The sequence below is a fragment of the Carassius auratus genome, unplaced genomic scaffold, assembly GCF_003368295.1.
Source record: "Carassius auratus strain Wakin unplaced genomic scaffold, ASM336829v1 scaf_tig00214327, whole genome shotgun sequence".
NCBI classification, from domain to species: Eukaryota; Metazoa; Chordata; class Actinopteri; order Cypriniformes; family Cyprinidae; genus Carassius; species Carassius auratus.
In genome coordinates this window covers 180,570-318,014 of record NW_020527617.1, presented here as the reverse complement: position 1 = coordinate 318,014, position 137,445 = coordinate 180,570, and the positions used below count along the sequence as shown (strand labels likewise).

At 37.7% G+C, this 137,445-nt stretch overlaps 5 protein-coding genes and 1 non-coding gene across 14 annotated transcripts; 2 read left to right on the top strand and 4 right to left on the bottom strand.

Annotated features, from left to right (window-relative positions):
* Positions 1–17,358: 17,358 nt before the first annotated feature.
* lrrc69 (leucine rich repeat containing 69) lies at positions 17,359–20,327 on the bottom strand. 3 transcript variants are annotated; one of them, XM_026257539.1, is made up of 8 exons: positions 20,081–20,327; positions 19,696–19,822; positions 19,543–19,615; positions 19,258–19,453; positions 19,109–19,180; positions 18,549–18,650; positions 18,188–18,367; positions 17,359–17,796 (listed from the first exon to the last, which is right to left on the bottom strand). In XM_026257539.1, exons 1-8 carry the CDS (start codon positions 20,255–20,257, stop codon positions 17,689–17,691), a joined length of 1,035 nt encoding a protein of 344 aa, XP_026113324.1. In that variant the 5' UTR covers positions 20,258–20,327; the 3' UTR covers positions 17,359–17,688. The 3 variants fall into 3 exon arrangements, with proteins under 3 accessions (XP_026113324.1, XP_026113326.1, XP_026113323.1); XM_026257541.1 differs by having other exon boundaries at positions 17,359–17,793; XM_026257538.1 differs by having other exon boundaries at positions 17,674–18,367.
* A 462-nt stretch (positions 20,328–20,789) lies between these two features.
* On the top strand, positions 20,790–31,728 carry LOC113091866 (peroxisome biogenesis factor 1-like). Its single transcript, XM_026257530.1, has 24 exons — positions 20,790–21,266; positions 21,390–21,530; positions 21,604–21,687; positions 22,054–22,168; positions 22,268–22,953; positions 23,442–23,561; positions 23,647–23,770; positions 23,852–23,952; positions 24,024–24,115; positions 24,234–24,366; positions 24,615–24,711; positions 24,822–24,992; positions 25,083–25,237; positions 25,873–26,059; positions 26,134–26,294; positions 26,994–27,128; positions 27,209–27,273; positions 27,362–27,504; positions 28,272–28,375; positions 28,460–28,636; positions 29,004–29,234; positions 29,403–29,597; positions 29,982–30,112; positions 30,224–31,728. The coding sequence occupies exons 1-24, from the start codon at positions 21,159–21,161 to the stop codon at positions 30,306–30,308; spliced, it is 3,741 nt and encodes a 1,246-aa protein (XP_026113315.1). The 5' UTR covers positions 20,790–21,158; the 3' UTR covers positions 30,309–31,728.
* Positions 31,729–32,350: 622 nt separating this feature from the next.
* trnai-aau (transfer RNA isoleucine (anticodon AAU)) lies at positions 32,351–32,424 on the top strand. The gene has a single exon. It is a non-coding gene; the product is annotated as a tRNA-Ile (tRNA).
* Positions 32,425–34,716: 2,292 nt separating this feature from the next.
* LOC113091841 (engulfment and cell motility protein 1-like) lies at positions 34,717–118,932 on the bottom strand. 7 transcript variants are annotated; one of them, XM_026257492.1, is made up of 24 exons: positions 118,830–118,922; positions 114,549–114,670; positions 89,853–89,984; positions 89,193–89,233; positions 88,609–88,681; positions 88,482–88,532; positions 86,875–87,044; positions 82,672–82,707; positions 80,428–80,527; positions 79,715–79,866; positions 79,276–79,354; positions 78,195–78,236; positions 77,985–78,035; positions 77,529–77,651; positions 77,124–77,252; positions 74,527–74,631; positions 72,235–72,343; positions 54,188–54,324; positions 43,274–43,437; positions 42,278–42,390; positions 37,520–37,627; positions 37,333–37,415; positions 35,988–36,065; positions 34,717–35,876 (listed from the first exon to the last, which is right to left on the bottom strand). In XM_026257492.1, the coding sequence occupies exons 3-24, from the start codon at positions 89,928–89,930 to the stop codon at positions 35,676–35,678; spliced, it is 2,223 nt and encodes a 740-aa protein (XP_026113277.1). In that variant the 5' UTR covers positions 89,931–89,984; positions 114,549–114,670; positions 118,830–118,922; the 3' UTR covers positions 34,717–35,675. The 7 variants fall into 7 exon arrangements, with proteins under 7 accessions (XP_026113277.1, XP_026113276.1, XP_026113275.1 ...); XM_026257491.1 differs by lacking the exon at positions 114,549–114,670 and having other exon boundaries at positions 118,830–118,932; XM_026257490.1 differs by lacking the exons at positions 114,549–114,670; positions 118,830–118,922 and adding an exon at positions 98,127–98,363.
* Positions 118,933–122,083: 3,151 nt separating this feature from the next.
* Positions 122,084–126,789, bottom strand: rp9 (RP9 pre-mRNA splicing factor). The gene is made up of 6 exons (XM_026257509.1): positions 126,492–126,789; positions 126,325–126,355; positions 126,042–126,171; positions 125,844–125,935; positions 125,088–125,149; positions 122,084–123,217 (listed from the first exon to the last, which is right to left on the bottom strand). The coding sequence occupies exons 1-6, from the start codon at positions 126,641–126,643 to the stop codon at positions 123,022–123,024; spliced, it is 663 nt and encodes a 220-aa protein (XP_026113294.1). The 5' UTR covers positions 126,644–126,789; the 3' UTR covers positions 122,084–123,021.
* Positions 126,790–127,650: 861 nt separating this feature from the next.
* On the bottom strand, positions 127,651–130,039 carry LOC113091859 (UPF0711 protein C18orf21 homolog). The gene is made up of 3 exons (XM_026257525.1): positions 129,925–130,039; positions 128,594–128,763; positions 127,651–128,494 (listed from the first exon to the last, which is right to left on the bottom strand). The coding sequence occupies exons 1-3, from the start codon at positions 129,940–129,942 to the stop codon at positions 128,347–128,349; spliced, it is 336 nt and encodes a 111-aa protein (XP_026113310.1). The 5' UTR covers positions 129,943–130,039; the 3' UTR covers positions 127,651–128,346.
* Between the last annotated feature and the right edge of the window lie 7,406 nt (positions 130,040–137,445).

Below are 137,445 nucleotides of genomic sequence, written 5' to 3'. Positions count from 1 at the left end.
TTTAGTTTGTTTGTTTGGTCACAATTTTAATGGTTTTTGTCATGATTTCAACTTTGTGTCATAATCTTTTTAGCCTATAAATGTGTGTTATCTCATAATTTTGACTTTGTTTCTCATAACTGTTACTTAATATCATAATTATGATTTTTGCCAGGCATAATTTATTGTATTTTATTTTTTTGAGTGCAGTCTATAGAAACCACAAATGACTGGAAATGTCATAGAATATGTCAAAATGTGTTAGAATTGTATACTTCAAAGCTTGATTAATAAATGGCTTTTTACAACACATATACCTAAACCAAAAAATATACTGCAAGTAAGAAGTGTACTGTTAAAGATTGAGTAAATTGTATATCGGTATGTATGCATATATGAGTCGAGAAAAGCTTGAAGCATTGAAAAGCCCTTTCAAATGCCTGCTAAACCCAAAATAAGTGGCCTTTGGAATTGAAGAGTAAATGCTTTCTGAAGGGAAGCTATTAGCACGGAAGGTCTGTATTTAAAGTGTCGCTTAATTCCCATGTCCCCCGTTTTACCTAATGTTGAAATGTTAATATGTCCAGTATTGAGCCCATTTTGTCCTGAAATGTGACAGCAACATTGACAAGGAAACACACTACAGTAAGTCAAGCAATTACCTCCGAAAGGCTTTATAAATGAACCCTGGGATTCGTCGATCTCTCAGCCATGACAAAACCTTCAGAATCACACGACTCTTCTGAGAAGTCAATGCTTTTCTTAAGCCCTCACACTTCTTATCTGCATTTATCACCATTTAAGAGATCATAAAGCTATGGGTGAGTTGAAACACTGTGATATTCCTGCCACTTACCACCTTCCACGTTTTTTATCAAGCTGATAATTGAGAGATAATTGACAGACCCTCAATTAAGCAAGGTCTGGAGAACTGTTCTCTGCTGATAACAATACAAATGGATTCTTCCAAACAGAGAAAAACAGATGTCTCTATTATTTGAATGCTTCACCTTTCCCAACTCCATTAATTGGATCTTGGATCACAGTCAGAGGTGCATAGTGCCTGATAAGAAAAAGGTTATTAGTAAAGTGGCCTGGAGGACCAAGCCGAGGCCTAGCCCGGGCTGTGCGAGATAAGATAAGCCCATAATACCCGTGTGTGCATGTGCTCGTGAGCGATAGGGCTGCCGACTGCCTCCAAAACACTCACGCGAGGAAAAGAGCAATACTCCGACGAGATGATAGCTAACGCGGGGTATAAATTCGGCTTCCAGGGATGGAACGCAGGATTAAACTCCATAAAGAGTTCGCCTCTAAATGGTTTACATTTTTTGCCACTAAATCAAACTGTGTCGCAGAATTTCACCGTGCTTTTTAGAACCCGATATGCGGCGAGGAATATTACTGTAGGCCTACAGTGACGGAAGAGAAAATAACACTCTGCCTTTGAGAGTCGAGTCAGAGTGTCTCTTTGATATGCAGCTGAGCTAAATTTGAGGTTTTAAATCTGATATCATCTAAGCCTGATGTCCTCGGATGAAGTGCTGAATGATTCGAAACACCTCGCTGAGGAAGCTCCACAAATCTCTGTTGTAAATTTATTTTTATTTTTTTGCTCTGTAACCACGGAGGAATACAACTTGGGGGTACACGATCATAGGCCTGTTATGGTGGGGGCAAAGTGTCTCTATGGAGAAAACATTTTTGATTAAATTACAGAACACAAGGTTATCTTTCTCAAGCACATGCCTGACTGCCATGGGCCTGGATAATCTGTTAATACCATTCAAGCAAAATGACATTATTAAGGAAGTGAAGTACTGTCTACATCTCCACCCAGACCTGAATGATGCATGTAGACCACCCTCCGTCATCCAAGACAGAGAATATGGGCCGAGATGGAGAGAGAAAAAGAGAGTGCAATGCTTAAATGTCAGCTAATGGTTCCACGGCACCCTGCTGATGAACGGCAAGAAAGGAAGAAAAAACAGCAGAAATATATCTACCGTTTATCTCCAGGGGCTGAAGAGCACAAGCCTATATTTATCCAGTGAAAAATAAAACAACACGGCTCTTTCTCACACTGTCATAAAATCTGCTACAGTGAGAAAATGTGTAATCCATTATAGTTATTGATGGACATAAAATCTCTGGTTTCAAACATGTGTAAATCTTGGATCTAAGTTGAGTAAATCAAATGTAAATCTAGATTTTAAATCTAGGCTACGGGAAGGTGCATGCACAAGTCAGTACAGCAAAATCAAACAATCTTACAACAATATGTGTATATATATATATATATATATGTGAATTTGGCCATATTACTCTTTTGCCACACTATTCTCATAATGGTATGGGAGTAGGCATATATGGACTGAGTGCATGAGTGATTTGTGGAAAGAACTGGCTCATAAGAGTCATTTGATAGGATTCACAACAAACGACTCTTAAAGCTCCAGTATGCGATTTTTTTTATAATTGACCACAAGAGGGCGCATTTCCTACAATAACAAAGGCGAAGCTTGATGACGCTATGAAGCAGGTGACGGTGGGAGATGTCTTCACCATAGCAATGTATCTATGGTGTTAGGTGTCTCCCCATTGAGGACACTAAAGCTGATGAATTGAACCTGGTGTTTTAATTAGCGAGACATCTAAAACATTTTGGGAGGTTTGTCCCGAGGACTGGAGTTGAGAAGTTACCTATATGGCATACATTGATGAGAACAGGTCAGGAGTAGAAATGCAGAGATGTAGACAGCACAGGAGAATCACTGGCCCACTGAAACTGAACTGGAGCTGGATTGCGAGAAAAGTGCCAGCGTGCACATCGCCAGAAGCCCAGAGCTGTGGGTCTTACCCAGCTGAGATGACTGATGGCTAATGAGAGCAGAGTGAGGACCAGGCCGACTGCTACCCACTGTGTTTAAAGCGTGATTGATGCTTTTCATGGCTCCCCGGCCCCCTCTTCACAGGAACAGCTTGCTCTAAATACACAGGGCAGCACTTGCTGACTTAAATACAAACTTTGTGTTTACGAGAGCCAGCCTAGTGCACAATAAAACTTTAGGAGGCATATGGAACCCACAACTTTCAGGCCTCACTGGATGTGCTCTGCATACTGTCATTTGGCTAGGACTGAACCTAATGCAGCTGTGAAACAGGCACGTGGCTCGTCTTATGACCTTGGTGCAGTGTAATATGGAGAAATACACAAAGCCTTGGTATTAATGTTTAAATAGTTTTGGGTCTGTTGAATCATCATAGTTTCTTGAATTTTCCATGAACCCCCCAGGGTTTTGGCACTAGAAACATCTGAATTCATGGAGTGGGACTGTGTGCTATCCATCATTCTGCAAATATAGTCTTCCACAGAGGATTTCTCATGTGAGATATCACACCAACACGATCCAGGCTGCCATCGTCGGAATATTGCAGCCAGCTGATACATTTTTTCTTAATCTGTTTTGTAAACTGTTTTGAGAAATACGGTTAAAGAGATCTCAGCCGGCAAGGTTCTGAGTAAACAGAGTTGCCATACAGTGTGTGTTTATTATGTTGATAAATGGTTGCAAATAATTGTGACTTTCAGTTTGCCAGCGAGAGGTGATGCAGTCAGGTGCTGACCAACATATGTGTCCTCTTCTTTAAAATACAAATTTATTTATTGTGATGTGAAATAAAGATTAATGAATTATTTATCTTATGAATAATAAGAGATTTATAATCTCTCTTATTATTAAACAGTTAGTTGTTCTGCATTCCAACAGTTCTGAAGGGACACTCAAGTATGTCTTTTTTTTTTTTTTTCATGGACTGAAAGCATTTTAAGCCTTTTATGACATTAGGTGGCAACAATGTGAATGTCTTTAAGAATGAGTCATTGAATAATTCACCCATTCACCAAGACTCCTTTAAAAAATGACGTAAACCACTGCTTTATGTTGATGTGAGAAATTCAGTGTGGCAAAGCTGGTGATGTGCCCTTCATTCCACCAAATAAACAACCAGATAGAGGTCATAAATCAGTGGGACTCCGTCGGGCCCCACCTCCATCCTCGGCATGAGGATAGAAAGCAGGAGGGAGGCGAACGAGAAATATAGAGCAAAAGAGAACTATCGTAGATGGTGGAAAAAGGATTGGAGGTGAATAAGTGCAGCTGACGGCCAGAGGAGTGACAGGACACACCTGAGCTCCTGCGTATGATTAATAGTGCTAGAGAGACACGCCGGTGTTAAGTACCCAGAGTTCCTGCGCAATTTATAGCTCCTGCCGTGCTCTCCCCCCATGCTCATCTCTGCCGTTCCCCCACCACGGTCTTCCCCAGCTGTTCCACACCTGGACAAGGGCCCGGGAGAGAGACGAGCCATCCATCTCTCACGGGCCACAGAGGGAGGGGTGAGGGAGCACGAGCACCCAGCAGGTGCTCTATAGAGTTAGGACGAAGAGAAAGAATGAAAAACACACAAAGCCATACAGCATTGCAGGTAAATGGATCTCAATGCAAAATGTAGCAATTAAACATCTGCCGCATTTAAAATTAGCAAGCTCTCAAAGTCGGCTTATCAGGCTCCCAAATCATATTTCATGCTGAAAAGTGTCATAGCTCAGATTCCTACAGAGTGGCTGGGAAGCGTATAAACCGCCTCCTTAGGTCACACTTTGATGAGATGTGATAAAAGTGGCTCTTGTTGGAATAGGAAACTTGGAATGGATAGACGATGCCTCAACATGTGGAATTGATTTTTCATTAAATTTAAATTGTTATAGCTTTGAGACTTAGGCAACTTATCTTCACATGGGAATCCGACCCAAATCCCTCAGATGATTCGAAATCTCAAAAAAAAGTGTGTGGGGGTGGGGGGGGGGGTTAATTCCAGCTGCAAGATCATGGAGAGCAGATGAGCCAGACTTGGCAAGATTGGCAGTGTCACCTTATTCACACTCGTTCTGATCAATCCAGTGGCAGAGACGACACCTCTAACCCCTCCTGAGACAGATCCTGAGATCCTGTCTCACATGCCACAGCTCTTTCATCACCTTCACACACATTGATGGATGATCTCATCCTCCAAACCCTCACAGGAGCAAAAACTACTGGATTTTTACATTTTCTAATGCAAATATGAGAAGTTCTGGTGCAGAACTAACTGGAACAATCCTAAAGTGGTTTTAGGGCATTGCTATGCAGTTGCTAATGTATTCTTGGTCATGTTTAGAACATTTCTTCCGGAGTTGCTAGGGTGTTGGTTAAGTTACTAAGGGTTTTAATGGTTACTAGGTGGTTGCTTATTAGCGATATTAACTAAAATGGAAACTAAATAAAAAAAATGAACTGAACTTAAATAATAATAAAACGTTTAAATGAAAATAATAAAAGCTAAAGAAATTGAAAACTGGAACTAAACTAAAATATGTTTTCATGACTCAAAATGTAACTAAAATAATATAAAAATGGCATTTAACTTAGTATTTAATACAGTATTTTGTAAAGTTTTCAAACTCATCTGTATTAAATATGAAATATGAAAAAAAATTAAGTGATGATTTAAGACGATGACTTTGGCAGCACAAAAATAGTTATACAAGATAAAAGAAAGAAAGAAAAGCCAAAATAAAATTAAAGAAAAAATAAACCATAGAAATAAACAGAAGAAATAAAAATAAATAGAATAAGAGCCCATCTGGGCCCTAAATATTGCTTTTGGGAGGGAGTTATGGGAACTAACACATTTTTCATCATCTTGGTTGAAATTGTGCCATAAAATGAAAATTCACCCTATATATTTCCTAAATGCATTTTATTGATTTTTCTATGAAAAATTCATCCATGTATGTTTCTTTCTCTTTTTTTATTACATAATTTTTAATCAAACTGTCATAACTGGATGTTTCTTTTTTCTTTTCGATAATCCATTAAAATTAGATGTGCGTCACAAAAAGGAATAAAATGGAGGCAGGCATTGTAAAAATGTTATAATTCCTCATCGGCGTGTGTCATCTGTAACAGATCAAAAGCTATATTCATGTAGAAAAGATGCAGTTTCACAAACAGATGCAGAACAACATACTGTGGCATACTTAGCACATAGTACTTGTAGGCAGTGCAGGTCTGCAGCTGTATTCAGCATTTGTCCTGCGGAAACAAGATAAATGTGTGACAGTAGCCCATGTAAATTAGTCTCTATGTGGCAACTAAACCATGTTCAGTTCTCTTCCCTCAGGCGGCTCGTAGCAGCACCCTCACATTCAATGTCATGCTTGCCTTAATCATGCAGAGATTTACTACCCTCTATAATCTCTTCAGTATTATACATCTTTGTTTTTCATAGCCTGCACTTCCCTCCAGCAGTGAGTGGCTGGGCTCAGCAGTGTGATTTCCTCACCCTCTGTCCCAGCCATCTATCTAAAATGACTGATGCCACGCAGATCTAAAACAAATGTTTGGCCAAGCTGTTCCACTGTATTATACAGCTGTGCGAAGGACCTGACACATTTGACATAACGCATTTGCCTATTTAATTATATAGACTCCAGATAAATATATACAGATGGTCTTTTGTCTGTCTCAGTGAGAGTGATTTATTCCGATGTGCTGAGGAGGATTCTGCCTCTTTGAATGGATTGAATGCATCAAGGATGGAACAAGCTGGAATTTCTTTGCACTGATTTTTCCTGTCCGCTGATCACTTGTGTGACACACATCAAGCTGGCACTTCCAGACAGCTGTATAGAGCTGCCATACCAAACCAGTCTGTTAAGAGAAACCTGTGAATACAGGAAGAAGGAAAATTACTTGAAGGTATTCCAGTGAACACATACTGTAAGTCATGTCTGCACACTGGAACTTGAATGTATTGTCTCTGTGGCATCTGATAAAAAGAGACACTTTTTGGACTTTTGGACAGGCTCACAAAAATTGGACAACAAAAGATTGCATAATTGTTGCCTGGTCTGATGAGTCTCGATTTCTGGTGCGACATTCTGATGGTAGGGTCAGGATTTGGCATAAAGAACATGAAAGCATGGATTTATCCTGCCTTGTCTCAGTGGATCATGCTGGTGGTGGTGGTCTAATGGTGTGGGGGATGTTTTCTTGGCACACTTTAGGCCCCTTAGTGCCAATTGTGCATCATTTAACCCTTTCGAGTCGATTAACGCATATATGCATTTTGAGTCAATTTCTCCTGATAACCCCGAAAAGAACTTAAATTACACTCTCAGTTTTAATATTACAGATAAGAGCAATACATCAATCGAATCTGTAAAGGGTCTAGTTTTTTTGGGGATACAGACATAATAACAAAAAACCTTTGTGCACTTATAAAATAAAGATAACAAACAAGGTGCGCTGTCTACAGTCTTTGTCTCCGCTGATGGTCATGTACAAACATTTCATTAAGGTGGGGGGGGGGGGGTGAAATGCTCGTTTTCACTCAATATTCGGTTGATCTTGAGTACCTATAGATTAGTACTGCATCCTTCATAACTCCAAAAAGTCTTTAGTTTTATTATATTCATAAGAGAAAGATAGTCTGTACCGATTTTTCCCGGAAAAACACGACCGGCTGGAGGCGTGACGTGTGGGCGGAGCTAAAGTATCACGAGCACCAGTATGCTTTTGCATTGAGAGCGTTTGGAAGCTGACATTACCTTGAGGAAAAAACCATCATCCAAATCAAACCATGGCTAACAGTCAGATTCAGCCGTTTATTTATGATCCAGAATCAAATCCCGAGGCTGAAACTGAACGAGAGCAGCAGCAGCAACGACTTGCTCCGAGCGGGGCTCGAACCCGTGGCTCCACTGGTCCCTTAATGCTGTTTTTTCTTTGGTAATATGTGCAGGGTTGTCTTGCCCTGGCAACCAAAAACACACTCCTTTTGTGACATTTCGCGACGCTCTCGCTCTGATCAGTGATTGTCTGTGCTCAGCCTCTCATTGCTCTGCTATACGGGAGCGCGCGCTCTTCCGGCAGAAGTGCCCTTATAAGGAAATTCCGCTCCATCTAACGTCACACAGAGCCATACTCAAAAAAAACTTTCTGAAACTTGTGACAAACCTGAAGGAGTATTTTTGGAACAGAAATACTCCTTAAAACGTACAACTTAATTTTTGAAACTTTGTCCATGTTTAGCATGGGAATCCAACTCCTTTAACAGTGTAAAAAACTCAGTATGCATGAAATAGCATTTCACCCCCCCTTTAAAATGAACTGTAACTCCGTGAATACTCAACGAAGAGACATGAGAGAGATATCTATAGAAAGCCTGGAATGTCTACTTTTAAACAAATATTCTGAGATAAAGTAATCCATATGAAAACAACGCAATGTCTGTTTTTCATATCTCCCTTCATTATATTTAATGTGACCACTCCCCCGTGCTGAACGCGCTATTCAGATTCAAACTGAAGCGCGCGGCTTGAATACACCCACACAGAAGAAAAGGCAGCGAGACTGTTCCTCAAGTTTTTATTTTATTTTACTGTTTGCTTCGCGATGAGAGGACTAAGACATAATTCACCCCAAAAAGATGTGATGTGGTTGAGGATTTGAGAAATGGATTTCCTCAGAAAAAAGAATGAAGCACTTTATTCAGCAGAGATCATAAACATGAGTAAGTCTCTTTTTATTTATTTGTACTAGTTTTCACATAAAGTGTAAACATTTTACTAGTTAGACTTTTTCCAAATACTTTTTCCAAACTATAATTCCTGACTAAATGTATAATCAAGTGAAACATTATGAAGTTTCAATAACAATATACAATACTATACCATTCAAAAGCTTGATGTAAATAATATAAATGTGACAAATAGAGATAACTCTAACAAATGTAAAAACAATGCAGTTCTTTCGATTTATTCCCCCTAAAAAAACCTGAAAAATATGATCAGCTCTTTTCAACATTAATAATAATAATAATGATGATAATAAATGGGGTTTATTTGATAGAAAATAAGATTGTTAAAAGGATTTCTGAAGGATTGTGTGACTGAAGGATGCCAAAAAATTTGATTTGCTTTGATTGTTCCTAATAAACTGTTTAACTGCTCCCCCAAGTGGATATTAAATTATGTTGTGGGATAATTAAATATATTCTTAATAAACTACAAACATAAAATTATATACTTTTATTTTGTTCTCACATTCTTTCTTGTAAGTCCTCCCTCAGAGTGGCACAGTTGAATGGGAGGCTCATTATGCAGCTCATTATGCAGGGCTTTGTCTTCTCAGGTGTAAATCACAATGATATTCATTGTAGTTGACGCCTACTCGCATATGACTTTTACCAACAAAAAGTGTTTTAGAAAATTTAAATCAATATATTGTTTTCTGTGAGTGAGTAAACAAGATGATTTTCACATCATTTAGAAAGAAAAATTCTAGGCTACAAGCTCCAGTTCTCAACTTTTCCGGCAACCAATTTTATGTATGTGTTTTATTGCCTTATTCAAGTGATTTAACATTTTTAGTTTTTCACTAACCATGCATAACATTTTTTTTCTCAAAAATACAATCATGTACATGCATGCATTTCACATATTATTATAGCCCAGTTTGTGCTGATTACAGTGATATTAGACTTTACCCATTTAGATATTTATAAGAAACTGAAAAAAGCACAAATGTCAGGGCATGACAAAACTTCTCAAGGCCCCAAAAATACCCTTAGACTCCAGACCACATCATACCTGAGTATTGTTTCTGACCATGTCCATCCTTTTAAAACTACAGTGTACCCATCTTCTGATGACTACTTCCAGCAGGATAATGCACCATGTCACAAAGCTCAGATAATTTCAGACTGGGTTCTTGAACGTGACAATGAGTTTACTTTACTCAGATGGCCTCCACAGTCACCAGATCTCAATCCAATAGAGCAACTTTGGGATGTGGTGGAACAGGAGATTCACATCATGGATGTGCTGCCAACAAATCTGCAGCAACTGCATGATGCTATGATGTCAATATGGACTAGAATCTCTGAGGAATGTTTCCAAAACCTTGTTGAATCTATGCAACGAAGAATTAAGGCAGTTCTGAAGGCAAAAGGGGGTTCAACCCTGTACTATCAAGGTGTACCTAATAAATTGGCCAGTGAGTGTATATGTACAAATCCATTTACTGCAGATGAGAGAGACTTTGAAAGAGATACTTTGAATTTGGTGTGCGGCTAGCCATATATATATATATATATATATATATATATATATATATATATATATATATATATATATATATATATATATATATATGTCATAGCCATGACAAGAAGTCATGAAGCTCATGTGAGTGATAAGTTTGACTCAGTTCGTTCTGTCATCAAAAATAAAATACAATGACAAAAAGACCAAAAAGTATTGGAAAAAAAATCCTCTCGTTAATCTATTCTGTTCTAATCTGGTATGGAGTAATTATGAGAAATGTGGACTCATCAGCTCATCAGCATAAAATGTTGAACCAGACAAGCTCATCTGACAGGAGTCTCTATTCTCTACTAGTTAACTAGACAGTCTTAATAACAGTCTCAATGGGTCACAGTCTTCATCGTCTCATTTTCGAAATGTTCCTTGCATTACCAGAGCAGTAGCATTAATGGGTGGGTTGAGGGTCTTGACTTAAGCCAGGTGCTCCAGTTAGGCTGGCTGTGTTCCAGCACATACAACTGCAGAGCCACCCGTTAACAGCGACCGGAGCGCTTTCCCTTCCACAAACACACCTGCTGGAGCACACTCAGCCTCCCATATGCTGCACTAGATTCATAAGCATGCATATTCCATATTCAGTTTATTGAAAACAAGAACATAACTGTTGTGGTTGAAGATCTGTGACCTAATGTAGAGAAATACTGGTGAATAATCTGTGAGAGATATTGGTATTGGACAAATAATATGTCCTTTAATAGATCTGTTATGACTCTGGGCTGCGTCAAAACCCTGTTAAGTCTAATCATGTGTGCACATATGAGCCAGACATATGGCACTGTGAAAGGGTAAATGTAACATATGATGGGACAATGACTGATGCTGTGGTGGAGCGTTACTGAAATAGAGAGCGGGAGAGAGAGATTAATGAATACAGCGGACTTATTCCTCAAAGCCGTTGCTCCTGTCCCTCCATATGAAACAGATGTTGAGCCAGTCGAGGTAGAATGCCACAGGCGCAGCATGTTCCCGAATCATTCAGAGTACAGATGCCTCCACCTGGGTCGTGCTGGTGTCAGCTGCCCTTCATATTGAGCATGAACCTCGGCCATGTGAGCCATCAGGGAATGAAGGGGAAAACAGACAGTACACAGAGACCTACACTGGGATGGGTCATACATCACTTGATTTGATCAGCAAATAAAGCATTTATTGCAAATATAGAGGTACTTTTTGCCCAAACCTGTTTAAGAAATTAAAAAAAAAAAAAAAATATATATATATATATATATATATATATATATATATATATATATATATATATATATATATATATATATATATATATATAAATCACTTATTAGCATTTAAAAAAACATTTAATTTATATTAGTACTGGTGTCAACAACATTTGCAATCCATTTTATTTTGTGTTTATTTTTTTTATGATAGAATAAGGCTTTTGAAGCTTCACCTGCATGAGACTTGAATGTCCACTGACAATGATTCTTTATATGAAGTACAATATTAAATAAACATGTTGACAAGCAAATTACTTTATTAAAAATACTTGCTATTATTATCATTTTCTTCATTGTGTCTGTGTGTGTGTGCACATATTCGCCATTCTGTTGTGTATTTTGAATACTTTTTTTCTTTTATACTATGTTTATTTGATATTATTTTTCAGTAAAACTTTTCTGTCAGTCACTCTTAAAGATTTCAGGACTCATGACTTTTTTAATTGAATCAGATTTGCAGTGTATACCCAATAATTATAAACATATTTCTGTGGAATGTTTTCTTGGCATTGACTTTAATGTGACATATTTTTGGGTGAAACACGATATTCAAGGAAAAAGAAAAATAGGACTTTGGGGGACATCCATCCAGACATCCACCTTTGAGGAGGTCAAGTTCACCCGCAATAACATTATGATGTTCCCCAGTGGTAAAACATATATTTTTGGGGTAACGCTCTTAAAAATAAAGAGTCTTTATTGGAATTGATTTTTACATGAGGAACCTTTAAAATCCATGGAACATTTCCATTCCACAAAAGTTTCTTTATAGTGAAAAAAATTCTTTAGATTTAAAAATGTTCTTGATACTGAGAAAAAGACTTGGTTCATTTACAAAATGTTCACTGAAAGGGCCTTCGGAAACCAAAAATGGTTCTACTTCAGTATATTTTTAAGAGCGATAGGTCATATAAGCAAAAAGAAAGGTAAATTTAAAAGTAAATCAAGTTGTTATTATTAATTAAAATAATGAATAATATGCACTGATAAATTTCGTTTTGATTTAATCTGCTTTAAATAGCATTATGAAGAGAATCACCGCTGTAGTAACTCAGTGCTCATACAGTATCATCCCCCAATTTGCTGACCTTTTTTCTTATTTCTTTTTCTTTCAGGCAAGACGCATCAAAGGATTGATTGGTTCAGTGCATCAGTAGTTTTTTTTTTTCGAATTACAAAACTTGAAAACTAACACGAAAAACAAAGCCTCTCAAAAGTATGAAAGAGGCCTAGGTTTATAATTCCCTGTGGATAGTCTACAATCATTAATGTGACTACTGAAACTCTCAAAGCACACAAAACAAGATTAAAGCTTATTTGCTCTTTGAAGTTTTTTTTTTTTTTTTGGTTCTTATATGTTTTATTGCTCTTAACAACACAAGGTGTTTTTACACTTGAAAAAAGGGGCGAATGACCCAAAACTAAAACCAGCTAATGAGGAGAGGGCCAATGATGCTATAGCTTCATCTTCACCTCAAAGCCTCCGTGCCTCACTCTGTCTAACATTTACTCTCATTTGTTCTGAGCTGAGAAAAACAAAGCCTTGCATATCTGGGATGATTCTGAATGTGCCATTTTTACTTCTTTGTATTTTTTATTTAATAGATATATCAGAACACCAAATGAATACCACATTTTACTGGCTTTGATTTTAGGCACAATTAAATATTCAATTAAATAAATGTAAATAAATCAGACAATCTACACAGCTTGACGCTCAGTCAAAACCTCAGTCAATTGAAGTCTTTTTAGCTGAAGCGGTGCCTAAAAAAAACCTTTTCAGTGTTTTTTGGTTACATTTTGGCACATCTCCAGTCCTCCTCAGCCATTTTGTTTAGTGTATGGTATTCTCGTCCTCTTAGGTGCTTTCACAGGTTCTGCTTCAATGCTTTTCAATCCTGCTTGCTGTCGGGACATTAACCAGAGAGACACAGTGCCCCCTAGTGGTGCCCAGAAGGACTGTGACAGATTGATTGTACAACCATCATGTTGACAACGCCTTGGTGCCATGCCAGCAGCTCAATAGGAGAGCCCTCATTCAGCATAAGATGCCAGACAATAGATTTTCCTGATTGGAGAGTGCTCTTCTTAGCTTGACAGTGGTTCACTGCGTGGTATTGAGTAGCTGTTTTTTCCCTTCTCAGAAGCAGGCCAATACACCAATCAATGATGCTAATTTTAATACTTGAACTCAGAAGATAACAGGTCGTAGGGCTAAAAATCGACCCACGCCAGTCATATTCAGAGCCTGTTCTCCCTAGAGATTTAATATAACTGAGAAATTAAAGACAAGTATTGATGTATAAAAGTAATGATGTGATCTCACTTTTCGAGGCAAGATGTAATTTACTTACACAAATTAGACATAAAGTGTTTTAAAAAGATGAACAAATAGTGTTTTCACTCTTTCAGTCCATATTCTTACAATCAAGAGTCAGATTTTCTCACCAGCATTCAAGGATATTCAGGGGTATAAAGATGAACCCGGGAGACTGGGCACAGCAAGGAGAGATGAGCACGGATGCCTCAGGCAAAGCACAATCAATGCAATCTCATTCCGGTTACATGCGTGTTAGAGATTATGACAGCAATATGGTGTGATGAAACCTAGTTTGGCTGATCTGTCAAAGTCCAACGTGACAATAAAGCACTGTCAGTATCTTATAAACAATTAATGTTGTGTATATGATAGATAAAGTGAAGTAGCAGACTGCAGGTAAATAAGGTGAGTACATTATGCAACCTATTACTGCTAATATTTAAGTGGGAGAAATTCTGTTTGCCATTATAAGTGATGCCGTGATGCATTACGGTGGAATCTCTGAAACGGATCAACTGAAACTCAATTAAAGAGAGCTAATCTGTAACGTAGCCACTGAAGCATCCTTAATGTGCGCATGTTTGTGTATGTGTGCTTGATAAGAGCTTAAAGAGTCTGACAAAGAAGAAACGCACTAAAGCAAGCTTTCCAATAGATCATCCTGAGTGAATTTGCAAACATTACTCTTCCCGTTTCAAGGCTAGTAAATTTACACTTATGCACACCTACTTTATCTTCCTTTACGTTCCCCATGAGGTGGTGAGGAGCTATTCTTACCATAGGCAATATTCCCTTTCAGTAATTATATCAGTGTAGACTTCCTTATTAACATATGGCATACATGTTCAGAGTGTATTGGCAAAATGCTCTCGGTTCTCCACTGCGCCTCCCACTGTGCAATATTTTCTCCTCTGATAGATAATCTGCATTGCTATTAATGTCAATCAAACACATTCACTCTATTCAGGCAACACAGATGGTGACATTCCTGCATCGTTGATGTATGAAAACAACAGTGGAGTGTGTTTGAAACGAGGATAGCAAACAAGAGGAAAGGCTGGGCTCTGTTTTAACAAAGTGGTCTGACAGAGGAGAGCTGCTCACACACATCTATACATCCACAAACACACACACACACTGACACCAGACAGGGCCCGAGGCGGTCCTGCTGCTCCAGGACCCCAACATCTGCTCTCTGGAATAATGCTTGTTTTATTTCAGATGCTCTCTCTCTCTACACGATGCTGCAGTGATCTGCCTGTAATGCAAATGACACAGATCATGCGTTAAACTCTGCTCCGGTAGCTTCAAAGATGTCCCAGGGTGCTCAAAATACAGCTAAAGAGATGGAGGAGACTGGTGCACCATTTGTTTCCAGTGCACTGAGTAATGGCTGCCACTGGGCTCTCCCACAAAATTGTCAATTTATTTATGATTTTGTACTGCCTTACACAGCATAATACACAAAACAATATAATAATAATAATATTACCAAGGCAAAATACAATAAAAAATATTAATGTGCTAAAAAAGAAACACTTATCGATACATTATAAACAAAACTTATTTAATTGTACATGTAAAACATATAGTTCAAGTCAGTAGAAAAAAAATTAATTACTACAACTTATGGATATGCTAATTGTCTTCCCCTAACAACCAAAAACTGGCTTGAGGTTTGAGAGTTATATTTACCAGAATGACTGAGAAAGTGTGTCTCTACCCATATGGCTATATATCCATTTTTGTGGCCAAAATATATTTGAAATATATGTGAAATATGTTGCAAACAGTGAAGCCCAATTAAATATATTTTTGAAATAGGAAATATATTTACTTTTTTAACCTTTATATACCAAAATATATTTTCGGTGCAAGAAAATAAATTTTCTTGGACTGATTCATATAGAGGTCAAAATATATTTTTCAAATGCTTTAAAAAATATATTTATACATTTAAGATGTATTTTCAAAAATATACAAAAAAGGCCAAAAATAGATTTTTGTATAATATTTTTTAAAACATATATATATTTTAACTAATATCTTTGGCCATTTTTTATTTTTTTTTGCAAAAGCTCAGTTGTTGTTTATTGTGTCACTAGCGATTTATGAAATACCGTTTAAAAACGAAACCGCTTTCTGTGGACCAACTTTAACCCGCTGCGAAATCAGTTTGAATTTTTTCTCTCTCAGATGTGGATTTCTGTTTAAAGGATGGATTGTGTCCGTAAATGTGATGTCACCGCACCTTCAGTCACCATTATCTTGCTCGTTGAACTGTTGTTTAAAATCGATACCACACTCAGTTCCTGTTCTGAATGCCAGCACAGCTGTGATTATCGTGCCATGCATTTGGAAAGCATCGCTCTTGTTGTGCCAGTAAACAGCATGAAAAAAAAAGCTACAGCTAAACAGTACTCTTTCAATGGTTACAGCTTAATTTATTCATGTATCACCGAATGTTGCATGGGAGCCTGAAATCAGAAACAACCTTCAATATGAAATGTTGGCTCAGACTTCAGACAACTCTGCTGAGCTTGTTTGGGTCAACATTTTGGGGAAGAATTGCTGGTCTTGCAAATGTAGATTTTTGCGCATTTTGACTCAACAAAGCTGCATGTTGGACCAGCTGCTTTTTCACCAAATTGTGAACAAAAGATCCTTATGTACTCTTGATGAGTTACAAACGTGGGGATCATAATAGATGGCATGGTTCAGGAAGTGCTCTGTTGAGAGCCTTGTCATTTGGTTGATTGATTTTACAACAATGTCTTATCGCGGCTGAGCAGGTTGCTCTCCTGACAGCTTTCTGCTTGTTGGTGCATTTGCCTCAAAGAAAGTAATTTAATAACATCAGACTGAAACAGACTTGTTTACACTATCTCCTCTCCTCCTTTCATAGGGAGTCCATATACAATCTGTGAGTCGCATTAACGCTCACCAAATGCACAATCGCTTGGAAATCGAGGCTACTGCTCTAGAATAATGGCTGAGCTTGACTGAGGGCTGTATAATAAATGACTGGGTCTCGTGGCACTTTTCAGTGGACATCCACACAGTCACCATTAGTTTCCTAAGTGCACTTTTCCCCGCATTTCTAAATTGATTGAAACAAAATGTCACAATTATGCCCTGTAGCTCAAGCTTTAATTATTCATCAATTAGCATCCCCCTCCCCACCTCCTTTCTTTTTTTTCTGAACTGATTTTTCATTCATTTTGCAGAGATGTATGGCTCCCCTGCTGTTAACCAGTCCAAAGTCATTAGTTTCTGGCTTTGCAATTAAACCTGCTGCATTATTCATAAGGCCCAACTCCTAGACGCTACTCAGAGCTCAGGAGACCTGCATGAGAAATTAATTTGGAGAGATGAAGTTTCCTCTCAGGTCAGAACAGATGCCATTGGCCCAAACAGAGGGAAGGTGTGGATTTCTTTCACTGTGGGGAATTATAATGGCAAGTGTAAAGGAGCAAAGTGTGAATGGAAAACATATCAAAATTGGGCATAGCCTGCGGTGGAGTGCTTCAGATTACTTAAAAATGACTTTAAAATCAACTCAGGAGGAACTATATAATGACTACATATTCTACACTTAAAAATGACTAAAATATTTTTTATTTCACAGCAATATAAAAATCGCTTACATTTTTTTTAAAGGTAAAGCATAAAAGAGATTGATTGAGAATTGCATGACATTGAAATCTAACATAGAAGCATACTGATGTGTATTTTTGTTAGTCATAAAAAAAATACTGTATGACTGGAATGATTCACTTCCGCAGAGATCAAAGATCAAAGATCGTCAGTGATCAAATCTTGCCATCTGCTGGTGTATAGCAAAAACATCAACTATTCATTCTTAATAATAAACAGAGATTTAGAAGAAGAAAAAAATATCATAATCAGTCTTGGGGTAAGACGATGCATTTTTTTATTTATAATCGTACAAGCCCATAACACTGGTGCTCATCTCTGTTGAAGCAGTCGTAGGAACACAGCAGAACTCTGACTGGAACAGACTGAGAGCTTTTCATCCCCATCTGCTGTTCAAAGACAAAAGAACAGACTCTGGTTACTCTGAAAAGATAGTCTAATATTCTCTTCTACTTTTGTTTACATGCAATGTGGAACATACAGGAAAAAAAGTAGTAACACATTGGCACTGTTGTTTTGGCTAATATTTACTAATCAGGAGCATAAGTTAAATTGTGACTCTGTTAATCTTTGTTGATTCACTTAACAAATGCTGTCTGTGTGCCTGAGGCATATTAAACAGCTATTATGCAAGTGTCAGGTTGTCAAACTATTAAAATGTCATCAAACATCCTGAGTGAAGCATGTCCTGCCGATTTTCAGCAACGGCACTTCTTCTGTGCACTGACTGCCACAGACACTGAATGGTGAACACTGGTGTTCTGCAGAATGAGCTGATACCTTCCTGGTGTTGATGAACTGCACACACTCCAGCCAGGTTGTGAGGAAGGGCTGTGAGCACAGAGCACACTGGCCCCAGTGAGACAGCATGTCCTGCAGCTCTGGGTATGCTGGCAGAGCTCTGGACACCACTGACAACTTATTAGTGCTCTGCTGGAGGATCAGCCTGGCTGAGAGCTCCTGAACACATTCAACTACAATCAGCAGCACCATGGAAATGTTATAGTTAAAACGAACTATTTCAAGATTACTTCAAATTGTTTTCTCACTACTAACATCCTCTAGTCTAGTCTAGCAAGACAGCAATCAGATTTGTGCAAAAAATAATAAATAATAATATTTTTTTAATACAAATTGTTACTTTTAAGGTGAGGACTTCTTTCTCTTGAACAGACTCCATCAGTGTGAATGGATCTATACTGTTTCCTTCAAAGAATAGTTCCTCCAATGTGAGAAACTGAAACTAAACATTACAGAGAGAGAGAGAAAAAACATTTTTTAAATATCATAAAAATATTTTATATGGTATATGACTTCATGAACAAAAGTTAACATTAGTCCTATAAAGCCAACTGTATTGTATCTAATACACAAAGGCCTCTAAATGATCAAAATGACAAAAACTTTGCTGGAAAACTTTCTACAAAATCAACAACAGTACATGCCTGCTACCAAATGGTTGAGTTTATTCTTTTTTAAGAACATTTGGTTGGTAATATTTCAAAACGAAAAGATTACTGGAATGGAGAAACTTGAAAGAGAAAATTAAAAAAAAAAAAAAAAAATACAGTGCTTTGATCTGCCATAATTTGATCTGCCATACTGTTATAATCTCACAAAACCTTAGTGTATCAAATATGAAATAACTAAAACATTTATAATAGCAATTGAAATGGCTGGCAATTTGTCCAAATAACTTACACCAACTGGAAACACAGATAAACGATTTCCTGCAACATCCAAGATCTTCAGATTTTTCCATCCAAGGGCGCCCTAAGCAAAAAAGCGAACACATGATAAACTACTATGCATAAAAAATGGTTAAAATATGAAAAAGTCGTCTGTCTTGCCTCTGGTAGTTCTGTCAGGTTGTTTCGGGCCAAATCCAATTTCCTCAGCTGTGGTAAATTGTATAACTGCTGTGGTATTTGAGTCAGTTCATTATTAGTGAAGTTAATCTCAGTCAAACACTTCATCAAGCCCAGTTCAGCTGGAATCTGCTGCAAAAGATTGTCTGTGACACTAATGCTTTTTAGACTACACAGCCTGCAAATAAACAAGAAGCATTTCAAAAATCAGATATCATGCTAATCAAATTATAAAGACGTAGGATAAAAGTGTAAAAGATGTCTCACCGTTGTATTTCTGCAGGAATGACTTTGATTTTATTGTGGTTCAAATTGAGAAGCTGAAGGTTTGGTAGACCCTCTGCAAATACAACACAACACAATCAGCACTATTGACCCGCAACAATAAAATAACCTGCATATGAAAGAGTTTGATCTTACCCAACACCTCTGGTGACAAAAGCCTGATTCTGTTTCCATATAAATACAGTTTATTTAGGCAACTGAAGTGTTTTAACACGGGTGGGATCTCCTCAAGAACATTATTTCCCAGATTGAGCTCTGTCAACTATAAATATACAATGAAAATGAAAGTATTGACTACACAATGTATGCATAGTTCATCTAAGTTAATTATCTTCTATATGATACATGCAATAATATATAATTCATTTATTGTGCTGTTTCTTGCTTCCAATGTTTTGTTGTTTGTCAAACTTGTTTTTATTTTTTATTTTCAGTATGGTTCATGTTTTGCGTTGGGCTCTGAAAAAAAATATTAGTATTAAAAAGTATTAATGCTATGGGACAGATACAACGAACTCACCTTTTGCAGACACATCAGTTCAGCCGGCAGACTCGACAGGTAGTTATTATTCAACTTTAATACAACAATCCATGTTAGCCTCGCAAAAACTTCTGGAAGATGTGTAATTTTCCTACAACTCAAATTAAGTGACTTTGATTTCGTCTTTAACGCTTTGATAATTGAATCGTTTACCATTTTGACACTTGCATAGCCAACTTTCTCCACGTTTCTATGGAGATGCAACGCAGTTTCTCACCTAATGCTGAGGGACTAGGTGCCGCCTGGCGGACAAACATCACAACAACATGCTGTCAGTGTCCCAATATTCCAAGCGTGTCCCTGAAAGGTTATTAAAATGTATTTTCTATTTCAACAAATGCTTGTTAATTTTTTCTTTTTCAGGTTAAAAATACCTTAAATTAACAAAATAGAATGATATTTACTTGTCTTCACATAATGATTTGAAAGTGTACAAATAATGTAATTTTTTTTCTGCGTAATAATTTTAAGGAATTTTACAGTATTTTGTAATGGGTGAAATCCTGTAGTAACAGGATTTGTGGGAATACAGCAAAATTAATATCCATCTGTTTACTACAATAGATTGAATATCCATTGAATAGTTTGAGTTATTGCCCGACAAGGACTGGATTTTGGCTTCAGCTAATATTAATCATTGATTCTCAGCACATCCGGAAATACAACATTTCAAAATAAAAGCCTTAGATACTTCAGACTCTTTTCCTCTTGGTATTTTGATATAATGGTTTAAAATGACAGAATAAATAAACAATAAATAAAAGAAATGGAGTCGCACATTTTGGTGCGGTTGATCGCTTTGTTTTGAGGCTTGTTTAATCATGAAGTGTTGCTTGTTTTCCATGTGAAATCTGGCAACACTGTGAGACGGAGCTAATCGAAAATGTTCGTTCAAACAGCGCTTACGACTGATTTACACAGTCACACTCTATGTGATTATCTCTGACGTGCAATTCATGTCGACAGTTTTAGCATACTGGCTTTAATACCACAGAATCATTTCAATAAATAAAGGATCATTTGCAGTAGAAGCGAGGTTGTTGTAGCCTCGCAGGAAATGTTGGGAAGCCAGGGGATTCAACCTGTCACGCTAGACTTCAATAACTCCAAAAACTGCTTTCTTCAGCTGTCATCAAACTTTGCCACGCATCTCTGTCTTCAAGAGGTTTGTATCAAGCTAGCAGCTTTATAATAGATGCATGCCAGTTAGTAGTTTACCACTGTACTGTGTTTCTGTAAGTTCCATCATAGTTTTGAGTCATGTAACTCTAATGTGATGTGATGTCAGAACCAGATCCTGGAGCTGTCATGGGGTGTTTCTGCACCCGTGTTCCTCAGCTGGATCACCTCCAGGTCTCCAGGTCCAGAGGACAGAGTTGAGATCAGCAGACAGCTGGGAGAGAAACTTGGGCTCAAGGAGGGAGAACAGGTTTGTCACTGTTTAAAAGGATAGTACGTTAAACTGATGTCGATGCATGTAACAAGGTTGTGATGTGTTGTAGGGGTATCTGCGGACGTGTCATCAGGTGCAGTCAGTGCAGCAGGTGTTCGTAGAGCCTCTGTCTCCAGATGACTGGGAGATCTTGGTCAGTTCACAATGGCATCATTTCGTTTATCTCTTTTTTTTCATTCTCTAGGAGAGGTTTATCTGATGTTTAGCAACATATGTCCATTAAAATGCACATACAATAACTAGAAACCTAAACTTTCGTAATACACATTTATAGTCTTGTATGATTCATCCATGCATGACTCCATCATGATCCACTGCCACCTTGCATTAATGTCTTGTGTGAAGACATTTCATGATCTGATCAATTCTACGCTGTATCCTGTTGTACATTTTCTCTTGCTAAATGCCCTGTTTTACTTGGAAAAATATGTCAGATTACAGAATTAAAATGGGTTGTGAATGTCTTTTGGGTCTAGAATCTGATTGTACTTTGTTCCAGGAGCTGCACAGCATGGCTCTGGAGCAGCGACTCCTGGATCAGATCCGAGTGGTCTTCAGTGAGGGGGTTTTTCCTGTGTGGGTGGACCAGCACACTGTCATCTATATCAGGATAGGTCAGTCAGTCCTATTTTAAAGGCATGTCGTATTGTTAGTTTTTGTTAGGTATGAACTGATCTTTTTACACTAATGATTGTATGTTTTTTTTTTTTCAGCGTCCCTCTCTCCATCTGTTCCGTTTGGCCGACTGGAGCAGTTCACTGAGCTTGTTGTCTCCCCAAAACTACATCCAGAAGGTGAACAACTGCTCCAAACTCGGTCAGAAGAACCAAGCCAAGATCTACAATACCAGAACATTGATGTCACATCTTCCTCCAGCTCACTCGTCCATCAGGATCCCATCAGTGGTCATCTGGAGAGTCCGAACGAAGGCCATTGGGGAGGAATAGCTGATCTGAAAAGCCTGGTTAGATACCTTTTTGCAGGAGGATTTGAGCCTGCAAAAGAGCATGTCGCAGTTCCCACAGTTCCCACCATCCTGAAAGACTGTATCCTCCGGACCTGTGGAACCCCTCCTAGGTCTGTCAGCCATCTAGGCTCATGTCACGGAGATGTCCATATACTGCCATGGAACCTGCAAGAGCAAGAGAACTGGAATCCAGGGCAGTCTGCTCTAACATACGGCAGGCTTTCAAAGATACTTTCTCCTAAAGAACTCCGGGAGAAAGTCAAGCAGGCCATGGAGAAGAAGAAGATCAGAGATGGACCTCACAAAGGGAACGACACAGAGGAACATAAGGAGAACGCCGTTGTGGTCAGGATGCTTTGTCACAATATAAAAAGGCTGCAGGAGGACCAGAAATTCAAGAAATGTGAAGACATTTACTCTGGGAGAGTTTGGGTAAGTTATTCCATTCAAGTTCAGTTATAATGTTTCACAGAAATATCCTTTATCACCATCATTCCTAAGGATGGGACCGTTTATATCATAAGTATATAATTGTCTTAGATTATTATGCCAAGAATTGTAATATCTGTACACCCTTGCATCCTCACAATTACATATTAGACAAAATATACAGTATATACAATATCAACTGGTACAAATAAATGAAAATAAGAAAACATTACCATCTCCAGCCGCGAGAGGGCGCTCTGATGCCGCTCACTGCTCCTGTAGTCTACACTGAGCAGCATAGAGCGCCCTCTCGCGGCTGTAGACGGTAATGTTTGCTCTTGGTTCTTGGTTCTAAATAAATGTGAATTATAGTCCAGTGCGACTTATATGTTTTTTTCCTCATCATGACGTATTTTTGGACTGATGTGACTTATACTCAGGTGCGACTTATAGTCCGAAAAATACGGTAGTTAAATTTTTTGTTGTTGCAGATTCCAAAGGTGCTGCAGAGGCGTTTGAGGATAGACCCTCGATCAGCTGTGAGGATTCAGCCTTTGAAATCAAAGCCAAGAGTTGCAGAAGCAGTCATGGTGCAACCATTACAGCCGCTGGTAAGTTTCTCTTTCAGACTTGATGCTTTTTGTTGTCAGATGATGAAAATATTGTATTGTATACTAATATCCTTTCTGTTTGCAGGCAGTGAATGAAAAAGAAGACGACATTCAAACTGCGTTCCTCAACTGGTTGCATGCTCTGAGCCATCAGCCTTTGACCTGTCTGACAGGCCGCACTAACGTCATTCTCTTACCCTGTGCTGAAGGTGTGAGGAACAACCATCAGAATTGATGTTTTTAATCATATTACTATTATTACAGACCAACCTGGGTTTCCCTCTTCTCAGGAAAAGAAGAGTTTGTCTTGACTGTGCTGAAACCAGAGCAACAGCAAGAGGATGAAATGTTCTTTCTATCAGCCAGTTTACTAAAGAAAACACATCTGCAGGTAAAAAGTCAAATGCTGTTTTTAAAAATTCATTTTTCTGCTCCTGCCTTAACAAACCAATCTTTGTTTAGATTGTCAGAGAGCCTGATGATTCTGATCACAGCGGCTCTGATAATGATAGTGAAGATCCACATCTCGGCTTTCCCTCCCTCAGCTCTCTTGGGTAAAAAATTAGAAAAATCTGTGTATTTTTTTTATATGCTTAGCAGCAAACAAGATTGACTTTCTGATGAGTCGGTGTAGCTGTTCTTTGTTGTCTGTGATTGAATGTCTTTGCTCAGTGGGGTAGAGGACATCAGCAGGTCTGCTTTCGAGCACATCTCTCACGCTCTAATGGGAGGTCCTCTCTCGCGTGAACTGGTCTGCACAGGACGTGGACTGAGGGGCGGAGCTCTGCTCATCACAGGGGCAAAGGTAACCTTCAGACACATACAGTCTTTTTAAAGTCAGATATGGGATACTTCTGCTTGATATCCTTATGCATTAAGGCAATGCCTTTTTCAGGCATTTGACTATCATTATTCAAGATCATGCAGTATAGGTCTTTCTCTGTAAATATTTTCTAAGTATGTTTGACACCAAGTGCCGGTTTAAGTAGGACGTTTAAAATGTGAGTTGAATGGAATGGGAAAATGTGATACGTTTCCTGCTTTTCTCCACAGGGCAGTGGAAAATCTTCTCTCTCCAGAGCACTGTGTCGAAAGGCCAGTGAAGAGCTAGATGCCCATGTTCAAGTTGTGGACTGCAAGACACTGAAAGGTAGGCAAGAAATGAGATTGAGCAGTTTTGCGGTGCATTCCAACTTAACATGCAAGATTTTTTTCTTTTATTTACATCAAATTTATTGATGTTATGAATGAAATTTCTAGGTAAAAGAGCCGATAAAATCAGACTGAGACTGGAAGAGGTTTTTGAGCAGGCGATCTGGAGACAGCCCTCAGTGGTCCTACTGGATGACCTGGATCACGTGACTGGTGCCGCAGCTTCACCTGAGCACGAGCATGGGCCCGAGGCAGTACTGCGGCAGCACATCGCACAGGGTAAGACATCTTCAGAGACATACCTGGCTCTACGTGTATCTCTTTGAGGAACCGTCTGATGGACATCTTCGCTCTGCATGTTCTCCGCAGGTCTGAGGGATTTGGTAGATGAGATGGTGGTGCGCTCCAGTCTCATAGCTCTGATGATCACAGCACAGAGTGAACATGCTCTTCATCAGACTCTGACTGCGGTGCAGGGTTCACATTTCTTCCAAAGTTTCTGCAAGATCCAAACACCAGATCAGGTGAGTTTATGAAACCACAATCTATGGCTGCATGATTTGGGTAAAAAATTAAAATGTTTAATAAAAAAAAATAGTGAACTTAAATGTCTGTTAAATGTTTTTATTAATACATAAAATTATATACATTTTATATTATGCTGATAATAAAATCTAATAATAATAATAGCAATTAAAATCAATATTTATAACAATCAATATTATTATTATTATTATTCCTAAAAATATCTAAATATTGCTACTGTAGTATTTCAAGTAAACTAAAAAATAATAACAAAAGCAACAATAACAATAGCAATCATTTAAACTTTAAAATTACAATACTAATATTAATGACTGCCATAATTTCTTCTTTTCTTACTAAACAATGTCACGATTTCAGTTTTAATTCAATTAATCATGCAGCCCTACTGCAATCTATCAAAGACATTTTGACATTTGTTCCCAGGTACAATTCAAGTCACTTGTTTTGCTTATGGAATTGCTTCGTTTATAATGTTTGTGTTAATGAATCCTTGCCAGAATAAATTGCAGTGTGGACCAGACATTATGCTTATACTCAAAAGTTTTTTTTTCTTGCTTGGTGTTTTATTTCCCCGCAGAAAATAGTGACTGTAATATGATGTTTCTCTTTATAGATTCAAAGGGTTGAGATTCTAAGGTCTTTAATAACCAAAAAGAACTTCCAAGACTGTCCAACTACTCTTGACCTAGACATTGTTGCCAGAGAAACAGAAGGATTCATGCCACAAGATCTGAACCTTCTGCTCGAGAGGGCCATCCATGCCAACTCCCTACACAGCAGGAACAGTGGCAGCTCTGAAGGTGAGTGCTTAATCTAGTTAGAGCTTTCTATGATTCAGCTGTTTTGCTGAAATCTATGCTTTCTGCTTTCACAGATTTAAACTATGAAGACTTCAAACAGGCCCTACAGGGCTTCACCCCACCCTCCTTCTGGGGGGCTCAGCTGCAGGCTCCCACCGGGGCCGGCATGGAGCGTATCGGGGGACTTCATCAGGCACGTCAGCTCTTGATGGACATCATACTGCTGCCAGCTAAGGTACAGACGCTACTGTGCATTATATGTCCATTTATATATGCAAGAAGAGTGGGCTATACAGTCCCCGTCACAAATCGACTTGAATATTTTCAGTCTGTTTTGTCTTTTTTAATAGTGAATACATTTTTGCAACTTTTTTGTGAGTGTTTGTGCTGCTAGCAGGCCAGGATGATAATAGCAGTCTATCTGTTCTCAAATCTCAGTGTCAGGACCAGGGTTAACTAAAATTAAAACCATAAACAAACAAAATAAACATTAACTGAAATAACAGAAAATATAAAATAACTCAAATGTATTTCTTTATTTCCGTTTTGTTTAACTTGAAGTAACTAACTAATAAATAAAAGTTGATAAAAACTATATAAACTTATTTTTTTAAAAACTAATGAAATTGTCAAAAACAATAAAATTAAAACAGAATATAAAAATAAAATCTAATTCAAAACATTAACAAAAACTATAATATTATGTCAGTGGTCCTACAATAACACTTTTCAGGACGTATAGTGTTGTTCAAAACACAAATTAATATAATTTTTTTAAAAGTACTTATTCAGAAGATTAGTTCAGTTGTCTCTTTCTTAAAGGATTTCTGCTATAAATACCAGAATTTAATCAGTAAGTCATGGAAATTCATAGGTCAAAAATGGTGAACTCTGTGTATATCCCTGTTCATGTGTGGTGTCATGTTGTGTCCAGTACCCGCTGCTCTTCTCCAGTCTGCCCATGCGTCAGTGCTCCGGTGTGCTGCTCTATGGAGCTCCTGGAACAGGCAAGACTCTACTGGCTGGAGCTGTAGCCAAAGAGAGCGGCATGAACTTCATCAGCATCAAGGTAAGGAATTTGCATTTTATGAATGTATACAATTGCATTTATTCTATTTATATATTGCGATAACCTGTGTGTTTCTTCAGGGTCCCGAACTCCTGAGCAAGTATATTGGCGCAAGTGAGCAGGCGGTTAGAGATGTGTTTCAGAGGTCTGTCAAATGCACAGTCTCTTCTGTATGAAATATATAGTAGTAGTTCACAAGAGTCATTACTGAATGTGTGTCTGTGTTGCTGCAGGGCTCAACAAGCTAAACCTTGCATACTGTTCTTTGATGAGTTTGACTCTCTGGCCCCCCGAAGGGGTCATGACAACACAGGGGTCACTGACCGTGTAGTTAACCAGTTACTTACTCAGCTGGATGGAGTGGAAGGGCTGACAGGTAATGAAGATCAAATGCTCACCCAGGCTTTACAGCAACAGCCAGAGGTTTGGCTTTTTCAACCTGCTTCATGGTCTTTGTTGTTGATCTGTGTGCTAGTGGGTGGTTGACATCCATGGACTTTTTTTATCTTTTCAACAGCAGATTTGAAGCTGGATTGTTAAATATTATTACAATTAAAATAATGTTTATATTTGATTATTCCTGAATTTTTGTCAACAGCCATTACTCCACTCTTCAGTGTCACATGTTTTGCTGCTTTTTAATTTACTGACCGCAACACTTTGAACTGTAGTGTATGTAAAAGGTAGTGATAAAAAATAGTATTAAAAAAAAACTGTATAATTATATTAGTTAGGAAAAAATTAACATGTTCAGCACTGTTGAAACTGCTTGAAATTGTATGTCAGCTACCCAAGTAGTTCATATTAGCGTGTATTGTTTATTCTGCAACAATTTGGAGAAGTTTCATAGTTTGTTGCTTTTAATATAGCTGTGGTTATTGCTTATAGCAACATCACTATCTTTATCAGTTAGATAGATTCATTTAAAGTTATTAATTTATATTTCTATAATCGAATCCCAAATTTAAAAAACGAATTGTTTTGCCAAGAACTTGCTTAAAAACGTCAGACTGAGACTGTAGAGCAAAGCCAGTTGTGTCAGTTGTTGTACAATGTTGTGAAACATCTGGAGTGTATTTTTCTTTAAAAGAATGCTTGTATTTGTGTGATCTCTGTATTCAATACATAGTTTCTTGTTTTTAGGGGTGTATGTGTTGGCTGCCACCAGTCGTCCTGACCTGATTGATCCTGCTCTTCTGAGACCCGGGCGACTGGACAAGTCTCTCTACTGCCCTCCTCCTGATCGGGTCAGCATGGGCATACATCAGTATAACCTCTTTATTCCGTGTTTATCTACAATATCATTTTACTGATTCATATCTGTCCTTCAGGAAGCCCGGCTGGAGATCCTGAAGGCTTTGACTCATTCCGTGCCACTGGCTGCAGATGTGGACTTGGAGCAGATTGTTGAGGCGACAGAGCTGTTCACTGGAGCTGACCTAAAGGCCCTTCTTTATAACGCTCAGCTAGAGGCGATCCACAGCAGCCTGGGGCCCAACCTTCTGCATGTGTGTTCCACACAAACCCAAGCATGCACACTGACACAGATAAAACCCTAACCTCATGATTAGTAGTTAACCTATATGGATTTTTCAGTGGCTGATGCCCATATCTAAAGACCAGTGGCCAATGTTTAAAAGTTTGGGTTGGTTAAGATTCTTTAATGTTTTTGAAAGAAGTTTCTTATTCTTTCTAAGGATGGATTTATTTGATAAAGAATGCAATAAAGCAGTAATATTGTGAAATATCATTACAATTCAAAGTAATTTAAAAACATTGAAGTTTAAAATGTCATTTATTTCTGTGATGGCAGAACTGAATTTTCAGTTTAGTCAGTACATCAGTGATACATTTTCCTGTTTCTGTGTTTTATAGGATCTGGGCTCGGGGTCAGACAGTGATGTCAGCCTCTCCTCTCTGATCTTCCTGAACCATAGCGGTGGGTCAGATGACTCAGCTGGGGAGGGGGACGCAGGGCCGGAGCACTCTATGGTTCTGCTGGGCCCCAGTGAACTCCCACCTGAGGACCCACGCCACAACATCTGGCGCCTTTACTTTGGAAGCTCCTTTGAGTCTGAACTGGACAACCAGTCTCTATCTGAACTGGTGGGACACTAAATTTCCAAATGGGCTTATAATGCATATTTGTTTTACAATTTTGTATAAATCAATGCTATAATATTTCAGATGTCTTCTTAATGTAATTGACGAGATGTTTTAACACTTTTTAAAGCTGCTTATGAGACTGTCACGTTCTGTTTGCTCTGCTCCCAGAATTCTCAGTGCCTGTCTGGACCCAATTCTACCGCCCCTGACATGACCGGGGCATCAGTGAGGGATCCAAACTCCTGTCATGTGCCAGTTTTTATGTCCTGTCTGCAGGACGGCTTTCAGGAACTGACCCATGAGCAGTCAGAACGCCTCCGAGCAGATGTTAACACCGTTAAGAATAGTTACCGCAGAAACACGGTCAGTTACCTTTCTCATCCATCATCTATCCATTTATCCATCCATCCGTTTTTTATATATCAAGTTTCCTATCTATCCATTGTTACATCAGTCTAATCTTTCCATCAATCCATTGTTACAGTACTGTATATACAACTAGTATACATCTATTTTTTTCCATCCATCTGCTGCTATATCCAGTTTTGCCATTGCAATGTTCCATCCATCCATTGATGTATCCCTCTAGTTTTCTAATCAGTCCATCCATGTGTACACCCACACATCTATCCATCTATACATGCATACACCCATCCATCCACCTGAGGAATGTGTGAGAGTGTGTAGCAGTCTGTAGACACTGTTGCTGCTCAGTAGATGAGATCTGCTGTTCTTCTGTGTTTATAGGATGAATCATCTCTGGCCCAGACTGGCCCCAGTAAGCCTGGCTCTCTCATATGCCAAGCTCACCTGATCTCCGCTTTGGCTAACACTCGAGCATCTGTCAGCAGAGAAGACTGGAGGAGATACACTGAACTGTGAGTCACACATTTCACAAGCACGCTTCTTATATTTATGCAGATAAATCAGTCACACCACTGCATTACTGATTCACATATTTGTGTGGGTTTTTTCCTTCTGTTATGCAGATATGAGTCTTTCCGAGCCTCAAAGGAAGGCAAGTCTCAGAGCACTGCTTCGTTTAAAGCAGGTCAGCGGGTGACATTGGCTTAATGAGAGCCTCGCAGAAATTAATACAGCTCGGGGCATTACATTTTTTTTTTTTTTTTTTGCTGAGATTGTGTCTGATATGATCGACTCTGGTTTGTATCACACATTTTGGCCTTTTTTTTTTTTTGCTTTTCTTGGCCTTAAGAGCAGATGCATACTTACAATGTTTTGATATTAAGTAGAGAGAAGTATCAAGAACTTGATGGACTTGAATTCATAGCACTGAACAAATAATTTAAAGATAATTATGAAGTTTAAAAAGTGACATTTTTGCTAAATTTGCTTAGCTGCTGTAGGCAATATAATGTAAAGAAATCAAATATATGTATATGTATGTATATGTATATATACATTAAATATGTAATTAACTTTTAACTAAATGACAATTCTTTGAATTATGATGCCCGTTTTATTTCTCTAGAGCCTCTGATACACTGCACAAACTCATGACACAATATAACTGAAAATGGTGTATATCTTAAAATAAATAGAAATAGATCGTTTATACTGAATTAGCCCTTTATTTTAATTCTGTTTGTGTTTATCTACTGTTGTTGCTGTTTCTCTAGCATCCTCATGAAGTGATACTTACCATAACCTGTAGGTGGCAGTGTATTCCTAACATCCAAGAGCCAAAATGCCTATTGAAAGTCCTCCATGGATACTTCTCAATCTGTATTCAAAGACTTTTATGTTCTTCTCTTTGTAGAAGAGAAGAATCCTCTATTTTATCAGCCATAACGGCCTCCAGCTTACTCTGAATAACTGACATCTGCAGACCCCCAGGATCTGAATTTTTCTAAATTGATTTTTCTGTTTTTTCGTAGTCTTCACTTCCCCTGAGCACATGCCCTGGAACTACAGCTGTCTCTGCACCTTTGATTATCACAAAATTTTCCAGCACATTCTCAGATTTGTCCTCGTATGAGCTAGATTTCCGTCTCACACATTGTTGAGCTGAATTCCGAGTTGCGGCAACACACATCATATACACATATACAGCCTGATGCAGCAGTTTCTGTTGAGTTAAATATAGCCAGCCTTTGTTCTGACCCCTGCTGTTAGTATTGTTTGGGCTTGCGCCAAAACAGAAACAAAACAAGTGACATCATGGGACTAGAATAGACTAAGTCACAGTACTGTGGTGAGAACTGTGGACTAAAATGAGAGAAGTAAAACTGCCCTCAGCAGTTACCTGACCTCTGAATTTTAACAGTCATTGAGACAAAAGCTCAGTAACCCCTGAGGGGGGATACTGTGCAAAATATGATTGTGAAGATTCACTGAAAGAAATATACGTCGTAGGTTTATAAAATATTAATATGGCCCTCTGGGAAACATGCATTTAATCGACTGGCTCACAACTAAATAAAAATACTGTAATTCATTCACCCTCATATTGTTCCTGTTAGGAATGCAAAAGAAACTATTTGTAAAAAATGTTTTTAGATGACAGAGGATGATTATTGAAGACGTATATTAGCCTTCACAAGTAATGCATTAGCTTTATGTAAGCTGTTAACATTTACTGACAGTGAACTGAACTCAGAAACGGATTAGATCAATTAATTCCTCAGGTTATGGTTTTGGATCAACTGACTCGAATGAATCGTTCGTTCGCTGTTGAAAAGAAACTAACTTCGTTCACAATAGCGCTAACGTTACTTCTCTCAAGAAGGCGTGCATTATAATCATTATCATAAATAACTACTTAAATTTGTAAATTTGATCTGTTCCTCGCAGTTTACTATCATATGATTTCAGAAGACTTGTTAGTGTACGAATCATGTGGAAAACTTTTATTGCTTTTTATTGCTTTTGTTGGCTATTTTTCTTTCTGATGCTTCAGTCACCACTTGTTGAAATAATATCGTTATGTAAATTACACTTTGGAAAGAGATTATTATTAATCTTTATTAAACAGAAAGTCAGATGTACTTTGGACCAACGCCAATAAATATCGGCGAGTAACGTAAAATTTAAAAAGTCACAGTGCAGTGAATAATCCCTTGTTTAGAGAGACCGTATAGTTAATTTTTTCAATAGGCCGGTTAGCTCAGTTGGTTAGAGCGTGGTGCTAATAACGCCAAGGTCGCGGGTTCGATCCCCGTACTGGCCATACATGTTTTTTTTTTTGTTTTCTCTCCCGAAATTATACTTTAGTCATTACATTTATATTCCAAATAGCTTACCAATTTGAAAATATTTGAACTGTATTTCAAAATTAAAGAGGATTTTTGTTAGAAATTTTAAAGCCATTGAGACGTCACAGTCAATGTTTCATGTAATATATTCTCATGATACCATTTGAGATGTTCACTGCCCATTTCCAGTCCTGGCATTATTATGAAATAGTTTATCAAGTTAAATACACAAGCAGGCAATTTAATATGTGTAGGTTAAGTTTCCCCCTTCATACAAACCTTGGAAAGCCTGTAAGACATTTTCAGCCAGCATAACATCTAAAATGTAAAATAATCCATCCATAATATTCTGTTCTAATTTTTCCTTTCTTTGTCGATGTTTTTTTACATTTTTGTCTACAAGATGAAGATCCCAGAGACTTCTCTTAAGTGTTGCAGAACCTGCTGCAGACTTTTCCATAAAGTGGCCAAATAAGGGCCTGTGAATTAAGATTACAAAATACAGTTGTCCACTTGCTAAGGTGTTCCTCTGAGCCTTCCGCTAGTCCCTTTATTCAGGTTAAGTCACTGCTACAGTAGCTCACACATTCATGGAACTTCATTTCTCAGCAGAGAGCAGCACAATTATTAGTCTTTTCATTGTTGCAAAATTGAACAGACAATATGGAAGTGCGAGTAAACACATTGTATTTTAAATGGAACACTTTGTGAAGTAGTTTTAACTTGATGTTTTGACTTAAATGCTACTTTGTAAAATGGGCTTTTAGAACAATGAATAATGAAGAGATCAGATTCAAGAATAGAACTTTTCTAGACGTTCAAAGACAACTTGAGCTGCATGTTAACATAGGAGAATTGTTAGTTTAAATCAGGTGTTTCAGAAAGTAGTGATGGCAGTGAGGAGGAGAAAGGCCATATAAATGCTGGAGTTACAGACCAGCAGACTGCAGATTATTGCCATTTTGGCCCTGTTATTACCACACAGAGCTGTAAAGAACACTCTGGGATGCTCTTGAGTCAGCTCAGAGTCAATCATTTAATGCAGAAAGCTGTGATGGCCAGTGTCTTTGCTTGTGAGTAGCAATCCACTTTCTTAATTGTGTAACAGGAGAGGAAAAAGGGTGTACACACATCTCCTGGATATCACTACTCATTGAAGGTGGTTCCCACAAACTCATACAGAATATTTTCGGAAAAATATACGATACAAGGAAATGTATAGTATATATAAATGAAGAGTGTTCTGTTCCTTGAGGGCCACCTTCCATTTACATTTATTCATTTAGCCAATGCTTTTATACACAGCAATTTACAATTGAGGAATACAACAAGCGATTCATCACAATCGTAATACAAAGTTTCAGACATTGCTCAGATAAGTACAAGTACTAGATGGGGTATTAAGGAAATACTTTTTTTTAGGATGCAGTCAAATGTTGACGATTGAGCTTCGAACATACTTAAACCAGGTAATCAAGAGGGCCTTTCACACTGCTTTAGTTCCAGAACTAAATGTACAGTACTAAAGTACTGGGACGATGTTCTGCAAACCATTTCCCAGTACCATTTAAAATGTTGCATTCGCACTGACGGTGTGTACTAGTAAAGTGACGCAAGCCCGTCGAGTCGACAGCGATGTAATTTGTGCGCGGTGTACAAAAACAAACAAACAACAACATTAACAACAGGAAGATGGAGGACTCTGTGATTGGAGCTTTGTTTTTGTTGTGTCTCGCGGGTTTCACAATAATGGACATGGACATAGACGTAAACATAAAGCGATTGAAAGAATGGAAAGGAGGACTAAAAATCTTCAACTACAACTGGCAATGGTACATTTGCTACAAGTGCCTGCACTTCAGCATCCGTCCATCTATCGCTGTTCATCATCATTGCAAAATAAGTTGACACAATGTTTAAAGTATGTTTACACAGCGTTTTAAATTATGGCGGGTGAAGCCATTTTCAAACGCGTCTGGCCAATCTATGTGTAGTTACGTCACGGGTAGTACCAGTTGTGCTGGTTAGACCCTGCTCCAGAGTAGGAATTAATTTGGTAGTCCAGGAGGTCCAGTACTAAAATCTCACAAGTGTGTAGTTCCACAATTAGTTCTGGTACTATGTAAAGGTTCCGGCAGTGCAAAAGGCCCTAAGGTTTTCAAGATAAGTAGAAACTCCCAGGCAGGTGTTTTGAAGCAGGACTGGACACCAAAAGATTATAAGGCAATGTAAAGACAACTTGATAAAGGAATGCTGAAACTTAAAACTGAATTAGAATCAATCTTTAATGTAAACAGCAGGATGTTGGCATTCTTAAACCTATAACAAACATGAGGGGTGAAAAAAAATCATAATACCCACAATCTTAAATTAAATGAATCATGGAAGTTCAAATGAAATTTGATGCCCCTGAAAATAAAATTCCTTAATAAACATACTCAAGATGTATAATACTGACTACTTGGTAGCAATCACAAATATCACAAAAGTTTATACCAGCTTACAAAACAGAAGCTCAATATTGCTTTGGAATGTTACAGCAGTCTGCCATGAGTCTAGTTGATGTAAAGTGAAGGAAGGAGCTATATCTACACACCTGCATTACAGTCAGACAAAAGTGTAATGTATGCACAAAGCAGGTATGGTTTAAGACAAAAGAGGCAACCTCTTGCATGAAGCTGCCTATTTAATTTAACAGTCTACAAGTATAAGAGGCATGAATGGGATACTTGGAGAAATCATTAAGAACAAACTTGGACTCTGCTAGCAATATAGCTGCCGCTTGTTGGAGTGAGAAACATACTACAGTGAGTGCTACATGCCACAGTCCCCTAGACATTTTGCACACTCTACAGGGAGCATCCCACTCCGAACAGCCAGAAATTATGATGGGACAAAATTTCTTGACACATAACCATTTTTAAGCCAGAGCAGGTGGGCTGTTTAAGGAATGTAACCGTACAAAGAGATGTCTCGAAATGACTGCCAAAGGAGTAGAGTGGTTTAGGACCTGAGGACCAGTTTGTGATGGTTCTTCAACCAGACCAGATGGTTTATAGGCCTGGCAAGAAAAGACCATTATGTTCAGCAAATCCATTATGATTAGGTGCATTAGAGAGCAAAGTTTTAGCAGGAAAGAGATGTCCATTTTTTTTCTTTAACTTTTTGTAAAAGTCCTTCTTCCAGTATTCATTTTGGAACAATCAGTCAGTCCAGTGAAAGGGAATTAGTTGCAGTCATATACAAAGTCATAATTGCTTGGCTCTTTGGGGATTGGGGGAGGAACTTCAGGGATTTGGATGTTCTCCAAGTCCAGGAGGCGGAGCTTCATTTCCATGTTGAGAAGGGTGTCCATGTCTGAGCGAGTGAACTCACTGGTCATCTCCTTCCCCAGCAGTGCATTCAGCCCATCTGTCCACACGCAGTACTGAAAATTGGCCAGAAAATATGACATTAAACCACAGCATGCACAAAGTCCAAATCGCACCAAAGATGGACAACAGCTACCACTTTGTTGATAGCGTTGACGTTTGCTCACCTCATGCTTGTCAGGGGCAATGAAGTTTAGATACTCATCAGATTCATAGAGGACAGAGAAAGCCAGCTCCAGCAACTCCTAAAGAAGGAAAGAGAATTGACACAGTCTGACAAATGCTAATGGGGCTGTTGTGGCTGTATGCCTCATATTGCTTGACTTTTGCAGATCTTCTGCAAACATATTACAACAGCAGATGGTCCAATCTGGTGTGTGTGTATGTATACAGGCCTCTCCTGCTGGGCACCAACAGACAGCAGCAGTATGATCAGCACCGGAAGTGCATCAAGGTTTGAAGTAACAAAATACTTTATAAATTCTCATTGACTCGACATGGAGTTTTTGGAGTAGCTGTCAGAAAGGGTATCTATGCATTTGGCACTGGCAAATGCCTGTCAAAATTATGGAGATGCAAGCAAAAAAAAAAAAAAAAAATCACCAATTCAGGTAAGAAGAGGTTCAACCGGCCTACAAACTAATCCTCTCTGTGGCATATTTGAAATGTGTATACCCAGACATTATCAAGACTTTTCAGACCACCTGACCTTTCTAGAGACCTGTCTAGGGTGGTAAATAAAATTATAAGCACAGAAAAGGATGTACATTTTTGGCAAACCCTGAGGCATTAGTGGTGCTTCTCAGCCTTCACAGAATCAGCCCTCACATCATCTAATTGTCTTATTTGGGTCAACTAACCTAAAAAAAAAAACGGGATGAAATTGGATCATCCAACTGGCTTAAAGGATCATTGGATGAGAGCTACATCATCACATCCAAAATGAGAGCAGACAAACATTTCTGACCGCTCACATTCTGCCCACAGCATCTTCCTGCTACTCCATGCAGAGATGAGATTACAGACAATCGAGACAATAGAAAGAGAACAATCTCTTTTTCAGCAGTTGATGAAGGAAGTGATTTTCCGAGTCAAATTCCTATCAAGATAAATCTTGCTCAAAGAAAGGACAAAAACAATGTTGATGCAGATATTTTTTTAGAGTCAGTGTCACCAGGACTAGGGGGATACAACAACCTTTTGGGTGTGCCAGAAAGCTCCAGTTTTACTTGATATCCTGTCTTCAAGTTTAATCAATTTCGTCAACAGGGAGAATTTTTTTTTTACAGTTGTGGCATAAATTTGACATTGCCTGCTTTGTTCTGTGGGAAGAAGAAAGGGTGACTTTGAAACTGAAGTGAGCTGATGATCATTACTCACAGAGCTACTAGGCATAACTAATGCATCATTTGTCACCAAGCTACACACCAGAGCATCAAAGGAAAATGTGATCTTTTGATATTCAAGAGCATTTTTTGCTCTCTGCCATCAAGCACACACAAAAGGACTCACCTTGTTCTGCTTCAGAGCTCCCTTTTCCTTCATGTGTGGACAGTCTTTACCAGTGACAACTGCTTTGATATCAGCCACAGGAACTGCCACAGGAAACAAAGAATAATTAATAAGGGTGTGGCCATATTAAGCCCATCTTTATAAAGTGAAGCCACTATACCGTGGTCAGTATTCAGGCTGTACTCACGTTTGTCCTGTAGCGATTCATGGGCTACCTCTCCCTGAGGGCTCTCCTCCAGATCCCCATAGTGGAGAACTTTATGATTGGGCGACAGTCGACAGTACCAGAACTTGTCTGCAAAGAAGCATACCAGTGGGTCACTGTTCCACAATGTAATGCTAGCATGTTATCTTTCATTCTAGTACAATACTTAATATTCTTTGGCCTTTACTTGTGGATTGGGCAAAGCCATGACTGGCAAATTGTCTCCCAATCTCCTCCTGACACTTTCTGTGCCCCGGCGAAAGCAGACACGAGTGATCACTGCCAGGACTGTTCACATATAGACTAGAAGGCCATGGCTGGCACTTGACCCTAGTACCTGAATCCAAATCCTAATTACTGGGAATAGCAGTTTGGCAGAATAAAAAACATTGTGGGATGAAAGAGTGTCCTGCAGGGTGGCACTTCAGGCATATAAACACAAAGACAAAGAGATAAAGAGGGTGCAGTAAACAGCTTGATCACTGCACAATTCAATACCTTCAGCTTACCAACAAGCCAGCTCAATAGGCTGTTTATCCACCACTACGAATGTGCAATGAACAACCAGCAGACACTGCAGCTAACAGCCATCTGTGAGCCCATTGTGAGATATCAGAACAGATATGTGCAGAATGGTTTAATATGCATGCAGTGTCATGTGCATGATGAAAAAGGGGCTTCCTTTGTAGATGGCTTTGCTGTCTTTCTATTCTATTTGGTGACACACACAAGTCAAGAGACAGAAGAAACAATGTTAATGAGGAAATAAGTCATTTTTGTTTATTAAGAGAAGCCTGATGAACACTAGTGCTCTGGTGCCCTCCCTTCAGCTAACATGTGCATGCATCTAAATCTGAATCTAGGACTAAGAACTTTAAATCTCAATAACTTCAAGTTGAATACTGTTTTTTTTTTCCTTTCTCATGGCCCTGCTTCCTTAATGCAATTTAGCTCCAGTCTGCTCCAAATCTAAACCTGTAATTCTGAATCCTGAAGACTTTGGTTAGCCAGTTCAGATGTTTTTAACCAGGGTTGGAGCTAGATTCTTAAGGTAGGTGGCCTTCCAGAAGAAGGATCGTTCCTGGTCTAAAAAAAAAACCAGAATAAAATCTGAAATGTTTCAGAGAATTAACGGCAAAGGAGGATTCAATTTAACATTATTTGGAAAACTCAGCCTCAGGCAACCTCGTCAGTACTTAAGACTGAAGGTAGGAACTGGACTGCTCATTTTGTACACCATGAGGAGAGAGCTCTGCTATGGCGGGACAATAGGGAATACAAATGTCAATGTAGCACCTGTCACAGTCAAAAGCCACAGGTGCTACTTCATTCTGTCAAATAAGAGCAATCCTTCAAAGCTTGCTGAAAAGGTTGGTTGTGTGCGGATAAAAGAAATCTTCTAACATTGGATTATGTTAAAGATACCTGAATAGTGGTGGCTTCATGTGGTTGGTGCTTCCTGTGGGGAACCTCATTGTAAAGGTTGTATTAGAGAGCAGAACATATCTGAATGTCATGGAGTGTGCTATTGAAATGTAATTCAGACTTGACTGACAAGTAATGACTTTATCACAAAGGTTACTATAACAGTTGATGAAAAACAGAACATCTATTTCTGCTATGAACATCTTCATATACAATATACTGCAGGATACCACAAACATGTGGAAATGGGTAAAAGTAAATATCCAATGCTATTTCATATGGGACATACACACTGACAACAATCAGTCACTGAACTCCTGGTTACTACTAGGCAGTAGACAGTATTTGTTACTGGAGATATAGGTTCTATATTTGATTGATTCTTGAATGAGGTTCCCCACAGAAAGCACAAACCACACAAAGCCACCATAATTATCCAACCCTAGACAACTTGGAATTTGGAATTTCTCACTTCCTACTCGATAATAACCACCGTTATAATCACAAGGTCAAGCGCCATTCCATTTGAAAAAAAAACTAATGGAATTATGAGTTTCCTGGAATGCAGCATAACTGAAATACTTAGAGTTTGGAAACACAACATTTCAAAATCCAAACATTCCCAACACTAATTTGATCAAATTGCAACTTTGTGTACAAAAGTACAACGGTGTCTGCACTCTTGGTAGTCACAGCTTCATTTTGTTGCATAAAGCTGAACTATGCTTAAACTTTTTGCACTGAGGCAACATGAGCCACAGAAACCACTGGCAAATAATGATTTAATCACATGTATAATGCACATGTGTAATTGTCAGTCAAATAATGAGGGTGCCATCATCCTTGGGCAGATAATTGAATAGTTGATTGTGAGCAAAGATTTGTAGAAAAGGAAGGCAATGAATCTGGCAAAGTGTAAAAAAAAAAAAAAATCTCAAATTAATAAAAAAGAGAGAGAAAGCAATAACGAGAGATTTAGTTGGAAAGTGGGGACCCTAAGAGAGAGAGAAAGGAAGAAAGAGAGAGGCAGGCAGACAGTGAGCAAGAGTGAGACAAGGTGTCTAGTCTCAGAATCATCTAATCCTGTAGAAGTGTGAAGAGTGTTAAATTATCCAGGCTAAGTGACAAAGCCTCCCTCTGAGCTCGGCAGACAGCCCTCCTCTTCAGTCAGCCCGTGTAAAGAGTGATATTACATTGGACGATCTTTCAACTCTCCAATCTGCGGCGTAAGCTTTCTCACTCCCACCACTCAGCACTTGTTTGAAATTGGCTCCATACTTCCGTTCTCTCAGCAACGGACTAGGCTTGCTAAATCATGCTGTCGGTTTAATAATAGCACTCATAAAAATATACACAGAACATATAAAATGTCAGAGTGTGTTGAAGATAGTTGGAATAAAGCTATCCTGTAAGACATTTTAATATTACTTCACTATACTGTGAGATGACTGAAATGCAATTGAAAAATTATTGAGACCAATAAAAATCTTGGTAAAGTCCTATAATTCCAAAGTTCTGTCTGTGAATGAGAAGCAGCCCAGTAGAGGTCCCCAATAAAAGCTACAACTGAATAACCCCATTCAGGTCACAAACTTAAGATGAGAACGAGAAAGTTGTGCTAGACTCCAGTAAACTAAACACTCAAACAGAGCTGATGTGTTTAAAACCGTCCCGCTGAAAGTTCATTCGCTTTGAAGAGGAAAACACTTTTACTGTGTATTAATCAGACACAATTCAAGCAACAAGCACATTTTAAGAAGAAACTGAAGGTGAAAATCCTGTTACATCACAGAAACATGTTCAGAACAATGAGGACAAATTCATATTGTTTGCGTGCTAAGAACACACCTCATATCTTCATTCATTTCTATGCTGGTTCACCAAACAGGATTCTTTTTTATGGTTCTCCCTAGGGAACCCTGAGGGATATGTCATGCAATATTCTATGTTTCTCTACTACCACAATAAAACTCTCTCAATCTCGACAAAGTTTAATCAGTTTCAGTCTCGACAAAGTTTACAGGGGTCGAAATTAACATTTTTACTCGGTAGAACTGGTGCTCCCAAAGTTAGGAGTACCCAATGAATATTAAGGAGCATCACAACTGCCAATTGAGCTATCGCTAAGCCCAGCCCCATTACTGTTGCTCCCTCAAACAAACAAACAGAGTTGCTCACTGTCTCACAATGATAGCTGTCAGTGTGAAAATCTTTTCCCACAGGGATATATAAAAGATTTTAAAGTAAATATGGTGGGTAACTAAAAGCAAGAATTTACAGATCAAATTCAAGTTGGAGAAGCCTAAAATTTTAACTTAAGTGTATTACAACCAGAAAATGACATTTTTGTCTTCATTGGGATTGTGTGGTTGAATGCTTAGTGAAATTTTGCTGGGTTTTGTTTGGCTTTAGGAAATGTCATAAAATAAATGATATTGCCTTGACTCACAGTTAAAAAGTTTCCTTTTTTTTGTAGCTTAAACACTACCAAACGCTTCTTTTTCCACACACTTGGCCTGGAATTTCTTGTTAGTCATGCATCGATCTTTCATTCCGATTGCTAATGTTTTAGAAGCGATTAAGCGGATTCTCAAAGCAGATTAAATTTTATTTTTCTTTATTTTTTTAAGTGAAAGACAATAAAATAAACAAGACTTTTGTTTGGTCTATTACAGTCTGTATCAGTAGCCATTTAAAATTAGAGACAACCACAGGATTTTAATCATGATCCAAACAAAGATGCTGTTTCAGATGCAAATTTGAATGTATTATTTCAAAATCTGAATCAAAAACAGGTCTTGACTTTCTGAATTATGCTACATAAAACATCTGCACGAAACAAAAACAGCAGATGGTCTGAATGAAAACACAGATTAATACACACACATGACAGCAGTTGGAGCTTATGGAACAGCAGCGATAGAGCATTTCCTTGGTTACCGCTGTAAACAAAGCAGCACTGCACTGATTTGTTCCTTATATAAGCAATATACAGAGGCAAGATGGGGTCGCACAGATTACATTTCGGGAGCATATGTGACCAAAACGGTCACAATCTCAAGCCCTGAACAGAATTGTATCTATCTCAATGCATTTTCTGTATGGCCAGGGCTTTAGACATGCAGGAACAGAAATCAAGCAGTAGACAAAATGTAGTGTTGCCTATAGCTGCTGGTTAGGACAGAAACTTGGATTAACAAGAAAGAGGCAGCTTTGAATCTTTTATTCCTAAAAGTACTTGGAATCTTTATGGAATAAAAACGGTTTACAAAAAGAACAAAAATAACCCTCATGCTCAGTGTGTGTGTTTCTTACCCTGTCTCCTTCGGCTGCTGATCTTCCTGAAGCAGGTGCCCTCACACAAACGATTGAGGCGTTGCTGTTTGATCAACTCCATGATCTCTGGCTGGATTTTCTCCCTAAGCTCCCTGGAGACACAGCAGAGGATCACACAAATGCAGTGTAAAATACAACACTTTACTGGCAGTTAACGCAAGGAAAGACTTTGTCTTTAGACAGTTCTTTAGTAAGAGCCAGACAAACTTTCTTTTATCTTGAGGTTTTGCTAACACTACTGCCAAATTGACTGTGCTGCTTTACATCTAAAACAGAATTTTGCAACATTAATTAGCATTTAAAGGCCTCCCTGATGTTAATGCTAATGCTATTAAGTAATTCATGAGAAAACAATATTCTGTTCACACTCTGTGAAAACAAATGGGCTTATCTGGTTTTTATTTTTATTTTATTTTTTACATTCAATCTTGTCAGATTACAAAAACTGATTTTTGGGAGTCCAACATTATTTTAATTAAAGCTGTGAATACTGTATAAAAAAACAAATTTTTTGGGGGGGAAAAATCATTATTCAAAAAGTGTGGGAGCCTTGTTTTTTTTTAGTCAAAAACCTATTATAGTGAATAGACTGAACAAATGTTACATATTTCACATAGATAGAGCATGTGATATTTCCAACATTTCAGTTCACACATGGTTGTTTAACAAGCTCTGGAAGTGACAACACAGACTTTTCCATTTGACTGTTATTTTACATATGGATTTTACAGAATGTTCTCTGAGATTGTACATTCCAGCTCAAATTACTACTGTAATGCAGTGGTAATATACGTAATGAAGACTCCTCTTAGTTTAATGAGTTAGGAACTATAGTGTTATATTCATTGCCGTCATTGCAATTGGCTTGTTTTCAATCATGAGTGGGACACAGGTGCAGTACACATGGACCAAAACTGGGTGAGTGATTGTGCAAAATGAGTGCTTCAAATAATTGAAGAGTTTCCAGTGACTCACAGGATGGGCCGGGATTGGAAATCCTCCTGGTTCATTCTCTCGGATTGGCGCAGTTTGAGGATCTCGGTGTAGCTCAGATTTTGCAGACGACTTTTAAACTGATCCAGAGAGTTAGGCTTGATCGTGAGAGCACGAGTGATCTGTTCCTTCACCACCTGCATCACCTACAGTATATAAACACAGAGTTCATCATTTAGGACATCATTTTACGCATCCAGGAAGACACTACAGTCTTTTATTTGGCTCCAGCTTTTGAGTTATTATATAATGTTATTATCCCTTTCTCACAAAAGCATTTACAATATATTTTGCATAATCACATTACTGTTAAGCAAATGCTTATTAAACTCCAAATGAGAAGCTTTTTAGAAACTGTCGATACGTCACATCCTTGAACAAAGATCAGTTAATACACTACTGTACATGCATCTTAAATGAGATTCCCTAATGCTACTTTAATTACTATCTTACAAAATTCAAAACTGTAAATGCCAACAATGAAACAGTGCTTTAGAGTCGTGAGCTTTTGATTGATCTAAAATCAGTTTTCATGCTCAGTTTTCTCTGAATTGCAACACAGTTCAACCAAACCCTTCTGATTTATAAAATAAAAAACAGGACAAGGGATATTACAGATGGGCTTGAGCACAAGCTACAAGATTACAAGTCAACTGCAACACTTCGGGGGGATCCGACTTATAGGGTATGAGTCATGCATACAGTTAAGACGTTAACATTTACATGTTAAATACATTATAATGTCTAGAGTATGAAAGTCTTGAGGCTTCGTTTGTTCTCACAGGAATTGGTTCCATCACTAAACAGCACACGTAAGTTGCTTTGAAGAAGCTCTTCATGTGGAGTCACAACAGCTGTCTTGGAAATTGCTGTTTGTCAAAGAATCAAATGCAAACAAACAGAAGTGACAGCCAGCAATGGACCATGACACAAGAATTCACCCATATGCAGCAAAAGCAGACAGCTTTCCTTCATCCTCAGATACAGAAATGCCCAGCTGCTGTAGAGCCACAGCTTTCCCAGTGATGCATGAATATCGAAATCACAAACATCACATCTTGAAATCTTTAGGCTACAGATCACATGCTGTGATTAGCTGGGGAGCACAGTAACGGATGAGTTGAGAAGCTGGAACCAAGTCCAGTTGCTATTCATGCATGCAACGCCTCCCAGTCATCCAAAGAAGCAGGTGCCGTAGGCTCCCGCAGCAGGACTGGATGAGGTTTAATTAGTGATACGACTGGGTCTTCACTACTTGAAGAATGAGAGGAGTGATTGCTGGTGGAATAAACCCGAGACGGCTCCATTCGAACAGGACAGAAGCATTTAAAGGGGACTGGTTTTTGACAGCTGCAGGTGGGGGATGAAGAAGCAAACGTCTCCACTTGAAACAATCCCTTATGGCGGGGGAAGCAATTTTCTGAACACATTTGACGATTTTACACGGTTCAGAATTAATTAAACCAAGGCGCTCTTCTCACTTCCTTCTATCAGCCTCTTTAAATCAAGTCGTGATGGCTGAAATAGAAGCAGACCTTTTATTCGTGAGGATGAGGTGATACGGGGGAACAGTGGAATTTCAGCTGCTGATGTGGGGGGCGGTGATATTTGTGAATAAAGCCGAAATTGACCTTTTTTTAGACAAACGCACTAAGTGTGTCACAGCCTCGCTAAGAAGTGTGCGACTCTTCAACTGCCCTGCCATCCTTATTGTCTTTTTCTCGCCTCTCCTCTCCAGAGGATCTAAATGCACAGAATGAACCCGCCCACTGTGTGTCGGCCTGCAGATAATACAGAGTGACATACAGTGGGGAAGAATTAATGTGTATGTACAGTATTGTTCAAAATAATAGCAGTACAATGTGACTAACCAGAATAATCAAGGTTTTTAGTATATTTTTTATTGCTACATGGCAAACAAGTTACCAGTAGGTTCAGTAGATTGTCAGAAAACAAACAAGACCCAGCATTCATGATATGCACGCTCTTAAGGCTGTGCAATTGGGCAATTAGTTGAAAGGGGTGTGTTCAAAAAAATAGCAGTGTCTACCTTTGACTGTACAAACTCAAAACTATTTTGTACAAACATTTTTTTTTTTCTGGGATTTAGCAATCCTGTGAATCACTAAACTAATATTTAGTTGTATGACCACAGTTTTTTAAAACTGCTTGACATCTGTGTGGCATGGAGTCAACCAACTTGTGGCACCTCTAAGCTGTTATTCCACTCCATGATTCTTTAACAACATTCCACAATTCATTCACATTTCTTGGTTTTGCTTCAGAAACAGCATTTTTGATATCACCCCACAAGTTCTCAATTGGATTAAGGTCTGGAGATTGGGCTGGCCACTCCATAACATTAATTTTGTTGGTTTGGAACCAAGACTTTGCCCGTTTACTAGTGTGTTTTGGGTCATTGTCTTGTTGAAACAACCATTTCAAGGGCATGTCCTCTTCAGCATAGGGCAACATGACCTCTTCAAGTATTTTAACATATGCAAACTGAGCGATAAATAGGCCCAACACCATAGTAGGAGAAACATGCCCATATCATGATGCTTGCACCTCCATGCTTCACTGTCTTCACTGTGTACTGTGGCTTGAATTCAGAGTTTGGGGGTCGTCTCACAAACTGCCTGTGGCCCTTGGACCCAAAAAGAACAATTTTACTCTCATCAGTCCACAAAATGTTCCTCCATTTCTCTTTAGGCCAGTTGATGTGTTCTTTGGCAAATTGTAACCTCTTCTGCACATGCCTTTTTTTTAACAGAGGGACTTTGCGGGGGATTCTTGAAAATAGATTAGCTTCACACAGACGTCTTCTAACTGTCACAGTACTTACAGGTAACTCCAGACTGTCTTTGATCATCCTGGAGGTGATCATTGGCTGAGCCTTTGCCATTCTGGTTATTCTTCTATCCATTTTGATGGTTGTCTTCCGTTTTCTTCCATGTCTCTCTGGTTTTGCTCTCCATTTTAAGGCATTGGAGATCATTTTAGCTGAACAGCCTATCATTTTTTGCACCTCTTTATAGGTTTTCCCCTCTCTAATCAACTTTTTAATCAAAGTGCGCTGTTCTTCTGAACAATGTCTTGAACGGCCCATTTTCCTCAGCTTTCAAATGCATGTTCAACAAGTGTTGGCTTCATCCTTAAATAGGGGCCACCTGATTCACACCTGTTTCTTCACAAAATTGATGACCTCAGTGATTGAATGCCACACTGCTATTTTTTTGAACACACCCCTTTCAACTAATTCAACTAATTGCCCAATTGCACAGACTTAAGAGCGTGCATATCATGAATGCTGGGTCTCATTTGTTTTCTGAGAATCTACTGAACCTACTGGTAACTTGTTTGCCACGTAGCAATAAAAAAATATACGAAAAACCTTGATTATTCTGGTTAGTCACATTGTACTGCTATTATTTTGAACAATACTGTATTTGTGCGCTTCTGAGTTCAAACATTTAAAGCACACTTATTCTGCATTGGACTATATATTTAGATTTTAATTTATACATAAGCGCTTTAATGCTTTTGATTTAATGTTTTTGAATGTCAAACCTACAACGCCATTGTACAAATCTATTGCTTCCCTCAAGAACAACAAATGAGGAATTAATCTTAATAATAAAGTGTTTCTGAATATCTTTAGAAAGTGAGTGGGCTCGTGGGATTGTGCCAGTACATTAAAGGCCATGAATAGAGTTGTGCTACGACACCTAGCGGTATAATATCTCATATAAAATGGCAGAAAAAACAGCAAGTTTTCGTATACTGCCATCTTGGATTACACTGAGAAAACCTAAGTAAACAAAATCGAATTTAAGTGCCGTAAAATATATTTATATACCTTTATAATTTTATATCCAATAAACTGGCTACTGAACAGCTGAAAAAAAGATAATAAATGGATTTTCTGGCTGATTTAAGCTTCAAACAGTTTGTCCGGTTGGGGTCAACCAATTCAAAGCAAACGGCTATGGTACACATGCCAAACGTTAATGAGAAACAGACAAATAAACCAACTGTAAACTAGACTGTCACATGAGTCAGTAAAATACTGATGCATGATCATTAGGTTTTCCTGTCTTTTTTACAGTAAGATTATAAGCAGTGCAATGAAACCAATTTGCCTCCAAATGCGAAAGAACAACCATCAGCAGATAGGGGAAATAGGGGAAAAAGAGAAACTAATCCAATATGAAAGTGGTGTGTGTTTGTTAAAGATGGATGCTAATGCATTGCAATACTTTTGCATCAAGATGTAAAAAATGTGTAATGTCCAAAGATGTCTATCTGGCCTAAGATTGCACAGACCAATCATTTAAAATGCAAAAAAAAAAAAAAAAAAAAGTTTGCTCACCTCCCTCCTCCAGACAGCCAATCATAACTGCCTCCAATCAGGGCAGCAAGATTTATTACTCCTGTCTTATTTTAATTACAACTTCGCACAGCTATCCATCATGAATTCACATGTATGCCTCTTGGTTTTTCACACCAGTACATAATTAAAAGTCATATTTATTTCCTACCTGTAATTATGCAAATGCCGTTATTCAGTCGCATCAGAAGAGTTTTTTATTGAATTAGGAAGAGGAGTCAGATATAAGTTTATGAGCAGCTTTGCTGTAAACAAAGCCTAGAAAAGGATGAACTTTATTTATGATCCTAACATTTTGTCTGGAATTTGACGCATAATAAACACAGGAACTTCTGCATTGAAACATTATGCATGCGAACAGTGGGATTAGCCACAGAATTATCTCCTCGATAAACTTTGCACTAACCTGATACAATTTGACAAATTCCAATTTGTCTGTCCACATCAGACACAACATGCAACAAAATCAAAATCCACAGACACTCAGAAAGGTGTCTAAAAGTACATAATCTTATCCATTAATATTAAGCAATTCTTGAGTTGAGTTCATAGTTGCTTTCAGTATGGCTAAAAAGGTTGGGCAACATGATATTCAAACATCAGACCCTTTTAACACCAAATAAAGTACAAAATCAGCACCTGTTAACTTGCTGGTTGTTACAAAAACTCTGATGGAAAAGATACCTTTTATCATGCGTCATGAGTGTCATGTCTGATGAGTAAATGGTGTTAGAATCAAATTCAAAACCTTCCTATTGACACTGTTCTTTAAAGTCAACGCTGCTTCATCAGCCTAGGGAGTCACATCAGCACTCAAATCTTTACAAAAAAATTGCAAGAATCATAAAATACAACCTGTCAATCACCCAAATAGTGTTTAGATTATAGACTTCAAATCTCAAATGGAAAGGAACAGAAAACAACATTTACAATTTACAGAGGCTGGAAAGCATATCTTGCACATGTCTCTGTCATCCTTTTTCACATTCATTTTGCTTGGTATTGTCTGTAGTCCCAACAGGGCAATCAGGAACAAAAAGAAAAAAGGGACATTTATCCATTCCACAATTGACATGCTAATTATGCCATTCCCTCCCCCTTAACGATTTTTATAACAGTTAACAATGATTCACATAAAAAGAAATGGGCATTACTTCAAAGAAAACAAATAGATATCATTAATGGAAAAATCATTTGCTGGAAACACTGTGATGAATTTAGATGGAGTACAGTCTGGAGTCATTTTTACATAAATTCTGGGGCTAAGCTTATGAATAACAAGTAGAGTAGACAAGTATAAAAAAAACTGTGTATGCATATGCATGCAAAGAGAGAGGCCTGAAGTCTTCAACCCAATGGGATGATGCGTTTAGACTCTGCTCAGAGATGAAAGGATGATGAAAATTAAAAAGATGTCGCAAATTTAATGTGAAACCAAAAGCAGGAAGGTCCAGCGAATCTTTTCCACTCTTTCTGACCTAGCCAGGGATACATTGGGTTGCGCAGCAGGTTGCTGGATGCTTGCTGAGGTGTTGGGAGGCATGGTGCCTTTTTAAAACACTAGTACATTCGCGCAGAATGCTCAGTGTTTTAGGGTGCATCATAAAGTTTAGTTGCAAAAGTATAAAGAATGACCACACAGTGAAAGCCACTTGCGCAAACATCGGCATAGCCACAGTCTAGACACAAATGCTCTCTGACAAGTAAACATTTCATAACAGGTTTCTGAAAAGCATCCAAAATATTTCCCTGGTCCTGGAGAACTCTACAGCAGGTGGCACTCAACACTCTTGGGATCCAGCCACACATCCACTCCACTGACAGGAGCAGACAGGAGTAGCTCTTTCACCAAGGGCCAGCATGAAGCATGCTGAAAGCGTGCAATGCATTAAAGTCACTTCAGGTCTCAGGAGACTCAGCTCATAGTGTAGAGTAGCACTGGTTTTGTGTGTGTGTGTGTGTGTGTGTGTCTGTGTGTGTGTGTGTGTGTGTCTGTGTGTGTGTGTGTGTGCGCTTTTTTTGTGACATATCAGGACAAAACTCTGTATAATGACATGGGTTTGACATAGGTATTACAAGGAGAGCGTGACTTATGAGGACATAACCCATGTCCCCATTTTTCATACAGAATGAGTTTTTTTAGAGAAAGTAAAAATGCACAAAGTTTCCTCTGAGGGTTAGGTTTAGGGGTCGGGTTGGTGAAGGGTGATAGAATATACAGTTTGTACAGTATAAAAACCATTACGCCTATGGGATGTCCTCACTTTTCACCAAAACAAGCGTGTGTGTGTGTGTGTGTGTGTGTGTGTGTGTGTGTGTGTGTGTGTGTGTGAGAAAAAACACAAAGAGGAAAGGAAAGGAATGAAAAGGAAAATAAAAAGAATGAATTGAAGGATATAAAGAACGAATATAAGAAGGGAAGACAAAACAAGAAAGGAAAGAAATGAAGAAGGATTGGAAGAATATATGCAAGAAGGGAAGAGAAGACAGAGTAAACGAAAGGAAGAAAGAAAGTAAGGGAAAAGAAGTAAAGGAAGTAATGAAGGACATGAAGAAAGAAAAGGGAAAGGAAGAATGGGTGAATGGAAGAGAAGATGAAGAAAATACAGAAAGGAGGAAGGATAGCGAATATGAAAAGAAGAAGAGAATAAAGAATGAAGAGGAAGGCAGGAAAGAAAGGATGGGGGAAAACAAAGAAAAATCTATTTAAAAAATCTTGCTTTGCAAGGGGAAGTAGGGAATTATTGAGCTGAGGATTGGGTGCGGATGCTGAGCACAACCAAACAAAATCTCGAAACATCATTCACTTTATGTGATCTTTCAGATTTATGCTTTGAAAAAACAAAATGCTACCTGCGATATTACCGTAATCAATCAACGCTATGTAGCTGACAGCCCATCATAGAATTCAAAAGTGTGGGGTGATATTTATTGTTTTTTTGATCATTCACAAAAGGTCAATCCTTTGAACACTGAACCAACAAAGAATTTCACAAAGGACAAGGTCGTATACAAAAGAGATTAACCTCAATACAAGCTTTCCCTGTAAAAACAAAAAATGCCAAACAGACAGTGTTGATCTTCCTACACGTGGGATGCATGCAGAAATAATGCAAACTTAACTAACAGCCACACAGAAACGAGAGCGCCTGGAGGACAATTTGCAATGGAAAAAGAACTGATGGAGAAAAGAAACATTATAGCGCTCATTCATAATAAGTACCCAAGGAGGGGCTGGGCTACGGAGGAGAGCGTAGGTTCGATCTCTTGCTCTGGATCGCTTCCTCTTTAATCGCTAGCTGAAATCTGTCTCTAACCTGATTACTACAGGCAGCTTCACACAAAGCCTGCCCCATCTGTGCGTCTGTTTCATGTCTCGTATCTAGTCAACATCCAGGCAAATTTGCAGATGTCTCTTCACCATTTTCATTCAGTCTATACCTATTTTCCTCCATGTACCTGACAAGATCTCTTCAGCAGTACTCACATGCCATTGTCACCTCCATGTTTGGGAGCGCAGCTCCACGTTGGTCCAACCCAGTGTAGCAGAGATGAACCCTGACCAGATACAGGGACAATCAGATGGCCAGAAGGATGAAAAACAGATGGTAGATGGTTTCCGGGTTGTTTTGTGTGTGTGCAGATGAAAACAGACCAAGCTTTAGCCAAGGTTTGCTTTCGTCTGGCCGTTCTTGCCCATCAGCACTCTAAAGTCTGAAAGCATCTCCAAGCAGCTTAGTTTATGTCCATTTCAGCGCTTAAGCCTGATTGGCCAGACCCCACAGCTGCTTCAGCCAATGGCCTTCTAGTAATATGAATCACGTGGTTTGTATACAAGGGAGGGCGACTGAGGAGGGAAAGATTGGAAGGGAGAGGGGTGGGGGTTGTGCTAGATTATACAGAGTCACTACATCACTACTACTGCGCTTGGATGCACCGAAGTGGCCATTTTAAGTCAGGTGTCGTAGCTGCCTTCGTCAGCACTGATTGGATGGAGAAGACAGCTGTTTATGAACCAAAACACACACGCACACAATAGCTGTTCTATGTCATCGTAGAGAAGCGGGAGGAATGTGGTTGCCATGGAAACAGGCAAACCACTACCCGTCCGTTGTTTTGTTTTTTGCCCCAGGAGCATCGGCTAGAGCAGACCTGCCTCCCTCTTCTCATCTCCACACCTCTCTCTCACACACACACACACACACAGATGGACAGACAATATTTACAAGATGTGACAGGCCTATCACAAAGAGAGAGAGAGAGAGAGAGAGAGAGAGAGAGAGAGAGAGAGACAGTGGGGGAGGAGAAAAATAGCATGCGTGTATAACAAAATTAGATGCAAGTGTTCGTGAGAAGAGGCAGAGGATGCTGAGGTGCAGTCATGGGTGGAGGTCCATCAATGCTGTATGGTGATAGTGAAGCCTCATAATTATTTTAACATGTGTCTGACTGGACACACCAAGACAAAAGCACAAAATGAAGGACTTGACAATAGAAGACAATTCACATGTCAGACACTGCTGAAAGACACAATAGCATCTACAGAACAGGGGTGCTAGAACCCACAGTCAGTTACATGTGTGTGTGTATAGATGCATACACACACAACATTAAATTATACCTTATATAAAATTCTATTTTCCCTGTACATTACTTCTCACTTAATACATATATACACACACACACACATATATATATATATATATATATATATATATATATATATATATATATATATATACACACACACACACACACACACACACACACACACACACACACATATATATATATATATATATATATATATATATATATACACATAACATACATATATATATATATTATAACAAAATAAAATCAAATATTAAACAGGCTTCAAGTCGTGCTTTAAGAACTCAACAGCAATGAGATCAAGGGAGGCAAAAAAAGATGCTGCCTCGTAAATTGTTTAGGGGAAAGCACTGCTGTACTTGCCTCCTCTGAGAAAACTGGAATCATTATATATTATTACAGAAACGGAGCGATGAGGTTTTATAAACTTTATCCTTCTTTATTAGAAATGAGTATTCTATAGCATTAAAGGCTTAAAGAGTTATTTATTCAGGAAGGATACAAGAGCAACATGTAATTAACAACTGTCTCTTAAAATTTTAAGATACTATACAAAGCTAAAGTTAAGTTTGCTTGAGAAGGCAACAACTGAGCAATGAAACTGAGTTATTACAATGTGTATTAAGCCCCCACATAAAGGTGGGCAGAGAGGTAGGTCCAATCTTCTTCAATCAGGATTGTATCCAGTGCACACACACAACAAGTAAACACAACTCTTGGATGTCGAGACTTAGGAGGAGAAAAGGGAATGAGCACTCAACTCCTAATGCCATGACTGAAGAAACTATATAGAGTGGTTCTCCATGCATGTCAGAATCTATGGTTATGTGGATTGTTATTTAGAGATCCACTTCTATGTATTATCCCAAATTTTGATTAGTGCATTTTACCATCTCCTTCTTCAACTGTCAGAAAGAAAGAATTGGAAGTTCTGATCATCAGATTAAACAGCAGTTTTATCTCTATATTTAGAAAGCCTATTTATAATGAGGTAGAAATATAGACAAGGGGCAAAAGTGAGCAGGTTTTTCTCAGATGTTCAGCTCATGTGAGAAAACAAAGGATGATGAATTTAATCACAGTGTCCAGAGAGACATGCTCCAGGGCGATATTTAAAAAAATGTGTTTATATGTCCATGAATCTTAATTAAGCTCAAATATACAGCTTTACACGAGACAGTCTTTTATCCAACAAGGAGACAAGTTTGCTGTGTGATTATCATAAATACACAAATAGCCTAGCAAATCACAACCGCCTCTTTTACCTGCAAATGACTAACTTCAGTGAGTCCTGCATTCCCAAGTAGTGTGAAGTAGTGATTATTGTCTAATAACTGAGCTTGATTGGCCAAAAAAATACTTAAAAATCTATCAACAGACTTGCCATTGCACATGGAGTGAAACATTTTCTATTTTTTCAATTCCGAGTAAAGTAATTCTTCGATTTTATCTAAATTGCATGTGAACAGTGAAATGTGCACTGTCTATTGTGTTGTTAAAATGAAACGATACAGAAAAAATACTGTATAGTTACTGTAAAGCATACATATCCCTTTTAATCCAATAATGTAATTTATTTTTAAAACTGTGAAACTGTAATTTAAATATCAAATTTAAGCGCTTTTTTCACTAACATACTAGATATCGCAATGGTACCGAAACTGGTATCAAATTTTACTGATACTGGTATTAACGGCTGAAATTTTGGTATCATGACAACCCTAGCATTGGCCAGTCAAAATCCATATTGGTTGACCAGAAAGATTTGAGGGGACGATGAGAGAATGAAACGGAACACTCAGGGGAAATAGAATGGGGAAAAAAAAGGAAAAGGATGAAAGATGTAGAATTAGACCAAGGTGCAGGGTCACAATCAAAAGGGTTACACTAACCTTGTTAAAGTCTTCAGAAGTGGCTCTCATCTCTTTCCAAGTTTTGTTGAGAAGCTGGATACAGATGCAAAAGAACTCCTCAAACGAGCGGTCGTGGGTGAAAAACATAGGGTGGAAGTCATGACAGTTTTCGCTGGCTGTGAAAAAAAACAAAGGAGAAAAAAAGGGGGTGTTTATATTGTCAAATGTTGCACCCCAATCCACCTGAAGAAAATTGATTTATCAGGTAAAGCAGCAATATCCATATCTCATGACAAAACTACACCCCATATTAATGTTGATCAGCACTGGAGTCTCAAGAGAAATTCTAGCTCTCCAACAAGGAGTTTGAGCATGAACTGTTGAAGCTCAAATGTTTGCTTTCTTTGCCAGCTTCAACCCTCACATGTGCTTCTCAAGCATAGACACATCAGATATGGCTGGGAACGAATGGTGCTACCTCACGATGCATTTCTCCGAAAGAGCCTTTTGGCAGAGGAGAAAATTATTCACAAGCAAGAGAAGCACGCTCTTGGCTCTCAGGACACCTACACATTTGAAGTGAATGTGAACAGTTGGTTTTTATAGCTGTTTTCTTTCAATTCAGTCCCCTGCCAGCCAGTCACTGGTCTTAATTCAGAAATTCAAGAAAAAACGAATCCCTTCTGACATTCTCAAGGACCTCTTCTGCTCCCTACAAAAAAATGAGTAGCATCATGCTATACTATGTTGTGTTAAATTAAACTTAATTTTGTGGTCTTGGTCTGGAGACCTCTTAAGATCAACTAAATGTGGCCTTTGTCTGGATTTCCTTACTTCTTTATTACATCTTGGTCTGGTCTGTGTTTTAAAATGGGCTGCTGTTGAAAGTCTGTCATCCTAGTTTTTGAGGTGTGTCCTGTCCATTAGTCGGACCAGTGTTGATGGTGTTTGGATAGTTGAGCATGTTCAGCTGTTCAGCATAACGAACCAGTGCTTGATAACGATAACAACAACAACAAAAATAAAAGACAAATGCCTGGACAACTATTAAGACCAAGGACTGACAATGCCAATGCCATTAGCAAGTATATTATGAACCCATCTATAGCGGTCAAGATAGACATGAAAATGGTCAGCAAGTGATGCTTTGTTTACTTTTTTTATCTTCTGATCTAGCACTGATGATTTCACTTTTTTAAAAACGATGACTTCAGACTACTGCCATCTGCTGGTATGGAGAGTTTTTTTTTGTCTTTCATGCATGTGCAGAAAGTACATGCTAGTTGGCCACTGGCTGTAGTCTTTGAGATATTTTAAGAGCAAGTGACCACACAGGCACCTCCATCTGTAATGCTGTGAGCACGCTACATTTTTCTAGGTTTTCATTAGATTGAGTGGCCATGTAAAGTTGCTACTACTTACATATTTCATATGATAAGCCATATATGAGGTCGATGAATGATAAGCGAGCATTTGGATGTACTGTATTACCACATAATCCAGCCGTTAACGATCTGTCCTTCATGGGCAAACTAATAAAGCAAGTAATAATTTTTTTGTCGACTAAGTCTCTTACCATTGACTAAAGGTTAGTCAACTATTAGGGGGCAGCCCTAGACTTTGTAAACAAAAAAATGCGCTGTTCACACAGACAAGGACGTTTCATCTTTTTACCATTAAAGGCAAGGCAAGGCAGGGCAAGTTTATTTATATAGCACATTTCGTACAAAATGGTAAATTTTAAACTTTGGAAATGATTTAAAAATAGACTTATTTAAAATAAATTTAAAACAGTTAGAATAGAAAATGATTTTACATAAAATACAGTGAATATGTAGAATACAGTGCAATTGCTTTGGACATCGCACAGTGCTCATTCAATAAATGCACAGCTAAACCGATGAGTTTAGATTTAAATGTGACTAGTGTTTTAGCACATCTGATCTCTTCTGGAAGCTGATTCCAGCTGCGGGCGGCATAGTAACTAAAGGCGGACTCCCCTTGTTTTGTGTGAACCATTAGTATTTCCAACTGATTTCGATCCTAATGATCTGAGTGGTCTGTTAGGTTTATATTCAGTGAACATATCTGCAATATATTTCAGTCCTAGGTCATTGAGTGATTTATATATGATTTAAAGTACTTTAAAATCAATCCTAAATGTAACTGGAAGCCAGTGTAAGGATCTGAGGACTGGTGTGATATGCTCAGATTTTCTTTTCTGGTTGTAGTCAGAATCCTGGCAGCAGCGTTCTGGATGAGCTGCAGCTGTCTAATGGTCTTTTTGGGAAGGCCGGTGAAGAGCCCATTACAAAAGTCCACCCTGCTGGTGATAAAGGCATGAACAAGTTTCTCCAAGTTTTGACTGGAAACAAAACAGAATCACACCAAGATTCCTGACTTGATTTTTAGTGACCCTTAGAGTCAAGGCATGCATTCACCTTGAAAACTTGGAGGGGTATATGGGATTGATGTTTTCACTTTTGTGTCAAATGTTCAGCTGCTTTTGGACCAGACACATCATATTATGCAACTTTAGGTATTTCTTTGACTTCCGCTAACAGCACAAATTAACAGAGTAAATGCATAATCTGCGTCAGAATGTTATGATTGGCCCAAAGTAGACGTCTTACATCAGCATGTTCTGAACTCGTATGTGCCCATACTGGTAATCTAGTTTACAATTGCATTCACACAGAGCGCATAACCAGTATTTTTTAAAAGATCCTGTTCACACATGATCTCTTAATGGTAATTTACTGGTAAATTACTAGAAAAGACTGTATATGTGTAAGGGGCTATAATCTTACTATAGATTTAATACTATGACATCACATGATGTCATTGGCATTGAAATTCTGAGGACATTTCAGATCATTATCTAGTCTTGTGTAAACTCCATATAGCTAAAGCAGCAAATTCAACCTCTTGTTACAAATATTGTAGAAATACTTATACAACAAAGGTCTGCTTTATAAATAATCTTCCTGATTTGTCTCAATTCCTCAGTATATGCTATATCTCAGAAATATTGATGGTGTAACAGAAACTATTGGCTCTCTCTTTTCTAGCTGTTGCTCCTTTACCCTTCAATAAGATTAAGGAAAACAGTCAGACTCCGTGGTATAACCGTGTCTAAAGAAAGAAGCCTGAAAAATGGAGTGCAACTGGAAGAAAACAGAACTAGAGATATTTTGTATTGCATGGAGGGAAAGTACTTCTACATACAGAAAACAAAATGACTTGCATTGTAGCCTGGAATTAAAACACACCATGCTGGCTTAGTCTGCCCAGAGGAGAACTTTGAATAAAATGGTCTGCTAAATGAATATATGTAAATGGATCTGGGTCTCATTTTACAGTCAATAAATTCAACATTTCTATTTTTAAATTCATTGAAATGGTCCTTGGAGATTGCATATAGATGATTGTTGGCTGATTACCCTCATATGAATGATAAGCGAGAGACTTTCTCTTCATCTCGATTCAGAGAGCTCTGTGATTATCTATTGTGCGAGATTAGTGCTTTATATATATATATAAACATCTTAAATCAGAATGGCTGCGTGGGAAATTAAAGTCTCGGAGAGTGCTATAAAAACTGAAGGTGCAATTATTGTGTTCATAAACAGCAGCAGTCAAGGTGAAAATTAAACTCAAGCTTTCACCCTGAAGCCCTGTGGTGACACGCACCTGGGTCTGTGTCAGCTACGCCGCATTATAACAAACATTACTCGAGTGAAATGGTTGTTTGAATGAGAACCACTGCTTGAGGTTCTTACTTAGGGGAATTGAAACTTCAGAGCACCATCAAAGCCCCTGCAGAGGGCCAGTAATTGCAGTAGATATTGAAACTTCACAGTATAATGAATGATGACTGAAGGGGCAATGGGCCTTTCATTGAGTGTGACGTCATCTGACCAGTCAATCTTAGACTCAATCCACCAGACCACCCAAGTCATAGGCCCTTGTCCTTTGAGATGGCTCCAACTGATTCATTTTAATAGTTTCCTTCTCCTTCAGAAGTCAGAGAAGTTCATGGGTGTTCTGAATGAGAGGGCAGCACTATCAGCTCCCGCCTGCTGAGCAATGAAATGTCAGTCTCACTTTGGCTCTCACCTAAGCCCTGAGCCCACAGGTTTGGACAGTATTAACAGTCTGACGCACTTCCATAACTCTAGCTGGCAGTCATGCTGAATGCAGAATCTCATTAAACCAGAATGTTCATATTGTAACTAAGGATCTTCAAAGCTGTCAACCTTTTACATTACGAGTAAATAACTTGCATGTAAATAAATCTTCACCCTGGGCGACTACATTATGTCTAACATTAGCCACTGGCTAATAAATTCTTAGATATTATTTGCCTGTGTGTGTGTTAGAGGATTATTAGCATAGATAGATTTTCAATCACTGAACACGCAAATGACAATCAATGCACAGGAATGTTTGTGCAGGTATTTTAGACCTCCTTTTATCCATTATGTCTACATTCATAGGTACGATTACATCATACACCTTAATTACATCATTTTAGTCAGTTTCTCTTGACTGACACATAACTGAGGAGGCAGAGATATTATGTGCATGCTGTGTGTATTAACACAGGCTTTATGCCCTCTGGCTAACAACCACAGCACAGTGCGTAGCTGCAGTGTAAATAGAATACAATTCAACATGTCAGTCTGTTAGTTGGGCAGGCAGAAGGATTATCAGAAATACGTTAAAAACCTGTTGCAATTCTTATGCAACAGATGAGATAAGGCAGTGGATGACCTTAAATCCATCAGCATAGTGATGTAAGACCTCTCATACTCCCTCTATGAGCCCGCCGTGAATCAGCATCATACCAGTATTCAATGCAGAACAAGCCGATTCCTCTCATGGCTTTTTTTTTTTTGCATAGAATTTTATGAAAACACATCCTTCAATACTTGTTTTCAGTGCATAGTAAGACTGCCAATCAATTGATTTTACAATTGATTTTAAGAAGTGGCTTTAGAAGTCAACATAGTGTTACTTTAATTTATCTGAATATTATCACAGCAATCCACACAGGTAGTGAAATGTTTTTAAGAGTCAACTTATTAACTCCAACAAACTGTTCATAACAATTCAACTTCATTCACTCATGGATTTTTTTTATAGAGAAATTATGTATTGTAGTGTCCATCTGCTGATCCCTCAAGGCAAAAGACAAACTACAAAGTGCGGAAGTGAATCATCCATTGCAGGCCAGCAAAGATTACAAACCTTGTGGTTTGAACTATCTTTCAGGCACTGCTGTCGAAGACACATGCGTCCACTTCACACAAGTTGCACGAGTTACACTGAACAATGAGCAGCTTGAAGATTGAAAAATGGTTCATCTTTGAGACTCGTGATCTCACAACTTGAGCTAGGAAGCCTTATCTGCAAGAGTACAGGCTTTGCAAAGACTTGTCTGGGTGGTCTTTAAAGAAGACAAGCGGTCATCTCACATATACTGGGAATCTGATCTGTGAGAAGCTCATAGGACTGTAACACTAACAGATGCATTTGCCACACCTCCGTCTCTCCAAATCTGACATGATCATGTCATTTCATGATGATCTACCACAGATAATTATGGCAGACAAGAAGACAAACAGATGCATCTGAGAGGAGGAAAACAGCAAACTAAACAATCGAGTACAAGGCTGAAAGCCCCAAGGATGACATTCAAACATCACACAGAGAACAATGAAACGTCAAGGCGAGAGAACAGCTGCAAGAGGTTATCTTCGAGGCAGGAACTGCGATGAAATGATTAATTTACAGTGATAGATGCCACCCTGGCTTCTCAATGCAGAAGGAACATGCGTCAAGACAGGGAGAATGATATAATCATTGCCACTGCCATGTGCAAAGTTCACCCTGTGACATCTCCAGAGGGAAATTAAGTTGAAAACCTGGAAAGCCATTTTACAACTGGTCTTAAAGGAGCAGTGCATCTTGCATTACAAGAAAAGTTTTGAAGAATGCACTTTTTTCCTATGTGATTACAATGGAATTGTACTACCTAAATAAAAAATTTTGATGAATCTTTTAAATCACCTTCAACCAAATGTTCTCAGACTGAGTGAGAGAAATTGACAGAGATCGTGAAGAAATACTACTTCAGGCAGGATTGCTGACATGATATAAACAACTGACAATACATGGCAGATGAGACGGCTGCCAGTCTAATAACTAGTCCCATACGCAAACGTCTCTTCACAAACACTATCATAAACACACTTCAATCCACAAACTATAACACAGAAGTCAACAATAAAACACACACGTCAATCCACCAACTACCATAAATGTTTGTCAATCTATGAACTATCAAACATGCCATTGAATTTAATCACACATCATGCTGTGTAATAGAAGCACAGCAGATGTTCTACTGGACATGAACCTCTGTGTGTCAGTGTGTGTGTTTGAATGTGAGAGAGATGCTGACAGCAGCTGCATCTGTTCACTCATCTATTTTGCATGAGAAAACTTGACCACACCAATGGCACAGCTGTATCATCTTTTTAATCCATTTTTAATCCATTCATTCTATCCTGAAAAGACCTTCCAGCAGTGTGATTTTGTAGACTGCTCAGAAATGAACCATCCAATTGTCACCTTCGAGATAGGACAAATTTAAGCTTAATATATAATAATACATAAACCTGTATTAAAATGTATATCAAATCCCAATGATACTCTAATGGATTTGCATCAGATCAGGTAGGTATGTAAAAATCAAAGTTGTACTGATATGGTACTGATATGCATTTTAAGCCTGGCCTACAATAATGTTTATTATAGGCCAGGCTTAAAATGCAGCACACAATACAACAGAGCTTCTATGCCTCATCTATTCAAATAGTAGTCCTCAGCCTCAAAATGATTCAAGACCCCCTTTTAACCTGCTATTTTCAACTTTATCTATCCTCAACTTAAACTAGACAAAATACTATGTGTAAGTGGTTCTTTTGAACCTCTTTGAGCTGCTAATGGAACTTTATAATCTGACTCAGCCACAGGGATCACTTCAAAGGGAGTGTAAATTTCCATTTAACTCAACTTGGCTCTCTAGAATCAATCGTCCTCTCCATGTAATTGCCCACACAGTGTGTATTTTTGTCAGCTTTTGTGCATTGTGCCATGACTGGTCTTATTACAGAGCGCAGCTGAAGTAAAACTGAGGTACTTCAATAGTACAGCCTGTCAATACCAACATCCATATCTACTAACTTCTGTACACAGGAGTATAAGAGCCTCAGCAGTACTGAAGTACTGAAGCAGAAGATGTCCCTAGGAGAACATTTCCCACTAAACAAATACACTTCAGTGGTTAACAAGACACGTGGGAGCTCCATTTCAATACTCAGAAAGGAGCACTTTTTACTCAGTTTTTTCCACTGCATTTCAGTAGGGGCTAGAGCAAACAGAAGAGTGTTCTGGTTTCAACCACAGACTCGAAGTTGATCCCTCGGGCATAGTCTTGCATAGTTTTCATTGGTTAAGAGTAGAGGTCGACCGATATATTGGGCCGATATTTGTCATTTTTTAATATATCGGCATTGGCCAATATCAGTGTTTAGTAGCGAATATTTAAAGTCAGGCACGTCGGCGGGCAGCCCAGTGTTATTGGTGCGGTGGAAAGTGCTGCTGGCGCATGTGAAGGTCCCCAAGCCAAAACCTTTGGAAGATTCAACAGAAGTCCTGGGAGATAAATGTAGTCAGAGAATTTCACTTGGACAAATAGATTTCTCACCCGAATTAAAGGGGTTTTAGTCTGAATAAAATGCTAGTAGCAGGACTGTAAAATGAATAGATGTGATTATGATCATTTGATAAAATGAAGAGAGCGTGCCATACGTTTGACATCATTTTACTTTGTTGACTGTTTCCCTCCAAGAAGACCGCTGAATGTGCCTCTTTAAAAGGTTTTGTGGTGCTCGTTGTTTTCAAATGACTGTACATTATTAAAGAGTAAATAAACCCTAAACCAAATTTTTTTAGTTAATGATCTATAAGAAAGGGGCTTTATTAGTGCTGTTCATTGATTTGAGTAACTTTTTTGACATTTGAGTATAAAGTTTTTTAATTCTACAAAATATGGTGTAAAAATGTCTGAGTGCTGCCCTCTTCAGGTTGAACGGTGGCTACTGCAGTTGATTTTTCCTATTGGATGTTGCTGTGGCAATTGACATAATCGGTGGCAGGTGACGTAAGCAGTTTCCAGCTACCACGCCTTTGGCAGTATTAAACCATCTTGTTCTGTCAAAATCACTATAGCGAGTTAAGAGTTGGAATTGCTAGTATTTATAACGACCAGGATAGACTATTATAGCATCTATTTAGCAAAGCAATCATATAGTTATTTAGATCTTCAAGTTAGCGTATATTTATCTGTATTTAGTACATTGGTCAGGATGGTATGGAGGTGTGTTGCTAGTTGCAACAGCACTGCTGGACTGCATAGTTTTCCAGCAGACTTTAAAATTAGGCGCAAGTGGTTGCATGCACTTGGCCTGGAAGACCGTGAGTTCCCGCCTAGAGCTGGAGTGTGCAAACTGCATTTTACGCGGGACTGCTTCACCAACGCAATGGAGGTGGAAATGGGCTTCTCCACACAGCTCGCGCTGAAAAGCGACGCGATGCAGGAGTTAAGACCGCAGTTTGAGCCAGTTGCTCAAATTGATATGAACACCTCGACATCCTCCACTTCAGGTGAAAGTGGGGGAGAAAATGATCGCTCTGTTGCAAAGCTACTTGCGTCATTACAGTCACTCTCCATTTTAGCGTCTCAGACAGCAGCTGTCAATCAATCCGTCACTGCGGGTCTCAGGTTCACGCTGCACATGCTCAGCCCCACCCTGGTCCGCCGCTTCAGGGCACCGAGCTAGTGGCTCTAGGCGCACCAGAGGCCAGTCTCACGAGAGAAAATCCAGGGTTTAGTTGATCCTGATAAGCGCTCGTTGTCACAGTTGTAAACACAGCGGCTTCCTTCTTTCATGAGGGGGTTTGGGGTCAAGGCATCTTTGTTTACAGGTGGAACGTTCAAGAACGCGACACACACGTCTCGCGGAAATCCTGTAGAATTCAACCAATCCAATGGAGACTTCAACACTCCTGAAATGTTTACACTTTTGTGTCCCATATGCATCAGACATTTAGCCAACGGTCTGTGGGCGTGACATCTGAGGCTAAGACTACCTCAGGCATTACACAGGCTTGCCCAGGCATGGTGCCATGTTCCCATCTTAAAAGTGTGCCATATCTCAGTAGGGAGCTCATGATGGAGCAGCAGGGATGTCAAAAACATCATCCAAGAGGTGTGAGATGATGTGGACAGTTACAGACAAGCCTATTCCTAATGCTGTTAACCTACAGTCTGCATGGAGCTGAGGATCACTAATGCACATGGGTTAATTCAGCATGGATTAAAGATGCATTATATTGATAAATTGTGACAGTAAAGACACTTATGATGTTACAAAAGATTAAGTTTTCAAATAAATGTGTCGATATTCACCATAAAATCCATGATACAAAAAAAGTATCATGGTTTTAACAAAAATATTAAGCAGCACAACGGTTTTTAACATAAGAAATGTTTCTTGAGCAGCAAATTAGCATGTTATGTTTAAATGTTAAACTACAGGAATGAATACAAGTTCACATTATATTAAAAAAGGAAAGTTATTTTAAATTGTATTTTGTTTTTACTGTAATTTTTCTCAAATAAATGCAGCCTCAGAGAGCAAAAGTCACTTTAAGGAACATTTAAACCCAATTGTAAGTCACTTTGGATAAAAGCGTCTGCAAAATGACTAAATGTAAAGAAAAATCTCATCAACCTACCTTAGCCAACTTTTAAACAATAGTGTAAATAAATCAGTTAAAAAGCATTATTAGTGCTCACATACTTAGCTTTTGGAGCTTGTTTTTAGGGTATTTGCTTAACAAAATGTTAAAATTTTCCCTGCAATGTGTTATAGGAACATTCACCAGGCATTTTTGGTATGTTTAGGATTTAGATCTGATTTGGGTTCTTTGCAAGATGTTTATTCACAAAGACGATGAATGCACAAATTTTAAGATTGTAATGCTTTATATTTATATTTTTACAGACACCTATTTGTTTGTGCACATGTGCTCTCCATGATAATTTCAACTCTGTAACTGGCCAAAAATACTGTATACTGAGCCATCATTAAGATGTAAGTTCAGTCATAAGGTGGAAACGCACCACTCCTTTATCCCGGTAAGTGCAATAACACCATAAACTCATAAGCAAGGACATTTCTGCCGATAGCCATTTTGATTCTCCTCATAAATATTAGATATGCCTTTTTAAAAACTGAAATAGGAAGCCACTGCATGGTGCCTGACCCCCACAAATTCCATTAAAGCTTTTGTAGGGAAAAACATGGACTGCTATAAAACTTTCAGCACTTTTCTGAGAAGAGGTGAAGCAGGGACACCTGGATTCCTGATAAATAATTCACGACTACTGACGGAAGTAGCAGTCGAACAGAAACACTTGTGCCACTGCTAGATAAAAACACATTTAAATGTGAGGTGGGATATTCCATTAAAAATCTATTAACAGTGGTGTCAAATTGACAGGGTTTTGAAAGATAGTTCAGCCAGAATTGTTTGCCTGCAACAGTGTACCTTATCAGCATAATTAAAGGGAAGTGATGGCCAAAAATCTAAAACAAGTGTAGAGAAACTCTAATTAACATAAAATGAGCAATCATCTGCAACAGTGATGTGGTCACAGTTGTGACAGGGCTCTTCCTGGATTTGTGAGCCCACAAGATGGTATACACACAGTCCGAGAGATCTCCATGAATGAAGAGTATGGTGTTTAGTGTGGCATACCAGTTAAATGCACCCCTTTAAGGTTCACAAACATTAAAGCAAGCCATTTGACACCCTTCACATCCACGTCAACTCAAATATAGAATGTACGCACACTAACTCCGAAAGTGCACTATAAATCATTTTAACAAAAATATCTGCCAAATGGCAAAAAGGCTTTAATACGCACAATTTACTTTTTAATGAGAAATTACTTGGAGCTTCCGCAGCAAGTTCATTTAATTAAGAGTCTGATAGCAGGATGGTAGTGCAATCTCCACTGAGAATATATTCGCCGTTCAATAACACCCAAAAGCTGTCAGTGAGCTTGTGCGAATAACCTCTCCTCTGCTAACTTGAATCATAATACCAAATGGAGTTTTTAAACAATAAAATGCTTTGCTGGCTGCTCATTGCTCTCACGATATTGTGCTTAATAAATGTGATGAATCACTCCAACTGTGCCACATTAAATGGTGCGTGACTGAATATAGCAACGGATTTATAGTTCTTTGTGATTCCTCAGCCCTCCGAAGTAAAATAGGAGAATTTTAGACCAGCCCACCTGATGTAGAGATTATGGATGTGGAGGCTAAATAGTACATGACTAGAAGATTAATTTATTTATACTGAGTAGTTTAGTAATGCACTGGACATTAATAATACCATGCAGCTTGAATGATAAAATGGATAAAAATGGACAAAAACAAAAAAACAACCCCAACAGTCTAACATGTATGGACCAATCTAAGGTACAAATGCCAGGTGCATGAACAGCCACTATGTTATGTATTTGTCTTAAGAACTAGTTACAACTAGCAATACCAACTAGCAGTTAGGCAAGGGGTAATCAGTCTTACATTTCAGATTCAAATAAGACCAATCTACCTTTTTGTTACTGACTAGGGATGTCAAATTTCGATTATTTCCATGATCGATCGTCGTTTAAATTAACGATCAATTAATCGATTAATCGTTAACCATAATACTGCAAAATGCATCTATTGCAGGCACGCAGTCAGCGGTATGACAGGATGTGCAAAAGCCACACACACACACAAAACGCTTTCTCACTTGAATTAAAGAGGTTTTAGTCTGAATAAAATGCTAGTAGCAGGATTATAAAATGAATAGATGCGATTATGATCATTTGATAAAATGAAGAGAGCGCGCCATACTTTTGAGGTCATTTTACTTTGTTGACAGTTTCCAATCCCGCACGGAGAACGCTGAACGCACCTCTTTAAATGGTTTTGTGGTGCTCGTTGTTGTATTTTAAAGCACAATTGCAATGTTTTCAACTGACATTATTGTATAAAATTATCCGAAATGTGGAGCGCGTGTGACTGCGCTGCACATTAAGTGAACTACATCGGCGCTGCTGCACCAAAACACAGTTGCTCACATTAATTTGATCCTGCTGGATTCTGTCCTAGAAAATGTCAGATTTTTAAAAATCCTGCATACTGCGCATTAGATCGTGACAGTGCATGCGTGCAGACGAGGATGAGCGAGCGGGGCTTTGGCTAGATTTATTTGGAGGTTATTGCTCATGTCTCATTCGGCACAAATGGAAATGTTTCCATATTCGCAATGTATTTGAATGTTAAACTATTATTTATAATGTAAACTAGGCTTGTACTTAACACGCATTCGCATATAGACGGAAAAGATGATCCTCTTCATATGAGCAAAAACGTCCTTGGCATAACAGCAGAGTGGACCGGTATACTACGGTCTATTTAAACTGACCAGTGTAACCTTTTAATGTTTAGTTGACATTTTATTTTGATAATGAACAGACTGCGATGTAAGTTTGAATCGCTAGAATATACGTGTGCAGCAGGCTCCGGGGCGATCGAAACAGCTGAGACATTAAAAATATATATATATTTTCCGCAAAAGTGTTTACTTTCATTTGTGCACACTCACAATAAAAACAGAAGATTTGTGCTCTTGTAAAATAAAGCAAACAAACAGAATGCGTTGTCATCCTTTTTTTTTTTTTTTTGTGAACTTATGGAGCGCCCACACTTCTGTTTTAAATCCGTTAATCTTAATCCGTTAAGGCTATCTTAATTAGCCTATTTAAGTCGGATATATTTCGCATAGCCTATTAAAAAAAAAAAAAAAAAAAAAAAAAAAAACATGAAAACAAATTGTTATTTTTATGTTGGGCCTATTACTTAGTAGGCTATAAATTTTCCTTAAAGCATCCCATTTTGTCCCAGGGCTTAGAACCTGTGCCCTAGTCAGGTCCATGCAGAAACTTGTGAACGATGCTCGGCGTCACCGTTTAGTGACAGCAGTGAATGCTCCGGGAATGTGTCGGTCACAGCGCCTATTATTCACTGTTTTGAATCCAGCAATTATTTATTTAGAAATGATAAGATCTGATTATGACAAGTGTGGTATAAAAGCTTTGTTTATTAGAGGAATAATAGGTTAACTGGAAAATGTTAGATCGCGACCATGCTTTTGGACCCCATAGTCTTCATTTACGCGGCTTTGTTCTGGTTTGCCGGTTGGTCACGAATTTCCACAAATTCAGTAGCTATATTTAGGCATCGTTTCTTTTCCTAAATCTTCATAGTCTAACCCTCTAATTTCCCAGGTTTATTTTATTATCTTTCGCTTTTAATAACTATTTTCGCATCTCTTACTGTGGTAAACATGGGAAGGGAAATTAAAGATTTCATGAATTAAGAATTCGTTCGATTTATTAATTTGTTCCCTTATTTCACTTAAATCATGGGTTATTTAGGGAACACAATTAATGAAACATGGACAATTGCCACATTAATAATTCGTAGGAATTAATTAACAAGTTGTAGGAATGAATAGACTACCTGTCCTGTCACTGTGTCCCGCAGCCCTGCAAAGCGCACGATATAAAACAGTTATCTGATGAAATGATTAGTAACTACATTTCTATTGCATTTAATGTTGAAGAACTTTTATGTTGTTTCTATTTTAATGTACTTTGAAGTTTAAATCACATTAAAAGCTTAATTTGTACATTGTGAATGAATGATGATGCTTTTATATCGTCACCGTCACTCACAGCCGCTCGCACGTGTTGAGTGCGCATGAGCCGCACGCAGCCCAACATTGAATCGGTTAACCGACCATCGATAGCCTTAATCGACTGCATCTCTTATCGACAATTAATCGATCATCGATTAATCGTTGACATCCCTATTACTGACTTTAAAAAGTTATGACCAGTAATGAAGAATCTTTTTTTTTTTTTTATCGGAAAGTAGAGCTGTAATCGGGCCTTAAAAGTTAGGCCCGACAGGACCCGAGCCCGACAGGTTTCGGCCCGAGCCCGACAAGTGCATTTTGATTGACAGCTATTTTAAAGCCTGAACCCGTTTACAGCCCGACATTATTCAAATGTGCGCACGCACACAGCTCTTTTGCCTTTTGCCAACAATGAGCAATTTATTCATGTTTTAACATAATTTACTCATAACTAACGTAGACTAGACCACTTGGAAGTTGGAATAAAGAAATAAAATAAGTTCTCTGTGACATCGTAACATCTCAGCATTCTAGACATAAGCTCATTTAACCTATAAATAGACCAACGCACCAATAAAAACGAGTCATTTAAAAAAAATTAAATTAAGATAAATTTTAAATTAAGATGGGTATTTGGCAATAACGAAATTAAGATAAAGGCTCCGCCGGATTTGCTTTATTTAATAAAAGAATAATGCCAACATTAGCGTAAACACTCTGTCAACATTATGCATTTAAGACTCAATGAATATTTAGTTATCATTTGAAAAACCTTTACTCACAGAGATTAGGCTAGGTCTACATGTTTATGTGGAGGAAAATGATTGAATCCACTGTAGATGTCTTCAGCGCGTTCCTGCGCTCACTGATGGTGCGTCATTATGCACTCATTATTCTCATTATAAGCATGGTCAAAACTTTTCCACACCTAAGAGTTTGCTTTAGTTGCTGGTGCAACCAAAACGTAATCACCAGAGGCAAGCCTCCGTTACACCTGCTCAGCATTCATTTTCGCATCTTTCTCGCGCTAATTGAAACACATCACATGACCGCTCGTTCACCTCGCAAATCGGAGCGCAAACCCGTCCCGTCGGGTTCGGGCAAAGATCTTCAGCTCTATCGGAAAGGGCTCTTTGACAGTGCTGTCACCTAGATAGTACACCTATTCACCTGACGGGAACCTCCCATGGAGTGCCGTCAAAAAGAGAAATCAGGCCCAGGAACCATACCTGGCCCGGCCAGAATGGGGCTACTAACAGCAGCCAGACTCTGTCCCGGCGCACTCTCTCCAGAACTCCCGGCAGCAGAGCAATCGGGGAAAAAATTTACAGATGAAGCCTCGGTCAACGTCTGTACCACAGCGTCCAACCCCAGTGGAGCTGGAGGAGTTAGAGGAAGCCAGAGGGGACAGTGCGATGTCTCCCAAGTCACAAACAGATCCACTTGAGTCTGGCCAACATCTCCAATTCTGCTTCATCACCTTGGTATGAAGCCGCCATTCCCCGGGCCTCGGCCCCTGCCTCAACAGGATATCTGCTCCCATATTAAGATGCCCAGAAATGTGGACTACTCTCAGCAAGAGAAGTTCGCCCTGGGACCACACAAGGAACTGGTACACTAGTTTGTATAAACGGCGTGAGCACAGAACTCCTTGGTGGTTGATGTAAGAGACCACTGCTGTGTTGTCGGTGTGCAGCAACACATGGTGACCTCTTAGGTCTGGGAGAAAGTAATGTAGTGCTCAAAGCACAGCCAGCATCCTCGGGCAGATGAAATTCCATGTTGGATGGCGGCCACTCCACAGACCGCGGGCAGGTTGGCCACTCATGACCGCACCCCAGCCTGTGAGGGATGCGTCCGTCGCTAGCATTACTCGGTGACAAGGAGCTCCCAGCACCGGGCCTTGAGACAAGAATCAAGGTTTTCTCCACACGTCTAAGGCATGTAGGCACCACCACATGACCTTTAGCATGCAAAGTGGGTTTCCCCTTTGGGAAGCAGGCCAATAGCATTCACATTGGACGCAGCTGTCATCAGACCCAGCAATCTCCAAGACCGCTTGACAGTGAGTGACCGGCCTTCTCTCACTCTCGCGACTGCAGTGAGGATGGACTCTTCCCCAGAGGGGCCTGCCCTGTGAGGTCCTGAGCCACAGATCATCTCTTGTAGCTGAAGTCTACTAAAATGACGGTCCTCAGACCCACGTCGTCTGCTAGGAAGACTAAACCAGAGCCTGCTCAGGGCAGGTCCCCATGAAGCACACTTGGCAGGCGCTCCCACACCGCCATGTGACCTCCTCAGGGAAGCAGTCTCGTGAGACTGGCCTCTGGTGCGCCTAGAGCCACTAGCTCGGTGCCCTGAAGCGGTGGACCGGCAGGGGACGACCGTACTAGCTGCTCTAGAGACCTTCGTAGAGGTAGCGAGCCTATTAGCGGTAACTGAGAGAAGCGTTCAACGGAGATCGCTGCGCCCCTGGAACACCGGCAGGGTTGGCAGAACGATCTCCTGAGGGCACTGAGGAGAGACGGGCACTGTGTAATGGGGTGTACACCGCTCTTCCCCAGAGGGAGCTGGCCTTCAAAACGTCCTAGGCCTTAGGCGTTAGAAAGTTATGACGAAGGCTATCCAGCAAAAACGACGGTCCGCAGAACTACTTTCCAATCAAAGCCTTTGGCCTGGGAGCGCCACTCTGATTCTAGCATCTGCGGAGTACAAAAGTGACACCCCCGGCACGAGGGGTGGAACACTGTTGGGACTGCTCCGCCCAGCAGGCCCTGACCGCCTCAACCTCCTCAGAGGAAGAGAGGTGAACACGTGTTCTCACACAAGAAATTACATCCCAAGAGCCCCTGTACATCTAACTTCACATAGTCAGATAAATATGTAATTTTATTCCTCAGAATTAAATGTAGTCAACAACCAGACGAGTCAACACGGTCTGGTGTAGAAAAACTCACATAAAAACGAAAAAATGTAATACAGGCTCCGCATCGGCGAAAGCAGGGCTGGCACTGCGAGAAACACCAGTGAAGGCTCCCTCCTCAAAGAGAGCCTTCTGAGAGTGAAGCCAAATGCTCGCATCGCAGCCGTCAACTCCCTCGAGAGCTGACACTGCGCGCTTCACTCTCAAGCAGACAACACACGAGCTGCGTGTGTCCCTACCCTTTTTTTTTTTTTTGCTGGCAGGGAAAAAACACAGCCTGAACGCTGCTAGCTCTCGCCCAAAAATTATCTTGATTGAAGCTTTGACAATGGAGTTGGAGGACGACACAAAATAAGACTCACAAACAGATAGAGACTGGCACACACACAGATCGCTTGCTGAAAACAGAAGGCTGGCTACCGGCTTCGCCACTCATGCTTTTATGCTTCCTGGTCTCTGACGTCACCCGCGTATGACATCTCGCCCATCCATTGGGCTGATTACACATGTTATTCCCCCAAATGTTCTCGACGGAGCTCGAGTTCCTGAAGAGAAACTCATTGATGTCTACTGTGAGTGTCAACATATTAATTATTCCAAGATGACGAATGCATTGACCTGTCTAGAGCTGTCAAATATGGCATCTACGTGCACATATCTATGAAAACCACCTACAACATAGGTCTGCAATTTTTGCTTCATAAAGAAAATCTAGCTATAAATGTTTCTACTGTAACTCAAATGGTCATCCATGAGTCATTGTGCTTTCACAGTCACACATAACACCTCACAGTGCCGCCTGTCGAGATTTATCCCACACCTCTCTGTCCTGCTCACCTCCATATATCATCTCTGTCTCTCTCTGCCGCTTTCCATTAGTCTTTCCCCTATGTGCAAGGTCGAAACAAACTAACAAAGCATCCTGCCTTGAATTTGAGTCAGACTAGTCTCAATCCTTATGCATTAACTCAAGTCAGACAACATCGGTTGTTGCAGCCTCAACTTGAGACATAAAAGCAAGTCGTAAAAGCTCAGACAATGCAGAAGTGGAAGAGGGCAAACATTAGGCACTTTACTTCATTAATTTATGAACTCCTCTACAATTATAAAGTCTAATGTTGCCTTTTATCTCCACTGCTGGCAACTGTTCACTCTCAACATGTGTGGAAGAAAGACAAGCACGATTCTTGCAATAACGAAACTCAATGGAGACATCCATTAAATAAAAGATGAGGTTTTAAATTAAAATGATGACACTTACGAAGTTCTCCCACTCTGAGAATTTCACACAGCATCTTCGTCAGTTCGATACTACTGCGCCCAAATGGACATTCATGTTTATCCTCACGACTGCTGTTCTCCAGTACAATCTGTAATATACAGACAGAATTAAATGTGTTAACTAAATCTGTACATTTAATAGAATTAAATCTATTTAAGCAAAATTATTTCAGAGAAAAAAAACTACTTAAATTGTGTGTGTAACCAAGTAACTACATTAATTTCCCTTATTTAAAAAAAATTAAAAGTGTATTTTTTTAACTGTGCCACCCAAGAAATAAACTTGGATTTTTCTACTTAACGACAGAAAAAAGTGAATAACCACACTCTAATTTTACTAATTTTATTCATTTTTTTATTCACTCCCATTCAAGTTAACAGAAGATGATCCAAAACCATTTAATTCATGGAAAATTCCCATTCATAGCTTAATTTGCTAAATTTGCAACCCCAGGTACTTGCAATCTTGTAACTCATTCTTTCATAGTTATTCAAAATAACCAGCATGTAACCAGAGCTGTGCTGAATTCTGTATCCCACAATGCAATGTGCTCAACCTGATCTTACATTTTTCATACTGTTTATGACTAAAAAATATTTTCTTAAATCTTCAGTTAACAGAATGTTAAATTTGGCTGCTCTCCTCATTTTGAGTCAGTTTTGCGTGGATTTCATTATGGCATGTTGGTCAGAGTCATCTCTGATGAGCTTGCGTCAGAGCCCTTTTCAGTTATTGTTGGTCTCAAATAAGGGTGTGTACTGCCAAAAGTCACAACATCATCAGAGTCTGAACTCCAGTATGCGGATGATGCTGCTTTGGTCAGCCACTAACTAAATGCGATTGGCATGCTGCAAAACCTCAATATCCTTGGCGCTACATATTGCCACGCAGGGCTAATTGTTAATACCAAGGAAACAGAGGTCTTGTCAAGTCTCTCTTTCAAGTCGGCTGTGCCCTCTCAGCCTTTCTTCGTTCTCGGCTACAAAATCAATGAAGCTGAACAATTTACGTAGCTGGGCAGTATTCTCACTTCTAGCTATGATCTATCTTACAAATTCAACCTCCTTTGGTCCTCCTGATGCACCGGGTGTTTCTTAAATGAAACTTGGCCTTGTCAATCAAGATCGGAGTGTACAAAGGAATCTGCCTGTCTGCTTTTTGTATGGCTGTGAAATCTGGACCCCCTATCGCCACCATATTAAAGCATATCCATATCACAGACAGACGATATCTTATATAGTTATCATTTAAGACTGATCAATAGAAATGTATCGTCCACGTCGGATTCGTTGAACTTCCGAGACAGAGCGAATAGCTTAATTTAAGCTAAATTTGTAAATCTTTTCACTCCTTCTTTCATAGTTATTTTATTTTTATATTTATTTATATTTATATATTTATATTTAATTTTTTTATGGTTCGTTTATCTATCTATCTATCTATATATCTATCTATCTATCTATCTATCTATATGTTGTCTACAGTACACAACAAATATTTTGAAGAATGTTAGTTTGGACCCCATTGACTTCAATTGATACAGACAAAAACATTCTTCAAAACATCTTTTGAGTTTGGCAGAAGAAACAAAGGGACTGTAATGACAGGTTTGGAATGACATAAGGGTGAGTAAACAGTTTTAATTTTTTAGAGGAACAATCACTTTAATTTTGATGTTTATTTACTATTCATTGCTAGAAATAACGTAATAATTTAACACCGAACAGGTTGGTAAGCTGCATTTCAGGTTAGAAGGGGTTGTTGTCCTATATATATACACAGTATATATGATAACTGAGTGTATTTTAGTGTTAATCATGGCATTGCTAAAGAGCAGCGATGACCTGAAGAGTCACTGAAGTCTACGAGTATGAACAGAGGGCTAGATAGCGTATTTTGGAGGAGACTAAGTGAAAAAGTTTTTTTTTTTTTAAGCAATAACAGCAGTGAAACCAGACTCAAAATCAGATCTATCATTAAGGTTCACTCTGCTCTAGCACTCTCACACAAACTGTAAAAAATATTCAATCTATAACATGCATTAACAAAACAGGTGAGGGGCAATTTCATTTAATGTCATCTTTAATACAGCCCATCTTAACTTCACTTTCACTTCACTTCACTTCACTTCTAATATAAAAGCAGGTGAGGTAACACTTGGTTGTTCTCTTGGAGTTGTTAATTAAGCACTTGTCGGACTATAAATAAAAGAGATTATAAATAAAATACATTTTCTCATTTCCACACCTACGTAATGTGAGCATGTCTTACCCTGATATAAGCGTCCTGATGGTGCCTGGCGAAATACAGCATGTTGTCCAGAGCCAGCATCCCAGGAGGAATCTGAGTAAAGTCCACCGCAGGATTTACGTGATTCTACACAAACACACAATAACACAAGAAGCGACTCCATCATAATCAGAGCAAAAGTCTCGTATTGCATTCTGAGTAGCTGAGTAGAATTAAGACAATTGTTAAATTGGTTCTACTGTACAAACTGCCAAAAGAGTCTGTGAATTCAGAAACAGGCCTGCATATCCCCGGTGGATGACAAAGATCCAGCAAGCTTTCTGAAAATGCTTGGACTGTGATATTGGCTCTCTCTACTCGACCGTCTGCTTCAAACTAATCTGTGATTTTCAGAAAATGTGAGATGGTTGCCTCTTAGGATGAGGGCTCTGTGGCTGTTTGAATGGATTTAGAGTTGCCAGCTACACTGTGTTGGACCCAGGTGAAAACATGGTTTATTATGAAACAAAGAAACAAAGAGAGAGAAACAGAGTCAGAGGATATGTTTGGAAGGGCATACTAACATTGTACGTTTGCAGTTTGGAATACATTTACTATGCAAATAATGCCAGTTTTTGCATGCATGAAGCAAAATGACCAGCGTGTAACCAGAGCTGTGCTGAATTCTGTATCCCACAATGCAATGTGCTCAACTTGACCTTTCAATTTTTCATACTGTGATGAATGGACCACAACTAATACCTATGTTTTTTGTGAACCTCTTCTTAAATCTTCAGGGTGCTTTCACACTTGGTTCTCTTGCCTGATCCGAGCCAGAGTTTGATTGCTCCCCCCTCCCCCTGCCCCCGCTGGACTGCGTTCATATTATTTTATATGGGTCCAATCCATGGTTAGCTTGTGTCATCAAGCCAGCAGCGGTTTACCCCGTTGCTTGGTAACGACAGCACAGGAGAAGGCGGCAAATCCATAACATTACTCCCTGCACTTTTATGTATTTACGTTTTTGAACTGTTCGTTTTTATCGTACAAAGTTTCGACTTATAACGGCACTTGCGTCTGTCTTACGAATACATATCTAATAATGTAGTAATATGCGTGCTATTAAGCAGCTAATAGGTGTTACCTATTCTAAAGTGTTACCACATTACATGGAACATTCTGTAGTACACAATATATAAGCAATAGTTCAGAGTATGCAAAACACTAATATTCCATTCTGAACACCTCCAGAGTCCACTGGTAGAGCACAGTACTTAAAAACGCGTCTGTGGTGAGGGCACTGGAGACCAATTTCACATCCATCAATGTGACAATGCCCTGAGAGAGTTGGAATGCAGCCCTCATTAGCAACACTGCTGTCTTAACACATTCTGAAAAGCTCCCTAACAGCAAATCACAGGGACAAACAAACTCCACACTTCTCCTAGAATGCCTAAAATGCTGTCTTGACCCTCAGAGCTACCTGTCATTTGACATTGGTAGCATGGGAAAACGTGTGTGTGTAATCTGAGGAGGTGTTAACACCGCAGGAGGAATTTCGAGAAGGTCTTATCTTCAGACAGCACACGGCACTGTGAAAAAGGTCATTAGTGAACCTCGGAAGCTCACAGGGGCTTTCGGAACACAAGACAACTGCAGTCTTGTCCCCTTCAGGCTACTGACTGCACTATGCTCCTGCACACAGGCCTTTCCTGCCTCTTCACACCTGCCTCGGCCTCTACTTCCTCTTTCCTGCTGCTTTCATATTCTCAAGCTCTACTAATGTAAAGCAGGCTCTGTTACAAATTCATTCATTTCTTTATTATATAAATGTATACATTAAATTAATGTTTTAATACAAATATGTATTTTTTTCAAATATATTTACATAAAATATAAAATATTTTTTATACTTTCCAGCCTGAAATTTGAAATACAGTGTGGTGCTAAAGACCACTAGTGAAAAGGTTTCTATTTAAATTTTATTTTTCTTTTTTTTATTTTCTTTCTTTTTTATTTTTTTTGTGAAAAAAATTATATTTCTTACTTATTATATTATTATTTTATTACTTATTATTATATTCAATTTATTATATTATCAGCATTACAGTTTGAGTGAAAAGTTATACAGAAAACTAGCAAAAACAATAAAAATAGTACAAATAAAGAAATCTTTTTTTTTTTTTTTTTTTTTTTTACAAAATACAAAATCAAACAGCATATATATTTAATTCATATTGCCCAATGCTTGATGACACTGCTTGAAACCTGAATGACAATTTCACATAAAAAAAAAAAAAAAAAAAAAAATGTGCAAAAATATGACAGATTGACTGGCGGCATCTCTGCCATCTGGGCATGTCTGAGGAGGTGACCTGCTCTGATGTGCAATGGAGAGTGTGTCGGATATTGTGTTAAAGTGAAATGTGTCAAACAAATTTGATCAAAGAGCTATGAATGTTCTGAACTCAGCCGAGCTTCAAGGGATTCAGACAATGCTTTGAACTACACAATGATAGTGACATCATTTAGGGACAAACTGCTTTAGCTAAATAAATAAATGCTTCATAAACATATAAAAAAAAATTGTTCCAAACAATTTACAGCTAACGAAAAGTATTACAATGTCTTCAACTTACAATGAAGCCCAGCTTTTTGTAGTCTCTGGTGTACATGGACTTGCGCTTCTCAATGCTGCCGCTGTTGTTGGACTCACACTCAACGTCAAAAGCGATCCTGCGCAGCTCGAAGATGATGTCCCTCTGAGCCTGTACAAACACAAGTATGAAGCCTTATTACACACTCAATCACAACATTCTGCCATCAAATATAATTACTTAATGGCTACTAAACAAAAGCCCATTCTCCCAAGCAACTCATTTTCTACATGGCTACATGTTCCTCATATCACACTCTCTCTGTCAAAATAATAAAATAATTAAACCAAAACAAATATTTCATGTTCATTCATTTATTTGCCAAGCAACTGTACAGAAGTGAACTTTATCACTGAACAGTTATTACAATAATAGACAGAGGTTCACCTGGTCTTGAGGATCCATCTTTGTCATCATGCGGTCCTCCAAAAGGTTAAAGGTCAAAACTTGTAGCACATATAACTGGTGGGCCATTTCATCATTTATGGGTTTGTTACTCCTGATCACATTCTGGCAAACAATCGAGAAAGACCATTTTAGACAGATGGAGAATATTGCACTGCTGTAGTGATACAGTATTAACTAAAACACCACTTTTGTTTTATATTCAGACCTGTGAAGTACTTTGATCTGCACTTTATCTGTAAAAGAAGCTATGCAAATAATAGTAATAACACTACTACTACTACTACTACTACTAACTAGTTTCCCAGGCCTTGAAGAAAATGATATTTTCTGCATCAATTACAGTAAAGCAATGACAGAGAGAGCTGTTTATGTTCAGACTCGCAACCAGTCCGTACTACTCATACTATTTTGGTAATATGCATACTGTGCACTTACACTGAGGATGATTGAGCGCAGCTGCTTCTGTGCTAGAATGTGAGCCATCTCCTACAATCAAACAAAACATTGAGTCACCTTGGTTCTCACACACTCATACACACACACACACACACGTTCAATAACCTTTTCAAAAGGTGTAGCTCTACAAACATATGAAAAATCTCAGTCAAATCACCTGATGGTTCACCTCAACCAGAGAGCACTTACTGTAAGAGGACAATCGAGGATGTTCACACTGTCCTCATCAAACTAGCATTATGAGCACAGCGAGGGGAAGAAATAAGAGAATGAGACAGAAAAAGAGAAAAGATGCAAGAGAAAGCAGAGGCATTTTGTTAATGGCAGAGAAATGAGAGGTCAGCAAAACAGACCTGGAGAAACTTTACATTGACATTTAGGATATGAGGCAGCTACACAAGCCTGCTGTGACTCTATAGTCACTCTCTCCTACTTAAAGCTGCTGTGTAAGTAATTTTTCAACCCCACACAATAAATTGTCCAACTACCTGACAGATATCCAAAAATAGGTGTCCTGAGAAACCACACTGCCCAATAACAACACTTTGGAGTATCTGTCTGACTTGCTGTCTGTTATTCATTTTGCTTGTTCAGGTTCTGCAGGCATTAGGTTTTCTGGCATATCTTTCTGTTTTCTCTTAGTCAAATAGAAAACGTATATGATCAACATGCAATCCCATTGTAATATTGGAGTGGATTCCTATTGAAGTAACTGGTTTTGCCAACAAAAACTAACACAGCAATGTAAATGTGACCGCACATTGAAGGATTGTTGTTCCACCCTATCCACTATCAAGAATAACAGGCATTTAATGAAAGGAAAAGGAAAAGTTGAAAAACGGCCACTTACAAACACATAAATAGACACTCATGCACATACAGGTAGAAAATAACAAACTCATGGCAAATTAAATCACATACTTTGATTACTTTTCACAAACAGAACTTTTTAACCTGTTTTTAGGTTCAAATTGAAATAAGCCAATAAGAAACTAATAAGAACATATTTGATGTTTTATATGCAGCAATGTGAAGTAGGAATTTAGACCAGTGAGATTTCAACTTGGGTGACAAATGACTCAAATGTTGTGTGATGCTATTGACTGTCACAGCTTGTTAGAACAAAAATTGGGATAAACATAGAAGTGATTCGCTTGACATTTTCACACGTCTTGCCTGATGAAGACACCACGTCATTATTTAGTCCAGACAACAATGAACGAAAAAAAGAAAAAAAGAAACAGAAAACGGGTTTGTGTGTGTGCTGTACCTGTCTCTTCTCCTCCGGGGCTTTGAGGAACAACGCATTAATCACTGCGATGGTGTAAGTCTGAATGTCCTGATCCGTCCTGTTCGCAGAGCATGGAATAAAATGAAAGAGGGGCTATTAAAGGTATAGTTCACCAGAAACTGTCATCGATTACATCATATTGAGAAAAATATGAACATTCTTCAAAATGTATTAAAGTGCCACTATTATGCCATTTTGAAAAGTGTTTCTTGACCTTGCATGCATGTAAACCTATTGTGGTAGACTCCCAAAATTATCTGAGGAACCTTTAAAATGGCTTAACAGGGGAACTTTAAAGTTACAAATAATAATAAGCCATACAACTTTAGAAATACATTTTTCATTTTTGGCTCAACATTTCCTTTACATAATCTCAATTTGATAACTTCAATAGCGAAGAGCAATCAATTATCCATACCCTTGCAGATGAGGGATGAGCTGGCCAATGGTGATTTCCTGAGCCACCTTCTGGTAGAGATCTTGACTGTTGAGCACCATTGATTCCAGGATGGCTAGAGACCTCTGGAGCACAGCAGTGTCCATGGCAGATTTACACACAAAACTGGCAATCTGAGGATGAAGTGACAGGTGCTTTGATTGGTTAAAAAGGATGCAAAGAAATCTGGATAATGAAAGTTTAAAAGCGTCAAAGTTGAAAGAATTAAGTTTTTAATATAACAGCCAGTTTTAATGATTTAACAGATTATATTCAGCTAGAGCCTCAACTCTTCTGTATTTTATTTTAAATGTAATTATAATGTTTATTATGTTAAACATTTTATAGTTTTTCTACTCCCTAGATTTTGGAAACAGACCCGTAAAAAATGCATACCTCATTTAAAATGAATACAAAAAAGTTTTTCTGAAATGTTTTTCTCTTTTTTTATAGACCGTAAAAAACACTTATTTTCTAAATAAATGAGTGGTGCAGGGACGACATAAATCCCGGAAACTAGCATTTGGTACTTCTGGCTCCATCGTCCCGAAGTCAGTGGGTTTATAATATGGGTTTTTGGTTAAATGTCTGAACTACATAATTGTCTGTGGTCAACACAAGCATATCTGCAGCAATCTATCTGGTACCCTAATCATTGTCTGGAAAGACTTCCACTGATAGCCACGGGGACGCACCTTCTTGATAAAGGCCAGAGAGAAGGTGTCCCAGGAGACAATACCATGGTCCATGAGCTCCACGAAGGCCGTCAGTGTGAAGGAGAGCAGCTCACCAAAGCTAAAAAAAAAAAGACAACAGCCACTAGCCACGTCTCTACAGCTCACCTGCACTGAAAGAACAGCTAAGTCTCAGCTTTACAGAGCGAGAGTGAGTGAGAGGAATCAAGTACTGGTGCAGCTGAAGAACAGGAGGACATGGAGTCAGTCCAGCTGATGCTCCTGTCCTTCAGAAGAGCAGAGAATGCAGGAGAAGCAGAATTACACTGGCAGAAATGATCAGTGCTCTCATGCAGCAGTTTGTTTGGGACAGTACAGTTAATGGTGACTGAACATACTACACAATGAACTAGTCTTCAAAAGAATATTTAGGTTAAGTAAAACTCAAAGGGATAGTGCACCCAAAAAGGAACATTGTGTGATAATGGACTCCCTCGTGTTGCTACAAATCTCTATGACACTCTTTGCTTTTGTGGAACAGTGGTAATAAATCAATTCAAGTGTGTTTTACTGTCATTCCACTATATGTAGAGACATACAAAAAAAAAAAAAAAATGAAATGCTGTGACTCACTGGTCCAAGGTGCTACAGATTTAAACACATATAAACCTACACATAGCAAACTATAAATATACTTTACCTAAAAACTTTACATACACTTTGGTTATCACTTATGGTACAGTATTGCAGGAGTGCAATTTTAGCATTACTTACTTTTAATTTATTAGTATTTATTCATATTTGATAAAATTATTTTTTTATTAATAGATAGCTTTTTATATTTTGTTTTATTTTTGATGATTTGGGCATTTTTATTAGTTTCTAGTTGTTTTAAGTATTTCTATACCGCTTTAATTTACTTTGATTTCACTTGTGTAGTTAGAGTAATTTTAGTACTTCAACTTATTTTGTTTCAGTTCATTTCCAAAGCAATGATTTCTAATATTACGTTTTTCTAATGTTTATTAGCTTTCATTTAACAAACTGATTTTATTAGTTGTAGTTTTAGTTAATAATAAGAACACCGGTGAAACAGAAAGTTCTGTAAAATATAAATTTTTTAATGTTCCACACATAAGGTCATATGAGTTTGGAACGACATGGGAGTAAGTAAATGATGACAGAATTGAATTTTCATTTTTGGATTAATTCTATAAACAGCATCTGCAGCATGCTGTGAGTGCACATAAAAATAAAATTTAAAAAAATCATCTGAATGTGCGACAGCTTTCTAGCTTCAGATTTTGGTTTTAAAATGAATAACACTACCCCCTATTGTAAAAAATACCTCAGTTCATGCTTTTTCATTATTTCTCCTCATTAAAATACAGGTGGAATGAAAAGTTACATTTATTATGTAGGGAAAAAAACAGCTTTTGAAAAAAAATTAATAAAAATACTTTAGGTCAAGAGGTCACAAAAAAAAAAAGTTACAAACCAAATACAATTTTAACTGTTACTGAACATAAAAAGGAAGAGCCCTAGAGATGAAACAGAAAAGACTCAATCAAGTTGCCTGCATCCAGCTTAGTGTTGAGTGTTTGAGGGCAGCAGGGAGTTAATACAGCGTAAGTTCGACCTCATAATAAAAAGACATTAGTTTGAACAGCAATTCATAAATGTATCATTGGGAGCAGGAAGTATTTGCAGCTGGAATTGGGCAAAACCCTACAAATATATACCATGATGACATTGAGAGATGATGACATCTCACGAAAGGATATTTAATGCAATGTAGATGAAATGTGACATGATATATGAGTTTAGCTGAGGTTGTTTATGACAACCAATCGTTTTAGAGGGATCCTGGGCAACAGGACTTTAACACAAGCAGTGTTTTGATAAACTTTCAGAGGAATGGTGGGTGTTATAATCATATGGAAATGTGAGCACATAACCTTGTCAATGAATGGAAGAAAAGAAAAAAAAATCTCAAAGGTTAGTGCAAAGCTCCCCCCTAAAGCACCAGTGCTGCCCAATACCACATGCAAAAGAAAGAAAGATGATTTGGTTACATGGAAATAACATCCAAATAAAACCATCAAATCATCAGAAAAATGGTAGTGACTGCAGCAGTTGCCGAGTGTTCCCATTGCTTTGATTGGTTTTGAGCACTGAGGCCAGAGCCCGATCATGCAGAGACTCGGCCCGGAGATTAGAGGGTAAGTGACAGGGGGGTTATCCAGCTCAAGGGGAGGGGCTTACCAAGGCTTCATTATCTTCTGCAGTTTCTGATACCGTCTGAAAAGATTTAAAAACTTTGACGTCAGGGAAACAGAAACACATAGTCAGGGTCCAAATATTCCTTTATGAACCCATTATGACAATCATATTAGGAAAATCTGTGGAAAACCCATTTAGATTTACCCTAAGCAAAATACAGTATATCTTAAACATCCAATGAGGCATGAGCTGAGAGAAAACATGGCTGAACATTAAAAAACTCTTTCTTACAGACACAAAGCATGCAAAGCAGAAAGACCACTGGGAGAAGAAGACTTCAAACACACACATTGCCTTTACACACATTTAATGCATGACATGTGATTAACTCCCTGTGGTGGTTATGAGCAAGTGTGAAGGATTACCCAAAGTATCCATTACAAATCATTGTGTATTATATTGCATTCATTTATGACTGAAATATGACTCTTGTTTCCTCTCATGGTCCTGTCACCAGGGCTATAACACACAGATATGACTCCGCTTGTTTTGTCTTTAAAGCTGAAACACATTGAGTGTCTGTGGTGTCATTTCTGACCCAGGACTTGCACTGTACCTTTACAAAAGCTACAAATATGTGCCATTAAAGTACTAATATGCACATTTTAAGTAGTAATATGTACCTTTAAGGTACTTATATGCACTCTATAGATAAAGTACTAAAGTATACCTTTTGAAAAGATACCTCTCCAGTGAAAGCTTTTGCACCTTTGTTGATGTATTTTACGCAGTTGTGCAGACTGTCTTAAACACTTTTGTAAAACATAAACAGACAAACGATCAAGATTGTTTTCCCCGTTTGAGGATGACGTCTGTCAAAACTCAACAAAACACGTAGAACTTGTACACTTGTAAGTTGTCACAACTGTTGGAAAAACAACAATCAATTCTGATCAGGGTAACTGATTGTAAAATTGCAGATGTCAAAGTACTGTTACAATAATTGAAGTATAAAAAGTAAAATAAATAAATAAATAAATAAATAAATATTGCATTATTTATTACATTTATTCATGTTGTATTCATGGTTTGGTATGTGTGTGTGTGTGTATTCACTACATTATGGGAACCAAAGTATAGTAATACCAGCAAAAATGCAGTTTGCTTCATTGCCTTAACCAAAGACTAAAATACATGTGTACACTTAGCTTCCAATAATTAACGATTAAACAGGTTAATAATTAGCTGGTATGCTGTGTGTCCGAAAACATTTGACAATTATAAAATTTCAGTAATGGTACAATCTTAATGTATCATAAGTACATTTTTATTTATATTTATCTGGCAATCATAAGTTTTTTTTTTTGTTACTTTTTGAACAGTTATCAATCTCAAACAGAGTGCAACAGTAGCACATGACCAGTAGAGGGAGCTACTACATCACTAACTATTCAACCTGAAATTTTGCACCCTGCCAAATTATGCACCTCCTAGAATTGATAGGTTTAGGAATAGGTGTGGGGTAGAGGTTAGGATTAGGATTAGGGGTGGGGTTGGGATTAGGCAATCAAGTAGCAGTTTAAACAAGGGGGTGAATAATCTGGCAGGGGTGCAGAATTCGGCACAACACCGGCAACATTCATGCCCCATGATGTAAGAGTACTTGCTCCATACCCTCAAGAGTGCCGTCATGCTCAAATCTTTTGAATAATCATCGCCTGGTCAGCGGTTAACATGAATTCACAGCAAGAATGTGAGACAGTGTGTATTTGTGTGCATGTGCGTGTCCAGTTGGATTTTTACCGGTATGAAAGGACTTCATAGAAACCCACAGATAGACTCTTTGAGGTCGGGAGCTGTTGACACAGAGCTGCTTTATATAAAACATACCCATGGAAATGATTTCCATGGTCAGCTCTCCAGTGTACCGAAATGTTGAAACACCTCGGCTGGCGGCTCAGGGCTCCGATAAGTAAAAACGCAGCTACTGATTTAGCGAAGTAAAACCAACTTCCCAACAGCAGAATAATTTCACTCAACCGGCGAAGCACCAGAGAGAAATCACTTCTCCTCATGTAAGAAAATTAATGCATTAGGCAATTCAGATATATATTCTTCCACAACTGCGTGAAGTGTGGAAAGAGTCAGCGGAGTAGTACGACCTTGACAAATGAAGAAAGGACAGGCATAATTAAGTTAGCATGTAACGGAAAACAAAGGCACGAGTCTGTGAAGTTGACCAGCTGGAGAGGAAACATTCAGTTTGATAGACAACCTTGTCTTTTCTCTTTTTTTATATACAGTGTATATACTGTATCCTCCTATCCTCCTTTGTGTTTCTTTAAAGCATTATTATTCCTTGACTCAGCCTTTAAGTGTGTTTCTCCAGTCCCAGTTTTCTCCCTCCATGTTTCTGCATTTATGTACTCTGTTTGGTTACTAAGGCAGTTTGTATCTGCTGGCAGAGCTCGGCCTCCTCATGGGACTGTCCGTATAGAAGTTGAAAAAGCGCCAGCTCAGCAGATAGTCTATGTCCGCTTTAACCTTCAACTGAGATGGTCAAGCTGCACGGTTGCTTGGCAGGGAGTGAATTGTATTCACTTCATTTATTATTAATAGACCTGTTTCTGTTATAAAATATCTGCAGTTTATTTGGATGGTGCATCTCTGATGTGATTGAGTGTTGTATTGGAAGGTGCATTGTTTGTGCTTTGATTGCGGCATTAAAAACACTACAAAGATTCCTCAATCACAACATGTACCCTAAATCACGTTGTTTTAAATCACAACACAACACTGTGGCTCCAAACACAACAAAGTGTGATCAAACCCAACTGTACATGCTGTCAGACACAACAACAATTTGCCCTCAGTGTTGTATTTAAGGACATCTAAGTGTTTAAGGATAGTTGTGTTTTGTTATGTCTGTGGGCCCACTATTGTGTTTTGATGTGATTAAAACACGTTTTGGATTTCAGGGCACAATGTTAGTTGTGTTTTGATTGAGGAAACTTGCCCTTTGTTGTGTTGGCTTTGAAGCCACAATGTTGGACTGTGATTAAGGAGAGGGATGCACCGATACCACTCTTTTCCGAATGAGTCCAATACCGATACTTTTATTTTTGGTACTCATCGATACCGATACCTGTATTTTCATAGCATGTGAATTTTTTCAGCAATATGAATCATGTTAGTTGGCTTCATTTAGCAAACAGATATTTCCTTCAGTTATTTACAAACTTAATTACACTTAATTTTACCAGTTAAAATATATTGCATATATTGCATTACTTTCACTGTTCATTTTAATGGCACATTAAAGCAGCTAAATACTGTAAATAACAAGACGCTTTCCTAAAATAATGCAGGGAACAACTCATTATACATTATATGAGTAAACACATACAATTTTGGGTGATTTCATTTGCGTCATACAAACTGTGCGCGGACCCTCATGTAGGAGTGAAAAGTTTACTTTGGCCTTTAAAGCCTGCTAAACGTGCGCAAACGTTTGTATTGCTGCAGAATGAGAAAGACACTTACATACTAGCGCATTTCAAAATGTCTGCTTATTTAACTTTTGCTTTAAATTAAGCCGTGTAAGCTTAACGTTTAAAATATATATTGTTTATAGTGATTGCCCCTTTGTTTTATAGGGGAAGTCGCGGCCTAGTGGTTAGAGAGTTTGACACCAAACCCTAAGGTTGTGGGTTCAAGTCTTGGGCTGGCAATACCATGACTGAGGTGCCCTTGAGCAAGGCACAGAACCCAAAACTGGGAATACTTCAGTGTCACATGACCCTTCAGTAATCATTCTAATATGCTGATTTGCTACTCAAGAAATATTTATTATTACCAATGTCGAAAACAGTTGTGCCACTTAATCTTAATCTTTTAAGATTAAGAAAAAAAGTGTAATTTGTTTACACAGAAATAATCTAATCCTATAAATGTTTGCTGAATAGAAGTAGAAATTCTTAAAAAAAGAAAGAAAAATCTTACTTTTGATTGGTAGATTATGTATATTGGGATTTGAAGACTCCTATTGAAAATCACTGAGAAATCTGAAAAGGCTTCATCACAGAGTACAGTGCAAGTCACTGGCTGTGCTTTTATTCGGGTATGAATTGCAAATTGCAAAAACCCTGCTACGAGGACACATAAATGAGTGAATATTAAGAGCTCTGTAATGTAAACAGATAGACAGAAGGAAAAGCAGCCAGAGGAACAAACACAGTTACTTACTCTGTGCCACTTTCCACCATCTGTGTGAGCAGCGAGATGCCGTCGAGGTTAATAAACTCCTGAGCAAAGGTGATGTCTCGTGAAGAGTTGGCCAGATCCTTCAGAGCTTCCAGCTTAATGTCCATGCTTGACGACTGGATGCGTTCGTGCAGCTGCAGGGCCATCTGGGCCTGTTACCATGGCCAGAGAAGAGGCGTGTTAATGAAAGCGTGACAGATTGTCATGTAGGATGTCAGGCCTTTTAGTCAGACAACTCAAGGAAGAAGGTGAGACTGCACTTCTATAAATTACTCTCGCTGAATCCACAATCCCCTCATTAGAGAATATAAAGCATGCAAATAAGTCAGTTAATGGTTTTTACATACTGCAATTATCCAATTATCCATCATATGTCATTTTAATGTAAATGACTAAATATAAACTATTCTCCAAGTTATACTCAAATAAAATGAAAAGTTAGTTTATTTGGCATAAATTTCTGCATTTGCAATGGAACCAAAAAGTATTTAGACACTTTAGACACACTAATGTGACACACGAAGTTGAGGCCCTGAGTACCAAAATAATTCAAGCACCGTTGTGACACAATTATATTTTTATTAATATTTTGTTATTTTAATATTTCAATATTTTAATTATATATATATATATATATATATATATATATATAATTTTTTTTTTTTTGGTTAAGTTAACTATATAGGATAATAAAAACTATACATAGTTAAGTTGTAGTCATTTTAGTACATCATTTTAGTGACAGATTGTGGAAATGAGGAACGTTGGCAACTGCCAATAAAAAAAAAAAAAACTTCTATAAAATATATATAAATATATATAACATTGTACATTTATCTGATTTAAATGACAAACGTTTAATAGAAAAAAGGGTAATTTGTTTAAAGATGAAAACTGCATTAGATGCAAAATATCAAAACAATGACAAACTAACAATGTGACGTAAAATTCCAAATACTTTTTATAACAACTGCTTTGATCAAATTAAAAAGCACCTTGATTGCACTGATGTAGAGTACGGAATACACCATTATAAATAAATGCTTTACCAGGCACTACAGAATTACTTTTCTATATAACATTTATTGAAACTATACTGAGCACTGACGACTGTTAAGTATCAGTGGTGGCTGGTGCAGAACATCACAGGAAGAGAAACATTGTTGTCATTATGCTAGAGGGGACGATTTCAAATGTTTCAAATGTCACAGACATCAGCTTTGAATATCATCATCCCCAAGCTGCAAATTCAGAAAGGTCATATGAACAACAGTTTCTGAATGAAATAATATAATGCAGCTCCAAAACGTCAATACATTTTTATAACAAAAAATGCCAATCCATGATCGGAAGAGAAAAAATTATGACAGCTGGTCAAAATTACACCTTGACAAGTCACGCAAGAATGTTTCGCAGCTGCTGACACTTTAGGAAGCTTTGGTTATGTAACCTATCACCCCTCACATCTGAAGGATTACAGGCCCCAGATGGACGGAGCAGTGCTTCAGAGGATAAAAGCGGGTCCCTCCCATTGATAAAGCCTTTGGAGATGCCAAAAATACATATATTAACTCAAATGTGCTACTCACAGCTGAAGTAGTAAGCCGCAGAATTGAGCCATTTTTGATGTTGTTGCGATTCTGTGAAAAATAAATTAAAAATAGGTAAGTTTATGCACTGGTACTTGCAACTTCTTTACGAGATTTTGCATTTAACCTTTTCGGTGATGTAGAAGTTGGTTGCGTCAGCATTCTGCAAGGCAAGGGTTTCAGGGTTTGCCAAGCTCCACCTAATAAGAGAAAATTCAGACGATCATCAGGGACTGCAGTGATGCATACAGTGAAAAACAATCAGCATCGGTGAAAGGTGATTGGGTACATTTCTTAGAATCAACAGCTTATTGGAAGATTATTATATTAGAATAAAGCTACATATTGTTAACAGTAGCAACGTTCTTTTGAAACAACATCAGTGGTAATTTCTTGAACTGTAAAATACTATTCAAACAACTTTAAAGCTCAAATAATTCAAGCTGACAAAAACAATATATTTTATAAAATGATAAACCTCATATTTCAGTCTAATAAATAACTTTTTATGCTATTTATAACAGGTTTGATCAAAATGGCGGTGTTTATGGAAAAGCAGAAATACAGCGGTTACCCCTGTAAACAAAGCAGCACTGCACTTATAAACACTGCTTTATTAGGCCCACTGAGGTAAGATGAGAAAGAAAGAAAATGCCACTAAATCACTTTGTTTCTTTCAGATACAAATATCGTGAATGGATTTTTGCTTACCCCTCACAGACTTCTTTAATGATGGCTAAGAGAGGCTTTTTCTGCAGAAAAAAAAAATGAAATTAAAAAGTTATTCCTGTATTTTTCCTATATTCTTGGGAGTTCATATTCTACCTTATTTCTTTATGGCTAACAAACATTCTTCATACCCAATAATACTGCTGCATTAATATTAGATTGTAAAACTTTTGATCAAACATTCGGTTGAGTCAATTCAAGAGCAGCAAAGACCTAATACAGAATTTCAGAGTAAGGATGAATGATGAATAAATAACTTTAGGGTGATTTATGCAAGGTACTTTGTTTCAATAGTTTTTATAGAATATCATCTTCATGAATCAGACACACACTGCAGGGCCTTCTCTCTCAAATTTGAAAGGAATAGTTCAGCCAAAGTGGAAAATCAAGTCATTATTTATTCACCATGTTTTCCCAAACCCACATTACTTATTCTTCTGTGAAGCACATAATTATTAGGACTGAGAGGTCTCTTTTTAGTGTTGTGTTTTCAGCTCTGCTCATTAAAGTGGCTTTAAAACAACATGAATGTCAGTAAATACTGACAGAACGTACATTTTTGGGAGAAAAGGCAAAACATAACTATTGTAAGTTACATATACATGCATGGAGATGAAGGTTAAGTCAGCCAAAGGCACTGACCTGGTCAATCTCCATGAGTTTGGGAAAGGCCCCTGGCCACTCGATGGCCACCTTCACAATGTCTGCTGGGGGCGGCATGGCTGCGCTGATGGAGGATGTGGCTGCTCACTGCTGACTGGCTCTCATCCAAGCCTGTAGAGGGAGATAGAGGGGAAAAGCTAGGGTTATACTATGCATACAAATTTATTAAACACTTTATCAAACTGATTAGTACAACCAGGGATGTCAAAAATTCCAGTACTTTGGTAATAAGTCAATAGGGCCTTCCCCACCGCTTTAGTTCCAGAACTAAATATACAGTACTGAAGAACTGGGATGATTTTGCGCGAACTATTTCCCAGTACCATTTAAAAGGTTGCATTCGCACAGACGATGTGTCACATTAAGTGACGTAAGCCCGTCGACAGCTTTCAACAACGTTAACAAAGAAGAACAATGTTAACAACAAGAGGATGGAGGACACTGTGATCGAAACAATGTTTTTGTGTCTCACAATGTGTGTGTATCGTGGGTTTCACAATAATGGACATGGAATGTAGACGTATATGTAAAGTGATTGAAAGAATGGAAAGGAGGACTAAGAATCTACCAACGACAACTGGCAGTGCCTGCACTTCAGCATCCGTCCATCAATCGCTGTTCACCATACTTGCGAAATAAATTGACGCAATGTTTACAGTATGTTTACACAGCGTTTTAAATCATGGCGGGTGGGGGTGTTTTCGAACGCGTCTGGCCAATCAATGTGTACTTAAGTCACTGGTAGTACCAGTTGTGCTGGTTAGAGCCTGCTGCGGAGTAGGAATTAATTTGGTTTATCGAAAAAATAAAATAAAAAATTGCATCCAGTTCCAGCGATGTGAAAAAATGCCCAAAAGTGGGTAGCTCCACAATTAGTTCTAGTACTATGTAAAAGTTCCGGCGGTGCAAAGGCCATTTCGATTCCAGTAATTTTGAAATACTGGAACACACAGTTCTATCATGATTAGATACCAGGGTGCTGCTGGTCATTTTATGTATATGCTCGATGGTTATCTTTCTTATGATCCAACTCCTTGTTGTCGGTTTTCAAAACTTTTGTTTACAAAAACTGAATGAACATCAAATATTTGGTTCAAAAGCATGTTTGACCTTGAGGTGAGAACAGAGAGCTCTTTCTGTCACTAGATCATTTGCTGCTAATGTGTAAGAGCTGACACTGAGGAAGTCTTCTGGAAAACCTTGAAACTGTATTTCAGGAATGCAAAGCTTTGACCGGCGCAGTATCACTCGGAACGAGAACATTCCTCTTTTGTGACATTTGATACTGGGACATTTTAATTACCACAGTAAGATCTACATACTTGTGTGTCTTTTAAACACTTTTTTTATTCATGTCTGAATTTTGCTTTTAAACTAAAACTAATGAAATCAATTGCCATTAGACAATATATACAGCACCTATCCAGCTCAATGTGCTTTTAACACATTTAAATGAATGTTAAAGAATAAAGTACATTTACAGCACTGTCTGACAAGTCTGACACTTCCAAAAATATCTATTATTTGCAAGCTACAAGCTACAATTAAATTATGTTTTTTTTTTTTTAATTTACAAGTTTCTATAAAATGAACAGCGCTGTTATATATAATAACAATGTGTGACAAGCTGCGGAGTACTGAACAGTCATGGGATATGCAAACACAGGCCGTCATATATTACTGTGCACATGGTTGTATGTCATTATGACAAATCGACATGTTGACAAAATGACACATTTTCATGTTTGGTTTATATAAATAGTCTTGGTGAACTGCAGCTTTGTATTGTGTTGCAGTACAGTACGGCAAACTCCATTTCAAAAGAGCAAGGGTAATGTTCTTTTCCCATGATATAGACTATTGGCTGAAATTAAACAGACTATTTTCTTTTAGGCCATTTCAATCTGCAATAAAGAGCACAAGGGCAACATGAGCAAATCTCTAAAGCACATTAACAAATGAAGTCATTTTGCACTATAAAGACAGGCTTTTTCTTTATAGCTGTAGTCAAACTAACAGAAGTTCATTACAGCTCAATTTTCCTAAAGTATCTGGCTCGCAATATTTACTTAATAGCATTATAATTATTGCACATAATGAATATGAAAAAATCTATATATGTCTGAAGTCTTAAAATGTGCAACACAAATACAATAAAACAAATACAATAAAAGAAAAGGTTAGTTGAGCTGATAAAGAGAAATTGACATCTGTAAATCCCTGTGTAAATTATTTAGCACTCCTGACACTCGGGACAGTGAGGATCTCCTTTTGTCTTTGTTGATAATCCCCGTTGCATTTTTAACCCCCCATTCCATAATGCATGGGGGATGATTCTTGGAGAGAAAACAAGAACACACGCAGCCTGTGAAACAAGCATTCATTCAGCCCATTCAAACAAGCTGCCATGTCATGACTCATCCCATAATAATCTCCACAGACACTACCCAGGCTCTGTTGCTATGGCATCTGCTCCATCAGAAGTTGCCTCTTTCCAGGGTGGTTCTCTTGGAAATGTTTCATTCATGGTAAGAAGTTTCCCCATTACAGATGGCATGATTTCAGCTGACAGAAGTCAATAAATCTGAGTACCAGGATTTATGTAAAGCTCTCAGCTGTCGTTCAAATGGACAGAATAGCTGCAAATAGTTGTCATTTTTTATCCTTTGGTCTTATAAGATTTGAAATACTGTAAACAAATTAAGAAAGAGGAGTCAATGTTCTTTTATTTGTTCTTTTTTTATTTAAAGTGCAACTATTTATTTATTTACTTTTTATTTTATTTTACACCACATGCATACTAAAGACCACCTGACATTCATATTTAATAAAAACAATAATAATATTGGTACACACTTTTTACGAGCTGAATACAAACTTGTTTTCATGACAGATTTATTCAATCATAGTAATGAACACAACAGGTTAAGTAATAATCTAATGAATATCTAATATGGTGCATATAGTATTTAGCAAAATGCTCCTCTCTAGAGTTATTTTTAGTAGCTCATCATCAGGTTTATGGACACCGAATGGATTTCCTGAGGGAAATGCTGCTTGAACTGAGGTTGCTACAGACAACAGCCACATTAAAAAACATCAAAACTACATTCATTGTTTGTATCTCAAGACAAAACTTACTGAATTTGAAAACTGGGACTTAAAAGCAAGAAAGCACGAAGCTTATTGTGATTACTGAATGGCAGGAGTCTTACAAATAATGTTTAGTGTAGTGCATGCATCTACGAAAACAGCATTGATTAAAAGACTGAACTTGAGATTTAAGAATCCATTTTCAGCATTCATTTAAAAATGAGAAATCGATTATGTTAATCCAGCACTAATATCCACACAGCTGACTGGTTTACCTGTGGTAGTTTATAAATGTTGTATCCACAGAACAGACACTGATATAGTCATAAAACGACGAGAAACGCTAATTAAACATCAATGCCAAATTGTGCCAATGATTCTGGCCTTCTTAAATTTTTTACTGAAACTGAAAAATTACTGTTTTGAACATTTCGGCCTATCACTCATTTGCATAAACATTAGATCAAACAATTAATCAAACTTTTGAAATAATTTGATCACAGAGAGAGAAACATTTTTTGGGGGGAGAACACATGTTTCATGCTTTTGGAATTAATATGGCTGTGTGTAGAGCATCTGCTTAAACACAGATATAGTCATGAAAGGCCTTCAAGACTGATGATCTCTCCATGTAATTTTTTTGTTTAAATATTTATGCATTCTACTTCTTATTTTTCTATGTTTGGCTTCACTACAAGAGAATAAAACTCATGCACAAAGCTACTACAGCATACACTTGCAAGTGGTTTTATTCCACACTGTTTGTTGACATAACAGTTAAGCATGAAATGCTGGATATGTGGATACAACCACAAAGCCAGTGGGACACAACACGCAACAGTCATGTAAGGTGCTTTCACCAAACCATGTCTAGTGAAGAATTTGTTCGCTAAAGCATTCATGTGTCCATCAAAAAGTTTTACAAAATAAATGACAATTAAAGTGAAACAAATTAGCATATTTGATAGACGTGGTTTCTTAAACCTACACAATAACCCTGTTGAAAGGAACGGAGATTTAAAAAAAAACAGACTGTCAGGATTTGATTTCTGCTTAATAGTCCAGTCATTTGAACAGGCAGGCCTGGAGATGCCTGTGTCTCTCCGATGGGGGCAGGGACACACACAGCAGTGCCTGCTCTTCCATTCAATCCCTTCTGTAAAACCCACTGAATTAATCAATCACCCTGGCCAGTGGCCACTTTCACCACCAGTTTCCCCGAAACATTCAGCCTTTAATGTGAGAAAACCTGAAATGGAGAAACAAATTCACACTATACTGCACATTAATACCACAGAGTTTCTGAGAACTGCACAATGGCAATATAGGATTGGGAAAGGGCCACGAGCCAGGACCCGAACCCGGGTCGACCAAAGTGTAAAGGCGCTACGTCAACGAGCTGCCATCGAGGCTATCAGCGCCGACAGAAATAAATATTTTTTTTTAGGATATTTACTATGCTATTGTGACGCTTTAGGACAACTGCAGTTTATGTACAATTCCAATACAATGTTTTGAGGACATAATACTACTATGCATTTGCCATATTTTGAACACATTGCATAACAATCCTAGTTTTGGGTCATGTACTATGAAAATACCACGTATTTGGACATGTACTATGGTTAAAACATGTTTTACAGTGTGTACTACAATGTCTTTACCATGTATACAATAGGGCCTTCTGCACCGCTTTAGTTACAGAACTAAATGAACAGTACTAAAGTAATGGGACGATTGTGTACAAACTATTTCCCAGTACCATTTAAAGGGTTGCATTCGCACCCATGGGATACCTTGCAAACAATATGACACGTTTATGAGACTCGTATATAAAATTATATCAACATCAGATACTAGTGTTGTCACGGTACCAAAATTTCAATATTCGATACCGATACCAATGAAAATCCACGGTTCCCGGTACCAATTTTGGTACCAAAGCAAAACAAAAATATGATAATAAAAAAAAAAAAAAAAAAAAAAAACTTTCTACATGTAATATAGTTTCTACAAGTAATATAGTTATGAAAAACAGTAAACAAGTTTCACCCAAATTTAATTTGTCTTTTAATTTATGAAATTTACATTTTTTTATTTTATTTTTGGGTAAATAAAGGGGATTTGCTATTAAAATTAAAACATGGAAGAAATATTATGTGATTTATTTCTTTAAAAAATAAAGTTGCATTCATTTTTTCAACAGTAGTAGCAGTATCACATACATTCTACTAAATAATAGTAGGCTAATATTTCTAGCACAATGCTTTTATGAAAAAATTAACTTATTTTGACGGGTTGCCATGAATGCCTTTAAATTGACACTGATTTTACTCAAATGAAACGGTAAAATGCTTGTGAAGGGACTCAGAACAGTTCTGGCGATGTGGTTGATGTATTTATGTCCTCATTGAGACTGCAGATGCTACAAATTACTGCAAGTGTCACACGCTTCAGTCTATGTATTAAACAAACCCGCACCTCACTGCCATTCATTCATTCATTCACACAGAGACATGCAGAACATGCAGGATTCAGATTACAACCAACTTGTGCGGCTTAACATTTACAGATACTGGTCCTTATGGAGATTTGATTAATTTATGCTAACTTTGACAAATTCCGTGCCTGTCCATGTTAAAATGTAAGTTTCATTTTCATGACTGGATTTTGAGATTCCGTCCGTGTTTTCAGCTTCACGGGAATCATAGCGCTGTATGCCTCAAGAACCGGGTTGACCGGGTACTCGGTATCACCGGTACTTAAAGAAACCTGGTACCGTCACATTTTAATTTTTTACTACTACTACATACTATCATTTCACACAGTAATTTTAAACAAGAGACAAATGATAGCAATAATTTGATTGCAACTCAAAAGCATAATTACAAACCAATCAGCCAAACGGTTTTATTAGTATTGCTCGGAAGTTACAGACACTAAGTGTACTGTAGTAGAATTATCAGTGATTTAACATATAACCACAAGAAAACTTACACTGGTACATGATCAATGTAAAAGCTTGTTCATCCTTGCGGTCAAACTGAGACTACCTTTATTAGCTGCTGAACATCATGGACGGGACAGCATGTGGTTGTCAGAGTGACAGTCCCAGTGTGGTTTAAATCTTAAGATTTCACTCCCGCAGAGAGCTCAACACCACCAAGCCGAACAGCTGCAGTCCGTCAGTTGTGAGAAGAAAGTGAAAGAATGCTCAGAATGTTCACACTCTCACCAGGTTTCGCTTCACTGCTTTGCCCACTTCCTGTATAGATTTAAAAAAAAAGCCCTCCAGTGATTCATTGGACACCTCTACAAAGGGCCCAGGAGCACAGAGGGCCCAAACTAGCAGGGGCTACAAAGGAGCAGCGAGCTTTATCTGCGCTGAGAAACAAAGACACACGAGACAGCTACGGAGTTATTGCTACTCACTTTCTTTGTCTAACTGACACCAGTCAGCTCTCATTTCTACCCTGCAGGTCTGACCTGTGCCTTGTTCCTACAAACCTTTCTAGAGACAGAACTGTGGGTCTCGTTTTGAGACATGTATCTGGTGGATTTCCATCGGTTGCTATAGAAATGATGTAAACGGCAGAATGACGCCAAGAGATATTTTCATACAACAACCGAGTGTGGCTCTCAGTGTGGAAGGAGAGGAGGGGAGATTAGAGATTCGGACTGTGCTCCCATCTATCATGGTGCTGAACTCACAAGAGCATGGCCAACATACACAACAGGCATTTTACACATTCATGAATGCATTTTGCAAAACTGCTGACTCACTCACCGTTCACGGTGAATGTCACACCGTTAACGTGAGGAACGTTTGAGCGAAAATGAACGTATTCAAGCTTCAGACAATACTGCACACTTTGTATTATACAGAAAGATCATATCAAAATATTATTCTAGATATAATAATAATAATAATAATATGTTATTTTAAATATTAAAATAACATTATTAATAAATTATTATAATTATTTTGATACGAATAATAAATATGAATAGATAAAAGAATAAACTATTAATAGCAATAAAATATTTTAAAAGTTAATTATAGCATTAATAATATATTTATAAAAAAAAAATATTTTAAATATTTTAGTTATATCAATAATGGTAAACCAATACAAAATAATGCTAATTATAAACAAACAAATATTAGCAAACATTAATAAACATTATAATTTTTTCTTGTTTAAACTATAGAAAGTGTTTTTTTTTGTTTGTTTGTTTGTTTTTTTACTTTGCTGTCTGTCTAAATGCATATTACATGGTACTGAATCATTACCATATTCAGATTCCGAAATCAAATGTTCAAACAAATGTCTTACAACATGGTATTACTTTTTTAATCTCTCTGTTTGGGAAACGCTGAGAGATGAACAATCAGCAAAGAATGATGTTTTGATGTACAACAGACATTTTAAGTTACAATCAAATGCCTGACTCTCCTGATCCTTGCCACTAACAGTAAGTGTAAAAAGAAAAACACCATTAATTCCTTTTGAAATGTTTGTTTTACAAAAAATTAACAGTGTAGAAAATCAAAAATTCTGCACTCATTATTTCAATCTGAGCTACAGTTTACGCCTAGTGTCAAAAACAAGTCATTTTTTTCTCATACAGCAACCAGGATATCCTGTCAAATTACTCACACAGCTAAGCAGCAGTTTCCACATCTCACTAGTACCTACCTTCCATAGCTACCTAAGGAAACCACAACTTTTAGTAAAAATGACCCTACTGATTCTGAAACAGTAAAGATTAAAGTTAAAATGTTAAACAAGTATCCACCCACATATGCACTAAAACGATGCATCTATTTAGTAAACACAGCACAGTGCAGTGTGGAAATGTCACTCAACAGGTACACAGCTACAGTACTGCACATCAAATCTAAATTACATATTTCAAAACACATTCAAGTGTCTAGGCCAATATTGATTATCCTGCCTGCTCGATGGAGAGACCTCAATAAAGCAAACAGACCAAACGAAAAGTTTCAGCAACGTATTTATATTTGCAAAAAGGAAAAATGCAGCCTGGTTCACAGACAAATCTGTAGTGATATGTTAGGGGTCATAGAGTTGACCCCAGTGGACAAAGCCACACTTTGAGCAGCCCAGACTCATAAGAAAGCATAAAGAAACTTACCCGGAAACCTCTGCAACGATCACCCGATCGAACGAGTTTATGTTTCCTGTTCTTTAAGCCTCAACAGTGCAGTGTGTTGCTTCACCACCAAGATGCATCATCAACAAAAGACTTTAAAATCAAGACTACATCCATATTGATCACACAACTCCTCATGAACCTTGACTTAACCAGTGAGAAAGACAGAGATAAAGAAAGAGAGAGGAAACAGACTGAGGAAGTAGGCGTTCATCACAAGAAGAGGAAACTGCTGGGCCAAAGTTACATGAAAAGGCGGTAAATTTCAAAGATGCAACGCAACTGAAGACACGAGGAGGAAACGGACCCATAGGCTCCTTGCTCGGTTTAATCTGAGTGTGTCAGACAATAACAGAAAACATGGAAACACACTGATCGCTTGAGATAAAGTGATGATTTGGTGCATGCATTTAGAAGACAAATGATAAAAATAAGACGTGTGATAATTAGGTCACAGGAAGTAGTTTTCAAGCCACATAGGAATGTCTGTAAAATAAATTTTAAATGAATGAAATCTATTTCGATTATTAGGATTTATATATTTATAGTATATATATATATATATATATATATATATATTTGTCCATTATTAGTAATGGAAAATTTTTATTATACATTCTCATTGCTGTAATGTAAAGAATTTGTGACAAATCCCTTTGATACAGTAGTGACAACAATCCTAAGCCAACTTTTTTCCCATAAAAAAAAAAATTACAAAAAGATTCAAAAAAAAAAAATCTGTACAGATCATCTAGAGGGTCCTGTATCCTGTTCTACAGATAAGGTGACCCTTAATCAAACCCATATGAAACAATTGGCTCCACTTCACACTCAGCTGGGTCTTTCATAAAAACTTCTATGAGTTGATAAAAAATAAGCATGAATGCAGACCACTTCAGTGTGAAATTTCTTCTTTTTTTCAAATAATTCCTTTGATTTCTCAAAGAACTCACGCTTTCGCTCTGATACATGTGCGGCCCAGATAAACAAAGCTGACACTAGGACACTGACTCACAGTGCCATGGTAACAAAATTAAAAAACAACCCATAAAGCAGAAAAATAACATGCTCAGTTTATGACTAGCTGGGCAGAATGACATTCCCGGAAAGAGATGCCTGGTGCCACACACGAACAACACTAATGATCAGTGTGCTAATTGTCACAAGGGCACATTTTCAAGAATAAAAAAAAAAAAAAGGAAAACGGGAACGAAAGCTGCGGATTACAGCATGGGCCGGCCACTCTCATTTCCCATATCTGCTCATCCTTTCACTATTTTGAGGAGAACGCTTAGTCGTTTCTGATGCAACAGCAGCAGCTGGGTAGTAAAATCAAGAGCTGCTTACATCTTGTTACCCATTTAAGGTTCAGGGGGATGAGAAGGTGCATATGTTAGTTCCACCCCTTGTGGGCTCCTAGGGGCCGGCCGGCCCTGCTCTCACAGCTGTTGTGGTGGCTCTGGGTTCCCTCGAGCTATGAATAGAGATCAGTGGAGAGCTGGTCAATGAAAAATTCTAGGTCTGGCCTAGATTCATGCGTGGTCGGGTGCATCAAACCAGCACTGTTTAGACTGACTGGTAAAATTGGTCAAGGTCTTTGAGAGCAGCTAGAAAGAAAAAAAAGGAAGACAAATGAGGAGAAAGAAGGAGATCCACACATTTTTCTAAAAAATTAGCACATCTAAAATTAAACACTGACCTTCTTTTGGGGCCTTTACTGTGATAAATGAATGACAGCTCCACTTACAACAATATAAAGTGCAATGTGTTCAGATGTTCTCGATTTAAAAAAAAAAAAAAGTAACATTCATTTACTCATTCATTGGTTTAAACCCACATAAAAGGAGATATTCTGCAAAATGCTCGTCCTGCTCTTTTACAACATTTCAAATTACGACCCGCTGCTGTCAAAAATAAAATAAAAACCCCATAAAATGGCTCCACAGCCCTGTTTGGACTGGGCTAGTTTTCCAGGAGGTCATACTTTCCTAAGTTTATATTTTTGCCATATTAAGCCCATGAAAATCTAAAGTCTGTTTTCCCCTCACACAACCTTTGTAAAGATTCCAGAGCAAATAACTACAGTTTTTCTGCAAACTCAAATGTCCTCTGAGAAATCGAATCCTGTCCAAACGCAGGTGTCTGTGATTGCTGATACTGTATTATCACAACACTTGCTGCCATTTATTTTATTTATTTTTCAATACAGACTAGGGATGACACAAATCTCAATATAATATTGAACCATTCGGTAAAACATCAACGGTTCAATACACGCTTATGAATTGCATGTATTTCTACAGTTTTGTATTTTATTTCTCCCTGAATAGGCTGTTTTTGCCTGTGGAGATGAGGAAACTCGTCCACGGTCATAACGTGATAGACAGTTTAAGCGCTTCTATTGATTCATGAGGGCTAACTGTATTGTTGCATATCTGATACAGACAGCATCAAACGAAAAAAGTATAATGAAATTGAGTAGAACCAAATAGTAGAAACTCCTAAGACAGGCCATATTGATATTAGGATCAGGTAAAATCTTAATTTCTCTGCTCGGTTATGGGTTTATTATAAACAACCACTTCTGTAAACTCATGTGAAGTTCAATTACATTTTTTTAGAATGGATTAAAATACCATGTATAAAAAAAAAAAATGCATTAAAAAGTTATATCATTACGATGCATGCAATAATAATATATATATGTGAATTGTAACTCAGTTCTGTTTAGAAAGTCGGTACAGTCAACAGTATATTCAAGCACACAAAGCTTCTCATCTCACCTCAAATCAAAAGTCTCCTGACTAGAGAAACAAACACAGCTGACCTAGAAGCGATGTTCCCATTTTGATGGTCGAGGATCCAGCAGCAGTCTCCTTGGAGGTGCATGTGTGATGTGCCATGTTGCAATTAGCCATTTCTTGTTTTTAGTACCTAAACCCCAACTCAGGAGCAAAGAGACCCCCCTACATGCTATACTGCCTCTGACAAACCTGATTAAGTCACCCAATCCAGCCCTGTGAGTTAGCTTGCCAAAAGCAGACATGGCTTGGTGGTACTCCTGAGCAGAGCTGCCAACAACCTTTGCACATGGAAACCTTGCTCTGGATTTATTCAGGTTCATCTCACTTTGGTCATTTTATCTATTTTGCTGCTTCCAAACAGCATTTAAATCAATTTGTTTTGTTAAAAATATATTTGAGAATTTTTGCACACAATCAAATACCAAAACAGTTGTTAGTTGCAGCTCTTTAACCCATCCAAAGTGCACACACACACACCAGTGAACACACACACACACCGTGAACACACACCCGGAGCATTGGGCAGCCATTTATGCTGTGGTGCCCGGGGGGCAGTTCAGGGTTTGGTGCCTTGCTCAAGGGCACCCAAGTAGTGGCATTGCCAGCCCAAGACTCGAACCCACAACCCTAGGTTTAGGAGTCAAACTCTCTAACCACTGGGCCATGACTTGTGATGATTTTGTAATCAGCATCATTAATCAACATGGATAAACAGAGCTTTTTTCAATGATCTGGGAAGGAGGACCCAATTGCAGTGAGATAACAAGGTTTTACTGACAAGACAGACTGATACAAGAGGTAGTAAAAGTGCACAACAGATACCACAACAGGAACACAATAAACAGAACAGCTAGGGAAGGCCACTGGGAAGGCTTTAGGAAACAACTGGCAGAATACTTGGGCAACAGAGGGGGCAGCAAGACCAGGCTGATAGAGTAGGCCACACAAGGTACCATAGAGTAAAGCTCAGAAACCTGTTGACCACCGAGACAGACCAGATGCCAGGCTGGTAGAACCAGGGCAGGACACACAGGGACAGGTCAGGAAGTCGAACACAAGACTAGACAGGACAAAGCTCCACAAAAACACAGGTTTAATCAAAGACAAAGAATATAAACCAATGAACTAATAAAAGTAAAGTAACAATAAGAAATTACCAATTTAACCAATTTAAGAGAATGATCAAACAAAACCAAGAATCAAGACTAGAACATTACAAATTAAAGCAAATGAAAAGAAAAAAAAAATTACTAAAACAAGGAGCAAGACAAAAACATAGATTCACAACGACTAGACTAAACAAGGGCACAAGACCAACCAGACAGGGCTACACGGACATGAGAAGGGGTGAGAATGACAATGGACAAGCAAACACAAAAGGGTAAGGTGCACTATAAATAGGGAGGAAAATACATGAGGGACAGGTGAGCACAATTACACCAACTAGGGAAACAAGAGGGTGTGGTAAAGAGGAAACAAGGAGGAGGGGCTAAAGGAGCACATGGCCGAGAAAATAACTAACAAGGCCATGTGCTGACACTAGACATAAACAAAGTAAAAGTGCAAAACCCTGAAAGTTTTTAAAAGGATACAGTAATAGATGTACACTGCTGCAATATTATAAAAGACCTATGTGTTTTTTACCTTTAAAAAGAAAAAAAAAATTGCAGCTTTCCTTTAAAAGGCATCTGCTTTACAGTTCCATTCCATGGTTAGATTTCCAAAGTGAAATCAAATAGCTCACTTAGGATGAAGTGAGCTAGGATGAAATGTTATTTCTCAACTGTAACATTCTAGGAAAGATTACTTCTAACCATCCTAATCACAGAGAAAGACTAATGTCTAAATTTAAAGCAGCTCAAGCCGAGAGTCTGGTCACAGTGACATGTATTTGGCAGGTGAAGTGGTTTGTTTATAGGTCTAAGATGAGTGTCTTCTATCTAAAAGTGTCTTTACTGTTACAAAAGCGTCTGCGGATGCAAGACAAGAGATGGAGGTGGGGAGAGGAAGATTCAGTCACTGGCTGTGTGACCTTCTGCTCACAGGCTCCTCAGCCCAGCAGGAAACACTCTAAACAGGTCAGACCTATGACAGCCTTCAAACATGAGATGCTGTTACCACATTCACTCACAGAGAAAGGAAACACCCAGAAATCAAACTGCAAACATCTCTCTCACAAACTACTTGCACCAAAAAAAAAAAAAAAAAAAAAAAAAAAAAAGTATGATTATGAACAATGAATAGGACAAAGTTCAACCAATAATGTATTCTTTAGAAATACAAAAAAAAAAAAAAAAAAAAAAAAACACTGAATTCAAATAATCAACTGATAGATTTAAAAACAGATACCATTAAAAACTCTGGGGTCATAAGATTTTTTTTATGTTTTTGAAAGAAATATGTGCTCACACATATTAAATGAATTAGCAGGGCCGTCAGCAAATTCAAACTGAACCAGAAAGTAACACTTTTTATACAAAGTAAAAAAAGAAAAAAAGAAAGACTTCCACATGAGCAACTTGACAATCTATAATTATTATTTAAATTAACTGTAGAAAGTTGATTATTTTCTTGAGTTATAGTTTCCTCAAGAATAGCTTTGGAGCATTAAGATGAACCACTTCTGGTAATTCACTTTGTGCACACGTGCCAATGCACACAAACACTAAAAATCACCATGTTGACCAGCTCCCATCCCCACACCACATCCCACAAAGTGAACTGGAACATTTAAGTCCTCTTAAATCAACCCTCACCTCATTACACTGGTTTCTCTGGCTAAATTAAAACTAATTAGTAACGGTGGGATGGGATGAAAGAAATTCAAGCAATTTCCTCAAACATCGCCACAAGATCTTGGCCAGTGCTGCTCTTGGAACTGCTAGACGGCTAACAGGCACAGCAGAGAGATTAGGAGAGGCATCCAGAAGTCAGAGATGACGAGAAGAAGCTCTGTGTCAGGAACCCAACATCAGCTACTAATTCAGCATCCAACAGAACTGGATCTCACAGTGATGACCGTAAATTTCACTGCAAGTGAAGCAAAGTGTGCAAACACAAAGCCAGATTACGTCGCCTCTAGTGTCGCCAAATGAAACTGAATTGCAGCAGTATCTTGCAATATAATAATAATAATAATAATAATAATAATAATAATAATAATAATATCCTGTCACTTTTTAATTATTATGCACTACTTTAATTTTTGTACTTAATTTTACAAGACAATTTATATACAAAATAATTACTATTAGTGTTTATTTATTACTTACATATTATTGTTATTCTTATATTTTTTATCATTATTATGCAATACTTTCAGATTTATACGAAACAATATATTTACAGAATAATTAATATTAGTATTTATTATATACACACATTAACCTAATATCATCCCAAACTTATTCTGATGTCTAAATAAATATATTTCTTCTTCTTTTTTTAATTTTAACCATATTTTTGGGCATGCTCTTATCTAAAATTAGGTCTCCTATAAAAGTTAGTAGTGTGCCACTCAATTTTACTTCCTCCCGCCATACATTCACTGTCAATCTTACAATCTTATAATGAAATGATCTTGTAAATCTTAAAAGTTGCTATATTGATCTTTTTAGATATCATTTCAATAACTATAACCAAAATTCCTTCAAATATGAACTCATTATTCAATATATGATCACTGAAACAAAAAGCAGTGCAAGCCACCTTAGCTTTTGTGATCTTTGATACATTAGTAGAAGCAAAATAAACAAATCCTTCAACCGATCACGTATTAGAGAAAAGCTAATGGATTACAATCAATGAACACATCTCATGAATGAGTTCTGTTCTCAGAAACAGGAACAGCCGTTGGGTGAATACACGCTGAAAACATGCTGCTGACCTCTGCCTGTTGTAGGCATCACACAATGGTAGCCTCTGACCGTTTGACACCAGCTCTGATGTACAGACTCGGTTTGGGAAACCATGGGAACCGTGTTGATTTGTTTTAGTCTCTCACATGAAGATGGCCTCAGGCTGAGGAGATGGAAGAGGTGTGGGTCTCTCCAGGGATAAGCACAAAACCTTTATTTAGCAGCGACACAGGCGAACTGTTACAACCGCTGATGTATGTTAAACGCAGGCGATGTGCTGCGATGCCCTCAGGAGCACTTACCAGAGAGTGGGATGGAGTGGGCAGCATTGTTCATAAACTGTTCTTTCAGAAATAGTGAGCGCTATATAAAGTACTGAATTACACAAACACGTGGGTTATGAAACATGCTCTTCAATGAAAAACCAGCATTGGATAATCAAAGGAAAGAAGAGCTTGTTCAACAATGCATCTCGTTTTTCACTAACAATAAACTTAATAGCAACATGTACAATGAATGTGCAATATACTGTAGTATAACCATGACATATATTACATTTCTTGAACCAAATCAAGAGTTTGTTCAAATAGCAACTGAATTAGAAACGTTAATCAGGATGCTTGCTGTAGAATAAGCAACTAATATATTAACAATTTTATAAGAAGATTAAACAGAATCACAGAAGAGACATATCTTTAATCATCTGCAATGCATTTGGACAGTTCCCAGAACAGGCATCCAAGACACAAGATTAAACAATTGTGGAAGTAAAACAAAAGACTTTTTTCCAAGTCGGTTTTATGTTAACTTACAAAAAAAAAGGGAAGTGGAAGAACTTGTTTCCCCTGACATATAAATAAATGGGAGGATGGATCCACCATAAGTCAAGGCTTTATTCGTGTCTGTCGAGGTGGGAAATGACAACCCTCTCTATTCTCATCTGCTTGAGATCATAAATTCCCTTTTCCGAATTCCCACTCATAAAATTGTCAGAAACATGCCTGAAAATGATGCATCAAGCCAGCAATAGATAAACACAGCTATTCTGCTCTTTTGGAATTAATGAAACATTACAAACCCTTTGGTCACATGATTCTCTGATCATCTTGAGTTCATATGTGCACAATGAGAGGGACATTTAAGGACAAACCCAATCCACTGACTGGAGACAAAATAAAATTAGGACAGGTTTCAGCATGAACTTTATTCATTCCCAATGAGCTACACAACAAACTGTATTGTGTTTGTGTGTCGCTGGGTTTAGGAAAAGGTCTGAGCAAACACAATGCTGGAGCTATACAGTACACTTTGCCTGACTTTTACAAGAAAACCACACCACCAGAAACCAGACTAATCCAGTCCTCTCCAAACAGACACTCAAATCCAAAAATGTGTAAAAGGATCTAATTTCTAAATTGTTATAGTTGTTCCACCAATAACTTTTCCATGACGTTTCAAGTTGCGAATTAATAATTCTGAATTATTATTCATGAAATTAATAATTGATTATTTATTTTTTTATTTTATATATATTTATATATATTTTAAAAACACAAGAACCAATGATTTGCTCACAAATCAGCCATCATTACTTTACTGCAAGTTGTTTTCTACTTAAAAGCAATATCTACCAAATATTAAAAAAACAGCACAACTAGAAAAATGTATATTCTTTATATAAAATCCAATGACATTTCCATGACAAAGTCAGCATCAAATCATAAATTCACACCATTTTCTAAATGCATCTTTTATTGAACTCATTGCAAAAGTTTTATCAATGCATATCATTTTGATGCTATATGCCGAATGTCACCGATCATTTAGTCAGCTTAAACCCCGTCCTTTTCCTACAATCGACCTCAAGCTCAGATTCAGATCTACTTTTAAATTTGAAGTAATTTCCATCCAATTACAATTTGCTGTTTTTCCATGTTTTCCATGAACAAGGGAAGCTTGAAAATATTGGAAATTAGCCTTTGGTTGATGTATGGCCAAAGCTCCTACAAACAAAACAAAACTTTATGGATCATCTATAGTTTTCTTTGCATAAAAAACTGGTACACAAGACAGTATTTGAGTCTTCTTTGAATTACTTCATTTTAGGGTTTGTCTTCTTTACTCCCATTTTATCAAAAAACTCCTCCATTTGCACAAGTCTGAGGTTTCACTGATGTGTCTATCAGAACAGGGATCTCTAAACCACTTAAGATTGCTCTTGCTCAGAAGATGATGAGAATTCTAGCAGTCAGCGTAATGTACAGCCAGACGAGAGGTGATTTCAGGACACGGACAGCAGCAGGAGTCACAGACAACATGAAAATAAACAGCAGCCAGACCAGCTCCATTTCACACGGGATCATACCATGAATAATCAGTCATGCGATGTAAAGATTAATGATATCCGTCAGTTTGCTAATGGTGATGTGGGGGTTCCCAGGCTCTTGGCTGGAGGGGTCTGTAAGCATGCATACTTGACATCTGCAGGCCGAACATACCGTGATCTGGTATGAATGAGGCCACTTACTTCCCCGCTGTTAATCTATAGTCTGCTGACAACTAAAAACCTTGATAGCCAGATCCTAAATTTCATTTCTCTCTACTATCTTCTTGTCCCAAAACACTGGGTCTCTCTTTCAACTGTGCAATAACTTTTCTCACATCTTTTCTCCACAAGACAAGCTGCATGTTCATAGTTACAGGTTTAATACAGTCAAGGGTTTTTTCGAAACCCTAAACCCTCAATATACCTGTAACAGTGATTCTTGCCTTGGCATAATAACACATGTGCAGAGCTAGCGGGGATAAGTCTGCAAACCCTACAAGGCCACTATGACAAAGCGAATTACATACTAAACTCACTGTGAGGGGTTACGTTTCTACCTATTTTAAGCCTGCAATTCTAGATCTTCAGCACTGAAAATGTAGAGCAACATGTCACCACAATCCCCGATGGGTTAATTTATCTTGAATCTAGACCTGCACAAGTCTGGAACATTCTATGATTGATCTGATGCTATTTTTACGCGTCCCACTTCAAGGAACTGGTTCAAATACACGATCCACTTAAACACAAGTACAGAAGAAGTCTTCGGGAAATGAGACTCGCTCTGTAAAACTACAAGGCATACCCCGATAATTTGACAAATTTCCCGCTACCATCCCACCATTAGTGGAAAAAATTTTCTCAAGAGCAATGAAAATAAGCTCTCAGAGTTACACAAACAAAGTGTTTCAGGGTCAAAAGCAAAGCTTTAACCTGCACTGAGCCTGAACTGACTGGATTTTCTGAAGATCTCAGGCCTGAAGAACTATCATTCAGCGGCAGTAAAGTTTAAGCTTCCATACCAAGCATTATGATATATATACATAATTATCCCAAGCACTGTAATTTGCAATAATAGCGTGCTATGGAAACACTGTGCGCTGTGGGAGTGCTGGCATAGATCATTGTCTGCTGGGCTTCTAACCTTCAAAGCATCATCCCTGCAGAGTGCAGCCGTTCTGTAGAGTCGCCGGGCTGTTCCTGAACCTGAGGTGCCAATGAACGGCTGTAGTCTTTATTGATCCGGTTGGTGCCAGGCGGATGGGAGGGGAACAAAGAGACACTGTGCTTAACACACACACACAAAGCCAGCTGTCCCTTGCTCCTCCCAAACCCCCAGCTGTATATGGACTTTCACCAACCATCCCCCCATCATCATGGACCGAGACCAAACACAGCCCTGTTTCTACTGTCCATTTTCAGGATCTTCTCCTCAGTCAAATCGCCTTCACTGGAAACGCCCATCGCAATGCCAGCCTTCATTTTGTGTGTGTGCCCACATGTGCTTTCATCTCCAGGCCTCAGCCCTACTCTACCCATTCATTGGGGTTTGCTTTGGGCTGTAATTTTTCATGGTGGTACCGTTTACATCACTCAGGATGTCCTTTAATTGATGTAGTTCTATTATAGGCATGGGCATGGCTACCTTTTTCCCTTGTGGTTTAATTTTGGGACAATAACAAATAAGACTGTCTGTGATAAAGACAATGAAGAATCTAATTTAAAACACATATCGAGCTAAGGTGTGTTTACATGGACACTTTTTTACTTCAATCGGAATGAATTCATTCTGATTAACGAACCCGAACCTAGTGTTTACATGAACGGGAAATAAAGTGATCGGGTTGATGTGCGCGTTTACATATCATAAGCTTCTGATCGGATTTACTCTTTTGACTTGCGCACACTGCATGATTTTTTTCCTGTCGACTAATCTAACGATTATTTTTTTGATTAGTCGACTAATATAACGATAATTTGTTTTTATAAATTATAAATCTAATGTTCTTTTTTTAATTAGCCAATTAATCGTTTGGATAAATGAAAAAATATATATAGAAGTTCAACTTCTAATATAATATTTCAACCTTTATTCATTCAAGTTTTTACAGTATACAAAAAATAAAGAGGCAAAGAAAATTATTTTACTCTGGCTAATATGAGTTAACGATAGCGTTTATAATTGAACCACAGTAGCCACAAATTTACTGTTGTCTGAGACGTCATGAAATGTTATTTGGCATCACAAACCATAAAATATAGTCAGGGTTCTGCTATGGTTTATTTTCATAAAAGGTAAACACAGGTTACCTGTTAACACGATCACATTTTTTTGTTTATCCTACTTACTTGTGCTGCCGTCGTGCACCATATCGGTTTTGCAAATGGAACAAAGGTCCATTTTATTTGGCCTCTGTTTAAAGTATTCCCATACTTTTGATAACATGATAACATGTGATAGAATGCAACTTTCTCCATTCCCAGGAGCAGAAGCGGCCATTACGCGAAATGTAAACACTGTTTCCCGCTGCTGTTTTAAAAAGCACACATTATATTTATCTACTTTAGGGTCCTAATTAGGCGACAACCAGCACATGAACTATTGTGCTGCTTAACTTTACTTTAGCAACAAAACAAAAAAAGTAGTAAAAGTGCCTCTTCCCGCACTGGTAGGACGTGGTCGTGTTTCACTTCACATACTCTGAGTGAAATGGGAGATTTACACTCACCTAAAGGATTATTAGGAACACCTGTTCAATTTCTCATTAATGCAATTATCTAATCAACCAATCACAAGGCAGTTGCTTCAACTTATTTATGGGTGTGGTCCTGGTCAAGACAATCACCTAAACTCCAAACTGAATGTCAGAATGGGAAAGAAATGTGATTTAAGCAATTTTGAGCATGGCATGGTTGTTGGTGCCAGACGGGCCGGTCTGAGTATTTCACAATCTGCTCAGTTACTTTTCACACACAACCATTTCTAGGGTTTACAAAGAATGGTGTGAAAAGGGAAAAACATCCAGTATGCGGCAGTCCTGTGGGCGAAAATGCCTTGTTGATGCTAGAGGTCAGAGGAGAATGGGCCGACTGATTCAGACTGATTCAAGCTGATAGAAGAGAAACTTTGACTGAAATAACCACAATAAGCCACAACACTCACAACCTTGAGGCGGATGGGCTACAACAGCAGAAGACCCCACCGGGTACCACTCATCTCCACTACAAATAGGAAAAAGAGGCTACAATTTGCACGAGCTCACCAAAATTGGACAGTTGAAGCCTGGAAAAATGTTGCCTGGTCTGATGAGTCTTAATTTCTGTTGAGACATTCAGATGATAGAGTCAAAATTTGATGTAAACAGAATGAGAACATGGATCCATCATGCTTCGTTAGTACTGTGTTTTTGATGGAAATGGTGTGGGGAATATTTTTGATGAAATCCGAGAGCTTTCTGACCCTCCATAGACAGCTACGCAACTTTAACGTTCAAAGCCCAGAAAGGTTGTAAGGACATTGTTAAAATAGTTAATGTGACATCAGAGGTGCAACCTTAATGTTATGAAGCTACAAGAATAAAAAACAAAAATAACAACTTTATTCAACAATTTTTATTTCATGGAAGAGAAGAAATTGCTGAATAAAGTAATTTCATTATTTTTGTTTTCTTTGTGCACAAAAAGTTTGCTCGTATCTTCATAACATTTAGGATTATGAATTATTTTAATTATATCCACACTACTATTTTGGCCCTTGAACGTGTCCATTATGTTAATGTCTCCGGAGGGTCAGAAAGCTCCCAGATTTCATCAAAAATATCTCAATTTGTGTTCTGAAGATGAAAGATGTCTTATGGGTTTGGAAAGAGTAATGACAGAATTTTCATGAGTGCAATATCCCTTTAACTAAAACTAATAAAATTAGTTTTCTAATTAAATTAGTTTTCAGTAATTAAAGTAAAGCTAATTTGCTGAAATAAAATATAAATATAAAATTGAAAACTTAAACTTAAGAAACTTAAAATTAGATAAAAATTAGAATTGAATAATATTTGGGAGGAAAAAAAACACATGGAATCTAAACCAAAATGTAAAAAAAAAAAAAACAATTTATATTGTTCTTCTTATTATTTTTTATTAGCTTTGGCTTGTGTGTATATATATATATATATATATATATATATATATATATATATATATATAGACGGGTCACACAAACATCTTGTCGTAACCACCATGCTCCTCATAGAAGAGATGTATTCAAATCAGAGCATTGTATGATTTAATTTTAATTTTTTTTTTAATTGACCTTTAAAAAAAAAAAAAAAAAAAGCATGACATTACTGACACTTATCCAGTTGGTAAAGTGTGGCTTACATTTTTTTTTAGGTGAACCACAACGATTCAAAAATGCATCTGAAAATGACCTTCCTCGGTCTGCCACGTTCTCAAAATGCTGAAGATTCTCCTATTACACAGTTGTTCACATTAAATCCATTACATCAGCGATAAAAGGCCTTCTCAGAGTCCTGTTCTGGCCATGGAGAGAGTAATAACTCTCTTGAATGTCATTACGATGCGATCAAACATCAAACAGGAAAAGAACTAAACACTCATCTCTGGAAAAACATTCTACACGTCCGTTAGAGCAGGAAACAGACGAGCGTGTGATGTAGCGGCACAGGAAGCTGCTCACCTGACTCTCTACTCTGATTTCTTCTCCGCTGATGACGGATGTTCGGTTTCGTTTGTTTTAGTTTTTTTGTTTTTCCCCCCAGAAACAGTGGCTCTTACAGGAATCATGAGTTCAGTCGTGTAAACAAAAAACAGCAACGATAAAAAGCCTCAGTTGACTATTTAGTATATAGTACTGTATTTAATAATTCAACATTAATAACTCATTTTATTTTATTTACACTGGACAGAGGTAGATTTCAGTGCTCACACACACATGCGCGTGCCTTGAAGAAAGTGGCCTGTCATGGGTCAGACACTGTGACAATGTCTACAGCAGGTGGTCAGCAGACAGATGCACCGTCTGCCAGAGTTCAAAGCAGCCTGACAGAGACTGAAACAAATGGAGAAGAGTGAGAGAAAGAAAAAAAGAGAAACAGCAGAACAGTAGTGAAGAAAACCACCTGCAGAACATTCCTTGCAGAACAGTAGCACAGGTCAACCAAGTTTTCAGAGGAGACATTCCAGCACAGCCAAAAAAAAAAAACCCTCTTAAAGCCAGGGAGTGGTTTAACACAGCTGCCAGCTTTATCCTCACATATGGCCAGCACTAGACACCCACCAGCAGGTTCCTGGACCATTTCAAAAGAAGGAAAAATACACCATGTGAATCAATATTTAGATGATTTCAGGTAGATTTTATTGTTTGTTTTTAGTTGATGAAAAACACTCTGCTTATAAGATACAAGCTTTTTCATGAGTTTGGTAGCATTCCGGCTCTAAATGAAAGGCTGTGCTGTTTTTATTTTCAAAGTCAACTTCTGTCAACCAATCAGACGTAAACATAAAACAGTTTATATACTACTTAAAAAATACCATTGTTATTATTATTATTATTATTATTATTATTATTATTAACAACAACAATAACATCATTAACAATATTTTGATAAAAATGTTAAATATTCTTGAATATTTTAAATAAAAACATAAATAATTTACAATAATATTTTTAATATTTGTAAATATTTTTAATTCAATTAAGAGAGTGAGCAGTGGCTCTGACATGTTCTTGTTCAACAGATGCATAGACTGCGTAATTCTTTAGACAAATAGCAGAACAGAGCCTTTTGTTTTACTGAATTACGGACCACACTGCAATAGTGATTTCACATATAACCACAGAAATCATCCCCCAAAGCGAACAAAAGTTCTTCTATCTGTAAAACACTGCACATTTGAGTGTATTTATACGTTCACTCATGCCTCTCTGCAGCTTCATTTGTTTACACAGACACCCGCTGTTTACTTCTGCACATTCACAATCAATTTAAAAGGGTTTCATCATATCTGATACTGCATGCACTCCAACAGTGAATAAAAAAATCCTTGCTAGCACATTACAGTCCCCTAGATCTTTATACACAAAAGCTTTTAAAGTCAAAGCCAGGCAGCGATGACAAATTCGGTCTGGTCTGCCCTCCTCAAATTGCAGCCTGTGCCTTTTGTGACAGTATCACGATGCACTTGATTCTGGTGAAACACAAATGTTTTTGATGAATCAGCTGTCTTTAAATTAAACCTTGTGAAGGATAAAAAGAGAAGCGTACTGTCTATCCGCTAGATACATATATCGCATGTCTGACACACCCAGCACAAACATCTCTTCTGAGGCTTGATGTAATTAGTCGTAATGATGCTCATCAACAGGAAGAAAGCCAAAATGGGGGTGCAGTGTTTTCCTCTTTATGCAAAGCAACACTCTTGGAAAGGCATGCGACGCTGTTAGACCTCACTGGACCTGAGAGAGGACAAGAGTCGACCTAGAGCTTTGATGACAGCAGTGCTCCCAGCATCCTGTCCAGACTTTCACTTCCTCTTCCTCTCATCCTTATGTCCTACATGTACATGCATGAATTTTCTGATTTATCCAAGGCATATAAAAAAAATAAAAAAAAAGTTTTAGCTTCCATACACATCGATTTCTTAGAAATGTACTCGGTTTCATTTGGTTTTACAGCATTTTGAACATTTTGAAAACGTTAATTCTGTTAATCAATCAGATGCAAGCACTGCTTGTAATATACTGCTATAATATACTTCTGGTATCACAAAAATAAATTAATAGTTTATTTTAAATGTATCGATCTGTAATTTAATATTTACCTTCATTTTATAATTTGATATAATATTCAATTTAATATTTAATTACATTTTTTAATCATATTAAAGTTAATTTAAATTACAGATGCTGTGATAACTGACATTGCAAAACATTAAACATTATTTTTAATATATTTATTATATATTAATATGTTTTATATCTATACGATTTATAGAGCTTTTTTTATTACATGTTTTATTACATTTTAGTAACAGCACATTAAATTTTACAACCTGACTAAGCTTGGCATGAGGTTTTTTTCTTCAGCGGTTTCACTTATTGACTCCCAAAAACTATGAAAATTATTTTTTAAACGGACATTGAAAACACTGATCAGCAAATGAGTAGTTCAAGTCATTGTTTTTCTGAATGGTATTTAAATCCATCTTGAAACTTAAATGAATAGAACCAGTCAAAAATAAAATAAAAAACAGCATCATGTCATTAACCATTTCCCATTTATCTCAACAACAGTTACTCAGCTAATAACAAGTCGATTTTAAACACATGCGGTTTTGCACTCGACCTGCATCTCTCTTCTTCTATTTTCTCTGACTCACACTGAGCTCACGGTCTGACCTGAAGCAGAAAACCACAGATGATGGCGCAGGTCTGTAGCCAGTGAATCAGCACTCCGGCAAACACAGCGAATCCAACGGCTCACAACAGGAACAAGACAAATCTCAACCCATGATGAAGTCCTAGAAAAGTGGATCAAGATGTGGGTCATTATTAGTGCCCAATTTCAAAACTGCAGAATCCACGTGGAGAGGATCAAATCTGGATTTGTGTTGATCCCTACACATGCTCAAACACTGTTAACATGGCAGTCCCGGACCTCTTGCTCTTTTAATGGCCTACGTCTTGGCTAAGTGATGAAATGGCATGATAACAGCATCAGGACGCAGTCTAACACGCTCGCCAGAAGGAGAGAGGGAGCTGCCACATCTGGCACTCTTCCAAGAGAGAAGGCTTTTACTGCAAGCGCACAGCTGGGACGACCGTAAGCATGCAGCTGCGATGACCTGAGGCTCACAAATCTATCTGTGCCCGCTCAGAGAAAACAGACTGTGCCAAATCAGTACCAGCAGGACCAGTTCAACCAAATGTTAGTACATACAAGCAACGCTGCAGAATCACCGGCTTCCCGAGAGCACAGGTGCGAGGAAAAGCTTCAAATCCCGTCTACTGTTGGCTCAGTCTAAAAATGAAGCCCAACACAGTCACTGAGGAGGTTTAGACAAAAGTAAAACCATAGTGCAAACACAAGAGACTAGACCTATTTTAACAGAAATGGAATAAGAGAGCGGTCTCAACAAAGCTTTCTAATGACCCGGTTTTGGTCTCACATTGATATTCATCATCCGAAGCAGGGAAGTAACAGAACAGTTTCAACAGCAACAACATCGCAGATTCTCTTTACGCTTCCGCTGACACTTATTAGGCGACTTTAACACCTTCATTTAAACCTGTCTGCATCTGTAATTAATGTATTGCCAGAAGCAATAATTACATGCACTGCAACATTATCTACTAAACCAGGAAACTGATCTTGCCAGGCTTTGCTGGAGGGATGTGGTGTTGATGCCCATCAGATGATATCTGGTGCAGTATCACATTAGCAACAGAAATCTGGTTTTATGCAGTGGGAGGGATATACTCATGATGCAAAGCATTTTTGGGGGGGATACAATTGGTATATCTTAGTGCAGGATCCACGTTTTTACAGAAAGAGAAATAGTTGTAAGTGAATTTGGGTTTTGGTTCAGCAATGTTCCTTTTTGATTAACGCATTTAATTTAAAAAAATAAAATAAAATTTTAAGTTACAAATACAAATAAATACAATTTTTTTTTTTTTACTTTCCATTCATTAAAGAATATTTCAACACTGACAATAATAAGACATATTTGAGCAAATGATTTCTGAAGGATCATGTGACACTGAAGACTGGAGTAACGATGCTGAAAATTCAGCTTTACTACTGCAGAAATAAATTACACTTCAAAATATATTGAAATACAAAACAGTTATTTAAAATTGAAATAATATTTTACAATGCTGCTTGTTTTAATGTATTTTGGATCAAAGAAATGCAGCTTTGGTGAGCTCGAGACTTCCTTCAAAAACAATAAAAAAATATTTACTCACTAAAAGTTTAAACATATCTGCTAAAAATACACTGCCAACATGTACACTGGCTGGTAAACTTGCAGAAACTGACTAAAAGCCACAAAATTCCAATTAAAGGTGACTTGTGTAATTTTAACACACATAGAATTGCAAAACTAATGTTTATTGTTTGGAAACATTTCAAACTAAATCTTATTAGCACAGCAGTTCATCTTTAAGTCGGAACATAAGCACTTCACCTTCACCTAAACACACACACACACTCAAATATTTCTTTATGAAGTATGAATATAATTTCGCTTTAAGAAGATGCAGTATGGCACTCATAAATGGGGAAAGAAATCAAGCACCAATCCGATCATATAAGTCTTTTATAAATGAGGCCCCAGATCATATTGCCAGATAAAATTATAAAAGACATTTATTCATCATGTTTTTAATATGTTTTAAATGACAGATTATTTTCACATACAGTAGCAACCTCTGACGCATGTGGCTTTTACCAGTTTCTATGTGCAATAGATTTTCTATGTGACCACACTGGAGATGCAGTGGAAGAACACAAAGCCAAAGATTCTCACTCTTATTTTGGTGGCAAGAAGGATAAGAGAAGACAGTGACAAACACATCAGACAAGGAACAGTTGAGAATCCCTTGAGGAAGTGAGTTTAGATGTGAGATAAGGGGGCTGGGTGGTATGAAGGATATAAAGTGAGGGATAAAGGGAGGAACATAAAACACAGAGAGAGAGGGAATCACGTGCAATCATAAACTCACCATAAATTGGCAAGGTTGCACTCAGAGGTGAGAGTCTGAGAAACTGCAGAAAGAAATTAAAATATACATGCCGCACATTTCAATGAGCCGCTACACAGCAACTCCTTAAACTTCTGACTCTTTTAGAAAACTCATCTGATCTCAGTTACTGCTTCCACTGCACGACAGAGACAATGATAAACCCCTGACTTCAACTCAGAACTGAAGACAGGGAAAAGCAGAAGCATTTCTTACTTGACTAAAGATTTAGTCATGAGCCACCCTCATGGGTTCAGCAGGATGCAAAAATCTAAGAAAGTAGAACCCCATGAAAGTAGTGCACATATTCATCAAACAACTGTGGCCTAGCAGTGCAAGCTCTGAAACAGTGTGCCACAGTGCTCATTTGGGCTTGGTGGATTCGAATCTGGCTTGCAACATTAACTAATTTGCTTCCATGCTCTGTCTATCCTGTCCTATTTCTCACTTTCTATATACAGAAAAACATGCATTTGACATCAGTGTTGTGATGTGACTCAATTATTTCTGGCCCGGAAAACATACATGCTGTAAACATGCACTGGATATGCTTACATCTCAAAAGACCAATGGGGCAAGACACTGAGCTCACACTTGCCTTCAGACACAAAAGTGACTCAACGACATGAGGATAAGAGAAGTAGACTGTCACTACAACAAAACACATTCTCATCTGGACTCCACAAGACCAGCATGCATCTGAACTACAAAGTCAAGGAAATAGAAGCATGAGAAAAAGATGAAGACTTTGAGCTTCTGATAGATTTTTTTTATATAAAAAAGGAACAAACTATTTTGTTCCCAGAGGGCAAGTTTTTTACTACTTGCAGATGTAATTTCTTTCAAGATTGTGACACACTTTCCTAGCTAGCTATTTTGAATATACCAAAAGTTATAAATACAATACATTGGTGTATTAAGAGTTCTGTAGGTATTTCAACATTCTCAAATAGGACTGCAACAACTAACTGGTATAATTGATGATAAAAAAAATAGTCAGAAACAAATGTCAGAAATTACTTAGGCATGTCAGTGATATCTATAACTACAATTTAACTGAAATAACATCAGTTTAGAGTCATCTTAATAAAAAAAGCCATACACAAATTTCTTTCATATACATTTTACAGTCTTAAGCAAGATAACTGCACAGTTTAATTAAAATATGGCTTATATATAAAACGAAAATACAGTTAGCCTTATTTATTCCATTAATCGAATCACTATCGATTTTAAGCATTAATCTAAGCATTTAAAGCGACATTTCAACCCCCACAAAATTCACCCAGCAATGTAAAATCTGTCATCAATTACTCAAGTGGTAGAGCACAAAAGGCGATGTGAGTAATATACATAATATTAACATCACACTAGTGAACGATGAGAATTAGTGTGATCGTTCCTTTAACTGGACCTTTGCACGCACGCAGTCATTTTTAAGAAAAAGCCAAACGAAAGTCTTATTCTCAAGTCCAAGGGGATCTTCCATAATTAAAAATCGGATCATGCGAGCAATAAGTATAACATATTTTGCTTTTCTACTTTTCTGAGCTTTACTACAAAGACAATAGAGAAGTCGCTGTCATTCTACATAACTGTAATGCACCGTTCTCAATTTATCACTGTTGAACAGGATGAATACTAGTGCATGTTTGTGACACTCTTCTGACCTCACACGTCTTCTTGTAAGTTTGAGTGCGTGTGGAATAAAACGTACAGTCTTTCACGCACTGAGCTCTGTCAAACTCTCCACCCGCTGCTATCTGTCTGTCTGCGTTCTATAGAGGGGCTATTCATGACTGTCTTATAACTGCACACTACAGCTCTTAAACTCAAGCCAGCAGGAGGGAAACAGCACGAACTGGCCTGTGATCGCAACCGACAGCAGATCAACATCAGGCGAATCGGTAATGCGAAATAAATCGTACAAACCTGAAGCGGCGAGGCGACTTTTCCTCCTTCCAGAGATTGATGTTTGGGAGTTTGTTGCAGTCGCGCACTCCCTCCCCTTCTCTAGCGCACTAGATAGATAGTGCTGATGTTGTTTTCACTTCCTCTTTCCTCCTCCTACCGGCTCATGATTGGCTCCGCCGCTTCAGGCGTCCACCAATCACAGCACAGTAAGCGCATCTCTCAGTCTAGTCGAGTTGATATCTTGATTGTGGTGTTGTTGCTAGTTTCTTGATATAAAATATTTTTATTTAATTAGGTTAATAAGACACATAGGGACTTCCATAACGTTAGAATTACTCTGTCATATTACTACATTTTAGGCTTTAGGTAGAAAATAGTTAATAGTTTTAATTATTAAAATTAAGAGATTTAATTAAGAAATTAAGTTCTACATTTTAAAAGTGCAGTAGGGAACTTTTGTAAAAAAAAAAAAATATTTTTTACATATTTATTAAACCTGTCATTATGTCCTGACAGTAGAATATGAGACAGATAATCTGTGAAAAAAATCAAGCTCCTCTGGCTCCTCCCAGTGGTCCTGTTGCCATTTGCAGTTACAGACCGCTCCCGGTAAGAAATCAACCAATCAGAGCTGCGGTCCGTAACTTTGTTTGTGTTCAAAATGTAGAAAAATGTATATAATAAGCGAGTACACCATAAATCCATTTTCCAAACCGTGTCTTTGGCTTGTCCTGAATCACTAGGATACACCTATAATAAGTGTTTATATTCGGACTATTTTAGATTGCTTCGGGGATACCGCGGCGGAGTAACCCAGTACCTTTGTGATTCTTCATAGACATAAACAGAGAAAGTAGTTCCGGCTACAATGTTCTTCCGCAAGATGCAAGCAGTTCTGTTTATTAACCGCTAGAGTGTCAAAAGTTCCCTACCGCAGCTTTAAATATCCCTCGAACTTAAAGGTGGGGGGGGGGGTACAATGGTGTTTCATGTATTCAGAGTTGTTCACAGTGTTAAATAGATGGATTCTAATGCTAAACATGGCCAAAGTTTTAAAAAATAATTTTGAAGAATGACTAAGAATTTCTGTGCAGAAAATCTTACTTCCGGGTTTGCACATGTTTCGGCTGGTTTTTGTCGATCATGGATCTAATGACGTAGACAAGAGCAGAACTCCTTATATGAGCATTTCTCTCAGAAAAGCATGCATGGCATACACATTGACCAGAGGAGAGCGAGACCGTGCACATCAATGCGCTTCAAAATCGCCGGCAGCGCTGTATAGGATTTGTTCGAGAACGCCTCCAAATAAGTGCATTTTTGGATGTGAGGGAAAGTTTGCGTGTTCAGCTTCCCCAAGAACCCAGCGGTACATGAACAGTGGATGCAGTTTGTTTTTCCGGGGCAGCAACGGAGTGTATCAAGTGCGTTTGTGTGTTCTGGTCATTTGAGTGACGAATGTTTTATAAACAAGGCCCAAGTCGACAGTGGATTTGGACATTGTTGCTATTAAAACATGGAGCCGTCCCTGTGATAAAAGACCCCATTTATGTTAGTAAAATTTGCATCAGATTTCTGTATTTTGTTGGAAATCAGCACTTAAGTGAATGGAAACAACACGAAACATTAGTATTATAGCTCCGCTCACAGCACGCCTCCAGGATCTCAGCTTTTTCCATAAAGAATCGGAAAGCTGTATTTTTATTTTATAAATATGATAAAACTAAAGACTTTTTGGATATATGAAGGATGCTGTACGACTCTATAGGTACTCAAGATTAACATGAGATTAGGTGAAACTGTGTATGTTATGTACCCTTTAAAATATAAAGTAGCAATGAATTTTTATAATTTTCATTGAATAAAAAAAATTGTAAGTAGCTGCTAAATATCTGCTAAATTTACATTAAAAAAGGCTATAAATAATTAATGATTTTCTGGAATGGAGGTTCAAAAAAATTATTGAATAAATAAATTGTTTTTTTAACTCTTCATTTATAAATAAATAAATGGATTTTTTTTTTTTTTGTTACAAGAGTATATTAAATATTTATATACTTAAGTATTTTTCAAAAACTTTAATTAACACAAGCACACCTTTGTCTAGAGAACCAGAAAACTAGAAACTAGAGAACTAGAAAAACTGGATTAAACCAAAAAATCATTGTCTGGCCATTAGTCTTAAGAGCATATTTGGCATTTTGTAAATATCTGTCCATCAAGCCTCAAAATCATCACAATGTCCACTCACACACGGCAATAGATTATCTGTCCCACACAAGCTGATACATTAACCATCCCTTGCGGACATCATTTGATTACTTCATTTTGATGACCAGAGAAGATACAATTCTATAAAAAGCCTTTCAAGAATGTCTAGAATTTTGCTAAGCAAAGCTTGTGATGTGAAAGGTTATGTAAACCAAAATCCAGTCTATATGCAATATCACTGCTGGTGTTGCCTGTAGTTTGTCTCTATATAAAAACCATTATGCAAATACACATCACGGGTGAATCTGTGCTTCAGCTCCTCCCTGAATGCTTTGACATGCTTAGGATTTTTCTTCAGACTGTGTGAAATGATGAACAACTCTAGTTCTTTAGGAAATGAAACTGCTGAAAACCAACACCATGCATCATGAAAACTGCACTGTTGATTAAACCAAATGTGACTTCTGTGCATGATCCTTATGCAGTAAAAGTATATGTTTTTCATAGTTCACCTATGAACATGAAAAATGAATTAAAGTAATTGGTATACTGGTAAACTGTGACGGGGTATTTGTGTGTGTGTGTGTGTGTGTGTATATATATATATATATATATATATATATATATATAAAATACAATACAATTATTAATCGCATTAATAAAATCTAGTATATATATATATATATATATATATATATATATATATATATATATATATATACTAGATTATATATATATATATATATATATACACACGTGTATACAATGTTTTGTAATTTATTTTTTGACGTTTTATACATATTTTTGTAGACAAAACTGCTGTGCAGGAATTTTCTGTCACAATTAAGCTTCAAATTACACTTGTCTGCTTAATCTTCCTCAGCTAATCCAAATTTAAAATAGCAATTCAACAAAACATGGAGATGAACAGTGAGAACTCATTAGTGAGATTCACAGCTCATCAGATAAAAAGGGAACATGTCACATACGCACAAGTTTCTAATGGCCCTGGCCAGATCAGAACAATGAGAGATACGATGAAAAGAGAGGAACTAAGAAGAAACATGAGAATCCAGCTTTTATTACCAGTACAGACACATTATGAAGATGAGAACAAGCTAACCACTTCATCTGGAAAAACAGTCCTGATAGACAGTCATAGACTACCATTAAGTTGACTTAATATTTAGATAATTAAAATCAATAATTATCTTAGTATTGTTTTCTTGTCTTTTTAAAAAGCATACATAGTTGCCTATTGAAAAAGCATTATAAAGAGTTCCTTTGATGATGTGATGCACTATTTATCTTGGCAAAAATTGGTGTATGTACTCTGATGACGACCGCGGGACTCAGATTTCAGCGATGAATGACGAGATCAAAGCAAAAGCCTCTTTTCCCCTCTCGATCTGCCTCTCTCGTGATGTGAATGATGTGCAAACCATCGTCAGCCCTTCAAGAGGTGCTAATTGCCTGCCACGTACCACGGCCAGATGCAAAAGCCCTAAACAATTTGATGGAAACTGATGACGTCAATTCACACATGTAATTTGAGTTAGAAGACCCTATAAATGCCCAGATATCAGATTACCATAAAAAGAAGTTGTACATGCTAAAAAGCCATAGTTATTAATTTATTTACATGACACTTATGGAATTCACTGTTCACAACAGCAGATGGCATGTATCATAAGCTCTCACCAGCAAATTACACAATGACACATTCTCAAAATGTAAATCAACATACATTCAGAAAGTGTTCTGTACAAACATCTGAACAGTCTGATAAAGGTCAGCTATTGGAAATCTGTCAGAGATTCACAATATCCTAAGCATTCCATGCGACAGAGGGGATTAAATGCATCCATGCATTATTAAGCAGATCTGAAGATGGCCTGGGGAACTGATGGGAAGCCTCCTGTGTATATCTGATAGGGCTGACGCATCCACTGCAGGCTTCTATGATGAACACTGAGACACCCAGACCACTGGCCTTGATTCAATCAGAGTCTGAGTCATTGCTAGCCTTGGCCTTGTGCTTCTTCTTTTTCTTCACGTGTTTCTTCTTTTCTTTCTTCCTCTTCTCTTTTTTCTTTTTCTTCTTCTTCCGGGTGTGATCGGAGGAGGCAGAGGAAGACGAGGTGGAGTCAGAGTCAGAGGTGGTGTCTTCAAGCATCTGTTTCAACTGCTGGATCCTACAGTGAAGAGAAAAAAGACACAAAATTATTTTCCATGCACAATATCGCAATAAGTTGACAATAAAGACACAATAAAACTATAGATAATGGACCTCTTTAAAGAAAACAACACTGAACATGAAACACAGACACCTCCTTTAAAATATTCCAGATTAATAAGTAGACAACTATAAATCTAAATTATGGTCTGTACCAAATCCTAAAAAGCAATATTTAAATAATTGATATATATATATATACACACACACACACACACACACACACACACATATATATATATATATATAGAGAGAGAGAGAGAGAGAGAGAGAGAGAGAGAGAGAGAAAGAATTAATTTTAGCAATGCTCGAGAAAAAAAAATGCATTCACATATAAGCATGTTTGTGTTTATTTTGTCTTCAGCGTTGATAAAATAATTAATATATTAATAATATTTATAAGGATACATGCATTTATACAAAACAGTTGACTACTTATGGTTAACAACTAACTTTTTATATTAATATGACATTAAATATAAAATGTAAATAAAATATGGGAATTTTTATTTGGTAAATATTGAAATCTACAAAGAAAGTATGAAATAAACTATATTCCAAAAAAAAAAAAAAAAAGAACAAAAAGAGATGTCTCTTAAAGCACTTTAAATACATCTTAGTCGTTATCTTTGCAAGTCCTTTTGGTGGCGCTAGTGGTCCAGAAATGACACACTTTCACCTCTGAGCAACTGGATTTGTTTTACTTAAGAACTTTATTATCTTTAACTCAATTAAATTGCTACCGATTTGAAGAGGAAGCTGAAAACATAAGCACCTTCTGACAGCTTTTGCCACATTAACAATTCATCAGATCACTGCTGTTCAGAGGGTCCACATCCTTTAACAGAGGCGTGTCTCCTTGGCAACCGCACAAGCCCGTTTTAGATTTGCTTTCATTCACGACATGCTGTGAAGACCGCCTCAGCGTTAAAGCGGCTGACTTCTGACTTTCAAGTATTTTTTTTTTTTAAACCAGCTACTTCTTGTTTTCCAACATCCTGCTGAGAAAATCAAATTGCCAAACCTAGTGGGAATGTTTATTAACAGTATTAACAGAATAACCTGTCAAAACGGCCCACAATGGCTTTAATTACTCCCATGTAGCAAGAGCTCATCAGCACACAGTAGAAGCGTGTCTCAGTGGAGTGAAGAGTTACGTGATCATCTGCATCAGGCTTCTTTTGGTGAAGTAACACAATTGATCAACACGCTAACAGAGAATGAGCATTCTTACAAGATCTTCATCTCATTTACAGACACAACCGCAAACAGATTTGGGGTCAGTACCATTTTTAAAAGAAATATGCTTTGATTCAAAAGTAACAGGAAAGACATGTATAATATTACAAAATATTTAGATTGTATATGAATTTGGTTCTTTTAAACTTTAATCAATGAAGCCTGAAAAAAATATACCTGGGTTTTAACTAAAGTATTAAGTGGCACAACTGTTTTCAACACGGATATTAATAAGAAATGTTTCTTGAGCAGCAAATCATGTGGCACTGAAGACTGGAGTAATGGCTGCTGAAAACTCAGCTTAAACATCACAGGAATCAATTACATTTTAAGATACATTACAAAAGAAAACGGTTATTTTAAATCGTAATGATATTCCACAACAATACTGTACTTTTGATCATATAAATGCAGACTTGGTACATCACTTTGACTGATTGTAAATCACCCGTATTGATTATGTATGTAAATTAAATGCAACATGTCACTGGCAAAACTATTTCAAATATTAAGCACAAGTGCTTAAAACACTTGAGGGTACTTGTTTAAAACATGACAGACATTTATCAGTAACAGAGATCATGACGTACCTAGTCTCTTTTTCATTGCGTTTGTTTTCACGGATGATATCATACATCGGATCCTCATGCGCCTATGAGAGAATCACACAAACAATATAAACATTCATAAACAATTCAGATTCAACGTATTACAATTCATACAGACTTGCAACGGAAGTAAAGTATTTTAGAGTTTGAAAGTAACTGTTAATGTTTTTGTTATGTTGAGCTGTTGATATGGCTTGGAATTTTACTGAGAACGAATGGCTTGGATTCAATGTCACACAAAAATAAAAGTTTTCATCTGTGCGTGAATGAAAGAGTCTGATAACAGGAGGGACATCAAGATAAAGTGAGTGGTTTTTGGCTGATCATGTGACCTCTTCATGTCAGCCCTACCTACTTTTATCAGGCCACTGATTCACACTTTCCCCAAAAGTACTGAACAATTCTTTGCAAAAAGGCTGAAAACTACCACGGCCAAAATGTACATGAGTATACTTATGTGTAGTGTTTCAAAGGTGCAGAAACAAAAAAATAAACATTTTAAACTTTAATCAGAAGCGGAAAGAGCTTAATTGCCAAGTGTGTTTACACACGCACTCAAGGAATTTGTCTTAGTGTCAGATGGTCGGATAAAGGATGAAAAAACCATGACATTATCCATTCAAGAGTTCGATTAAGTATCAGAAATCTGTATTTCAGACAACTGCTTTTTCACATCTCAATTTCAAACTTTTTTAAATAAGTGACTACAGTGTAGAATGGGCCACTTGTGCTACTCACCACTCTGAACTGCTCCAGTTTCTGGTTGCCTTTGATAAAGAAAGGACATTCTCTGTCTCCCGTTCTGTGGCCGTATCTCTTACATCTCCAGCCTACACACACAGTTTGTGCACTAAAGATTACTCAATTAGCTTCATCAACACTGTAGAAGCTAAAATATCACTTCAGTGAAGTGAAGGCATCTGAATGCTTGCTTACACTGCATGACCTTCACCTCTTTCCCCAGAGGCATCCACAGTCCTTTAGTGGGAGCGTGAGCCAAAAAGCTCCTAGCGTCCTCATTACCGGGGTCATCAGGGATACAGTCCTCTGGTCTGTCATCCTCTTCCTGCAAAAGCAGTCATGCATGTATTGCCAAATGCTCACTCAAACCCTAATTTCTAATGCATTTACACAATCTCAGATGTAAAAGAGGGCCAAAACAACTAGTTTTTGTTGAATCTGGAGAATTGAATGCCAACACTTCAAGCCGTGGCCAAACCTTAATGTACCCAGGCGGTGGATTTTCATAGCTGGAAGGAAAATGAAGAGAGAGTCATCAAATTTATGCAGGACAAACGAGAAACTTTGTGATGACATAAAACTAACATAAATTCTGATTATATAAAAACTCTCTTCGAAAGCATTAAGTATGCAGCAAATACTCACAAAGTCTCCACGTGCTTGAGTTTCTGCACCTCTTGAATCAGTTTTCTGGTTTGGTGTTGGTATTTGCCTTCATCATCTTGTTTTGACTCCTTGTGTTTCTTTTTTTCATGTCTGTCCTCGTGGTGTTTTCGGCTTCGTTTGCGATCTGACATTGTACATTCGTTCGGGATAATTTCGTCTAAATACTTACCCACATTTTAAATCCAAAAAGTTAAGTATTTTAGGGTAATGTTGATTGTAAAGGCACATATATGAGCGTTTGACCACTTCCGGTAAAAGAGCGAGCGCAGTGGATTAGTAAGAGATGTCAAAATAAAAGTCTGCAAGTCACGCGCATTGAGGTCAAAACTACTTGGTATTCTGTTATATTGTGGTGTGAGATAAAGACATCTATATCAATATAAATATTCAGTGTTTAGGCTCTCTTTAACTTTTATGGGAAAATGTAGGTTTTGGCTTCAATGAATAAACTAAAGAGGGTTAAAAGTTACTTTACTGATTTCATTTGCCTACATTTCGACCAAAATTTTTATAAATAAATGCAAGTTTACTAATAAAAACCCAACTCATGGTTTTGTTGCCTAAAGTTAGGCTCTTCATACAGTGTATTAGAGACTCTTTGATTTAAGCAGTATTTATTTGATATTGGATCTTTGCATCTGATACTTTTACCCTGCTGGCATGTTTTTTTTTTTTTATTATTTTTTTTTTATTTATGTTTGTATGCATACTTGTTCAATAATAGCATTTGAATGAAAGTGCATTTATCACGTTAATGTTACTCAGTAATAATAAAAGATATCAATGCATGGCATCAGAAAAAAAAAAGTCAGCTCCTTATGCATACATTCATACATACATGAAACCATAACAGACATACTCTATTGTCCAATTCAATATTTAAAATCACCCCACATACCCAAACTATTTCTTCTGGTGTTTATGTTCTAATTATATGATACAGCTGATAGTTTTTGAACATTTTTATAAGCAGAAACTGGGAGTCTGTTAGGAGCATGATTTATTTTGTAATTCCAGCTTTGTACATCCATTAACACACACAGTGTTTCTTCATCAATATTTATTTTTTAAAGATGTTTAATACAACTTAAAAAAGGTGTAATGTCTTTTAAGAGGACTAAATAAACAGGCAAATGTCATTATTTTACTTTTTATTAAAAAAATATCAGTCAGAGATCAAAGAAGACAAAAAACATGATCTTTCTTTTTAAAAGTATTGAGAAGAAAAATAGTCAGTATGAAATATTTTTGGTCATTTCTTCATAGTTTGATGCCAAATAAGCCATCAAATGTAAACAACCCAGTACAAATTTTATAAGAGTACAAATAATAATAATAATAATTCAGTGTGCAAGCCAATTGTAAAGACAAACCTTCTTTTAATATCAGTGACCCAAACTAAGAGCTGCAGATATAAATGTGTGAATTCAAAGTTTACAACATTAACATTAAACACACAACATATAAAAGTTGTTTTTTTCTTGTAAAAAAATGAACAATATGTGGGAACGTGAAAATAAATGGCAAATTAAAAAAAAACTACAAAATGTCACAGCATGGTTCTGTAGCACAAGTTACACTCCCCTACAAAATGACTTTTTTCCCCCACTCATTCACAAGGATTCAGAAACAGACACTTTATAGAAGGAAAGGAGACATTCGGTTCAATATTATCCTGCCCTTCAATATGATCCAGGCTAATGTCTCCTCCACTAGGTGGCATTGCAATACACAAGGAGAAGTGATCTTCATCCTCAGCAACTCTCATGCTCTTAATTTCAATCGCTCCACTCAAAGTGGGCCAGAGTCTTTCATTTTAGCGGCCCTAAGGTCTTCAGAGAGATGAGAGGAAGTCCTTCAGACCACCTTTCTTGCTCTTCTGTTTGTTTTCCAGCATAAGGATCTTCTTGAGGCGGGCGAAAAGCGACAGCTTCGCACTGCCAGACTTTGATGATGATGAGCCGGTGTTTGAAGATACTGACCTGTGGAAAGAAAGGATTGTATAAATGGTTTCAATACCTGAGCTAAAAGGCTAGTTCTATGTCAACCTGTAACATACACACTCGCTAAGAGCAGCTTACCGTGGGGTACCACTTGGTGTTCTGTCCATTACAGATTTCAGAGTAGACCTACTGGCTGACTGTGGAGTTCTTTGTTTGCCTGCACTTCGGTTCCTTGGCAATGTAGACAAAAGCTCCCGATTCATTCCAGGTTGTCTGGACATCTTATTACAGGTGTGACACGTTGCCATCTAAGAGAAGAAAGCATCGTGGTTAAATGGTGGTAAAATAATATGTTTTTGTTCAAGTCATCATGCCAGCGCATTACCATGACTTTCCTGATGAATAAAAAAAAAAGATAATAATAATAATAATAATAATTATTATTATTATATTCATTTATTTATTTTATAATAGTGGTTTTATGAATATGATTATGATTTAAAAAAATTATTGATGACAAAGTTTGTATGTAAAATTATTGATAGATTAAAACCTTAATTCTCTACATATGCAGAAAAAAATAACAAAACAAAAAAAATCGTAATACAAAAATATCATAACTATTAAAGACAAATCTGAAGAAATAAAGTTTGTCTGACATTCGATGTACTCTGGATACTGGTATGGAAAATCCCTGGAAATTAATAGTGTGGACAGCAATGTATTTCAATCTCTCAGTTTACAAAAACATTCAAGTCGATTGGCCAATCTTTTCATGCTGTCTAGAATCCCAGACAAAATTGCAAAAATTAAATACAATAGCAATAAAATTAATTGTTTAACACAAATAAGTTATTAAACAAACGTCTTGCCTTTCATATTGTTATACTGTTGTGCTAACAAGTTCCATACTATGATAGCCACGTGTTGCTGACACTTAGGATCACTTATCTCAAGTATTTCACACATTGTATGTGAACGTGAGCTCTATATACAGCAAGGTACAGGCCATAAGTACACTGAACACATGCCATTTACTCAGCCAGAGACTAGCACTAAATTAAGCGGACCAACCACATGCTCCTATGCTTTATATATACAATAATCATCTTCTGTATACTCTTCTTTATACTGGCATACAATTTAAGCTTAAAGAAATGAATACTTTTATTCAGCAAGAATGCATTCAATTGATCGAAAGTGACAATAAAGACATTTATAATCTCACAAAAGACTACTATTTCAAATAAATACTGTACTTTTGAATTTTCTATTTAAAGAATCCTGAAAAAATACATAGTTAAAAAAATACTTTTTAAAATTAAAATTAAAACGTTACATTAAATTGTAATTATATTTCTCAATAATATGGTTTTACTTTATTTTGATTCAATAAAAACAGCTTTGGTGAGCAAAAAACTGCACAAAACTACTTAATCTACATCCTTCTGCGTGGCATTTGAACTCACCGACACAAAGGCAGCCATTGCTTGTCGAAGTAACAGGTGGATGCAAGCTGAAATGTAGATGATTAGGTGAGAGCAGATATGTTTACTACAGAGCCCTTCATGTTTGGAGATATAAAGGGCAGGAAGAGCCAATCATCTGCAGCGGGGGGTGGAGTCTGTCTGACTGACTCTTGACTCTGATTGGCTGCTGAAGGAATGCTCTGTAATATCCAAACAACCCTTCATGGAATTCCCTAGAAGCTTGAAGAGAGTCTTTAAAAAGTTACACAATTATTAACAAACAACAAAGCAAGCATAATAATTCTCTTTTAAATACTACTGTACTTTTTATACTGCACGTTGAATGTGAACAGTTAACAAGGTAAGTATTTTTACTCATACTAGCTAAATAAAAACTGCACAAACAACCATTGCTGCCCTGTTGTAAATATTTAATGTGTTTAATACAACTCAAATATAACCCAAAAGTCTTCTATATTAATTTTGTGAGGCTAAATCAGTATTTCAAAGCTTTGGCATCTGACTAAAACACTGACCACACTAATCAAAGACCATTAGGAGAACATGATATCAAGATTAAACCGCACATACTAGTTATAAACTGCTTTAAAAAATTGAGCAGTTGTCCATATAAAGACAACAGACTGCCATATCCTTTAATCTCCGTCACACAGCTTAAATCTCAAAAGACATTTTCCCTTGATCAAAAACTGCCCATTACACAGGGTCATAAACATTTCTCAATTCAGAGAGAGATGTTCAACACATCTGGGCTGAAAATGAATCCTTGGGATAAACACGTTGAGATAAAGACAGATTCAGAGGGAGATGATAGAGATGTCATTCCTTTCTTTCCCCTAGTTCCTGTATGGAAAGTTCTGGGTTAAATGACCTGCTGAAAAGGTTAGCTTAGGCCAGTTCAACTGAATTTCTTTGCTGATCCAGGTTTATGTTGGTGGATCAGCACAGTAGTGTTGCTCTCCAGCAAAACAAGCTGGTAAACCCATAGTAATCATATTGCTTAAGCTAGTTCAGAAGCCTGATGGGGACACCAGCAACGACTAACACACAAGCAACCTGATATTTCCATTAGAGGCAACTTAAATTACTAAGGAAATTATTCTGATTTATACCTCAGCTAATACAAATGAAAAAGAAATAGAACTCTTGTTTACCAACATTCTTGAAAATATCTTTTTTTAGTGTTCCACCAGAGGAAGTCATCGACTTGTTTGTGAAAAAGGCATTGATGTTGGAGTTCTATGAGGCAAGATATCCCATAATGCATCACAGACTATAAATAAAGCATCAATGACTTCCTCTGTTCTGTGGAACGCTAAAATAGATGCTTTGTAAGAATGTTGGTAAACAAGAGTTCTCCCGATATAAGATTTCAATAGCTTTTATTAAGCAAGTTTATACTGGCCAGAACCCCATGGCTCCCTTGTGAGAGAATCATGCAGTCAGTTCACAACAGCTGTCAAGAGAACAGAAACAAATATGGGAAAGCAAAACAAAGCTGGAATGACCGCATATAAATTAAATCAGTGCAGGGTGAAGGTTTGTGAATGGAATGACAATACTGCCAGAGGTTTCTTTTTACCCTTCCAACATGCCAACATGCCAACATGCCACTCATGTACAGTGGGGTCCAAGAGTTCACTTTTCTGATTTAACAGTGAAACATTGACTAGCATATGAACTTAATAATGTCTTACGCTTGGGTTTGTCTCTCTCACTCAAGCTGCAGGATCTCCAGTAGTTTGTGTAAAAACTGATGATCATATTCTTCGACATGATTTGAGATTAATGTCTTTACAAAGAGACACATGATCACTGTCAAGTTATTTATGCTCTTAATCAAGATGTGATCCTGTTCTCCACGAGGGAGAACAGGATCACTTAAATAGCTTAAGTTATATATATATATATATATATATATATATATATATATATATATATATATATATATATATATATATAAAACAATAAAAAAGTCTACATGTATTTAAATGTTTATTATGAAATTAATATTATATATCTATTTTTTTGTTTTTTGGAACAGCTATTGTTTCACTAAAGAACAGAGTTCTTGATAGTTTTGGAATCACGAAAATAACTGGGGTTAATGAAATTGAAATACTGATACTTCCAGTTTTTAAAAGTCTGAAAACAAGCAGCGTTGTCATAATTACAGCAGAACATAATGGAGATTATTCCTGCAGTATCTTTGCATTCAGGCATTTTTGCTTTAATCTCTAAAATGTATAGATTAGTTCATTTCCTGGTGTAAATCAGATTTGAGAAATTACAGACTTTCAATGTGGCCTTAGACCTTTGAGTTATAAATAAGCTATATATTATTTTTAACTGATAGTGAACATTTTCATGATTTAAAAATTTTATGGATATATGTAAGGATACAGAAGCCTTTTCTGCACATCTACATGTTTATTGTGTAAATGCCATAGACAGGAAGTATAAATGAGCTTTTCACCAATCCATCCCTCAATTTCTAAACATTTACTGACACTCTGCCTCCCTCACACACACAAATCAGTCCAGCAGATGGGCTTTGTGTGTTCTATTAATAGTCAGGATCCTAAAATATACTCAACCCAGTAGCCACAAACCAGGCTAGACTGTCGTCTCTGACCTTGCTGCTGATTCTAGATGCCACAGCTGCCCTTGCTATGCAAGTAATATGTGAGTGAGTTCAGCTATTGATATGTGGAGACCAATCTGCTTGCCAGGGTGATCGATCTGTTTAACCTATCCCCCTTGACCAAACATGGAAAGGCTGTATCACTGATTCTCTCCCTGAGGGGAAACATGATGTCACACACATCAAGTATAACCTGCATCAAACACATGCTAGAAAAAGCCAGGGCTGCTGGCACAGATGCTTCCCAAAATGTTGAAGGATGCACATACTAGATCTGGGCTTGCTGCTGGAGCTGGAAGATTGAAGCTTTTCAATCTAAAGGTGACAATAACAAAGGAACTGGAAATGCATGTGTAGCAGCAGAGGCACCTAAATAGGACATGAAACATGATAATTAGTGTGCTGCAAATCATGGTATGTTGAAAATACAAGCTAGAGAATCTTTTAGCAAAGATGCTCAGACAGTGCACCATTTCCTTTGGGTTTTTTAAAGTGGGCATCCATGCATCTATGACCCACAAGGCCTTTTGTATCAGAAAAGGAGAACATTGTTTCAACTTCTTCAGTTGAACAAAAGCAGAGAGAAAAATTTGTAAAATCAGTGAATTTAAAGGGATAGTTCACCCCCAAAAAATTAAACTCTGTCCTTTGCTCACCCTCAGTTATTTTAAACCCATAAGACTTCTATTAATTGTCTCTAAGTTTTGGTTTCCATGACTTTCAGAGGAAGGACAGAAACCTCTCAAGTTTTATTAACAATATCTTAATTTGTGTTTAGAAGATTAACAAAAATCTTATGGGTTTGGGTCGACATGGCAGTACTGTATATGACGACAGAATTTTCATTTTTGGGTAATGTAATAATTAATAGTAAGGTTCATTTTGCTAGATGCGTACTGTTTCATAGTGTAGTATGTGTCCAAATGTTTCTACTTAAAAGTATGTACTCACTCATTGGCAGCAAAGTATACACACATATACATTTGTGCATATTATAAGTGAGCAAATTGAGATCCAGTCCAGATTCAGCTAAGAAAAGTATTTTGGGAGCACTTGGACTCACACCACCTTTAATGCTCAGTTAAATGGTAATATTCAGTATCCATAAAGCATTAGTCTTAAAAGCCAGCTTTTTTATAATGCTTAAAATATCTGAAAAATCCAGAATGACAAATTGTTCTTCATCTTAAAATACATATGAGGCTATTTATGTTGATCTTCCATGACCTCCACAATAGAAAAGATTGCCTTGAAAGGCTCTTTCCCTCACAGCTAACACTGTCCTATTTACCATATTATGGAAAAATAAGACACAGTTAAAAGACATGAACTATCAAGTTCATTATTGGTCTAGGCAAAATCTTATTCTCCCAGTGAGAAACACACGCCAAAAGTGTTTAAAGAATCTATAAATAACCAAACATCACTAAACAACCCAATCACGCATCTGATCCAGTCACACTTCTGAAGAGTCTCAGAAAACTGAGACTTTTCCACTCTAAATCATCTTAAGTGGATCTTCCTGGCCTTAAGATCAAAGTCATCTGAGGCTAAATGAATCTCTATAAAAGGAGCGTTTCTGTGTCTGATTAATGTCTTTCTGTCAGATGAATGATAATTAACATGTGATAGTCTATAACCATATCTCTAAAAATAGAAATTTCGCTCCATTTCCAAACATTTTTAAGAGATAAATTGTGCCTTACAGTCTTCTAAGTAGCGATGGAAAATTTTCCAAAAATTTTAAATGCAAATATTTGGACTCATATATATATATATATATTTAAATCATGTTTAAAGAAAAATTATTGTTATTTTTTAATAATCTCTTAGCAAGCTTATGATTAGGCATCATTCACAACAATGTTGTTTTCTTTTAGTTGAAAAAGTGTCTAAACAATATATACACAGATATACATAGAACAAAAGCATTCAAGCTCAAGCAGAGCAAATGGAAAAAATAAAGCAGACTGTGCCAATTACAGCACAGAACGTACATACACTCGTGTCACCCTATGTTTATCCTGTTTATATTGTTTCACACATAAATGTTGAGAAAAAAAATAATATCCACATAGTTGGGAGAAGGTTAGCTCCTCTGTCCAATAACAATTAGAACGCGCACCAACACAGATGTTCCTGAGACAAAGACACAGTGTGCTGAGCAAAGTTTCTTACAGCAATTTGTGTTTTTGACCATTTTGTGCACACCCCTACATGTAAATAAATCGCACTCATATCGTCTACATACAAACCTAAGTGCAGTCAATGGGAACTGCGTTTAGGGCTATATCAGTGATCCTGTCTGTGTCTAATGAAAGAGCAGCAGACAAAGAAAAATTGGCTTATTTTCAAACTAATGTTAGATTCCCACAGACTATAGTTTCACCTTGTCTGTCAGTTTGTCAAAAGGAAGAATATGTTTATAATAATGCAATTACAATGGAAGTCTAGCAAGCAAGATGGCTAAAGGGTTTAAAGCTGAAATGGGATAAGAGCAGTGGTGCAGTGGGCTGTAAACATGAGCTGCTGCTTCACAAGAACCCCAGGTGTCTGATCCTGGATCATGTCCTGATCCCATTCTTCCTCTTTTTTAAAAAAAAAGAATACTTTCATCAAATTTATTCTTGAATTTAAATATTTCATATTTATTGTTATGGTTATGATTCTGAAACGATTGTTAAATATTTAAAATGCCTTTATGGTGCTGCATCTTTGCCCACTATTGTACATTTATTCCTTTATATACACTGCACAGTTGTGATGCTTAATATTTTTGTGGAAACTTTTAAAGAAAATAAATGCCTTTACTGTGTCTTTTGATTATTTTAAATGGTGGTGACTAACCCAAGCTTTTGAGCGGCGGTGTACATGTATGGCAACCTGGTGTTTGTTTTTCCTGGTTTAAATTCATCCACCTAATCTAATCACAGGTCACTCAGGAATTGGCAGATTGGACTTGGTAGATATCGTGACAACATTTGAACTAAAAAGGGAGATAAAACAGGTGGACGTGACCTCACCAGAGCATTTTTTAGCCCTTTTAAACGTTTGAAGGACTATAACTGTTCTACGCTGAGTCTCTTTCCTGCTAACCCCCTCTTCAGAAGTCTCCTACTCCTCGCCTTGCGCTTCTGCTTGGGCTGCAGATGCACGTGATGATTGCCCAGTTGTCTCCACTGGAAACAGATGAAGCAGATCAAATACACAGACAGGGTAGCCGCAGGAATGGAGAGAGAAATCTAGTGGAGGTTTTTGGCATGGTATCTAGTTAAAATAAAACAGGTGATGCTATACTCTATTCTGGGGATGGTTTGGCATTTTGGACTTTGGAATACAGCTTTTCCAATATGTGGTCAACCCACCCTTCTGCCGGGCCATCTTTGAGGTTTGTGAAGGCAGTAGAAATGGATTCAAGTTTTATATCAGGAAATGTGGTCGGACTTCGAAACCAACGGACTTTCGAAACCAACTGTCTGTTCTGTTGCCAACGAGGACTTATATAGACTTGGGACTATATTAAAATAAGCACCTTATAATGCCATACGAGTCTATTAATATAAATAACAATGCTGAAACTTACCAATGGTCTGATGCCTTTGCCTGTAATAAAAAAGCAGTAAAAGAGTTAGTCTTTAAATCTCAGACTTAGACTCAAATATCGCAGCTCATGAATCATTTATGAACTTGCGCTCAATCTGATTGAAGTAACACTGCAGTTTGTTTATCTTAAAAATTCATACATGCAGGGCGAAAACTCAGCAATTGACAGTTTTCACGTGACATCACACACTCATAGGAACGCCCACCAGGAGGGCAAAACAAAGCTTGGCTCCACTGACCAGCAGTTATTTTTACGCAGATTGCATTAAGTAGAAATGTAGTAAAACACAGATATTAAAAGGCGAAGTTCTGTAAACACCTTATTGATGGTGCATATTTTGTACAGCAAGCAGATGAACCCAGAATATGAACAAAATGTGCAACGTTTCACATTAAATATTTTCCCATACAAAACCATTATAAGGGAAACACTTAACAAATTAAAGGGGTCATGTGATCAGTGGGGTCAGAGCAGAGGCGTAACATTTCTATCACATGCCTGAGGCATTCAGCCAATCACAACGCACTGGATAGCTGGCCAATCAGAGCACACCTCGCTTTTCAGAGTGATGAGCTTTGTAAAAATCTACGTGTTTCAGAAGGCGGGCATAGATGAGAAACAAAAATATGCATTATATGGAAAGTAATGTTTTTTTAACCTTAAACTATGCATCATTAATTTAGTGATTACTGAATTTGATCTTTTAATGTTACAGTTTTAAATATATTAAGACAATTCAAGCGTTTTTACATTTTGTCGCACTGTTTAATAAGATATTGCCGCGAGTGAGGATTGCAAATGGCCAAAACTTGCATTTTGCTCACACACCTTTGTTTTATTCTTATTAGAGGTGATCTAAAAATTTGCAGCTGGGAAACAGATGGAAAATTGAGAGGCTTTTGCAGCAGTTCTGTGGATGCTTTGCCTTCCAAGTCTTTGAGCTAGTCACGTGACTGAAAGCTAGACTATGAATATATTTTTCTCACTTCCCAATGTTGCTGTCTGATGCTCAATTTTAAGTCAAATACCAAAAAAAAAAATTATTCTCAGGAAGAATTACAACATGATTCCTTAAAACAAATTAACCGAGGTCAAAGTGCTGCACAGACAGTCTGTCAGCGGCCTGAACCCATGGCCACGACTTTCCAGGGGCTTTAATTCCCCCCGAGTCTTTGTGTGTGTGCACCCTATTTATTTTTGGACATGGTGCTGCTCTGACAATCTCCATTATCTAAGCTTCATAATCCTGTCT

Bases quoted from the DNA above. Each gene is read 5' to 3' on its own strand.
- LOC113091859 (XM_026257525.1), bottom strand. The intron at 128,495-128,593 runs GTAAGCTGCTCT...TTCTTTCCACAG, and splicing joins ACACCAAGTGGTACCCCACG to GTCAGTATCTTCAAACACCG.
- LOC113091841 (XM_026257491.1), bottom strand. From the start codon at position 89,930: ATGCCGCCCCCAGCAGACATTGTGAAGGTGGCCATCGAGTGGCCAGGG. The intron at 37,628-42,277 runs GTAAGAAACACA...GCTTCTTTGCAG, and splicing joins CAGCAGCCGAAGGAGACAGG to ACAAGTTCTGGTACTGTCGA. The intron at 35,877-35,987 runs GTGAGCAAACGT...GCCAATTTTCAG, and splicing joins TTGCCCCTGACAAGCATGAG to TACTGCGTGTGGACAGATGG.
- LOC113091866 (XM_026257530.1), top strand. From the start codon at position 21,159: ATGTTGGGAAGCCAGGGGATTCAACCTGTCACGCTAGACTTCAATAAC. The intron at 23,562-23,646 runs GTAAGTTTCTCT...TTCTGTTTGCAG, and splicing joins TGCAACCATTACAGCCGCTG to GCAGTGAATGAAAAAGAAGA. The intron at 24,993-25,082 runs GTAAGACATCTT...TGTTCTCCGCAG, and splicing joins GCGGCAGCACATCGCACAGG to GTCTGAGGGATTTGGTAGAT.
- lrrc69 (XM_026257538.1), bottom strand. From the start codon at position 20,257: ATGGTAAACGATTCAATTATCAAAGCGTTAAAGACGAAATCAAAGTCA. The intron at 19,616-19,695 runs GTAAGATCAAAC...TTGTATTTGCAG, and splicing joins TTTGTCACCAGAGGTGTTGG to AGGGTCTACCAAACCTTCAG. The intron at 18,368-18,548 runs GTAACAATTTGT...GAATGTGTTCAG, and splicing joins AAGAAGTCCTCACCTTAAAA to GAGCTCTCAGCCAGGCTGAT.
- rp9 (XM_026257509.1), bottom strand. From the start codon at position 126,643: ATGTCAGATCGCAAACGAAGCCGAAAACACCACGAGGACAGACATGAA. The intron at 126,356-126,491 runs GTGAGTATTTGC...TTTTCCTTCCAG, and splicing joins CTCAAGCACGTGGAGACTTT to CTATGAAAATCCACCGCCTG. The intron at 123,218-125,087 runs GTACGTCATGAT...TCTTCACTGTAG, and splicing joins CGCAATGAAAAAGAGACTAG to GATCCAGCAGTTGAAACAGA.